Here is a 144,179-nt window from a genome sequence, read left to right as displayed (position 1 = left end):
ATGAGCTGAAAGATTTACCTTGGATTACTTTGACTCTATTATGAACATCATTTTGCTAATACTAAGCGCTAAGACACTAAAGGCTACATTATATAATAAAAAGGACTCTAGAACCTTCCCTTCCTATCACAAACTATTGGCACCTCACCTGTGCTCTAAAGTATTCCTATAATTATTTATTTTTATCCATAGTTGATTCTTCGTTGATCTTTACTTAATTAAATCAAAAGTAGCAACGATCAATTGGTTTCTTGTTGAGATTGAGGTGTAGAAGTTAACCACTTTTTGTCTATATAACAATAATTTGATTTGATATTAATTTAGAAGAATTTTGTATTGAAAACATAAAATTTAAATAGAATCAACTCTTTTATTTTTATTTAAATAGATAATTTGTAATTAAAGTATGTTGTATAAGGAGCGAAACAGAGTATCAAAAAAAGAAAATATTATGTAATCTAAACGAGTGAAATTTACTATCCTGATTAGTTACAATAACAATAATTTGTTATTGTTAATTTAGAAGAATTTTGCATTGAAAACATAAAATTTAAATAGGGTCAACTCTTTTATTTTTTATTTTTATTTAAATAGATAATTTGTAATTAAAGTATGTTGTATAAAGAGCGAAACAGAGTATCAAAAAAAGAAAATCTTATGTAATCTAAATGAGTCAACTATACTATCCCAAATTCCCAATTAGAATGAAATGAAATGAAATTTTAAAACTGAAATTTGAAAATGAAATCTTTAATTTTTATCCATAATATAATATAAATTAAATTGACACACTCTATCTTAGAAAGTGAAATTTATATAAATAAATACTATATCTAAAAATAGGAATCCAAGAAAGAAGAAGAAGAAATAGGAAACCAAGAAAGAAGAAGAAGAAGGAGAAGAAGAAGAGAAAATCAAGAAAGAAGAAGAAGAAATAGGAAACCAAGAAGGAAGAAGAAGAAAGAGAAGAAGAAGAATGAGTGACGAGCAATCAGATTTTGCAATGATGAATCCATGGGATATCAGAGACCCGTGCGATATGATAGACTTTGATGCTGACGATGAAGCACCGCAGTTTCAGTTTGAGTGTCCGCCTCTGCCTGAGCCCGTCTGGAATGGGGACGAAAACAATGTAGGTGAGCCGTGTGCCATGGACGTGAGTGGTAATGAACCACCTCAGCCGGTTATTGATGAGTGTTTGACAGAGCACTATTGGGGAAGCCCATTATCTGATTATCAACCACTTCAGTCTCAGCCTGAGCCATGTGCCATGGACGTGAGTGGTAATCAACCACCTCAGCCAGTTATTGATGAGTGTTTCCCGGAAGTTATGAAGAGGACAGAGCACTATTGGGGAAGCCCATTATCTGGTTCTCAACCACTTCAGTCTCAGTCTCAGTCTCAGTCACGTGCCATTGACGTGTGTGGTAATCAACCACTTCAGTCTCAATCTCAGACGGATATAGTAAGGACGCTGACGGATGAGTTTTTCGCTGACACCTGTGGTTATCCACTACCTCAGTCTCAGCCTCAGCCTCAGACTCAGTGGGATACCAGTAGGAACATGTTAGAGCTGATTCCCGATGTCGGTAGTCATCAACCACTTCAACCTCAATCTCCGGTCTGGACTTGGGAGGAGAACAAAGCATTTGAGTCAATTATTACCAGTTGTTTTCAGGATGATATCCAGAACCGCTGGGAGGACGTGGCTGCTCGTCTCCCCGGCAGGACCCCGACACAGCTGCAAGAACGCTTTCAGAAGCTGATGAACGACATCAATAACATGACCATCATGATGGAACACAACCCTCTCTCCATCCCTATCAATGCAACAACACCATTACACCACCACCACCATCACACCCTTATTCCACTCATCATCATCACGGGTCGGTATTCTCAATATTTTCATTCTTATTAAATTATTCTTCAACCTTAATCCATGACAACAATAAAAAAGTCTAGTGTCCCACAAATTCAACTCAACAGAATACATAAATTCAATTACAATTTTTTTAATCTAAAATCACAAAACAAATTAGAATTAAATTTATGTATTTTGTTAGGCTGAATTTGTGGGCCACGAGACCTCTTTATTGTTGTCAGGGACTAAAATGGAAGAGTAGTTTAATAGACTAAAATTGTAATTAAATTTATATATTCTATTGGGCTGAATTTGTGGATCACAACTTTATTGTTGTTATGGGGTAAGGTGAAAGAGTAGTTTAATAATTCCCTTCTTATTTAGCAAGGTTTATTTCTAGTATTCTTTATTTCTGTTTACTTATTCTATATTTCTTTTTTTTTATAAATTTTATGAACAAACCTAATAAACAATGAACTTTTTAATATTTTGTTTATTATCATGGCAGGGAGGAGCTCGTGCCAGCTGCAGAGGAGGCGGTAGTGCCAACTGAACAAGAGGAGGCAGCACCAACAAAGACAGGATATCATTGGACCGAGGATGAACATAGGTATTTGTTATTATATTACTTCTTTTTACCTCTTTTTTATTTATTTATTTATTATTTAGTTGAATATTGGTATTTACAAAAAAAAAATGTGAAGCAACTAATATCAACATATAGGAGCAATTCTCTTGATTTAGATATATCTCTAACTTGTCCATGATGATTGTATGTTGTCTACAATATATAAGTCTAGCACCTCTTTTTTGCAAGATCGACTTCACTGCTCTCTTGTTAATTAAAGCTTGCATACATCAGTGTTTTTATGCATCAATAACTAGTAATTTGAGTGAATTCTAAAGTAATTTTTATTGATTGCTAAATTTATTTTGTTTTGACCGTGGTTGGCATAATAAGGTTTCTAGTTAGACTAAAAACCAAAAAAGAAAAAAAAATTGTTTGATATCTAAAAATATTGTTACTAATTAAATAGTTTATGTTTTTATGTAAAAATTTTTACTATAAAATTTGTTAATAGTTATTTCAAAAATCATATTTTGGTAGGTTATTTCTTAGAGGGTACCAAAAAGAAGGCTCACACTGGAAAAGAATTTCAGAATATTATGTAAAAACAAAAACTCCTAGTCAAATTTCCAGTCATGCTCAGAAATATTTTTTACATCAAGAAGAATTAGCTGAAGGAAAAAAGTTAAGGAAAAGCATTTTTGATGTAATTTGATCATCGTAAGTCATTTTTTTACTCTCAATTACTTTGTTTAATTCAATTTCTACTAATATAGAAAATATTTAATTGACTATTTTAAACTCTTTTAAGTTATTATTCATAATAGTTACACTGTTTTAATTGTTTTTCAATGTAGAAATTGTGCCCTAATTCAACCTTTTTAACGGATGGAGGATTTGCTTAAAGGAGGAAGAACATGTAAATGGTTTAAAGATTTTTATTTAGGTTGCACATATCTAGTTCAAGTTAATTGTTAGCTAGTTTTGTAAATGAACAATGCCCGGAAGATATGTTTGAAAAAATAATGATGTAGGTAAGACGATCATTATAGATGTAATTGTGATTTATAACCTTTTTATTAATAATATTTGATTTTCTAGTTTTCTGGCCTTGATGGCAATGCCGAAGGGGACGGTGAACTAGATTTTATCTAAAGTCTTGATGGCTATTCCGAAGAGACTTTTGGTAGAAAAGATGTATCTTTTTAAACAGATATGTAAAAGAATTTTAAAAGTATTTGATCTATAAAAAATAGTTATAAAATATTTTTAGGTAATTTTTTTATGTTTATAATGATTACTTCTTTTTCATATTTTATTTGGTTGTCATTGAAAAAGAGTTGAAAAAGAAGAGCTTGACACTAATTAGTTTATAGACAAAGTATTTGATATTCATTAGCTTGTTAAGTATTTACACAATTACTCCAATTAACTTGCTGTGTTGTATTTACATGATGGCAGCAGTAATAAAAATTTGTTTTATTAATGTTATTATTGCCTCTTTTTGATGAACGAGAACAAGTGACTTTCGTAACAACACTTTTGTTGTTATCGTGAAAATTATATTTACCATGACAGCCTTAAATACGAAAATGAAGACAAGATGTAATAGAATTATCGGTTGTTCATAGAAGAAAATTATTTTCATTCCATAAAGGAGAAAAGAAAAGGCAAATTCATTGAACATACTTCAATTTAAGTTATATAGTTTCCATGATATCTTTCTGTTATATAGTGTGTACACTTTCTATATGTAATTATTGAATAAATTTCTATGTAATTTGTTTTATTTAATCACAGTAAATATGATTCACAATACTTGTTTGAATCTTATTTACAATGTATCTAATCAGTTATTTTCATATTCATTGGCACCATCATTGAATTCTTTATTGAAATTGTTCATTGAGTATAATATGTCAGTTTTTACTTGTCCTGCATTATTGTCTTATCTCTTCTATTTTTTGTTCTCTTGCTTGTGTAGTGTTCAAGCCATTCTTTCTCTTTTGATTTCTCATTAATCTTTTTTATGTCATTTTTCGTTGGAGAACGTTTGCCATAGGTATTTTTCTCGACTCCTTGCTTCACCTCTTTGTTTCATTATAGAACCTTTATGATCTTGAGTGTCTTTGACTTGATGCTTTAGTTTAATTTAGTGCATTATTCTTGTTATGATTCCAATAAGCCAATTTAGATGCGAGAGTTTAATTTAATTTGCACTTGAAGCTATTTTGTTGCTGTGTTACATCATGGTTAGGTAAAGGTATTTTGAAGCTATTTTTTTTCTGACGATATAAATGTAAAATTGTCATGCTGATTTCAGTAATAGAGAATATTTGTTGACATGGCTTAGTTATTATCCTCTGTTAATCGAAAAATATTTTAAGAAAAATAAAATTCATATTATTTCTCACTAACCAGACTCAAACATTAAAGTCATGGTGCTCCAAGTTATAAAAACTTTGGATGTTGTCTTTTAAATTTTAAAGTGGACATTCATAACCAAATTTATTTCTTTGCTTGCTGCTGCTAATAATATCAGGTATTCGTTTCGCATCCAAGTGGTGAAAAATATTCAAGTGTACTATGTGCAGGAAGCCAGATATATTAAGGTAAACATTTATAGATTGCCTTGTAATTTACCAGTTATTAATTTATCATTCTCTTAAGTCTTAAGCTTATTCTTGTAAACTAATTTCTTTTAAAAAATTTACTTCAATTTCGTTCGGAGAAAACCCAGTATCAGGAATTCAATCATGGGATTGGAATCTGAGTGGTGACAAATCCACATATCATGCATTGTACCCAAGGGCTTGGACAATATATGAAGGTAAAATGGGGTAGTCATATATTCCAAAATTCCAAGTGCATTATGATATTAATTGTAAATACCTTATCCCTTACATTGATTATCTCCTCTATAATTTTGTTCCAAATGCAGAACCTGACCCAGCACTGAGAATAGTTTGTCCTCAGATCTCACCTATTATTCCCCATAATTACAAGGAGAGTAGCTTTCCTGCATCAGTTTTTACTTTTGTGGTAGGCAAGAGTCACTTCAATTTCTTTTTTAGTTAGAATTTGATACATATGTTGCTCTTAATATGCAATGAATGTTATTTATGCAGTTAAATAATTTTGGAAAAACAACAGCAGATGTCACCTTGCTTTTCACATGGACTGTAAAGGGGTGGCAAGCGGGCAAGCCCGCCCCCCCCGCCAGAAGCCCGCCCCGTCTAGTGAGACAGTCATAGAATCCTAGCCCGCCCCGCCTAACTGCGGGCTGGCGGGCTAAGCGCGCCATAACTCCTTTTTTTTTATTACTATTAACTACTAAGTAATATATAATTTCACAAGCATATTAATAAATTTATAATTTCTAATGGGATGAAAAATTATATTTTTTATATATTCACAAACATTAAAGTCTTTGTAATTATAAATATCTAATAAATATAATTATAAACCAAATTTTCATTCAAAATATAAGTATAAATATTCTCTCCAAAGAAAAATAAACATAATCCAAAACATAATTATAAATATTGTCTCCAAAATAACATAAACATAATTCAAAACACTCAATTTTTATCTTCATACTCTTGTAAGTTAGGTTGGGGGAAGTTAGGTTTTGGCAAAAAAAATTGCAAAAAAATATCCTCTCACTAAAAAAAACCTTAACCCGACGGAGAAGCCCGCCTCGCCCCGCCAAAGCCCGCGGTTTAAGCGGTGCGGGTTAGGCGAGCTTTTGCTATTTGGCGGTCCCGATTTTTCAGCCCAACCCGCCTTTTTTGGCGGGTTACGCGGGCCGCCCCGGCGGGTTTAGGCCCGTTTGCCACCACTTCTGTAAGTGAAACTTCTTTTGGACTATTTACTATTACGCTGTTGATGTTTTAATGTTTTATCCTATTGTTGGCCCTTGGGGCGCTTAATGCAAACAATTGATGTATGCATTCAGATTTCTGTTGGATGACACAACTTATTTTTATTTTTTCTTTTTGTTAATTTTTCATAATTATAATTTTTTTCATCTCAAATTTTTTGAATGAAAAAAAATGTGAATAAATTAGATTTTCATAATTTATTCTAGTTTATTACAAAATAGCATATAAGAACACAAAATTGTGTGTCTCTGTCCTTTTATGTCTTGTTCTTAATGTCTTATTCTTAGAAACAAACGCAGCCTTGATGTATGCATTCAGATTTCTGTTGGAGGACTTTCTGAGTTTACTGGCGATCATTCTAATTCAAAGAAGTAAGAAAATTGTAACTTGTTCAACTTCTTTGTGAAAATCTCCCATTTGATTGCTTTTTATTCTAACATTCAAGACACATATTTTGTCATGCTAGGGTGAATGACAAAGTTATAATTTTTCACAATATTTCATAGAAACTTGAAAAATATTTTTTCATTGTTTTGTTATATCAAGTTATTGGTTCCATCATGTTTTCTTCTCCTGGATAAAGCTAATTATTCTGTTCTAGCTTCTAAGCATTATATAAGACAAGCACTTGGATTTTCTTTTATTTGGGTATCATAAATAATTTCTTTGTCAGTTATGACAATTACAATGTTGAAGACTTCAAGTCCTGTCAAGCATCACTGTTTCAGAATATTGGAAGCCTAAACAATTACCCCTTTTGAACTCTTAAAAATGATGTATCTTGTAATATCTTAGGGCAATCTTTTAGGATTGGTTTTTATATTTTCTTACATTACCCCATTTTTCTTCTTTATTTTAGTATGTTTGGGATTCTAATATTTTTCAAAAATAGGGGTTGTTACTTTGTAATTTATCTCATGGTATATCTCATCATATCAGAATGGCTGAGTTGATTAAATGAAGATATCATGATGCAGATTGTAATTCTGTTTTCTCAGCTTTTGTTGCTTTTTTGTTCTTCTTATCCCCACCCCATCCCCCTTTTTTTGTTGATGTGCAGCATGTGTTTACATTGCACTTATTGAGAATTATATCCCTAGATATATTTTTGAAGAGCCAGACTATGGATAAAATTTTCTCTTTTCTTTTCTGTTCTTTCTTTGATGTCAAAATTTAGATGATTTCCCAAAGCATGCACCATAGATTTCATGAATAACTTACTAAAGCTTCTATGAATTGGTGACATAGGGCTCAGATTGAAGACTGGCAAAGACCAATCCTTCAAGACAAAAAAGGACTTCCTGAGTGGTAATGCTCAGTTCTTTATTAACTTTCTTCTTGTACTTTAAAAATTCTGAAGCATTCAGAGTTGTGCAGGTACCCTACAACTCTTCTGAATTTATGTTTACCCTTCTGAATGAGCTTTACTATCTCAATTCTGGATTCACAATTTGGACAGGTATTTCTCTAAAACTTGGGTTTTATATATTAGCTAATTAAGCCATGTTTGTTTGCTTTAAACTTTTCAGACTCTGTATGATTATGTGTTATGAGTTATGACTGTCTTTGTCATCAATTTGTTACACCATTCTCTGTTTTGCAGATGGTTCAGGTCCAGTGCATAGTTCAGCTAGCTTAGGGGAAAGAAAATTTTCGCTGGATGGGTTCATATATGATTTAGAGAGTCCGAATTAGTTTAAAATATATTAATTAAACAGATATGTAAAATTTTTTTAAAAGTATTTTATCCATAAAAATTAGTTATAAAATATTTCTATGTAATTTTATACTTTTATGATTATTTTTTTTCATATTTTATTTGGTTGTCACTAAAAAAAGAGTTGAGAGTTAATACAAGAAGAGTTTGACACTCATTAGATTATAGACAAAGTATCTGACACTAATTATTGTTAAGTATTTTCAACAATGACCCTATTCACAGGAATCACTCCTCTATATGGTCCTAGCCTTCAATATGCAGGGCCTGCATCTCTTGTATGGGGATGGGTGGTGGTTTCTTTCTTCACTTGGTTTGTTGAGATTGCAATGGCTGAAACTTGTTCATCTTTCCCGGTGTGTAACTTCATTCTTCAATTTGGTATTATTTCTGTCTTGTAATGAATGATATAGCATCTTGGATATTCCACAATCCTATAATGAAGTAAAAAATAGATGCTTTCAACTTCTTGAAATGTTAAATAGTGACATTTTTTTTTCATTTAGTGTTAAGAAATATAGAAACTATTAGGAAGATACATAATTTCTCAGTTTGTTAAGGTTGGTTTGAGATTTGATAAAATCTGGTTTCTACCGGTCTCATTGGCTTAAAGATCATGTTTTTCCCAATTTCAAATTTGGAACTCAATCAATTATGTTTAAACAAATTAAATATGTTTTGTAATGAAATCAAGAGGGTATGGGTTCATATATGGTTTAGAGAGTCCAAATTTATCGCCCGAGTGATAATGCTCTATACACACTCCAACTGCATCAAAGTCAGCATATGGAGAAAACATTGAGTATCCAATGTGGAATACCTTTGCTGTTCATTTTTACTCATCTTTTGCACTGGTCATGTTTTTTCCAAACTTGAACTGAGTGTCCAAAGAGACTTTGCTGCAGCAGTAATGATGCATGATCCTGAAAAAAGGCAAACTCTAGTTGATGGCCGAATGGTTCGCAGAAAGGTTCTTGGTGCTGTTCCTCATGATATTGTAGTCAATGATCCATGGTTTGAAATAAATGGCTATAATCTTCATAACACAACTATGCCTTATTTACATGCTTTATCCTCTTGATACTAAAACTTGTGGAAAATTGCAGCATCAAGTTGATAACAAGTAAGCTTTAACCACAGAATCAGAAGGTTATGTCAGACATTTTAGTTCTCAGTAAATTTTAACCAAATTAGTCTCTAACTCTTTATTTTCTTAGACGAATAAATTTTTACATCAAATTTTGATAAAGAATTAGACAAATTTATCCTACCATTATTTAATAAAGACACAAAAAATTTTAAAAGTTATTAAATTTCTAAAATCAATCTCTATGAACAAATAATAAGGTCTGAAGACTGATTTGGTAATTAAAATTTATTGAAAATTAAAATATATTGGCTAAATACTTTTTATAAACTGATTCAGATATTACTCAATAAAAAAATTCAAAATAAAGTTCTGTGTTCTATCATTTTTTATTTTTGAAATAGTTAATGAAGGTTGATTCTTCTGTTGAATCAACAGTTATGCTTTCCAAATTCCTAAAGCATGGAACACTAACAATAGATACAGATCTATGTGTTACATGCGCCTTTAGCCATGTGGGCAATGCAGTGGGCATTGTCGAGACCAAAGCACACGTGGCACGAGATTAAGGTTGATGTGAAGGAAGGTAATTTGTCTTTGTCAAGATACCATGCTGGTTTTTGCAAAGTGCATGTCTTCTGAAGACCAAGATGTGGCAGCTTATATATGATTCTACTTGCAAGAGAATGTTGTAGTCAAAGATTATTAGATTTAAACTTGTGCAATGCACCAAAAGAATGCAATAATATAAATGAAAATAATCTTTTGCTTTAAAAAATAAAATATTTTAACCTTATCAAAAATTTTTATAAAATTATTTTGACTGATTTTTTTTATATGGATCAAAGTTTAGTGTAACACACAGTTATTAAATTTTATTGTGTTTTTTAAAATTTTCAAGGCTGGAGACAATTCACAGGAGACGAATTGTAGCAGCAGATTTTTTTAAAAAAAAATTATTTGTAGTAATAGTAGGGGCCGTATTGAGTTATTATAATATTAAATATATAATATACAGAGAGCGTATCGTCGATAATTGATATTACACAGGCAACGTATTATATTTCTCTTATTATGAAAATATAAATGGGGTATTATAAAAAGAAAAACGGATATGTTTGGTTGAGTGTGTGAGTGGGAGAGTGTTTTTCTTTTAGAGTGTGAGAGTGTACACGTATAAAAATGGAAAGAGGTGATAGTTTAAAAATATATATTATAATGATCAGATTTTTTCTTAAACATGTGTGATTTTTATATGTAAAAATTTTTGTGATGTTATTCTTTTGCAATAATATATGAGAAGTTTAAGAGTATATTTTGTAAATGTGTTGATAATCAAATATTAAGAAGAGTAACAAATATTTTTTACAGACAGCATGTGTTAGTATTTAGTATTTAGTGATTTTCTTTAGTTTTAAATAATGTATGTGCATAGCTGACGAAGCAAATATGTACAGAATGTTTTCGATCAATTAGCAAACACGAGCACAAATGTCGGTTATCAAGTTATATGTTGAATTTGAAGAATTAGTTGATGTTGATTTATCGGAGCCTAACATCGACTGGACTGAGCCAACTATATTTTATGCAAAGTGTGTACAATATGGAACAAATGGCGATTGACTTTCATGGCTAGTCTTATTAAAAGAAAATTTTGTTGAGTTATAGGGTAGTACAATGGTAGTCACCATGTACCAAAACTATCATTTCTCAAGATTATGCCAAGCTGAACTCAAACATAATTGCACATTTCTCAAGATTATGCTAAGCTGAACTCAAACATAATTGCAGAGGTGATAAAGCCATTGGTTGAAATGGGTTCATCTTGAAAGGTGACGTATGTGATTGTTGAAGTGCAATCGAAATTCAATTATACGATAAGTTACCGCAAAACATGGTTTTCTAAGCAAAAGACAATTTCAAAAATTTTTTGTGGTTGGAAAGCTTCTTATAAAAATTTTGCCATCATGATTTGAAACAATAGTACAAAAAGAGTTATCAACAGCAGTCGAGATCGAAACTGCACTAACATATCGAAAGAATGAGGTGGTCGAGGATGTTAGAATAATGACGCGAGTGTTTTGGAACTTTTTATCCATGCATTAAAGCATTAAAGAGCTGCAAACCAATTGTACAAATAGATGACACATATTTGTATGGAGAATACAGAAGAACTCAATTAGTTACAATTTTTTAGGATGACAATGACAATATTGTGCCTTTTAATTTTTTATTCTACTATTTAGTTTATTAAACATATATATTAGGTGATAAATTCTTAAAACACTAGAATATATCATATCTTTTGTAATTTTTTTTAGTTTTTTATTTTTGGTCAAATTGTATTCATTAATTATATTATTTATATATCATTTTTTTCTCTTTTAATAATTTATAATTTTTAATATTATTTAATTATAAAATTATTAAAAATACATAGTGTTATCATAATTTATGAAAAATAAAATTAAATATTAATTTCAATTTTTAAAATATCATATTCAAATTTACATTTCATCTAAGAGTTTTATATTTGTACAAATATTTAAATATAATCTAAAATAAATAAATAAATAGAAATGACTATTTAGAAGAACAAAAATTAAAATGATAATATAAAGTCAAATAAATAAATTTAAATTGAGTATTTTCGTAATTTTAAAAGTTTAATTTATGTATAAATTTTTTAATTTTATAATTATTAAATTTAAAATTAATTTATATATTTTATAAAATATATATTCATTTTGCTTTTACGCAATGCATGGGTGTAAATCTAGTTAAAATTGAAAATGAGACTAAGAGAGAAAGCATACATATTGAAGAGACAGAGTGCTAGTGCACTATATATTCTCGGAGTTAGACGCGTGTTGCGCAAGCAATATGTCCCTACGTATTGTCAGCAATGTTCTGAGAACCGGATCGGACCGGCCGGTTCAACCGGGTTAACCGGAAACCGGTCCCCTAGCCGGTCCGGTCCACATGGAAAATCGCCCTGCAAAAAACCGGTGGAAAAACCGGCCGAACCGGTGGTTAACCAGTGAACCGGGTGAACCAGCCCGGTTTTTGTCAACGCCGGTTCTCTCCCAGCCCCCTGAAAACAGCGTCGTATTAACTTAAAAAAAAAAAAAATTAAAACAGCCAATATCTGAAGCTGCTTCCCCCTTCCCTTCGACATTTCCCATTTTCCCCCAAATCTCCAAAACTAACCTAAAGCCAAAATCCCTTCACCTTTGTTTCGAAGACAGCCACCCTAATCGGAGCTGCAGACGGCGGAGGTGGTCGTCTTGTCTGCGTCGAGGCTGGAGTCGCGGGTCGTGGGTCACCGTCGCTCGTCGTCTTCTCTGCTTCCAGGGTCGCTCACCGTCGCTCGTCCATCACTGGTCGTCTTCTCTGCTTCGTGCTCGTTTACCGTCGCTGGTCGTCTTCTCTCCTTCGAGGTTAGTTCGTTCTGGCCTCTGGGTTGAACCAGTTTAAGGCTTCTGATATTAGGGTTTAGGGTTGTGCTTCCTGCTCGGTTGTTAAGCTCTGTTATTAAATTTTATTTTTTTTGTTCTGTGCTTCAAATTATTAAGGCTGTTGTATGTTGGATAATTTGATTAAGTTCTGTGTTCTTGACTTCTTGGTTGATAATGATTTCTGTTCTGTTAATTTTTGATTGTTAATTTCGGTTGTTAGGGTGGATAATGAACTATGCTCTGTTAATAATGAACTCTGCTCTGTTATTAAATTTTGTTGGTTTTTTTTGTTCTGTGCTTCAAATTATTAAGGCTGTTGTATGTTGAATAAATTGATTAAGTTCTGTGTTCTTGGTTGATTAAATTCTGTTCTTGGTTGAATAAAGTGAATAAATTGTATGTTGCTGGCATTCTGAATTTAGATGGAACAGTCCCAAAATGATCAACAACAACAACATAATGCTGTACAAGAATCTCAGACAGGTTCCTCTCGAGGAAAATCTGACCCTGCTTGGGAATATTTCACTGTGAAATATGATAAGAATCATAAGGCACAATACATGTATCTTTTGTTTGAATACTTATAATGGAGGGGGGATATATAGGATGAAATATCATCTTGCGAAACATTATGTTTGTCATTTATGTGCGTTTTAATTTCTTTAGTTATAAACTTTGACATTTGAAGTTGTCTTTGACCTTTTAATGATGAATTATGTATTGTTTATTTTGTGAAATTATTAAATTTTGAATCTTATTAGTTTAAAAATTATTGCATTTAACTTTTTAAAATTATGTTTTGATTTTTTTTTATAATTTTATTATATATTTAATTAAACCGGTTCAACCACGGTTCAACCCCGGTTGAACCATTGAACCAGTCACTTGACCGGTTCGATGACCGGTCCGGTTCTCGCAACCTTGATTGTCAGTGCAATACGCCTCTTGTGAGTTGTACTTTTTCCAAATGGCGTTCTTAGATTCTTGTAAATTACCACTTTTTGCAATATCATAGTAAATTTGATGTTGTTCTGATACGAATTTGTATCAAGAATAGAGAGAATTAGAGATAGTCAGAGAGAATAGAAGAGAAATCCCTAAAATTAGGGACAAAGAGAGAAAGTAGAGTTTCAATTACATTATGTTTATCCTATATTATTACATCATACTCTTATTTATAGTATAATTTTCTAATTAGACTCGTCCAATAATAATCTTGTTTCCATTCCTGAAACTTTATATGACCAATGCAAAATGAGTCAAGTGATGATGATATTGATTAGAAGAATCTCCCTGTACTTGTACCATAACAACATAAGCAAAGGAAGAATGAGCTGAAAGATTTACCTTGGATTACTTTGGCACCTGACCTCACCTGTGCTCTAAGCCTCTAAAGTATTCCTTCTTATAATTATTTATTTTTATCCATAGTAGATTCTTCGTTGATCTTTATTTAATTAAATCAAAAGTAGCAATGATCATAGATGTTAGTGAAACATTGCTTCCGTATTTATGACAAAAGGAATACTGGCCATTACATATAGTTTGCTTTGCATTTAACAACTAAAGTAAGAAGGGAAAAAGCTTATTTCTCTGAAATAGTGAAATGTTCCTTCTGTGTTTATAATTGTCTCTGATTCTAGGGAATAATCAAATGTCTATTATTCTCCTCATGTTCAGGAAAGTACAAAATACTAATTAAGAAGACGACGAAAATACTTAAAGCAAGAATGAGTCAAGAGAATTCACATATGTTGAAGATGATAGAGGCAGAGCTGTTTGCCAACGACCACAATGTGGGTGGTAATCCACTGCCTCAGCTTCAGCCTCAGCCTGATTGGGATATGGAGAAGATGTGACGTCGGTGGTTATCAACCACTTCAACCTCAACTTCAGCCCAAGCTGCAGTCGGATAATCAACCATCTCATTTTTGGGACGACAACAAACAGTTCGATGAGTGTTTGCCGGAAGCTATGGAGAATTGCCGGCGGGAGGCGGAAGCTATGAAAATGACAGAGCAGTCGGATAATCAACCACCTCATTCTTGGGACTACAACAAACAGTTCGATGAGTGTTTGCCGGAAGCTATGGAGAACCGCCGGCGGGAAGCGGAAGCTAAGAAGATGACAGAGCACTATTATGGAAGCCCATTATCTGGTTATCAACCACTTCAGTCTGAGACTCAGCCATGTGCCATTGACGTGTGTGGTTATCAACCACCTCAGCTACCGTCTCAGCCTCAGCCTCATCCTTGGTCTCGGCCACTTCAGTCTGAGCCTCAGCCGTGTGCCATTGACGTGTCTATTAATCCACCGCAGCCTCAGCCCCAGCCTTGGTCTCGGCCACTTCAGCCTCAGCCTTGGTCTCGGCCTCGTCCTTAGTCTCATCCCCAGCCTCGGTTTTTCGCTGATACATGTGATTATCAACCACCTTATCAGTCTCAGCCTAGCCTTGGTCTCGGTCTCAGCCTTGGCCTTGGCCACAGTTTTTCGCTGGCACGGGTGGTTATCAACCACCTCAATTGCAGCCTCAGCTCCAGCCTCTGCCTCAACCTAAAGCTTTTGAGTCGGTTGTTGCCAATTGTTTTCGGGATGCCATACACAACCGCTGGAGTGTGGTGGCTGCTCGTCTCCCTGGAAAGACCCCGGCGCAACTGCAAGAACGCTTCCACAAGATGATGAACGACGTCACCACATCAACACCATCCAAAATGGTTATACCACAAACAATCCTCTGAATGCTGCATCTGGAAACATGACTGTGCCTGCTACCACATTGGAACACAACTCTTTTTTAAGAGTTCAATCGACGATCCTGGTTCTGAAGGCATGGCAGTTTCAAAGATATTCAGGCGGTCAAAAGACCCATGCTAAAAAGACAAATAGTACTAATTCAGTTCAATGAAATATAATAAGTATATTAGTTACAGAAAGGTTAATATCCTTCTGTAATAGACATCCTTTGAAGAGCTTTCAAAAGAAAATCACAGATTAGCAGATTAGCACCACATGAACTAAAATACAAATGATTGAATTTCATAAGTGCAATGTAAACCCATGCTACACATCAACAAAAAAAGGGGTATGGGGTGGGGAGAAGAAGAACAAAAAAGCAACAAAAGCTGAAAAAACAGCATTACAATCTGCATCATGATATCTTCATTTAATCAACTCAGCCATTCTGATATGATGAGATGTACCATGATATAAATTACAAAGTAACAACTCCTATTTTTGAAAAATATTAGAATCCTAAACATACTAAAATAAAGATAAAAAATGGCGTAATGTAAGAAAATATAAAAACCAATCCTAAAAGATTGCCCTAAGATATTACAAGATACATCATTTTTAAGAGTTCAAAAGGGGTAATTGTTTAGGCTTCCAATATTCTGAAACAGTGATGCTTGACAGGACTTGAAGTCTTCAACATTGTAATTGTCATAAATGACAAGAAATATGATACCCAAATAAAGGAAAATCCAAGTGCTTGTCTTATATAATGCTTAGAAGCTAGAACAGAATAATTGGCTTTATCCAGGAGAAGAAAACATGATGGAACCAATAACTTAATATAACAAAGACAATGAATAAATATTTTTCAAGTTTCAATGAAATATTGTGAAAAATTATAAGTTGTCTCTTAACCTGTTTAATTTCATTCCACATATCCTTAGCCGAGATACCCTTGTGAGCACCAGATATAACAAAGACAGGACATACTGATATATGCACATCCTCTGTCTCCGCTGCTGCAATTGCAAATGTGACAGCAGACCGCTCATTCCTAGCCCTATAGTATCATCTAAATTAATTGATAAATTCCAAAATTATTTGTCATTCAAAAGTATAGTAAGGGTTAAGGCTTTACTTGTGATGTAGAAGAACACCATGCACTTTGTCATTCACCCTAGCAAAACATAATATGTATCTTGAATGTTAGAATAAAAAGCAATCAAATGGGACATTTTCACAAAGAAGGTGAACAAGTCACAATTTTCTTACATCTTTGAATTAAAATGATCGCCAGTAAACTCAGAAAGTCCTCCAACAGAAATCTGAATGCATACATCAATTGTTTGCATTAAGCACCCCAAGGGCCAAGAATAGGATAAAACATTAAAACACCAACAGTGTAATAGTAAATAGTCAACAAAAAAGTTTCACTTACAGTCCATGTGAAAAGCAAGGTGACATCTGCTGTCGTTTTTCCAAAATTACTTAACTGCATAAATAACATTCATTGCTTACTAGGAGCAACATATGCATCAAATTCTAAGTAAAAAAAAAATTGAAGTGAATCTTGTCTACCATAAAAAGTAAAAACTGATGATGTAACGCAGCAACAAAATAGCTTCAAGTGTAAATTAAATTAAACTCTCGTAGCTAAATTAGCTTATTGGAATCATAACAAGAATAATGCACTAAATTAAACTAAAGCGCCAAGTCCACTCAAGATCTTAAAGGTTCTACAATGAAACAAAGAGGTGAAGCAAGGAGTTGAGAAAAATACCTATGGCAAACGTTCTCCAAGGAAAAATGGCATAAAAAGATTAATGGGAAATCAAAAGAGAAAGAATGGCTTGAACACTACTCAAGCACGAGAACAAAAAATAGATGAAATAAGTAGGACAAGTAAAAACTGGCATATTTAATGAACAATTTCAATAAAAAAATCAATGATGGTGGCAAAGAATATGAAAATAACTGATCTCTTCAAGGAGTAGATAAATTGGGAATCATATTTATTGTGATCAAATAAAACAACTTACATAAAAATTTATTCAATAATTATATATAGAAAGTGTACACACTATATAACATAGAAAGATATCATGGAAAATATATAGCTTAAATTGAAGTATGTTCTATGAATTTGCCTTTTCTTTTCTCATTTATGGAATGAAAATAATTTTCTTCTATGAACAACAGATAACTCTATTAAATCTTGTCTTCATTTTCTTATTTAAGGCTGTCAAGGTAAATATGATTTTCGCGATAAATAAGAACAAAAGTGTTGTTACAAAAGTCACTTATTCTCGTTCATAAAAAAGAGGCAATAATAACATTAATAAAACAAAATCTTATTACTGGCATCATATAAATACAGCACAGCAAGTTAATTGGAGTAATTGTGTAAATACTTAACAAGCTAATTAGTATCAAATACTTTGTCTATAATCTAATTAGTGTCAAGCTCTTCTTATACTAACTCTCAACTTCAATGACAACCAAATAAAATATGAAAAAGAAGTCATCATTAATAAAAGTATAAAATTACTTAAAAATATTTTATAACTAATTTTTATGGATGAAATACTTTTAAAATTTTTTTACATATATGTTTAATTAATATATTTGAAACTAATAATCTTTTAAAAAGATACATCTTTTCTACCAAAAGTCCCTTCAGCATAGCCATCAGACTTTAGATAAAATCCAGTTCACCATCCCCTTCGACATTGCCATCAAGGCCGGAGAACTAGAAAATCAAATATTATTGATAAAAGGGTTATGAATCACAATTATATCTATAATGATCGCATGTTCCTACATCAGTATTTTTTCAAACCTATCTTCTGGTCATTGTTCATTTACAAAACTAGCTAACAACTAACTCGAACTAGATATGTGCAACCTAAATAAAAATCTTTAGACCATTTACATGTTCTTCCTCCTATAAGCAAATCCTCCATCCATTAAAAACCTCGGATTAGGGCACAATTTCTACATTGAAAAACAATTAAAATAGTGTAACTATCATGGATAATAACTTAAAAGAGTTTAAAATAGCCAATTAAATATTTTCTATATTAGTAGAAATTGAATTAGACTAACTGATTGAGAGTAAAGAAATGACTTACGATGATCAAATTACATCAAAAATGCTTTTCCTTAGCTTTTTTCCTTCTGCTAATTCTTTTTGATGTAAAAAATATTTCTGAGCATGACTGGAAATTTGACTAGGAGTTTTTGTTTTGCCATAATATTCTGAAATTCTTGTCCAGTGTAAACCTTCTTGTTGGTACCCTCTAAGAAATAACCTACCAAATATGATTTTTGAAATAACTATTAACAAATTTTATACTAAAAATTTTTAAACAAAAACATAAACTATTTAATTAATAACGATATTTTTAGATATCAAACAATTTTTTTTTCTTTTTTGGTTTTCAGTCCAACCAAAAACATTATTATGCCAACCACGGTCAAAACAAAATAAATTTAACAATCAACAAAAAATTACTTTAGAATTCGCTCAAATTGCTAGTTATTGATGCACAAAAATACCAACGTATGAAAGCTTTAATTAACAAGAGAGCAGTGAAGTTGATCTTACAGAAAAGAGGTGCTAGACTATATATTGTAGACAAGATACAATCATCATCGACAAATTATAGATGTATCTAAATCAAGGAAGTGCTATAATAAATTGCTTTTCTTTATATGTTGATACTAGTTGCTCCACTTTGTTTTATTTTTTTCTTTTTTTGTAAACACCAATATTCAACTAAATAATAAATAAATAAGGAAGAAGAAAAAGGAAGTAATATAATAATCAATACCTATGCTCATCTGGGGTCCAATGAGATCCACTCTTTGTTGGTGCTGCCTCCTCCTCTGCGGCCAGCACTACCTCCTTGCTGTCATGATAGAAATAAACAAAATATTTGATGATCACTGAATTTCTTGTGAACAAAAATACTTATATATTTGATCATCTCCATTTCAAAATATTTTATTTATTCCAAAAACAAATCTAAGGGAAAAAAAAGTTCATTGTTTATACGGTTTGTTCATAAAACTTATAAGAAAAAGGAAATATAGAATAAGTAAATAAATAGAAAGAAAGAATACGAGAAATAAACCTTGCAAAATAAGAAGAGAATGAAAATATTGAGAATACTGACCAGTGATGATGATCAGTTGAGGCTCAGACTGAAGTGGCCGAGACCAAGGATGAGGCTGAGACAGTAGCTGAGGTGGTTGATTACCACACACGTCAATGGCACACGGCTGAGGCTCAGACTGAAGTGGTTGATAACCAGATAATGGGCTTCCATAATAGTACTCTGTCATCTTCATAGCTTCCGCCTCCTGCCGGCGATTCTCCATAGCTTCTGGCAAACACTCATCGAAATGTTTATTGTAGTCCCAAGAATGAGGTGGTTGATTATCCGACTGCTCTGTCATCTGCATAGCTTCCGCCTCCCGCCGGCGGTTCTCCATAGCTTCCGGCAAACACTCATCGAACTACTTGTTGTCGTCCCAAGAATGAGATGGCTGATTATCCGACTGCAGCTTGGGCTGAAGTTGAGGTTGAAGTGGTTGATGACCACCGACGTCACATCTTCTCCATATCCCAATCAAGCTGAGGCTGAAGCTGAGGCGGTGGATTACCACCCACATTGTGGTCGTCGGCAAACAGCTCCGCCTCCATCATCTTCAACATATGTGAATTCTCTTGACTCATTCTTGCTTTAAGTCTTCTTAATAAGCTTCTTGCTTGGATTCCTTTTCTTAAACACAACATTTTCGTCAATGGCAAACGGCTGAGGCTCAGACTGAAATGGTTGATAACCAGATAATGGGCTTCCATAATACTGCTCTGTCATCTTCATAGCTTCCTCCTTCCGCCGGCGGTTCTCCATAGCTTCCGGCAAACACTCATGAATAACCGGCTGAGGAGGTTGATTACCACTCACGTCCATGGCACACGGCTGGGGCTGGGGCTGGGGCTGAGGTGGTTGATAACCACCTACATTGGCAACAAAAATCTTGTTTTCGTCCCCATTCCAGACCGGCTCAGGCAGAGACGGAGACTCAAAGTGAAACTGCGGTGGTTCATCGGCATCCAGGTCTATCATATCCCACGGATCCATCATATCCCACGGATCCATCATTGCAGAATCTGATTGCTCTTCATTCATTCTTCTTCTTCTCTTCTTCTCCTCCTTCTTCTTCTTCTTCTTTTTCTTCTTCTTTCTTGATTTCCTATTTTTAGATATAATATTTATGTAACCTTCACTTTCTAAGATAGTGTGTGTCAATTTAATTTTTCTAAGATAGGATTTTTTATCTTTTTGTATTATGTAAATTTAGATAGTTTTAATTAAGATAAAAGACTTTCAAAAGCATCAAAAATTGATTTAAATTTTGTTTTAATAAATATAATTTTAAATGTTAAACCAAAATTCAAATATAATATTGTAGTGAAGCAGTTAAAACTTAAAAGATAGTAGAATGGACAGACATAGTGAAAATATTAAAGGTAATATGCATAAGGATAACATGAATAATGTACTTAATCTTGAAGCCTAAAACCAAGGTGTTAACTTAGAAAGAAGAGATCTTGTCCATAATTTCTCATTGGGATCAAATCCAAACAGAGCACCTATAAAAATAAAAAATAAAAAAATAAAAAACCACAACAACAACAACAAGAACAAGAAGAAGATAATAGCTTATAGCCAAGTGAAGGTTAACTCCTATGCCTTTTAGACATGGTGTAATCATGTTTCTTCACATTCCCATCAACTAAAACACGGGCAAAAAATTTACTCTAAAATTAATATTTTAATCCAATTTTTTAAATTACAATTTATCTTTTTTTTCTTCTTCTTGGATAAACGGGACTGAAGCTCAAAGAGAAGAGATTACATAATTGTAACTAATCGGGATAGTATAGTTGACTCATTTAGATTACATAATATTTTCTTTTTTTGATACTCTGTTTCCTCCCTATACAACATACTTCAATTACAAATTATCTATTTAAATAAAAAATAAAAGAGTTGACTCTATTTAAATTTTATGCATTCTCAATGCAAAATTCTTCTAAACCTAATTATTGTTATATAGACAAAAAATGGTTAACTTCTACACCTCAATCTCAACAAGAAACCAATTTGATCATTGCTACTTTTGATTTAATTAAGTAAAGATCAACGAAGAATCTACTATGGATAAAAATAAATAATTATAGGAATACTTTAGAGCACAGGTGAGGTGCCAATAGTTTGTGATAGGAAGGGAAGGTTCTAGAGACCCTTTTATTATATAATGTAATGAATGAAACAGAGAAGACAATTTGTAGCCAATTAGTTAGTTTAGCCTTTAGTGTCTTAGCGCTTAGTATTAGCAAAATTATGTTCACAACAGAGTCAAAGTAATCCAAGGTAAATCTTTCAGCTCATTCTTCCTTTGCTTATGTTGTTATGCTACAAGTACAGGGAGATTCTTCTAATAATATCATCACACTTGACTCAAATTTTGCATTGGTCATAGAAAGTTCCAGCAATGGAAACAAGAACCTTACCTTACACCTTTCTGCTTGCAAATGCTTATCAGCTACAAACTTGGGGCTCCTGAAGTCTCCAAAGTTTGCAAGACGAACCGGGTTCACGACAACCCCAATGTTGTTGCTCCCCATACTTGCATCTTGAAACAAAGCAGTTGCCCCAGCTTTATCAACCTATTCATTGTAAACCAGAGCAGCAAAAATTGTAACAAATGTAAATGGAAAGTGGTGAAAATTTGGAATGACAAGAATTTTATGTTTTTTTGCTCCAACTCCATAGCATTTCATCTTGTACTACTCAATTTGGAGGGGATAAATAACAATTTTTTTATGAAATATAATGATCAGTTCATCTAATATATTCCATTTCCATCTAATCTAATTCTAAAATATCTAAGAGTTTAAATTTTATGCATTGTCAATGTAAAATTCTTCTAAATCAAATTATTGCCATATAGACAAAAAGTGGCTAACTTCTACACCTCAATCTCAACAAGAAACCAGTTTGATCTATGCCGCTATGCGCAACACACGATTAGGTGTCAGTGTAAAAGAGTTATACACTAACAGCTAGATTTTAACTCTATTGAATCATTTTCCAACACATCATACCAAACATACGCAATTCTTCACAGTAGAAAAAGCTTATCAAAGATTAAGGTTATTCAAAAAAAATGGGTAAATAATTTTACCTTAGTCCAAGAAGACGGTATAAGAAGAGTGAAACCTTCCTTCGAATCAGTGTATCTGTGAAGCTCCAAGTCCAACTCTTGAGCCATCAAGAATGAACCACTAGTGTTTGATAAATTGCTCGAAAGAAAAGTTGTGAGAAGAAGAGTAAGATGGAGCTTCCTCTTAGTAAAAAATGTTGATAAATGCAGGATGTGGTTGTTGTGAGGTTCAGTGGGAAGAATGCAGGTAACAGAATTGAAAGAGGGGATTGAGAAGAAGGTTCTAGAAGAAGAGTGTTGTGAATTGTGGAGAAGAGTGGAGCAAGTCATAAAAGCCATTGGAATCTATTCTTTATATAAACCTAGATGGATTTCTCCGCGTTATTTTTTCATCTTACTAATGCCTAAAAAATTTACCAAATCAACTATTATTTTTAAATTAGTAAAAAAATAAAAAATACAAAAAAATATACAAAGTAATAAAAATATATATAAATTAGGTTGTAAAATTACCAATAACAATAATTAAAAATTAATAATATCTAATTAAATCTATAAATAATACAATAAATTTATAACCTCAATAATTAATTTATTAATTTCTATAAATAACTTATTAAATATAATAAACATCCATATTACAAATGTCATAATAATCTATTAATCATAATAAATTTTACATTATAAATATTCAAATTTCATACTATCTGAACTACTTATATAAGTCTTTTATCACTATTTCTTCAAATAACATCAAAATTAGCACAAAAAATTTATTTTCGCACTATACAACATCTCAAACTTACTCAATGGAGCATCATTTTTTTGGACAATATCACCAAACAAACAAATAATTGGTTTATCAAAGTTCGCATGGTTCGTCTATGAAAAACATTAATACCCACAAATGAATAAGAGTTTCTTTACCTAGAAATTATTATATTATATGAAAAAGTACAAAACAAACATATTTATTGTATTTTTAAATTGAATTTACGAAAAATACTTTAATTATTTTTGTTTTTTATATTTTTATATTATTTTATAATACTTTATATATAATTGTATTTTAATATCGTTAAAATTATACTTCTTTCAATATGCTATTTATTGTTCCTTTTCTATTAACTTAAAAAAAATGTAATCCATTTTTTTACACTAATTATTAAGTATGATATGATTTCCTAACATTGCACGGAACATCTCTTTTATGTAATTGTGAAGAGAAATATGATGAACATATTCAAACATTTGTTACTAGAATCAAAAGTTTATACTATAAAAAAATTTAAAAATTGAAGATGCAAATGATTTATATAGACTAATTAAAGATACAATGAAAGTAAATTTTTTACTCACAACTGTTGTGAAAGAAATTAAAGATTCAATTTTGATCATTTTTTAACACTATTTTGAATTTGCATCACTTGAGATATTATTTAACATGGTGGGTCAAAGAAAAATATTAACAGGTAATTTCACTTTATACTATTTCAATTATTATTAAAAATAACTTATTAAAAAAATCTACACACTTTTGTTCTTGTTATTGTAGAAATCATTGGAAAATTACATGCACATCAAGAGATTAAGGAGAAAGAAAACCATACAAATTTAATACACATCTTCGAAAGAAGAACATACATGCAAAAATGGAACAAACAATACAATAGAAAGTGCATATAACTCAATAATTTATAAAGAACATGCCTTCACAAGAATTTACGATAGAAAGAAGAAAATAACAACTCTAACAATAACCAATAAAGAAAAAGGAAGACGAGCGTCACATAAAAAGACTAACTCCATCAACTAAAACAAATACAAAAATCAAACCACTAAATAAAAATATCATTTTATATAACTCTAATATTCAAATCTTTTGTACTATAAATAATTTTAAACAAACACATTTTAAATTTAACTTTAATTTACATATATTTAATTTAAATTTATAAAACATAGTCATTTGTAATATTTATTATATACTATAATTAATTTATTATCCGCATATCACGCCAGTCTTATTCTAAATGAATTGCAAAGTCTAATCTGTTGGGTTTCATTGGCCAAAACATACCAAGAGGATGAAGGGTGTGTTTGGAAAACCCGTTTGAAAAAAAGAAGCACGTTTAAATTTCTTGAAAACTTCAACTTTTGGTTTGGCAAATTTTTTTCTCATAAACGCAGAAGTGATTTTGCTGCCAAAACCACGTTTACAAGAAGCAACTATTTGTAGCTTCTGCGTTTTCTTAACTGGCTTTTAGCCATAGATACAAATAATTTATTTACGTTTTGCCAACTTTATCATTTGTATATGTTATTGTATTATTTATAAAATTCTTGTTATTTCTATTTATATGAGTTCTATTTTTTATTATTTATTATTTATATTTTTTTTCAACTATTTGTTTGACATTATACACTTTTATAATTGTGATTTTTGTGTACTATGTTTGTTATTATCTTTTTATAATATAATTTATTAATTCTATTAGGTAAAGTAAATTAAACAAAAAATTAACTGTAAATAATAATAATAATAAAAAATTATAACATACTAAAAAACGAGTACCAAAAATACTAAAAATATATTATATAAAAAGATCATCAAAAACTTTTAGATTTGTTTCAATCACTGTAAAGTAAATATTTAATTTTTTTTATTATTTTCAGTATTCTCTTTTATAATTATAATTCTCGTATACTATATTTTAGTGTAATTTTTTATAATATAGATTATGATTCCATTAAAAAAGATAAATTAAATAAAAAAATTAATCATAGATAATAATAAAATCATGAACGTTGAATTCTAAATTAATATTAAGAATAAGATTATTGAGAGTACTAGAATAAAAGTTCGATGTAAAAAATACTAAAGTAACATTTAATACTTAGAAAATGTAACATATTTGATTAAATATTCTTTTATATATATATATATAATTTATATATTTTTATTTTTATTTAAAAATATATTTTATCTATTTTTATATGTTATTTTTATTTTAGTAAGTAAATATGAATTTTATTATAAAATTAACTAATAAGATGTATTTAAATATCTAAATTAAAATAATAGGATAATATAAAAAAATTTAAGTTGATGTCCATTTTAGTAATTTTTTATCTAAAAGTGATTTTGAATGGTATAAACCAAACAACATTTATTTTACTATAATCCATTTTGATACAAAAATTACCAAACATAAATCACTTTAATACAAACTTACTTTTGATCAAAATCAAGTTTACAAAATCAATTTTATGCAAATTCCCGTTTACAAACTGTAATCCAAACACACACGAAGTGGTAGTGAATATTAGGATAATGATGTGAGTGTTTTGAAACTTTTATCCTTGCATTAGAGCATTAAGAAACTACAAACCAATTGTACAAGTAGATGACACATATCTGTATGAAAAATACAAAAATATAATATATAATGTCTTTTGTAATTTTTTTAGTTTTTTTATTTTTGATCTAATTGTATTCATTAGTTATGTTATTTATATATCACATTTTTTTTCTCTTTTAACAATTAATAATTTTTAATATCATTTAGTTATAATGTTGTTAAAAATACATAATATTATCATAATTTATAAAAAATAAAATTAAAAATTAAATGTTAATTTTAGAAATTAAAATATTACATTCAAACTTACATTTCATCTAAGAGTTTTATATTGGATTTTTTTCAAAAATAAAATAAAAAAATTATTTTTTTATACCTGATATTTTCAACTTTAATTTTTTTAAATACGATTTTTTGTTTATTTAGGGCGAATTCACCTCACTCCCTGCCAACTCTGTATTTTTTATAGAGTTTCTCAAGTAAATTCAACTTCAATTTTTTTTCAAAACTCATAAAACTCAAATTTTTAAGTCATTATCATCGTATGCAAGAATACATAAGGAGTACACAAAAATAGACAAACAATAAGTATGGCTTCTTTTAACATTATCGACTCTAGAAATACACAAATACACAATTTTTTCCATTATACAATGAAAAAAATCCATTACACAGATACACGGTGCAGCAAACATGTTTTGGAAAAGAAAAAAAAATCATATTTAAAAATTAAAGTTAAAAAATAGAATTTTAAAAAATAATAATTTTTTATTTTATTTTTAAAAAAATCACCCTAAATTTGACATTTTTCTTTAATAGTAAAATAAAAATCGAATTATTTTGCCTATATATATATATATATATATACTTGTGTATGGTTATATATTTTGTATAAGTTTATACTTTTACTTGTATTATTTTCAATTTTTTTCAAATATTAACCTTGGTTACAACTTTTAAAACTCTACATATAAAAAAATCTCTATAAAAAATTTATTAAAAAATTCTTATTATTTTGAGCTTTTATTTTTGAAATGAATTAACATGATCATATTTTTAAAAATCAGACTAAAATTAATTCGTTTTATTCAGTTAATTAAGAATTGGCTATTAAATTAGTTCGATCTAATAAATTGTTTGACAAAAAATTAATTAAAAATTAAAAAAATCGATTAACTAGTTAAATTGATATAGTATTTTAACAATTAATCAATTTAAAATAATAAATTACAAAAAAAATAAATATTTTAAAAAAATATATTTTTATATATATTAATATATTATTTTATTATATCCAATTAAACTTTAGTTAAATTTTAATTGAACTTTTAAATATTTAATTTTACCGGTTCGATCATTCGATTTTCAAACCTCAAACGGTCAAACATGACATTTGTATAAATTACTAATAAAAATAACGGTAACAGATGAGTTCAATTTTTATTTTTATTTATTTACTTACCTTTTTTTCCCCTTTAACCCAAACATAATGATTATTGATTAACGACGCTTAACGTTCTGATCTCCCTCTGCCAATGAAACCTAACACATTAGACTTTGCAATTCAATTCCACCCAATTAATTAAGAATTAGCCATCAAATTAGTTTGGTTTAATATAAATTGTTTGACACAAAATTAATTAAAAATAAAAAAATCGATTAACTAATCAAACTAATATAGTATTTTAACAGCTCATCAGTTTAAAATAAACTACAAAAAGATAAAAAAATATAGTTTTTATATATTAATATATTATTTTATTATATAAAATAATAAACTACAAAATATATATCTTTTTAAATCTTTTAAACATTTAATTCTACGGTTCGATAAGCCTTCGATAAGCGGTTTGGTTTAATTTTCAAACCTCAAACATGGCATTTGTTGAAACTACTAATAAAAATAACGCGCTTAAAGTTGTCATGTCCCTGTGAGCTGTGGCGAATGAAACCAACACATTACACTTTGCAATTCAATTCCAATGGCTTTGAAAACTTGCTTCACTCTTCTTCCAGAACCGTCTTCTCAATCCCCTCTTTCAATTCTGCTTCCTGCATTCTTCACAATGAACCTCACAACAACCACATCCTGCATTTCTCAACATTTTTTACTAAGAGGAAGCTCCATCTTCCTCTTCTTCTCACAACATTTCTTTCGTGCAATTTATCAAACACTAGTGCTGCATTGTTGATGGCTCAAGAGTTGGATTTAGAGCTTCACAGATACACTGATTCGAAGGAAGGTTTCACTCTTCTTATAACCTCTTCTTGGACTAAGGTAAAATTATTTACCCATTTTTTTAGAATTCAAACTTATTATTCACCTTAATCTTTGATAAGCTTTTGGAAATGATGTGTTGGAAAATGATTCAATAGAGTTAAATGGAAATGGAATGAGGTGGGTAAAATATTGAGTTTACTAATATTAAGTACATTATTATTCATATTAGCTGTCTTCAGTATTTTACTACTTTAACTGCGTCACTACAATATTATATTTAAATTTTGGTTTAACATTTAAAATTATATTTATTAAAACAAATTTTAAATCAAGATTTAATGCCTTCTGAAAGTCTTTTGTTTTAATTAAAACTATCTAAATTTACATAATACAAAAAGATAAGAAATCCTAAAATGAAATTTTTAAATTTTTATCCATAATCTTGTAAATTAAATTGACACACTCAATTTTTGATGCTTTTGAAAGCTTTTTGTTTTAATTAAAACTATCTAAATTTATATAATATAAAAAATAAATATTCTTACAATGAAATTTTAAAACTGAAATTGGAAAAAGAAATCTTATAATTTTTATCCTAATATATATTAAATACACTTTATCTTAGAAAGTGAAGCTTACATAAATAAATATAAACGAGTGAAATTTACTATCCCGATTAGTTACAATTATTATTGTTATTTTAGAAGAATTTTGCATTGAGAATGCATAAAATTTAAATAGAGTCAACTTTTTTATTTTTTATTTAAATTGATAATTTGTAATTAAAGTATGTTGTATAGGGAGGAAACAGAGTATAAAAAAAGAAAATCTTATGCAATCTAAATGAGTCAACTATACTATCCCAATTAGTTACAATTATCCCAATTAGTTACAATTATGTAATCTCTTCTCTTTGAGCTTCAATCCCGTTTAACATTTAAAATTATATTTATTAAAACAAAATTTTTAATATAATATAAATTAAATTGACACACTCTATTTTAGAAAGTGAAGCTTATATAAATAAATAAATACTATATCTAAAAATAGGAATCCAAGAAAGAAGAAGAAGAGAAAATCAAGAAAGAGAAGAAGAAGAAGAAATAGGAAACCAAGAAAGAAGAAGAAGAAAGAGAAGAAGAAGAATGAGTGACGAGCAATCAGATTTTGCAATGATGAATCCATGGGATATCAGAGACCCGTGCGATATGATAGACTTTGATGCCGAGGATGAAGCACCGCAGTTTCGGTTTTTGTCGACGACGATAGAGGCAGATGTGTTGAGGATGATAGAGGCAGAGCTTTTTGTCGACGACGACAATGTGGGTGGTAATCCGCCGCCTCAGCCCCAGCCGGATTGGGATATGGAGAAGATGTTAGAGCTGATTGCCGGCGACGTCGGTGGTCATCAACCACTTCAACCTCAACCTCAGTCCAACCTGCACTCAGATAAAAGGAATATGACAGAGCAGTTGGATAATCAACCACCTCGTTCTTGGAACGACAACAAGGAGAACACGAAGAAGAGAAGAAGAAGAAGAAGGAGTGAAGAGCAATCAGATTCTGCAATGATGAATCCGTGGGATATGATAGACTTTGATGTCGATGAAGCACCGCAGTTTCAGTTTGAGTGTCCGCCTCTGCCTGAGCCCGTCTGGAATGGGGACGAAAACAATGTAGGTGAGCCGTGTGCCATGGACGTGAGTGGTAATCAACCACCTCAGCCGGTTATTGATTCGTGTTTCCCGGAAGCTATGAAGAGGACAGAGCACTACTGGGGAAGCCAACCACTTCAGTCTCAGCCTGAGCCATGTGCCATGGACGTGAGTGGTAATGAACCACCTCAGCCAGTTATTAATTCGTGTTTCCCGGAAGTTATGAAGAGGACAGAGTACTATTGGGGAAGCCCATTATCTGGTTCTCAACCACTTCAGTCTCAGTCTCAGTCTCAGTCACGTGCCATTGACGTGTGTGGTAATCAACCACTTCAGTCTCACCCTCAATCTCAGACGGATATAGTAAGGACGCTGACGGATGAGTTTTTCGCTGACACGTGTGGTTATCCACCACCTCAGCCTCAGACTGAGTGGGATACCAGTAGGAACATGTTAGAGCTGATTCCCAATGTCGGTGCTCATCCTCAACCTCAACCTCCGGTCTGGACTTGGGAGGAGAATAAAGCATTTGAGTCAATTATTACCAGTTGTTTTCAGGATGATATCCAGAACCGCTGGGAGGACGTGGCTGCTCGTCTCCCCGGCAGGACCCCGACACAGCTGCAAGAACGCTTTCAGAAGCTGATGAACGACATCAATAACATGACCATCATGATGGAACACAACCCTCTCTCCATCCCTATCAATGCAACAACACCATTACACCACCACCACCATCACACCCTTATTCCACTCATCATCATCACGGGTCGGTATTCTCAATATTTTCATTCTTATTAAATTATTCTTCAACCTTAATCCATGACAACAATAAAAAAGTCTAGTGTCCCACAAATTCAACTCAACAGAATACATAAATTCAATTACAATTTTTTTAATCTAAAATCACAAAACAAATTAGAATTAAATTTATGTATTTTGTTAGGCTGAATTTGGGCCATGAGACCTCTTTATTGTTGTCAGGGACTAAAATGGAAGAGTAGTTTAGACTAAAATTGTAATTAAATTTATATATTCTATTGGGCTGAATTTGTGGATCACAACTTTATTGTTGTTATGGGGTAAGGTGAAAGAGTAGTTTAATAATTCCCTTCTTATTTAGCAAGGTTTATTTCTAGTATTCTTTATTTCTGTTTACTTATTCTATATTCTTTTTTTTTATTTTTTATGAACAAACCTAATAAACAATGAACTTTTTAATATTTTGTTTATTATCATGGCAGGGAGGAGCTCGTGCCAGCTGCAGAGGAGGAGGTAGTGCCAACTGAACAAGAGGAGGCAGCACCAACAAAGACAGGATATCATTGGACCGAAGATGAACATAGGTATTTGTTATTATATTACTTCTTTTTATCTCTTATTTATTTATTTATTTATTTATTATTTAATTGAATATTGGTATTTACAAAAAAAAAAAATGTGAAGCAACTAATATCAACATATAGAAGCAATTCTCTTGAATTAGATATATCTCTAACTTGTCCGTGATGATTGTATGTTGTCTACAATATATAAGTCTAGCACCTCCTTTTTGCAAGATCGACTTCAACGCTCTCTTGTTAATTAAAGCTTGCATACATCAGTGTTTTTATGCATCAATAACTACTAATTTGAGCGAATTCTAAAGTAATTTTTATTGATTGCTAAATTTATTTTGTTTTGACCGTGGTCGGCATAATAAGGTTTCTAGTTGGACTAAAAATCAAAAAAGAAAAAAAAAATTGTTTGATATCTAAAAATATCGTTACTAATTAAATAGTTTATGTTTTTGTTTAAAAATTTTTAGTATAAAATTTGTTAATAGTTATTTCAAAAATCATATTTTGGTAGGTTATTTCTTAGAGGGTACCAAAAAGAAGGTTCACACTGGAAAAGAATTTCAGAATATTATGTAAAAACAAAAACTCCTAGTCAAATTTCCAGTCATGCTCAGAAACATTTTTTACATCAAGAAGAATTAGCTAAAGGAAAAAAGTTAAGGAAAAGCATTTTTGATGTAATTTGATCATCGTAAGTCATTTCTTTACTCTCAATTACTTTGTTTAATTCAATTTCTACTAATATAAAAAATATTTAATTGGCTATTTTAAAATCTTTTAAGTTATTATTCATAATAGTTACACTATTTTAATTGTTTTTCAATGTAGAAAGTGTGCCCTAATTCAAGCTTTTTAACGGATGGAGGATTTGCTTAAAGGAGGAAGAACATGTAAATGGTCTAAAGATTTTTATTTAGGTTGCACATATCTAGTTCGAGTTAATTGTTAGCTAGTTTTGTAAATGAACAATGACCGGAAGATATGTTTGAAAAAATAATGATGTAGGTAGGATGATCATTATAGATGTAATTGTGATTTATAACCTTTTTATTAATAATATTTGATTTTCTAGTTCTCCGGCCTTGATGGCAATGCCGAAGGGGACGGTGAACTAGATTTTATCTAAAGTCTTGATGACTATGCCGAAGAGACTTTTGGTAGAAAAGATGTATCTTTTTAAACAGATATGTAAAAGAATTTTAAAAGTATTTGATCCATAAAAAATAGTTATAAAATATTTTTAGGTAATTTTATACCTTTATTAATGATTACTTCTTTTTCATATTTTATTTGGTTGTCATTGAAAAAGAAGAGCTTGACACTAATTAGATTATAGACATAGTATTTGATACTCATTAGGTTGTTAAGTATTTACACAATTACTCCAATTAACTTGCTGTGTTGTATTTACATGATGGCAGTAATAAAAATTTGTTTTATTAATGTTATTATTGCCTCTTTTTGATGAACGAGAATAAGTGACTTTTGTAATAGAATTATCGTGAAAATTATATTTATCATGACAGCCTTAAATACGAAAATGAAGACAAGATGTAATAGAATTATCGGTTGTTCATAGAAGAAAATTATTTTCATTCCATAAAGGAGAAAAGAAAAGGCAAATTCATAGAACATACTTCAATTTAAGTTATATATTTTCCATGATATCTTTCTATGTTATATAGTGTGTACACTTTCTATATGTAATTATTGAATAAATTTCTATGTAATTTGTTTTATTTAATCACAGAAAATATGATTCACAATACTTGTTTGAATCTTATTTACAATGTATCTAATCAGTTATTTTCATATTCATTGCCACCATCATTGAATTCTTTATTGAAATTGTTCATTAAGTATAATATGTCAGTTTTTACTTGTCCTGCATTATTGTTTTATCTCATCTATTTTTTGTTCTCTTGCTTGTGTAGTGTTCAAGCCATTCTTTCTCTTTTGATTTCCCATTAATCTTTTTAATGTCTTTTTTCCTTAGAGAACGTTTGCCATAGGTATTTTTCTCAACTCCTTGCTTCACCTCTTTGTTTCATTATAGAACCTTTATGATCTTGAGTGCCTTTGACTTGATGCTTTAGTTTAATTTAGTGCATTATTCTTGTTATGATTCCAATAAGCTAATTAGATGCGAGTGTTTAATTTAATTTGCACTTGAAGCTATTTTGTTGCTGCGTTACATCACGGTTAGGTATAGGTATTTTGAAGCTATTTTTTTTCTGACGATATAAATGTAAAATTCTAATGCTGATTTCAGTAATAGAGAATATTTGTTGACATGGCTTAGTTATTATCCTCTGTTGTCTTTTTAGTTCTACTCTATTCTATGTTAATCGAAAAATATTTTAAGAAAAATAAAATTCATATTATTTCTCACTAATCAGACTCAAACATTAAAGTCATGGTGCTCCAAGTTATAAAACCTTTGGATGTTGTCTTTTAAATTTTAAAGGGAACAGTAGTTGCACATAAGTTAATTATATGGGGTATGACTAAAGAAACTTCAAATTCATATTATTTATTTATTTGAATATTGATGTTTGCCTACAAAAAATGTAGGCATTTTATTATAATGAATTATTATTTTGTTGATTGCTAAACTCATATACAATAATATTGATCACTATGTTTGAATGCCTTCTCACAATAAGGCCCAGAAGCTTTAATTGTAGAGAAAAGCACAAGTGAATAATGTGATGCTGACAACAGAACACACCATGAATCCATAACATTATAAAGAATTACCTAGTCCAACGTTGGACATCTTGCAAGAACATAGTACATATTGGTTTGGGAACAAGATTTATGTCTCTTACAATCTTGTTTGAACCTTAAATATCAATTACAATGTACTTTAAGGTTGATACCAGTTTGTTTATCAAGAAAAAGGACATTCATAACCAAATTTATTTCTTTGCTTGCTGCTACTAATAATATTAGGTATTCGTTTCGCGTCCAAGTGGTGAAAAATATTCAAGTGTACTATGTGCAGGAAGCCAGATATATTAAGGTAAACATTTATAGATTGCCTTGTAATTTACCAGTTACTAATTTATCATTCTCTTAAGTTTATTCTTGTAAATTAATTTCTTTTAAAAAATTTACTTCAATTTCGTTCAGAGAAAACCCAGTATCAGGAATTCAATCATGGGATTGGAATCTGAGTGGTGACAAATCCACATATCATGCATTGTACCCAAGGGCTTGGACAAAATATGAAGGTAAAATGGGGTAGTCATGTAAATAACTTATCCCTTACATTGATTATCTCCTCTATAATTTTGTTCCAAATGCAGAACCTGACCCAGCACTGAGAATAGTTTGTCCTCAGATCTCACCTATTATACCCCATAATGAGTAGCTTTCCTGCATCAGTTTTTACTTTTGTGGTAGGCAAGAGTCACTTCAATTTCTTTTTTAGTTAGAATTTGATACATATGTTGCTCTTAATATGCAATGAATGTTATTTATGCAGTTAAATAATTTTGGAAAAACAACAGCAGATGTCACCTTGCTTTTCACATGGACTGTAAGTGAAACTTTTTTGTTGAATATTTACTATTACACTGTTGGTGTTTTAATGTTTTATCCTATTCTTGGTCCTTGGGGTGCTTAATGCATACAATTGATGTATGCATTTGGATTTCTGTTGAAGGACTTTCTGAGTTTACTGGCGATCATTTTAATTCAAAGATATAAGAAAATTGTGACTTGGTCACCTTCTTTGTGAAAATCTCCCATTTGATTGCTTTTTATTCTAACATTCAAGACACATATTTTGTCATGCTAGGGTGAATGACAAAGTTATAATTTTTCACAATATTTCATAGAAACTTGAAAAATATTTATCCATTGTCTTTGTTATATTAAGTTATTGGTTCCATCATGTTTTCTTCTCCTGGATAAAGCCAATTATTCTATTCTAGCTTCTAAGCATTATATAAGACAAGCACTTGGATTTTCCTTTATTTGGATATCATAAATAATTTCTTGTCAATTATGACAATTACAATGTTGAAGACTTCAAGTCCTGTCAAGCATCACTGTTTCATAATATTGGAAGCCTAAACAATTACCCCTTTTGAACTCTTAAAAGGATTGGTTTTTACATTTTCTTACATTACGCCATTTTTTATCTTCCTTTTAGTATGTTTAGGATTCTAATATTTTTCAAAAATAGGGGTTGTTACTTTGTAATTTATATCCTGGTATATTCTGAGTTGATTAAATGAAGATATCATCATGCAGATTGTATTGCTGTTTTTTCAGCTTTTGTTGCTTTTTCACTATTAACTAATGTATGTGTATAAATTCTAGTAAATATAAGTACAAACTATGTGGTTTATGTGTGCAAAGTGCAAACTTTTATAACTTCTTATTTTCCTTTTTTATTTGATATTTTATTCCCTCTTTTAAGAAATAGATACTCTCTTATCAATTATCGAAAAAAAAAACCCTACATTCAAGAACTATAATTCAGTTTTAACTTGAATTATCTAGCATAAAATTTACTATAAAAAGAAAAAAACAGTTTTAAAATGCTTGACTTGGCCAACCCAAAATATAGTTAAGTTGATAAACTTATTTTCACTAATTTATTCTGCTCAACCGAACAAAGAAGGGAAAGGAGTAAAATCAGCAAGTCCACTACTGTAAGCCTAAAAGCAAGGAAAAACTAGCAAGTTAAATACAAAAAATTACACTGAAAAAAATAAAATTACAACAAAGTTTTACTTTGGTCAAAAGATTATCACCATATTTTTTCAAATAACCCTTAATGTTCCTTTAAAACTGTGTTTGTTTTTCTTTCTTTCTCTAAGATTGAAGACGTCCTTCACTGATTGAAATCTTCATCAATTAAAAGGGATTCATATATATTCCTAAAGAGTATTGAATTGTTCCAAACACAACCTTTGGGTCCAAACTACAATTTATTGCCATTTCAATCCGTTACTGCATTTCTATGACCACATAAAGATCATCAAATAATAATTGGCAAGAAACAAGAACTCTGCAATTGGTACGCAACTATATATATTAGGTAAATTCTATCCAAACCCCTCTAAAATAACATGTAAGTTACTTTTCATGATGTGTCATTATATATTTATATTTCAGATAAAGTAAGAAGTCGTCACTACTTACGAATTATCTTATAAAAATCAATACAGAAGACTTGGAATTTAGATTCTTGTCAATCTTGGTCTTTATTTTATCATACGTCATCATCCAACAATGATTGAAAAAGTAGAATCTTTGAAAAACACTTCTTCCACCACCCTTGGCATCTCTAAAGAACTCTGCGACGACGACGGCCGGCCACAACGAACCGGTGCACATCCATATTCCATCAATTCATGTTCCAAATCTAACCTTTTATGTATATATACACATACCATTATGTGAATGTTGTTATGCAGGAACTGTATGGACAACAAGTTCTCATATAATAACAGCAGTGATTGGATCTGGAGTTTTATCATTAGCATGGTCAATAGCACAATTAGGCTGGATTGCTGGCCCTATTATTATGATCTTCTTTAGTCTTGTCACTTTGTATACTTCATATTTTCTTGCAAAGTGTTATCGTGCTGGGGACCCCATTACTGGCAAGAGGAGCTACACTTACATGGAAGCCATTGGCAACATCCTTGGTAAATACAAACAAAACTATGTTAGATATGATGGTTGTTTGAGCAAATTTTTATGTAAAAAATAAATGTTACGTATTATATTAAGTAATTTAATAATAAAAAAAAATCTTGAAAGCTAAACATGGTATAGATAATATGCAATTAACATTAATATAAGAGAAAAAAATATCTGAAATTTTTAAAAATAAGAATATCCAAATTTTTATTAAAAGAAATATTTAAAATATAAACTCGAGAAAAATTCATCTTAAGTGAATTTATATTGATTTTGATTGACAACCTAAAATTATCGATTTATGCTACATGTACACCAAAATTAGCCATCAAAGTCAGCCACCAATATAAAATACATGTTGGAATATAAATACATATCAAAAATAAATTAAACCACACAATGTATTTATACATTGGTGGCTGATTTTAGTAGCTAATTTTGGTGTACAAATAACATTTTTTATTTTAATTGGACGATTTTTTAAAATAAGATCCGAATAAATAAATAGGTTGAAGTGAATTTTAATTGAAAAAGATTGGGAATCAATTTTTTTTAAATAACATTTTTTTTTCTTTTAGATTTCTCTTTTTGTCTCCTTAACCTTTGAGCATCTATTACTATTATTTTGTGGGTTGATTATTGGGTGACAAAATTAAAGTTAATTCCCTAACAAAACTATTTTAAATATGATCTGTCATGTTATTAATTATTTATATATGTTTTGAGTGGATTATGTGAAAAATATTTTTCATCTCTTTTGATTCTATTGAGTGAATAATTTTAAAACTCTATAGTCACATAAATGTTGCATATGCCATACCATTGCAGGAGGGAAAAATGTTTATTTTTGTGGGATAATACAATATGCAAATCTTTATGGAACTACAATAGGATATACAATTGGAGCCTCCCTTAGCATGATGTAAGTTCAGTTATTAATCCTAACTTTTTATCTTTGAGTTGATATTATTTGAATATTTTGATTTGGAATAATTTAAATTGACTACTATGACTATTGCCTCTTACTATGTCAACTCAAATCAATTAGTCATAGTTCACTAGATTTAATTTTAATTTGAAAAATGAGTTAATTTCTATTTAATTTGTAAAACTTTCTTAAGCTAACATTTCATCAAATCGAAAAATGTTTGGTAACAAAAAAAAATCAGCCAAAAACAGTCAGAACTTGCCTTATTTAGTATTTATTAATTGTCTACCTAGCAATTAATGAATAATATTAAGGCAAGTTTTGGTAACAATTAATGAATGCTAAATAAGACAAGTTTTGGCTGTTTTTTTTGTCTACCTAGCATTACTCTCATCAAATATAGGTTGTCATTACATATTTACAATAAAAAATTAATAATATTAAGGAGACAAAAAAAATCAAAATTTATATTATTTAATATTTATTAATTGTTACAGCAATTAATAAATACTAAATAAAGCAAGTTCTCACTTATTTTAGCTAATTTTTTTTGTTACTAAATATTTTTAAAAAAAATCTAACTCTTGGGTAATACTAGAGAAATAAATAATTGGAATAAGAATTTATTAATTTGGTCTCTCAAATTTTTCGAGTGATTCAATTCGGATATGTCTAAAACGAGCTCAACGATTATGTGTTTATTGAATGAGCCACACTTATATAGGCCATTAGATCTTATTAAATGGAAATCAAAGGTTAATATAAAAAAAGAGTATTGATGGACTCTAATAGATATAGAATATCCTAGTACATAAATAAATGCTTTAAATGGCAATACTTTAATGCACAATACTTTAAACGATAATAGAATCTTATATTCTTAAATAATTAAATATAAAATATAAGAATATTTTTTATTTATTAAAATTAATTATTATGCAAAAATTTTTTATAATATTAAAAATTATATTAAAATAATATTTTAAACTATAACTAATATAAAAATATAAAATAATTAAAATTTTATTTTATATTACTTGACAAATAATTAGATTATTATATTTAAAATTTATTAATTAACTATGTTTATTAAAGATATTATTAAATTTATTAACTAACCATATGCGGCACGGGCCAACCCGCCTCGCCAACTAAAGTGGGTGCAAAATGTTAGCCGTTTGACTTTTTTTTTTAAAAAAATAAAATTAATTAAAATTAACAAAAAATAATATTTAAACAATTAAATACAAATAAAAAATAGTCAAATTATAATATAATTTTTTTACTATCTTTTTTTAAATTTTTAACTTCAATAAAATTGTTCAAAATAATATTTGTCAATAGAACTATCTTTATTTTAAAAAATAAGACACATAATTTGAACATATATACGAAATTGTAAAATAAAATAAATAAAATCACATAATTGGAACATATATACATAATTTGGCGAATTTTTTAATTTGACAGGTTTCAAATTCTAATTCTAGACCCACCTTTTTTACGAGTTCGGCGGGTATATATATATATATATATATAAAGAAGATTATCACATATTTTATTATATAAAGATAGAAATTTTTTGTTCTAAAAATATAAAATAAATAAATACAAAAAATATAAATTTTTTTATTCATTAAAAACTACAACATAAAAATATAAAATAAATAAAGTTTATTTTCTATTACTGGAAAAATAATTAGTTTATTATATTTAAAATTTATTAACTAATTACTTTGTTAAATATTATTATATAATATAATTTTTTATCAAAATATTTGTAAAAGTAAAATTTATTTAAAACATTATATATTACATGAAAATATTAACTTTTTTATTTAGGTATGTATTTAAATTATATTATTTATTCTGTTTTCTAAAAAAATTAAAAAAATAAAAATTAATATTTTCATATTATATAATATTTTAAATAAATTATTTTTTAAAATATTTTTATGAAAAATTATATTATAAATAAGATTTTTAATAAAAATAGTTAATAAATTTTGAATATAATATTCTAATTATTTATCAAGTAATATACAATAAAATTTTAATAATTTATATTTTTATGTTACAGTTTAAAATATTATTTAATATAATTTTTTTATTATAAAAAAGTTTTGCATAATAATTAATTTTATTAAATAAAAAATACTCGTATATTTTATATTTATATATTTTATATTTAATTATTTAAGAATAAAATATTTTGTTGTCGTTTAAAGTATTGTTTATTAAAGTATTATCATTTAAAGTATTTATTTATGTACTAGGATATTCTATATTTATTAGAGTCCATCAATGCTCTTCTTTTATATTAGCCTTTGATTTTCATTTAATAAAATCTAATGGCCTATATAAGTGTGGCTCATTCAATAAACACATAATTGGTGAGCTTGTTTTAGACATACCCATTCAATTCAGTCTCTTAATTATTAATTAGCATAATAACCTATCAAAACAAAAATTTAACTCCACAATTTAATTTGGTCATCCAAATTTGACAACATAATTTAATTTGATCTTTTCGTTGTCATTCCATAAATTTCGTGAAGGTGTAACATGTTACATGAGGGATTAAAATAATGTCAAATTGAATTACATATCATCAAATTTTGAAGATCGAATTTGGATAACAAAGTCGGATTTTTTAATAACTATTTTGGGTCATTTGAAATCAAGAAGCCAAACTAAGTCGCAGAATTAATTTGACCATCATATATTAAAATTTGACGGACCAAATTGAGTTACATATGAGATTTGAGAGGACTAATTAAATCAAGCTTTTTACTCTAAGAGAAATTGTAAGCTATAGTTTTAAAATAATTTCAACTGTATATATAGTCATCATGTTACTAAAATTACTTCAATTTCAAGAAATTGATAGGATTAGTTGCAACACTTTATCCTATTGAATTATTTTTTAAATGAAATTTAACATGGTTTGTTTGGCAGGGCAATAACAAAGATTCATTGCATATACTCATCTGAAGGAAAAGATCCATGTATTATTTATGGCAACCGTTACTTAATGGGGTTTGGAATAATCCAACTTGGTTTCTCTCAACTTCCTGATTTTCATAATATTTCATGGCTCTCAATACTTGCTGCAGTCATGTCCTTCACATATTCCATAATTGGTCTTATTCTTGGAATTATCAAAATGGCAGGTTATATATGTCTTTTCCTACATCAAGCTTTTCTCTTTATTTTTTCACATACTTATATTATAATTAAATCGAAATTATAATTAAACATAAATTAAACTGAAAGTTGTATTTTAAAAAAAAATAGGGTTTGATTCAGAAAAGTTTCATTCATGTGATATACTAATATATTGCTAAACATGATATATTAGTAAAATATTAATGGTTGGTTGATGAGTAAAGATTAAAAATATATTATTTTAAGAATTAAATTAATATTTTATTTTTTAAAAAAATATTTTTTCAAGTTCAGGAATCATAAATTGGAATTTTTATACAATTTATGAATAATATAGCATAAAAAATAAAAATGGCTTATCATTTTTAGATTTAGAGGAGTATAGTAAAATTATATTATTGGCTAATATTTTTTTTTTATGGTTGGTTCTTGAAACAGAAAATGGTACTGTAATGGGTAACATAGCAGGAGCTAAAGGAGAATTACCGATTGATAAAGTGTGGGGGATATTTCTAGCTCTTGGAAACATTGCCTTTGCATATTCATATTCTTTTATTCTCATTGAAATTCAGGTACATCATTTTTAATTTCTTAATCAAATAAAGGTCTTTTTTTTACTAATTTATAAACTTGAAATTTAATGTATTTACGTGAAATTACATCTAAATATATTAAGGTGGTATTTGTTTACAAAGACAAGGATAATTTCGGAAGAATGTTTGAAACGAGAGAGAATATTTATGAATTTTTAAAAATATTTTTAATTATTTATTATATATTTGTGTATATTTATATATTATTTTATAATTTTTAATAAAATATTTAATTATTAAAATAATCAAATCTGACATAATAGAACAATAATAAAATTTATCATAACAGAATAGCCAAAACTTTTTTTTACAGCATAATCAATTTTTTTATGAATACTAAATATATATTTTTACATAATAATTAATTGATGACTAATTTTTGTGTTAAACATGGTTGAAGTATTTTACTTACCTCAAGAAAAAAAAAGGCAATAGTTTTAGATATAATATAGTTCTTGTGTCTCTACTTATCAATTTAAGCGTTAGGAATAAATGGCTTTATAACAAATGAAAATCTAATATGTAGTTAGATACCACAAAATTCAATATTGAATTTATTGTCTTACCGAACTAATATTTTTTGTCTAAATTTATTGTTTCTGTTGACTTTTTAAACCCTTGTCCGCTGGGCTTTTTAAAAACCCAACTCGAAAATAAAATTAGTATTTTTTTAAAAAAATACTACCTATTCTTTAAATTTTAGTTTTTAATCAATTTTTTTAAAAATTTGTTATTATTTAATTAATTTAAATATCTATTTTTATATCAGTTGTTCAAAAAATAAAAAAATTACTTGTTTTTAATTTACTTTCTCCTCTAAAAGCTAAATAAAAAAAAGAGGCGTATTAAGAGGCTAGCAGATTTTGTGATTTGTAGTCATTAATTAGTCATTATTAGTATTTTTAATAGTATAAAATTACATTTAATGGTATGAAATTACTTATAAGTACTGATTAAATTTTAATAAAAGTGCTAACTTCCTAAACTTTTTCTAAATAAAATATTTAAAGAATATCTAATTATACTAATTTTTTTAAACAATAATTTCGAGGGATCTAACGAAATTAATAATACAAAATTTAATATATATTTTGGCTATTATTATATAAATTGATTAGTATACAATAATGATATATCTCTCTGACTAAACAGGATACCATAAAATCTCCTTTTGAACTAAAAACAATGATGTTTGCTACAAGAATAAGCATTGCAACAACAACAACATTCTATGTCTTATGTGGATGCATAGGTTATGGTGCATTTGGAAACTCAGCACCAGGAAATTTACTTACAGCATTTGATAATCCAATTTGGCTCATTGACATTGCAAATTTAGCATTAGTCATTCACCTTGTGGGAGCATACCAAGTTTATTCTCAACCCCTCTTTGCATTTGTTGAAGAACATGCATCTAAGAGATGGCCAAGTCTTGAAACTGAACACAAGGTGGAAATACCATTTTTACCCTCTTTCAAGCTAAACAAATTGAGGCTAGTTTGGAGATCATTTTTTGTTGTGGTAACAACTTTTATATCAATGTTGGTTCCATTCTTTAATGACATAATGGGAGTGATTGGAGCATTAGGATTTTGGCCCTTAACAGTTTATTTCCCTGTGGAGATGTACATCAAACAAATGAAAATCCGAAAATGGAGTGAGAAATGGATTGGTTTACAATGTTTGAGTATGTTTTGTCTCTTAGTAACACTTGCTGCTCTTGTTGGATCAGTGGTTGGTGTCTTACTTGACCTTTCAAAATTCAAGGCATTCAGCTCACAATTATAGTACTCAAATTAAAGCCCTATATATATATATGGCTTTGGTTTTTGTATTACTTGTTTAATTATTCATCACCCATTCAGTGATTTTGTTATTATTATCACAGTGTATGTAAAATTGTAAATGTTATTGGAATAATTAAATAATACAATATTAGGACTTACATTAAATTAAATCTTCTTTTGTATAATATTTTGTGTTGGACAATTTCTTGATCTTATTATCATTTTTTTTGAAAACGATTAAAATTTGGTTTGGCAAAACTTTTTGAAAAGTTGTTTGTGCTTTTTAGAAGCATAAGCTTTTCATTTTGTATTTGGTAAATCAAAACGACGACATATGCTTGTGCTTGCAATTTTCACAAAATCGGGATATTTTTTAAACCAACTAAGATGAAGCTCTTTAAAGTTGGCTTGTATTTTTTAAAATTTAAAAGTCTAATATAACCTCATATATTAATTAATTTTCAAATTTAACGCTTAAATTTATGTCTTTTATAATATTTTAAAATTTTAAAAGTTATTTTACCAAACGTAATTGTTGCTACTTGTATTTATTAAAAGTCATTTTTAATTTAATTTATCAAACATAAATGCTACACTTTTTAAAAAGCTAGCTTTTATAAGCTATTTTTAAAAAGTAAAAACTGTACCAAACTAAGCCTAAATATAGTTTTTTTTGTGACTAAATAGAAAAGAAAGAAAAAAAAAACAGAAACAAAACCAAATTAATTGGCTAGGTTCATATCTAAATCTATTAGATGTTGAAACTCACTTTCACTCCATAGTTAACTCCAATTCGAGTGAATGTCCGCACCAGAAGCAGCTGCTTTAGCCATACAATCTGAAACACTATTTGCATTCTTCTGAATTAAAAGAATAGAGACTCTCCAATTCCAATTCATAACCTATGCTTTGCAAAATTTTATTTCGGAATATCCTTACCAAGCATTCTTTGGTTTACCAAGAAAAGAGCTTCTAAACAGTCTGTTTCACAAATAACCTCACAAAATCCACCATCCCAAGCTAGAAGTAAATCTCTCCAAATCGCATACAATTTAGCAAAAAGACTACTGCACACTTTGACTTTTCTAGTGCAACCTTTCAACCAACATCCATCAAAATTGCGAATGATACAACCAAAACTAGCATAGCCAAAAAGAGCAAAACAACTAGCATTACAATTCAATTTAACAGAATTAACTGGAGGTAGAATCCAACGCAAACAAAGTGAAGGAGGAGACAAAGATTGATGCAAAGAAAAAATAGTGTGGAACTCTCTTACTGAACTACGAATCAAACTCACCACTTTACTAGCACTCCAAGAGTCATCTGTATTAAATAAGTCATGATTCCTGCTTCTCCAAATTCACCAGATGGTCGAAAAGAAAAAAACATCTCCACTCTTTGCAACTCTGTAGAGCCAATCACGTAAATCTGAGTTATCTGAATACAGGTTTAAAAGATTTCAAACTTCTTGGCACTAGGGCACTCTCGAAACAATAAAGAATGGATTCAGAACCATTCTGACACCGATGACAAGTGCTAGATAAAGCTAAGCCATGACCCAAATGAAACTCTGCCGTAGGAATAGCGTTATGAAGACTGAGCCAAATCAAGAACATGTACTTCTCAGGAATATACAGTCGTCATACCCACAACCAATTATCATGCTCATTCCAGTCAAACTTTCTTTTGACTAGCCAACTGTATCCACTCCTAACTGAGTAAAGTCTAGAAGATGCTACACTCCATGACCTACCCGAACTCTCTCCAGCATTCAACTAACAAGAGAAAGACCTTTGGCATCAATTTGACCCTTCCAAAGGAACTGTCTCATCATAGAAGACAATTTATCGCAAACTCAATTTGGAAAAAAAAGATACCTACATATGATAGACAGTAATGGATGCTGCAACAGAATTGATTCGGCAAAGTCTCCCTGCTTTATTTAGAAGCCTTCCTTTCCAATTAGCTAATCTTTCTCTCACCTTTTCAATCACTGAATGAAAAGAAGTCCTACTGGTACGGGAATGATTAAGGTTAACTCCAATATATCTTCCTAAGTCCAAAATAAAACATATTGAAGAAACACTAGTAAAAATATCTCTTCTACGAGCAGTCACATTTTTAGAATAAAAAGCTTTAGACTTTTCAAGATTTACTTTCATGTCAAATGCCTTGTAAAAAATGTTAAGAGAATGCATGACTATTTAGACCTGACTCTTTGTAGTCTGACAGAAAAGTAAAAGATCATCTGCAAACATCAAATGAGAAAATTTTGGACTACTCCTAGTGACAGAAACTGGTTTTCACACACCCTCGACCACCTTATGAGATATATAACAAGCAAGTCTTTCTATACAAAGCACAAATAAGTAATGAGACATTGGATCATCTTGTCTATGCCCCCTTCTAGGAGCAAAACTATCCAATCTATTCCCATTTTACATAATAGAAAGAGATGATGCACGAACACAATTCATAATCAAATTAACAGTAATGATAGAAAAACCAAAAGCAATGAGAGTACTCGCCAAAAACCTCCAATCCACCCTACCATAAAATTCAAAATTTTAAAACAAGAGTACCTTTTTTGAATTTTGTGTGCTTCATAAAATTCAGAATTTTTTGGACCACAATAATATTATCAGGAGCACCAGACCCGGAATAAAACCTTCTTGTAAAGGACTAACAATATCTGAAAGAAATGGCCGAAGTCGATTATTCAATACTTTGGTGATAATTTTATAAAGAGTAAATTAGCAATTATGCCTTCGAATTTGTAAAACGCTGACAATAATAACCCTAATATTTGTTAACGACAATTATACCCTCGAAAATTTTGAAAACGCAACAAATCTGTCCAACCGTAAAGAGAGCCCTTCTCTGTTAAACGGAGTTTGGCGATGTGGCAGACAGAATTTCAACTGGCATCCGTTAAGGCTTTCAGTCCCGTTTTTCCTTTATATGGAGATGAGAGAGAACATTTTCCCCAATTCACCAGAAAGATAAACCCTAACTACTGTCATGCATGGTGGAAGCAAAGGCATGTCCAATAACAATCGAAAGACAGAGTCAATGGAAAATAGTAGCTCTGAAGCGCTCGAAGAACACGGGAGCAAGCCCTATGACAGGACATGCTTCTGCCGTCTTCAGGTGGTGGCGTTGAAGTCGAAGACGAGGAGAAATCCAGGGAGATGGTTTCTCAGGTGTCCTCTATGGAAGGTATGTATGAATTGTCTAGTGAATATGTCCCCCTTCCCTATTGAGAATTGAGCTTGATGAATGGCTTCTGTGCTGGGCAGACGAAGAACAGTGGGTGCCGTTATTTTCAGTGGATGGATGAAACCAACGAAAAATCTGTTGGGCTAGAGGAATCATCCAAAAATGGAATACTAGTATGCAATGAATGTGGAGTCTTGAAAGGGAGATTTACCAGTGCTGAGATTGAGACCATACGCAGAGATGGAAAGATTTTATATTTACCTTTTTACAATATTTACAACTTGTTTTGCCATAACTTCTCTTAAGTTTGTACTGGCTACCACTCTGTCTCTCTAATTCATGTCGAGTTCTCTTTTTTATAGGTTTTCCTGTTGGTCATCTTCGTAAAAGCGTGCCGATTTTTTTCTATGGCCATGCTTTTTAAGTGTGGCAAAAAAAGTGTGGTCAAATTACAAATCAATGGCTACCCTTATAAAATCGTGACAAGAAAAATGTGTGTCGACAGGCCTTTTTTTTGTAGTTTACATACATACTAGGTGAACAACAACCACGACACTTTTGAAAGAGGTAATGGAGGAGTGAGCGAGAGAAGAGAGAGAATGTCTTCGAGTAATGGGGGAAGGCGTTGGTGAGCCATATATGTATTCAAATCCCATCGTCGGAGTTTTTGACAAAAAAAATTTATGGTAATGTAGGTTTTACTAAACGAAATGCTACATTTTAAAAAAGTAGGTTACCATTGGATTATTGACAATATGTGTGCGCCAGTTTAAAAAATTTTACATCACTAATTATCGTCGAATTTTTTAGTGAAAATAGAAATCTGACAGTAATTTTATTCCTCGCGACGAATTTAGCCTTATAATCGTCAAAAAATCTATCGGTAAAGCTGCTAATAAAAACCAATACTAAATGATAAATTTGACTATACTCAATGTATTTTTTATAGTAATATTTAAAATAAATATTTTGATTGAAAGTTAATTAAGACGTAATTATGAGAACACTTGTTTTGATCAATATTTGTCGTAAATAAAAAACGTCAATTTTACAACTATGGCAACAATTAGATTCAAAATAAAAAAGAGGGAAAAATAGTATTATATTTATGGAGGTTTTGGATTTAGTCGTTGGATATAGTGGTAAGTTAGACATCAAACTTTTAGAATAAAACATGAGGTGCCGGCCAAATACATGCAGAACGCAAAAATCACGCCATATAATAAGAAATTTTTTTTTAAATTAAGAGTGAAATTCAAACTCACAAATTTTTAGGTGAATATAAAAAAATTATGCCATTTGAATTATAGTTTGTTGACACAATATAATAAAAATCTTGCTTACAATAATTTCCAAAAAGAAAAAAAATGCTTTTTAATGAACTAAAACAAAGAAAAGCATAAGCAAGAATTGGTCATGCATGTCAATTGATTTTTCCTAGGTTTGAGTAACAACAACGCATTAAAGATTCACAAAAGGGATTCATACTTTCAAGTTTCAAACTCCTAGGTCCTAACTCCTAAGAGAGTTTTTGTATTCCGAATATAACCTTGATTAGGGTTTCATACTACTTAAACAAAATGACGGCGTTACTATATAACCCTACAATAATGATCAAATAATTTGGTAGACTTTTGTGAATTTGTAGGTTATATATGCATTTTTAAAGTAAATTAAAATCCTTAAAAACATACATTGTTTAATTTCTCCAAACTGTAGTTTTTCAAAAATCCTTACTACACTTTAATTAAACAAAAATTGAAATGAAAGATAAAAAAAAATTAATGTAAGAAGATGGGAAATAAGTTGTTCGGTCCCTTAAAAAGTAAATGTAATAGTGGAAAAAATGAGAAAAAGAGTAGTGAAAGAATAAACATGGACAATACATTAAAAGAAAATGTTTTAAAAATGGTAACTCATAAAAATGTTTAGTCGAGGTTTGAATTGCTATAATAGAAGAAAATCCCCCCTCCCATAAAAAAAATAAAGAAAAAGACGATATATAAATATTTTTGTAATTAAATTTAATTAAGTTGGTACAAATTTGATAAAAAAAAAATGCGTGCATGTATCATCGTTTTTTTTAGCATTTTTTAGCACACAATTTTTTTTTTGGTTAGAAAGAACATAAATTTATTGACATAACATAGAAATTTACATATAGCACAAATATTTTTATACATAACACAAATTTATTAATATGGCATAAAAATTGTTACATATAATATAAAAAAATTTATCCATATCACATATTTTATTAATTAGATGGGTCAATTGTGATCTTTTAAATATTTCTATGTTGTATATATTTTGTTATTTGAGTGTTAATGTTTTTAGACATGTAATCTATTAAAATTTTTTGCGCTGTGTATTTTTTCTGTGTCATACATCAAAATTTTTGTGCTATTCATCAAAATTTTTATGATGTGAATTAAAATTGATGTGCTCTAATTTTTTAAATATATATAAAAGAATAAGAAGCTAAGATGAAGAAGACTATGATAATGACGATGTTGTTGAAGAAGAAATGCAAAAAGAAAGATGCTCGAAAACGACAACAACTACATTCGAAAAAGAACCACACATATCGTTAGCGAAGAGAGACTTGTTCTATGGCTAGACTTTATGTGTGTTTTGAAGTAGGTATAATAAATCTTTGACTAATAGATAAATTTTATTCTTTCGATAAACTCAATATAGATATTAAGTTTGCAGAAGATATGAATCCTATGCAAATCTTTGAGTCCGTGTTGGTTTTATTGTAGAAAGAAAATCTCCATATTCTTGATCTCCATAGTTTACATAGTTTAGAGAGGATACATTCTCGAACAATATATGAGTGGATCAAAATTTGTGAATAGTTTGAATAAAGGTAAGGAAGTGAGAAGAGATAATGATTTTTCTTATAATGAAGTGGAAAAAGTATATGAATGCCAATTTATAAAGATAGTAGAAGACAAAGAAAACAGGTTACCTAAAATGTTTTGTATAAAAAAAGGAAATAGAATGAAAAAAAATGACTCAAATGACTCTTAGGCAGGGCCGGACCTCTATATATTGTAGTGGGGGCAAGCGCCCCACTACAATTTGAATTTTTTTTAGTAGTATATAATAATAATATTTATTTGTCCTCATTAAATTATTGAATTTGACTACACAATAATTTTTTACTCAACTTTTAGTATTTAATAGTCAATTTAAAAATTTTATATTAGATGTTTATTAGAATGATCGATTCTCAATTTAAATAAGATTGGTGTTCTTTTTTAGAAATGAACTCAAAAGATATTAATCTTTTTTTAAATTAGTTTTACTTTTTCTTGTAGCAATTACATTACTTGAAAGAATTTTTTTAACTATGAATATCACTGAAAGTTGCTTTTATTTAATGATATATATAGAAAGAGGGATATTTCGATTGTATTGATAAAAAAAAGATTACTCAATTTTTAAAAAAAAAATATAAAACCTAATAAATAGAATTCTAAATTATATATTATTTTTTAAATTACCATTTTAGTATTTTAATTTGTAAATTATATATTTTGAAAACTAATAATATTTTACAATAACAAAATACAATTATAACAATAATTATGCTATATGTACATAAAAAGTAATTATTCGTATAGAATACATATTGAAATATAAAATATACATTGAAAATAAATTAAACAATAAATATATTTATACACAAATACATAATAGCTGATGAATAATTTGATAGCTGATTTTTATATACATATACTATTTTATTATAAAAATTATTAGAATTTATCTATCTTGTATTCTAAAAACACATATTAAAATTACAAACTGAGAATATTTTTGTTGAAAATATAAAAAATTTAAATTTTCAATGCATTTATTTTATAATTATTAAATGAAAAATTTAAAATATTCCACTAATGGTAAGCTTGTCATGTGTCCTTAGGATACATATTAGCTAAACCCAAATTATTATTATGTTATATATATTTTGACCCCACTGTCAAAATTTTTTGGATCCGTCACTGCAGTCTTAGGTATGTACAGATTGTGTTAGAAAAATTTAACCTGCATTTAGGTAAAATGTCCAATTTGAATCATCACTTTGCAAACCGTATAAAATTTTGTATGTTTGGAATTTAGAAATAGCTATTAGACAAAATTTATAGAGAATTAAGTTAGCTTTAAAACGAACTTTGAAAAAAGTCAATCAGATAACACAACTTGAGATATTTACGAAATATTGTTAGTATATCAGGCTGGTTCGTTATAGTGTAATTTTCTATTATAATCTTCTAACAGATTTATATATCTAATTAAATTTGAATTTAATTTTGTACTAAACTCAAAAAATAAAGATATTTTTTATTTTTTTAGTTTTTATGTACTTAATTGAATATGGAGAAATTATGCCATTTGAGCTATTACTCATTGACAAGGTTTAAGATTATTTATACACATTAGGATCTATTTTCATATTTTTCAAATTAGATATGTTAGTGTTTTTAGTATATTATCTTCTAATATTTTATCATGAAATTAAAATTTAAATTACTAAGAATTTAATTAATGAATTGGTTATTGAATAATAAATATGATAAAGAAAAACTGAGATGTTACAATTAAACTGAATAACATAAAAAATTTAAAGGGACTATTCGCATCATTTACTGATACAATATTATACATCTTTAATAACAATTACTCTCCTAATTTAAATAAATTAAAAATATCAACTTATTTTCTCGAAATATCCAATAATACCTTTAATTAACTTAGTTGAATAGATATTAATTACACGTGTTCATTTATTTACAAATATTTTTTATTTATTAATACAATTTTTTTAAATCCCATTAAAATTCATTTATTACTTTTTTAAACACACGTCTATTATTTTATTTGAAAAATTATTTAAAAATTAAAAGAAAAATGAGTAGATAAATCTATATTCAACTAATTTGACACATTTGTTGTTAGTCACAAAAAAAAAATTTGACACGTGTGTCAATCCTTGACCTTTTTTATTCAAAGCGCCATAATTATTGCTCCTATTTAATTCAACGAACCAAACCCTTTTTTCGCATTGCATCTTTTATTCGTGAATTTTTGAATGCAACTTATTAGTTGCAACTTGCAAGGCTGAAAACTCATATTTGGTGTCTCCAATGAATAACACACCAAAGATGATTGATGAAAACTCTTCCGCCGCCGCAACAACCACCGTTAGCCACCATCACGATGCCTCACTTTACGATGACGACGGCCGCCCAAAACGAAAAGGTAACAATTAAAATTAATCCAATCCATGTATGTTATTATCACAATCTCTTCCTCTTCTCCTTTCTCATTTTAGTTTTATAAACGAGATGAACAAAAAAATTTGAATTCAAGTCTTTTATGATTTTCTTGTAATCAGTTCTATTTTATTTTCTCGAGTTCTTTTTTTCTTTGTTAAAAAAAAAAATGAATTTGAGTTTGGAATTTGCTAGCGGCTCTCAAATTTTTCAGATTTTTCCGGAAATAAAAAATTAAAATAATATTTACTTAATAAATATTAAACACACATAGCTCAATAAATGTACCTTGAAAATAACGAAATACAGCTGTGTTAGATAGATAACACTAGGCTAAGAATAATTGAAGAGAATTTCAATGGGGTTTTATTAACTTGCAGATTAATTATTATTTTAAATGGAATAATTTGTTATGATAATATATATTTTTTGGTGCAGGAACTGTGTGGACGACAAGTTCTCATATAATAACAGCAGTGATTGGATCTGGAGTTTTGTCGTTAGCATGGTCGATAGCACAATTAGGTTGGATTGCTGGTCCTATTGTTATGATCTTCTTCAGTCTCGTCACGTTGTATACTTCATATTTTCTTGCTGATTCTTACCGTGTTGGAGACTCTCTTACTGGCAAGAGGAGTTACACTTACATGGAAGCCATTGACAATATTCTAGGTAAGTAATACAAACAAAACTAATTATAAATTATGAGTTTACAGGGAGATGACAATTAAGATATTGATAAATATTATATTAAATAATTTAATTAAATATGTTAAATTATTATCTTTATATAAAGATAAGAATAGTCAATGTTAGATATATTAATACGGGTATTTTATGATGTGATATTATTTGACTGTTATTTTGTCTCTTATTATTTGATATCAACTAAATTGAAAAATAAATTTGTTATAAAAATTTTTTACTATTTTTATTTTTTAAATTTTAAAATCAGAAATAAAAGGAAGTTGGTTTATTGGTTTATGTTAATTTATAAGAAAGTTGACGTTCTAGACTTTTTTTTCCTAAAATATTTTATATGAATAAAAAATTTAAATTGAAAATTTTAAAAATTTTATGTGTGTAATAATTTTAAATTAGACAGATATTTTATGTTAAAATATTTATTATTTTTTGGTATCTAATAATGTATTATAAATTTTAATACAAATTAATTTAATTATATTAAATATATATTAAAATTAGTCATTAAAAATAATTATTAATATAGAATATATATATTAAAATATAAAATATATATTAAAAATAAATTAAATTTTATATATTTATATATAAATATATAATAACTGATTTTGATGTGAAAATAATATTTTTAAAACTACTCAAAATGTGATTAAACTTGAAGGCTCTATCTGCTTATTGCTGCTGGAGTTAAGAATTTAGCTACGATTCCTTCCATTTAAGGTTTTTATATATATATATATATATTTAAAATTTTGAAAAATGTTTTTTTTTCCTTTTCTTAAGAAGGTACTTGTTTCTTTTGGTTTCTCTAAATTAGAAAAAAAAAGAAACAAAAAGGAAAAAAATTAAAAGACGCGTGTTCTTTATTTGTTAACGCACCGCGTGCATTTAAAATTCAGTTTCAATTTAACACGTTTGTAGATTTAGTTTGTTATTTACTAGAGAAAGATCCGTGTGATAAAAGGAAACGAAAATCTTAATAAGAAAATATAAGGAAAAAAAAAGATAAAATGAAAATAATAAATGCGATTAAATCTGTAACCTGTAAAATTTGTATATATATTCATATATAACTAAAAATTTATAAATGTATCTAAAATATCAGTATTTCAGTCATCTTAATTATTAATTTTAATTAATATATATTATATATAATTTTTATAATTAAAATTACTAATTAAAATTATTAAAATATCAGTTTATATACTTAAAATCTGCTCCATAACTTAACCATTATTGTATATAATATTTATTTTATACATATATTTTTGTACAATCATATTACATTAACACAAAAAACATTAATCACTTGTATAAAAATATATATTGAAATAAGAAATGATCATACATGAAATTCATAATAACATTTTATAAATAATATAATTAATAAAAGCAATTATTAATATTGTCAAATTTGATTCACACTTATAATGAAATTTCATAAATAATAAAAAATTATATATATGTGTGTATAATAAAAATAATAAGAGTATTAAAATATAGTGTAACTGATTTTTGGTACGGACTATTATGAAAGTTTGATTATTATGATATAAAAAATTGATTATTTTATAACTAAACACTTTGTTAAAAGATATTTACAATAATATATATAAATATACATAAATATATGATGTATAATTTATAGTTTCTTTATGTTATATTTACGAAATCGTATAATGATTTACAAGCAGAATCTTCTTTGGAGATGCATGTTGAGGAGTTATAGATAATCTTATATTTGTTTATTTGCCTTTTTTTTTGTTAATTGCAATCACATATTCACATAACATTAAAAATGGCACATGGAAGTTGAAGATGTATTATTTTAATATTTTTCTTACGATAGATTTTACATATAGTAGAGTATATCACTTTACGTATAAAGTATTATGATTTAATCAATAAGAGAGGAGTAATATTTTAATTCAAGTTTGATCAAATAAATATATATAAATTTTTTTTATTGATTTATATTATAAAGTTAAAAAAATTAACTTATGGTATACCAAGTATAATACCTTAAAATTAAATATTTCTATAAATAATATTGGATATGCCATAATTGTTTTGCAGGAGGAAAAAATTTCATCTTTTGTGGAATAATGCAGTATATGAATCTTTATGGAACTGCAATAGGATATACAATTGGAGCTGCTATGAGTATGATGTAAGTTTTTCATCTTTGAAGTGTTTAAAATTAAACTTCGAAACTGAATTTCAATGTGGTCAATAATAAATATATTCAGGATTTTTTTAAATAAATAAAATAAAGTTAATATTTATGCATTTGTGCGTTTGTCTCGATAAGTATTTATTTGTACAGACACAAATTAAAAATGAATGTAATTAATACAAACTATGAAACATGTTAAGCTACTAAAATCAGGAGTTATCTAATAATACGGGGTTTGGGTAATAGATTGCGACCCTAATTTCAAATTTTATCATTGTTAATGTATCAAAGAAAATCAACGAATAATGTTGAATGATAATTATAAAAAGAGATCATTTTTAATAATTTAATGTTGATACATTATAGTAATGAGTGGTAAGTTAAAATAATTTAGTATTTTTTTAATAAATTTAAAATTTTTCTATATAAAAAATTTGAATGTTGAGCTTTATTTAAAAAAAAAAATTTGTTTCTCATAATAGACCAACTCGGTCAGATCAACTCAACTCAATTAGTCATATTTCACTACATTTTAGATAATTAGTCTAATTTGTGTTTACATTTGTTATTAGTCAATAATATCTAATTAAGTATTTTCATTTATATGAATAGTACCTAAAAATTAAACTCTAGGACAATACTAGTCAAATAAATAAATAAATAAATATAAACTAGTTAAAAGAAAATTCAATTATATATTGTCTTGTTATTAAAATTATTTGAATCTTAGCATAATTATTTTTTATTTTTTAAAAAAACAGAGAGAGAGAGAATTAGTGTAAAATACTTTATACTTGTATGCATTGACATTAGTCTAATATATTATGCAATTTCTATGATTGACAATTAATTATGTTTGAAATTGATTAAAATTTATTGGCTTTGGTTGGTAGGGCTATCACAAAGACGGATTGCATACATTCTTCTCATGGAAAAAACTCATGTCATGTTTCTGGCAATCGTTACATAATATGGTTTGGGGCAATCCAACTTCTATTTTCTCAAATTCCTAATTTTCATAAAATGGGATTGCTCTCAATACTTGCTGCAGTCATGTCCTTCACCTATTCCTTAATTGGTCTAGCTCTTGGAATTGCTCAAATTTCAGGTTATCTTAACTTATTTTCCTACTTAAATTTGCTTGATACAGCTAACACTCTCTTTTGTTAAACACATAAATCATTATATGCATTAATGAGGAAAGGTTTAATTTGGTGGTATTTTATATTTTAGTCAAATTTTGAAATTGTCAATTAATCAAAAAAAATTTTTTTTACCATAAAAACTAAAATGAGTACTTTAAAAATTTTAGGACTAAAAATAAGCATAAGGGCAATCTAAAAAATTAAATTGAACCTCTAGGTTATGATAATAATAGAAAATAAAAAGTAACTTATGATCTGAAAACATCTGAAAATTGTTGTCTAATATTTTGTTTGTTTGGATCTTAAAACAGAAAATGGTACTTTCAAGGGTACCATAGCAGGAGCTGAAGCAGAAACACAGGCCAAAAAAGTGTGGGCAATATTTCAAGCTCTTGGCAACATAGCCTTTGCATATTCTTATTCTAATATTCTCATTGAAATTCAGGTATACCCTTTTTTCTATTTCCTAATCATTAGTTTTAAAATAAATGCCGCTCCATTAATACATTTGAAAAAAATGTATTTAGATACATATGTATTCTAAATATATTAGTTATGCAAAAAAATGCTATGTACAAAACAAATCAGCTTTTCTATAGAATTTATATAGTCTAAAGTAAAGAAACACATAAAGTGATAAAATAAAGTGTCAATCACTATTGAATTTGTAACTCTTATCATATATGAGTCTTATTATCTCAATTTAATAGTGATTTACTCTTCACTTTATTATTTTACTATTTTTCTCACTTTGAATAAGTTTGATCCGTTTGTGTATAAATACATGCGTTGTTTAATTCATTTTTAAAGTATATTTTGTATTTCGATATATATTTTATATAAATAACTTAAATTTTATGTATATCTAGTATGATTATTGTTCAATATACTAATTTGGTCAAGCGAATTTATTTTAAAATTTAATAGAAAAGACTTCTTCTTTCTTTTTTTTTCATATATAAATTAATTCGTATATAGTAATAATGATAATAATATACTGACTAAACAGGATACTATAAAATCTCCATTTGAAGTAAGAACAATGAAGACGGCCACAAATGTGAGTATTGCAACAACCACAGCATTCTATGTTCTTTGTGGGTGCATAGGTTACGGTGCATTTGGAAACTCAGCACCAGGGAACTTACTAACAGCATTTGATAAGCCATTTTGGCTTATTGACATTGCAAATTTGGCACTAGTCATTCACCTTGTGGGAGCATACCAAGTTTATTCTCAACCCCTCTTTGCATTTGTTGAAGAACAGGCAACTAAAAGATGGCAAGTAACAGGAAAAGAACACAAAATTCAAATCCCATTTTTACCCTCATACAACCTAAATACATTTAGACTAGTTTGGAGATCATTGTTTGTTGTGGTAACAACTTTTATAGCAATGTTGGTTCCATTCTTTAATGACATATTGGGAGTGATTGGGGCACTAGGATTTTGGCCCTTAACAGTTTATTTCCCTGTGGAGATGTACATCAAACAAAAGAAGATGCCAAAATGGAGTGGGAGTTGGATTTTTTTACAAAGTTTAAGTATGTTTTGTCTCTTAGTAACAGTTGCTGCCATGATTGGGTCCGTGGTTGGTATCATAGTTGACCTTAATGCATATAAACCATTCAGCGCAAGCTTGTAGCCAACATTCTAGGTTAATTACTTGCGTTTTATTTTTCAATTGTTCATTCATTCACTAGTTTATTATTACCACACTAATTAATTAATCCTTTTTTTTTTATCACTCCTCATTCTTACTTCCATTTTCTTCTTTCTTATTCTGCTTTGATTATTTATTTATTTTGGTTTAGCCATTTTCTTCTTTTTTTTTTTTTAAGATACTGAATAAAGTCTATTATAGGAAGAATTAAGTTTGACATAGTTTGACAAGTTAATAATGTTTAAATAGTAATTAAAATTACTTTTAAACATGTAATTACAAAAATGGGCCTACTTAAAATGTTATTTTGTCTTATCTTTTTTATTTTGTTCCATTGTTATTGTAATTATTATTACTTGTTTCATTATTTCTTGGTCATGCATATAAAAAGTCGATTTTATTTTTTCATTTTCTAATTTTCAAGTAATAAAATTAAATTTAGAGAATACACATAATTCAATTTATGAAATAAGGGGCATACTACAACTTAAAACAAATGACAAACGAAATTCAATAAATTGACAAGAACATAATCCTAACGTATAATTGAAATGCTAATCATTATGCATGAATGCTACAAATCAGCATGTTAATTGTTATTAGGGCTAGAAGCGAATAAAATCAACTCATGACCCATCTTAAGTTTAAAGTTGAATTTGAATTTTGAAGTCAAATATTAAATTAATACACATATTATGTATTTTATATTTTTTATTTATTAATAATTAAGAACATATAATTTTATACATATACTTAATTATAACGCTCACATTTGTTAAATATACGAGTACATTATTTTTTATTTTTGTCATTAAAATTATAATATATTTGTTTATTTTATTATAGGTTGAATAAGTGACAAGTCTTAAATTATTTATGATGGAAAAGAATATATCTATAATCTATATATAATGTTTTTATATGAAATTTATAGTAATCTTTTTATATATATAATTTTGAGAGACAACATAAACTATAAACTATAATTGATAGATAAAAATATCATAATTTATTTATATAAAAATTATATATTATATTCATGTTATTTGAATTAGCTCACAAATTTTTGGTAAACTAAGTCTGAATTTTACTAAAGATGTTCATGGATCGAATTTAATACGTATATCCGTGGCGTTTTATCTGAATTCAATTTGAAAATTGCAAATATTAATCTGATCCGCAATATTATCGGATCAAATCTAATCATACCAATCTGCACACTAGTAGAATCAGATTACGGATTTTAAGTATATATTTACATATCCATGGATCCACAAAAAGGAAATAAGTAAGTATTCATTTTATATTTTATTTCAACTTATAATTATCATATATGTTGTATTATTTAATTTTTATTATTTTAAAAAAATATGTTTAATAATATTTTTAGAGTAAACCTGTTTAAAAGAGTGAAAAAAAACTATTAGTATTTTTTAGTAAAAATGAGCTTTTAAAAAAAATGTTGTTTTTTGGAGATATATTCAATACCATATCTGACTCGATTCACAAATGTGTGAATCAAATCCAAGATTAAAAAACGTAAATGTTAATACATATCAAATGATTTTAATACACGTCGAATTAAAATTTTGGCCATATTTGTTCCGATCGAATCCATATTCACCTCCTAAACTCTAGAAATGGACTCGACTATTCACCTCTTAAACTCTAGAAATGGACTCGACTATTAATGTGTTGAGTCGTAAGCTGAACCCGAGCTTGGCTTAACTTGGCTCAATTCCCACCCAAATTGCTACTAGGATCATTGCTGTCAACTTTGAAGTTATCTTCAAGACTAATAAATTTCCTATTTTGTAAATGTAAAGGAGATTGAAATTTAAATTCAAAGAGCAGACAAATAAAATAAATGTCTTATAAACACCCTATAACTTATTCATGATCAATTACGAAATTCTGACTGACCGAAAAACCCATCATCATCAAAGATGCACATAATTGATTAAGTAACTTCCTATGCCAATCAAAACATGCACTGAGAACTGAGAAGTGACCAAGCCAATTGATTAATACCGGTTAATATATACTAAGAGCAAGTCGAATTGGCTTGTTCGTTCTGACTTATATAATATACAGGCATGCAGCATGCTCTAAACAACCACAAATGACAAAAGTAATGCTAGGAGGGAAACATTTAACACAACCAGAAAATTAAAAGAAACCTGGTATAAAGTTCGAATAACCTTGCCCCATAGCAAGGATTAAAGGGAGTTGCAGAATGGACACGCCCCTCATTTTTCCTCGGTTTGAGTCAATAGAAAAGATAAAGGATCATTTTTCACATTCCCTACCTTCTTTTCAACGTCCAAACAATGCATTAGAAAAACAATTCAATTTTAGTTTCCCAAAAAATGAAAGAAGAAAGAAGACAATTTCAGATCTAATGAAAATAAAACAATATTAGCCATTCCATAATCCAAAGGTAATTGAGTCATCAGAGTTCAAACCACGTCCAAACGACAAAGAACACTCTAGAACACGCTCAATGAATGGTAATGTTTTATGCAAAAGATCAATTGACATTTTTCAACTCAATCATAATACACTGTATGACTGTAATGCATTTGCACATTCTGATATCAATCCACACGATGGTATAACATGTATTCAGTAGATCACTATATAACAAGTTATGTGAGTGAGAGAGAGAGAGAGAGAGAGAGAGAGAGAGAGAGAGAGAGAGAGAGAGAGAGAGAGACTCATGAGCTCAGTTTGATAGAAATAATGAATTAAATTGACAGAGATGCCTAATAAGAAAAAGAAGAAAGAAAGAAAAATATTTTACACAAACAAAACATGCCCCCGAGGAAGAATGTCCATGGCACCAAAGACTTAACCATTTTCCTGTGAAAACATTGGGGCTTCTTGAGGCTATGCAAGGAAAGCAATGTTTCTCCATCAATGCAATGCAATACAGCAGCTCAGAATTGAAACAACATGCAATAGGGAAGGGCACAGCTGAAGCAGGGTTTGTGGTCCTTTCTCAACAGACTAGGTTGATGAGCAATGCAAACTACTAGGTTTGTGGTCCTTTTCTAATAAAGATGTTATTAGAAAAGCTCCTCTGAATTGAACTTATTCCATGCTTCCTGTTAAAATATTTCAAGTATTCAGGGGCAGGGGAAAAATTGAAGGCACCACAGCATTCTAGACTTGGGAAAAGAGAAATAATATACCAGAACGCTCATGTCAATTTTTTTCTTTTAAAAGAAAAAAAAAATTGAAAATAGCAGATAAAAGATAGTCCTTTATCCACCAGACGTAGCAAGAAACCTCGTAAAATTTATTAAAAAAAAGGGGTAAAAGTTGTGAAGTGCAAACTATTAGAAATTTACATGTTAATGGTTTAAATGCGCTATGACATCATGCAATTTGTATGAACAATTAGTCGATTCCACCTAATATGACAAGGTGTTATGAATTTGATTTAGAATATTTTGAAGTTTGTGAATCCAATGGGCCACTCTGTCACCAGCAGATTCGAACTTGAGACTATCAAAAAGGAGACAAGCTTGCCTACCAATTCCGTATGACATATATTAACAATTGTATTTTTTCTATTGTAATTTTTAAACAACTCAGCAATTCTCCTAGCCCAAAGACACGAACCCCCAAAACAAACAAAAAATTAAAGACACCAGTAACCCCAACACTGCCACTATTGTGTCTCTTTCCCTTCTTTCTTTGTCTCCAAGTATCTCTTAGTCTCTTCTTGTTATTTGTTAGTTACTAGTACTAGAATTGAGATTTTATTATATTTAAGAGTTTCTTGGTGATGATGACTGTTTACGTTCTTAAATGTGACTTGTGATGTCTCTATATTGGCAATTTTATCAATTATTTTCACAATTTGCGCAACAATTCCTGATGTGAATTGCGATTTGATAACCACGCTCCAATCTAACTTGATTGTCATTTTCAACTACTACTTTCATTATAAAGAATTGATTAAAGAGCATAAAAAATTTGCATAGAAGAGCCTGAAATACCTTTAACAGATCAAACACCTTCTCGGCAATATATTTCTGTTGAAGTGTGGCACCCTTCTGTTGCACTTTATCAGGATGAATGCACAGTGTAGCTTTCCTATAAGCCTTTTTAACAGCAGCGCCTGTAATTAAATCAGTCAAAGAAACTGGTTGCCAACCACATTCAGGCCACAGCACCTGATCATCATTGATAAAGAATCTAGTCAACATAAATATAAAAAATTATACCGAAAAATAAATACCAGAAAAGCAATATAAACTAAGCTAAAGGACCCATTTGACTGGTTCAAGATTCATGACGAAAAATATGATTTGGTAGAACATGTTAATTATGCACTTGTTATCAATAAAAAAACTAATATAAAATATGGCCTCAACATTTTTGGGATACATGTATCATTTTCCAGATGTTAATTATGCATTTGTATCAAAATAAAATAAACTATGGCCACAAAATCCCAGTGATACATGTACGATTTTGCAGAACATGTTAAATATACACTAGTCATAAATAAAATTATGGAAGATAAATAGATAATCCAAGTCATTATACTCATGGCCACTATAGATCTGGAATACAGAAAATTCAGATATTACCAAACTACGTCAACAAAGTACATACATATTGTAAGGTGGAGAGCAAAGCACGCAAGTTCCCCTCCTTTCCTGCAGCCCAGCGCTTAATTTCAAAATCCAGTGTCTCTGCAAGCCTCTGAATTCGGAAAGGTAAAGTTCAATGAAAAAAGAAAAACAATAAAACATGGCATAAAGCCATAAACAAATGCAAATTAATGGAAAACTAATAAGACAAATCTTAAATAAGAACACACTACAATATTAAAACAGAAAAAGAACACCTGCATCAGATAATATAAAAAAAAGCCAAGAAAGGAGTGATGACAAGCCCCTTCCCCCCAACCCAAAAGAAAAGATAGACAAAGGGAATGCATCTATATGAGCATATTCTCCTCCCCTCTCCAATTTATAAATCTATAAATATAGACAACTCACGTGTCTCTCAGCTTGCTCTCTTTGAGTTTGTAGATCCCGTTGGTTCTTCTCAGCCAATGCTTTTGCCTGGTACAAAACAAACGGTCATAGGTTGACAAGCTAGGGCAGAGAGAGAAATAGTAAGACTTCATTTTTAAAGAATGCACAAACTTCTGCTTTAAGTCAAGTTTAAAGAGCACGATCTTCACTATTATTTGTAACAAGACACCAAAGAAATCAAATTAAGTGGCAAAAATGCACTAATACATACCGCACGCTCCTGTGCCCTCTGGTGGCGTTCCATCCTGGCTCTTCTTCTGTCTTCACTTTCTCCTTCAACTTCCTGAAATTCTCCTGATGATGGAGCAGCTTTAAACAATAAAAGAACGGGGACAAAAAGAGCCAAGTAAGCAGAAAACAAGATAATTAATCATTGCATCACTAGGAAAATATATTGAACATGCAAACCTACTTCCAAAAATGGAGGAAAGATCATCAACAATATTAACCGATGATGCTTTCTTCATGCTTGAAGATACACTAGTTGATTTCCTAGTTACATCTGACTGAAATTGGGCATCAAATACAGAGTCCTGGAAACAAACAAGTACAGAAAATTAAACAGAGAAATTTGCAATAGTTTCATGCTAGCATTAAAGTGAATGACAATACACTTACATTTTGTTTTGCTTAACAGGAAAATAATTTTTGAACTTTAAATAGTACTCAACCCAAACAATATAACTAGCAACATTTACAAATTTGATTTTATCATTATGTATAGCTTTTTTTCTTTTTTATATTTTATTCTCGTGATGTAAGGAGAATCTGTTCGATCTTTGTTCATCTCTTCATCTTAAATCTTAATCATATTCTTATGTTGATCCGAAAAAAGTATCACTACTATGACTTCAAACTTTTGGGATTTAGTTATCATGATGGGAAGAGACAACACAACCCAACCAGGCATTTGCCACTGTATATTAGTCTAAATAAACAATGTTTAACAACGTGGTACTTACTGAAGAGCTAGTCCTAGGAGGCCTTGGCACACTGCTGGCTCGTGAACCCATGCTGAAGAATGATTCAAGATCATTTTCGTTATTTTGTTGCTTCATCCTTGCAGCAGCTGCAGCTCTTTCTCGAGCTTCTGCAGCAGCCCTTTCCCGAGCCTCAGCAGCAGCTCTTTCTACTGCAGCACGTTCTGCTTTAACACGTGCCTCAGCTGCAGCTTTTTCCCGTGCAGCCTTGTCCCTAGCCTCCTTTTCAGCCCTTTCCCTTGCCTCAGCTGCAGCCTTTTCAGCTCTTTCCCTTGCCTCAGCTGCAGCCTTTTCAGCCCTTCCCTTTGCCTCAGCAGCAGCCCTTTCACGGGCTTCAGCTTGTGCTCTCTGAACTGCAGCCCTTCCTGCGCGTTCTCGAGCTTCAGCATTGGCTTTCCCAACAGCTGCCCTCTCAGCCCTTTGGCGAGCTTCAATAGCAGCCCTTTCACGGGCTTCTCTAGTAGCTCTTTCAACAGCTTGTCTTGCCATTTCTCTTTCTCTCTCCCTCTCAAGTCGCTGTCTTTCTTTTTCTTTCTCCTCCCTTTCCTTCTGCTGTCGCTCAAGGTCTAACCTTTCCTGCCTCTCTCTCTCTTCTAGTATAGCTCTGTCATCCTTTTCCATTTGCACAGTTTCTCTGCTTCTAGCAGCCTTTGTACTTTCTCTCTCCCTAACTTCTTTTGCATGCCTAAATTTAGCTTGGGCTTTGTCCATAGCCTCCTTCATAGCTGCAGCAGCAGAGTTCATTTCTATTTCTTCATCAGGAAAACCATTTCCAAGGTCTTCGTCATTAACATGATTTCTGCCCATGGCAAAATCTTCTAGTTCATCAAACGGAGATGTAGAGGATAACTTTGCTGCAGCAGGAGCAGATTGAGGAACCTGAGAAAATCGAGCGGAACTCGGAAATGACGAAAATTGACTATCCTTTCTGGCATTGGTAGTAGAAGTAGATGAACCTGTTCCTGACTTGTGGATATGTACTGGACGTGGAGGAGGTGGTCTTGAAGGTGGCGGAGCAGCAGTTGGTTGAGTAAAAAGGGGAACCTCTGATACTGTTAGCCATATATCATCACTAGATTCCAAATTTTCTTCATATGTTGGAGGCATATCTGCCTGAATATTAGTCTGTCTAAAACCACCATTATCATATGGAGGAGACGTAGACCTGTGGCGTGCTGGTTTATTAGAATTAGATGAGTATGTAGGAACTTCAAATGGAGCTTGATGAAACTCATTCTCCTGTTCAGCATGCATCTTGTTTTGTGAGTGTCTCTCAGGGCTCCTAATATATGATTTCTCAACTGATTCTTTGTCTCTAGTCCAACCAGTGCTTGCATTTGACCTTTGGGGTGGGGAACTGCTACCCTTCCTGTTACTTCTCTCTGATGAGAATGCTGGCACAGATTGTCCAAGTCCATCAAAGGGATCAATATCATCATAAACTACACCATTTGAATTCGATGACCTATCATTTTTTGTACTTCTTGAACTGCTAGGTTTACTAATTTCTTCCAACGGGTCAGTAAAGTGGCCTGATGTAGAATCCACTGGACTAGAAGCTGATTCAAATACATTGAATGGGTCTTCTGTAGCAGTGGGAGCTGTTTTAGATGCATTGATTGTAGGTTCTGATGACAAACCAACATCGGGAGTGGACCTGTGAATCAAACCATGTGATTATGAAGACATTAACCAATATGAAAGAATAAGGGATTGCTTCATCTCTCTATATTTTCTACTTTCATTCCCTAGGGTTTTTTAAGTACTAATCAATTAAGATATATAGCAACAAAAATCTTCATAAGACCCTGAACAAAGAAAATGCATTTGTCAAACTCTTCAAGTATGTCAGTAACAACGAAAATAAAATGATCATCATCTGATTCCTAGATAAAATGCATTGCATAGCAAAGAAAAATCAATACATTCTATCTCAAAAGTTACTACAACTGAAAGGATAAGCCCTTGAACACAAAACAAAAACATTGAGCTTAAATACCCATGCTTTCATAATCCCATGTATAAAAAGTTTCCAGTATCACTCAAGGTTTCCACTTTCCACCTATAATTATACACTTCAAGAGTGCCACACAAAATTAAACCACTGAAAAAATTCATCTCATTGTTATTCTAAAATGACATGTCACTAACTAGTCCGAAGCTTTTAAACCCTTACCAATGGAAAGGTCTGTTCACTCATCTAAATACATTTGAACATAGGAGAATCAAAACTCCCTGAAACTTCTCTGGCACTTTTTCTGGAAAGGAGACACTACTAGTGCTCAGTCAATTGCACATTAATTCTCAGCATATTTCACTCATCTTGCCAGTTTACTATAGTATCACAGCCTCACATGTTAATTCCGAACACTTGAATAGGCATTTTTCTCTCCCACAGGTCACTAAACCTCATGTCTCACTAGTCACTAGTCACTAGTCACTACACCATCATCCACAAGTTCATATGTTAAAAAATGCACACTAGCACATCAACTAATCAAGTAGAAAAAAGCTTTTCAATATTCGAACGATGCATGAAAACAAGGTCAAAAAACCATACCCATCATTAGAACTCTTACTGCTTCCAAATCCAGGTAACAATTCATCAAAATCTGCCACACCTTTATCCTCCTTCTCCAATCTACTCCCACTGGAGCTCTTCGAATCTTGCTCCGCCTTTCCGAATCCTCCGAGCAGATCATCGAATGCGCTGCCACCGCTTCCACTCCCTCCGCTGGCACCAGCGAAAACGTCCTCATATGCAGCCTTCGACGATGACGTCGTGCTCTTCAGGCCAGGTACGCCGTCGAAAATGTCGTCGTCATACACCGGCTTGTCGTAAACCGGCGGCAAATTCACGGACCTGGAGCTGGAGAACATAGAGTCTAGGTTGAACGCCGCGTCGGAGGTTCCTCGCCCGTCCGATTTATCGGCGAACCTGGCGGAGCCTCCGAATATGTCGCCGAAGCCGCCGGAATCTTGAGTCTTGTGGTCGGAGAAAAGGGAATCGGTGCCGCCGGAGAAGGAATTGGAGGTTCGAGGTGGCTTGGAACCTAAATCGAAGTTGAGTGAAGAACTGGCGGTTGCGAAATTGGAGGATCCTTTAGCTGCGGCCATCGGAGCCGATTTACCTTGGGGTTTGAACCCGAAATCGGTAGCTAAGAGACCATCGAAATCGTTCATCGCGAAAAGAATTCAAAATTCGAAATCAAATTCAGCGCGAGAAGGATCTGGTAGTGGTGATGGTGGTTGGCGGTGGCGAAAGTATCCTCCGAGTAGTGGTGGCGATGGTGGAAGTGGGTGAGGGGGGTGGGGTGAGGTGTGCGAGGATACAGGGAAGGAAATGGTGGAGACTCAACTGCGAAGTGGTTTAACCTTTTTTTTATTTGGTGTGTTAGTTTCGGATTGTTAGTGGTTAATTGATAATGATTAAGGCTTAATTGATTGTTGCTTATTATTTGGTTTGGGTAGGCTTTGTCTGTTGCTTCTTGACTTTGCTTGTGTGTGATGTTTGTTTCTTCTTCTTCATGGTCATGGCATGAATAAACATTTTCCTTTATTCTTTTGGAATCGAATCATGTTATTTTGGAGTAAAGGACCACGCAAGGGCTTTTCTATTTAGGAAAAATTTGACGAACTTTTTCTTTTTAACATTGTATTAGTATGGGTAAAATCCTTTATGATAAATCAAACTGGGTGTTAAACACTATTATGGCCATTTACAAAACATTAGTAACAATTTGTATTTTTTCAATTAAAATAATATTTTTTAACAAAATGTCAACGACGTTTTGTGTTTTAGTAATTAAAATAATATTTTTTATTACAAAACATCAGTGATATTTTGTTCTTTCATAATTAAAAAATATTTTTATTACAAAACGTCAAATAACGTTTTGTACTATCACCACAACCATGTAGAATACTAAAATATCAAATATTTTAGTATTTCACATTCAAATTATTCATATATAAAAATTTTAGCCAAATTTGACCTTTTAAGTTTTTTATAAATATATTTATAATGAATTTTAAATACAAAATTTTTTTTATTTTTATAAATGGAGAACAATTTTATTCTTTTATCCATTTGTCTCTCACAAATAAAATGAAATTGATTGACATTGTTTAAACAGTATTCAGGTGTTCGTTACAGTGTCACGCTAAAAAGAGGCTAAAATTTGTAAGATAAAAAAGTTTTCAAACATAAAAATGACGTCATTGTGAATGTTAGCCCTAATAAAATTACAGCATACGTTTGCTTCAGAAAACTCAATTTAAATTTCATTAGGGCTAACATTCACAACGAAGTCATTTTTCTGTTTGAACTTTTTTTGTCATGTAAACTTTAGCTTCTTTCTAGCATAGTACCATAATGGACACCTGAACACTGTTACAACTCTGTCAACTAGTTCCATTTGATTTGTGAGAGGCAAATGAACAGAAAGATGAAATTGTCTTCCGTTTATAAAAGTTATGGATCTTTTTGTATTTAAATTTTGTCAGAGATGTATTTGTCAAAAATTTAAAATGTTAGAGACCTATCTATTTTTTCTTTTATTTAAATTAAAAATATATATTCTCTAACTTAATTCCGCTTATAGATGACAGCAAATCTCTATGGTTGCATTTGTTTCTATGGACATGACACAGAGACATGGACAATACATATGTAAAATGTGTCTGAACAGAGAGACATGGACACTGGACACAGTGTCTATGGGACACTTTTTTTTTTGTATCCACTTCTAAACAAAGGACACTGATGGACACGAAATTTTTAATAAAATTTTTTCTCTTTTTTGTCCATGGTTATTTTTCATTATTCCACTATTACCCCTTATATTATCTTGTGAAAAACCCTAACCTTAACTTTTTCTTCATCATTGTTTACTGGTACTCTCTCTTCTTCTTGCTCTCTCTTTTCATTCTTCATCTTCTTCTTGCTATTTCTGTCGCCGTCTTCTACTTCGATCTATTCTTCCTCTTCTTTCACAGTAATATCTTCTTCTTGCTCTATGTTTCTGTCTCTCTTTCTTCTTCTTCTTTTTTCTTTTTGATTCTTTTCTTGATTTTTTTTAGGTTCTTCTCTCTTCTAATTTTGTATCTTCTTATCTTCTTTTGATTTTTTATTAGCTTTTTTTGTGTAGCCAATTACTGCTTGTTCTTGTTACAATTTTCGAAAATCGATTCTTCTCTTTATCAGTCACATAATTAGGTATTACTTTGCCTATCTCTTTATTGTTTCTTATTTTTGTTTTTATTTTTTTATTCAAAAGAATTTCATTCTGCTTTGTCTTTATTTTTTTCGTTTTTAATTTTTTATGATTTTTTAATCTAAAAATCATATAAGAAAAAGAGTTACATTCTTTTCTTTGACAAAATGTTAAATGTTTACAATGATAGTATGAATGAATGAATGAAAAAATAATTTTAAATTTTAATATGTTGATGTATTTGTTCATAATGAAAGAATGAATGAAAAATTTGTATTGGATTTATCTCTTGTTATTAGTTTGACTAAAAATTAAAATAATTAGTGAGTTATGTTGTTGTTGCTCTTATGGCTGCTGTTCTTATTGTTGCTGATAATTTTTAGTATGTGTTAATTATATAAGTTGTTTTTTATGTGTTGATTAGAAAAGAATGGAACCATCAGACCGCTCTAAGCAATTTAGGCGATTTTTTTTAATGATTCAGGCTGAACTTGAAACTATTACGATATTAGTTTTGATGTTTGCATTTTTGTATTTGAGAAATAGGAGAAGAGGATATTTGTTAATTAGGAATAGAAAAATTAATACTAATCCCTTAAGACGGAATGTATTAAACCGCATAATAGGAGGAGGCGATAGAAATTGCATTTAGGAATTAAGGATGAGCGTAGATTGTGTGAGTTACTAAAATTTCAAGGGGGATTAAGAGATGAATATCATGTAAGTATACCTGAGCAAGTGATTACGTTTTTAATAATACTAGTTCATCATAAGAAGAATCGCACGCTTCAAGTTAGATTTTATAAGTCAGGAGAAATAATAAGTAGGTATTTCAACAATGTGTTATCCTCGGTCATACGTGTCCAAAGTCTATTATTTGCAAAAGTTGTTCCTGTTCTAGATGACTGCATAAATCCCAGATGGAAATGGTTCAAGGTAAATGTAGTAAATAATTGAGGTAGTGGTTTTGTATAATCTATAATTTTGTATAGAATTAGTCTTGACACTTTAATTTCTTTGATTTAGGGTTGTCTAGGACCATTAGATAGAACATATATAGATGTGATTGTCCCTAAAAAAGATAAATCAAGACACTGAACAAGAAAAGGTAAGATATCAATTAATGTCCTAGGTGTATGCAATCGAGATATGAATTTTGTGTACGTACTTAGCGGATGGGAAGGATCCGCTTTGGATTCAAGAATCCTTAGAAATGCCATTTCACGTCATAATAACCTCAAGATATCAATTGGTATGTAATTCTTAATTTTTAGGTAACAAAAATATTTCAATGTTTTTAGTTGATTCAAATTCCTTAGTCCTAGTAATGTATCTCTTTTGATTTATAGGAAATTATTATTTAATAGATATGGGTTATACTAATTGTAAAAAATTTCTAGCACCATATAGGCATACTCAATACCACGTACAAGAATGTGTTCATGGTAGAAATGCTTCTAGAAATTTTTGAGAATATTTTAACAAGAAGCACTCTTTGACTAGGAACATTATTGAGCACTATTTTAGTTTATTGAATAAGAGATGGGCAATTTTGAGGAGTCCTTGTTTTTACAAAATTAAGACACAAAATAGAATAATTATTACTTGTTGTCTACTACAAAATTTTATTCGGCTTAATATGGAATTCGACCCTGAAGATGACACACTACTTGATGAGGAGCATGTGCTTATTGGAGAGGATCATGGTGGTAACGAAGATGGCGATGATGACATGATTGAGAGTGTAGAGGATAGTAATGACATTATTGAGTTTATAGTGCAGAATTTTGATGCAGAAATTAGTTTGTTAGTGCAGAAATCTAATTTTATGTTAAGGCAAAATTTGTGATAAAAAATTAGTTTAGTTAGAGCATAAATCTAATTATATGTTAGTGCAAAATTTTGACATATATTAATGCAGACTTGATGTAGAATTTGGCTTAAGCACAAGTTGTTCATGTTATCTCCAGGTAGCCATTGGCAGCTGCTGCATAGTTCTCTAGCGCCATGTCTAAATTTACTTTTCAAACAAAAATGTACATATGTGGTTAGATGTGCCAAGAAGAGTGTCAAATCGCATATTAAAAAATCCAAATCAAAGAATTTCGACAGAATAAAAAAAGATAGTGTTTTAGGTTGAAACAGGTTCAAGCTGAATAAGAGAAGTACAGAGTTCACAAACGATGGCAACTAAATCCCATGAAAGAAAGTGAATGCAAGACATGAAACAAAAGAACCAATCGCATTTCAAGAAAAGGCAGGGAAACAAGAAATTTCAAAACGAAGAATAGAAGAATAAACGATTCATAAGATCACGCGGCACGAACTAAGTGCATTCGTCAATTGAAACCAATCGAAGAAGGATACCTAATGTTTTCAAACCCTGTAATTCGCATAACCTATCACTCATAAGGCTAACAGAATACCATGAAATATGCACGGTAGACTAACATAATTAAATCAGTAGACAGTCATGTGCATAAGGCTCTAACTCTTGTCATTTAGCCAAGACCTACAACATTATAGATGTTCAGAGTATGCAATTGAAGTATAGTAGTTAATCTATTCTTCATGCTCTACAGAAAAGACTGTTTTGATGCCACAATGTAATACCCTCACCACCAGAATGTCACGCTTCTGACTGCGCCACTCTGATAACGATGATATCACGATGAATTCTGTTCATACCCTGGCCCAATACAAAGGCCCAGGTCCAACTTAAAGGCCTAATCTAAGGGATTAGAGCCTAGCTAAGTGCCGACCTTCACATAAGAAGTCGGTATCAACCACGACTTGGTCTGAAGAGGTCGGATGTGAGATTAGTTGGCAGATAAACGCTCATTCCAATGGGTAACCGCCCCTAAAATCTCTCTAACCGCCTCATAAAGCCATATCTTAACCTCCCCAAGATAATAGGGACGGTTACCACCCTAAAGATACGGCACTACACCAACGGTGGTTATTGGCTCACCACTATAAATACACTGACACCCCTCAGGTATCTCTAAGTCCAATACTCTCTAGACCTGCTCACACTCTTGCTAACTTAGGCATCGGAGTGTCTTTGCAGGTACCACCCCCCATTCACGCGCGAGCACAAGTCGGACGGAGCCTCCCGAGTTGCGGACCTACCTGGAGTCCTCCTCTATTATACACTTGGGCCGCCGAACGCCATCCATTGGACTAATCTCCGGTTACCTACCGTAACAAATTCTATATACAATATTAAGTAGGAGCCTTTACCAGAATATCCTTATTGACTTTCCTTAAAAAAATCGGATATTATATATATATATATATATATATATATATATACACACACACACACAAATACATCTCATCATACTTTACATTCACAAGAATATCTTATATAAGTAAGATACAAATATTACATACATATATAATTACAACTCTATTCCTCTTTACAAGATATAGCAAAAATGACGAGAAAAAATATCTAAAATATTAAAAAAGATAAAGTAAAACCAGATACTCAGTAAAATTTTTATAAGCTTCCTTGTTCATTTTTTGAAAAAGATAATGTTGTAGTCTGTAGAAAATGATAACCTAATAACACGGTCTCAATTGAAGGGTTTTAAAATTGTTATAAAAGTATATAATAAAGCAAATTCGTTTAACAGCATTAATAATTGCTCATCCTATGAATCCTTTCTTTGACCATTTGTCTCATTCTTTATTCCATCTAGTTCTTTAATAATTAATTCACTAAACATCAATCTTTTTTCCAATAATATGTAACATACTAATCAAACATACAAACTAACAATATGCCACTTAATTATTATAAAAATTATATGAGTTCTACTTAATTTTAAATTCAAAATCTTATAACTTTGATTTAATTTTTTTTAGTAAATAATTTTTTAAAAATAAAATCATAATTAAGTATAATAATTCACAAATAACTCATAATTTTTTTCTAAAAATTCAGTGCCTTAACAAAACTAAATTGAATTGGCCAGTTCAACCAAAAAATTAGTGAATCGAATTCCAAACCTGTTTGGTTTGACTTTATAATCGTTCCCACTTGAAAATCGGTGAAAATTGATCGTATTCAATCCGCTCAAGTTATGCACTACGTGTTTCTGAAAAAATGGCAAAACTACCTAGATTTGTAGGTATTTATTCCATCCTTATTCGTTATCTTCTTTAGTGCAGGTTGAATTTTTAGTGGGATGGATATATAGTGTCCACTCCGATATATATAAAATATATATAAATATATAATTTTAATATTTAATATATATAATATATATAAAATAATTAATAAAATTATTTTTTTTTCATGAAAAATGAGAAGAAGAGAAAGTGTCAAGTTATATTGTGTTTTTGTGTCTTAACCCGGAAAATGGTTAGACACATTCTAACTACAAACGTGTAAAGGACTATGTATAATTTTTAATATTTATTTTAATTTAACATCTATTTTTAAATTAATTATATTTGTAATTATGTATAATTTTTAATATAAATATAAATTTTATTAAATATATACAAATAAAAAAATCTAATATTTTTATTAATTATAACATAATTCTTTTTAGAATATTTATTAATATTTTTTTTAATAAATATATATGGTATATGATATGACTAGTACACGTCGGTTACATGATTATAGTTTTGTAATGTAACCGAAGATTTAAACACAGTATCATAATCAATCTTTGTTCCATAACGCTAGATAAGCCATTAACTCCTCCTACAGACGTTATTATTTGGCTATTCTCATTCTTCAGATTATAAAGAACAGACCGGAAAGGTCTACGAGATTGTGTAATTTTCTTAAAATTTAACCTCACTAGAATACTCATTAACTTGGACGTCGGAATGTCTTTTGCAGGTCCCCAATCCGCCGTTCTGCTTATCACCGATGTATATCACATCCCAGCTAAGAAGCTCGACGACGCTCATCAGGAGACGAGTTATACATCAGAACATCCATACAACAACATTTGACATCCATTGTGGGGCCTGAGAATTTTTTGAACAGAGGACAATTTCTTTTCAAATTCGGACAGAGCTGTCTCTTTTCTTTCTAGTTGTCCCTTTAGGCCAATCTCTTCGGTCGTTTTTAACAATAGTTTTCTGTGCCTTTTTTCTTGACAACGGCCTATGCTAGCAAGACGAAAACCTAAAACCTACAATTGCATTTCCATATAAATAGTAAGTAATTTTGATCAATTATATTGTATGTATGGAAATAAAATGTGTCAAAACTGACCTGTAAAAACTGATCAGTCCCTACATTCCCAACTTCTTCAATTCATGATATGTCCGACGCAGCTTGGACAACCTCGTCAGCAACGACATTGAATGGAAATTTTTTGTCCCAAACTGACGACCCATCTCCATCATCATCAAAATTGTGCAATGTCTCCTGCTTACTAGTGAAACTCACTAACTCCCCAAGCTGAATACCCTTTTCTTCTTCGTCCAAGTTAATCATATCTGATTTCTTCTTTTTGAAAACAATTCCCTTCTTCCTAGGTGGTGGTTGGTTAACCTCATCCCCACCCTCCATCTTGTCAGGCAATGTAACCGAAGATTTAAACACAATATCATAACCGACCTTTGTTCCATAACGCCGGATAAGCCATTAATTCCTGTTGCAGATATTATTATTCGGCTATTCCCATTCTCCAGACTATAAAGAACAGACCAGAAAGATCTACGAGATATGTGTAATTTTCTTAAAACTTAACCTCACTAGAATACTCACCGACTTAGGCGTCGGAGTGCCTTTTGCAGGTTCCCACTCCGCTGTTTTGCTTATCATCAACGACTCTCATCAAAAGACGAGTTATACATCAAAACATCCAGACAAAAACAGTATATAATAATATAATAAATATAAATTAATTAATTAATTATTAATTTAAAATTTTTATTATAAAAAACTAAAATTTTATGTAATTATTTAATAATAATTAAATTAATCGATTTAATTAATGATTTAACAGTTAAACTAATAATTTAGTAACACAATATTTTAACCGGATCAACTACCACTTCTATTTTGATAAGTATGACTATTACTATGGAAATTTTTGCATGCTTTTAGAAAATATTATTATTATTTGTGTAGACAACCATTATTTTAAAAATAAATTAAAGATATATTTTAAACACGTTTTAAGTTTATAGTTTTCCTTTCCCTTAAATGAGGTCGGAAGTACCCTGCTTTTGTCAATCTGACTTTATGTTATGTCAGAGCAGAGGACACGGAAAATCGGGGCTAATAGATTTAGTGGATCATGAAATCTTTGGTGAGCCATCATTGCCATTTGCCAATTATTTCCTTTTCATAATGGACCTCAAGTTGGAAATAATTTCATTTTAAATAGGTTGCCAAAGTAATTGGGGTTAATTCTAGTTTTCTAACAATTCTAAATCAACCTAAATTTCAACTCATTTATGAAATAAAATAGTCAATTTAATCTTTAAAAATTGACTTCTAACTTAATTTGGTATGTTGAAATTTTATCTGACCTAATTTAGTTTTTATTTAATTTTTCTATTATTAACGAACTTTTCATTTAGATTGACGAGTGTTATACTAGATTCATAAAAATGATAGTTTTCGTTTTCGTTTTCGTTTTGGTAGTGAATAATGCTAAAAATGACATATGAGACAACCTATTTATACACAATATTAAATTTAAAAAATTAAATTGGATAAAAAGAAACTGAACAGTAAAAATGAAATCTTTGCTCCATACATTCTTGCTTTAAATGCATTATCTGTTCCCTTATTGAAAGGGCATTCATAAATCCTCTATAAATAATATTCAATGAAACCTCAATACTTATTGTTTAGAATTCTATGAATTAATAATTTTGATTTATCCTCTGATGAATTACAGTAGGTAAATCCCTTCTTGGTTAAAAAAATTAAATTCCTTGTCTTAAAGTTAAATATATTTTTTGTTCTTAGAAGAAAATTTCAAAAAAAAATATACCGAAATTTTTATTTGATAAGAAGAAAAAGAAAATAAGGTGTATATATGCATAAGTTTAGCATTGAATATTCTCGCATAATTAGGTGAGATAATCATTAGCAATTCAATATCCAAATAAATAAGCGAAAGTCACATAAAAATTAAGATTATAGTAATTGCAGGTAATTTAAATTTATATTAAGAATCAAATTTATTAAAAAAAATAAACAAGAGAAAAAGGAAGAGGCGAACAACATTGATGAATGGATTAAAAATGTCCTCAGAGCATATTGGCCTTGTCTCTTGGACCAAACCTTATTCAAATTAATTTTAAAATTTTATTGAAAATTAATCTTGAATCATAATATATTTTTGTAACCATTTTACTAGGTCAGGTCACAAACCAAATTCATTGATTTTTTTCCCCTTAATAGAATACCTAACTTTGAAGAAGTCACAAACTCAGTCAACAACTACTTGGATGTCTTCATCTTCTCAACTTGCTAGTTTCTCTGCTAAAGTCTTGTTTTCTTCCTTCTTCTTAGAAGTTTAAAAGTTAAAAATTCATTCAAAATTTAACTGAAATTAAATTGAATATAATAAAATAATAAGAGAGTATTTTTGTTAATAAAATAATAAGCAAAGGCTCAGCACCACAAAACACCATGAAATAAGATTTCCAAACTAGGATCATTAAAGTGCATCATAGCTAATTGATAATAATATATAGAGAAAACCCTGTCAAAAATAATAATAACAATGATAACATATAGAGAGAAGAGGGGAAGAACATGTAACATTCTTCATAACAGAAAAAAATAATTTACATTTTACAATCATGATGCTGAAAGCTAAGTTACTATACTACCAGTAGTAGTGGTCGTAGTGGTGGTGGTCTCGGTCGTGATGGCGGCAGAAGCTAATTGACTCTTATGGTTTGATGAGGCAAAATGACACCAAGAGGAAGCATAATTGTTGCATAATGCAAATTTGTTATGTCAAACTCGGATCCGTTTGACATCGCTTTCCGGAACACTCATGTCGAGCCTATCCCCCCTGACTAAGCCAGAGGTTTGTCCTGAGACCTGCCAAATCATATAAGCCAACAAAACTAATCAGCATTTGCAATCTTTGCATGAAATGCATACCTCTTATATTCTCAACCCTAAGGTTGTTTGTTTACAGGACAGAATATTGAGACAGAGACACAAAAATACAAAATCGTGTTTGACAGATGAGACATGAACATAGATATTGTGTCTAGAGACACTGAATTAGTGTATTTTGTGATCATCCTGACAAGAAGGACATAGAGACACTAACAAGGAACAACTTGTTTTTCATTGTTTCTTTCATTATTCTTCTTAATTTTTATAATTGTATTTTTTATTATTATATTTTTCTTCTCAAATTTTTTGAATGAAAAAAAATAAGAATAAATTAAATTTTCATAATTTATTCTAATTTATAACCAAACAGAATACAAGAATACAAAATTTTGTATCTCTGTTCATTATGTCTTATTCTTCGTGTCTTGTCTTGTTCTCAGAAACAAATGCAGCCTAAGGGTCTATTTCGTTTTAAAAAAGCTCTGTTTTCATTTTCAACCTTTTCTATTTTCAAATTTTCATGAAGAAAAGTGACACAATAAACACTATACCAAACAAAAGATAAAAGCATAAACCAAACAGACCCTAAACTTCTTAGAACACAGACAGTTCTCACATGACGAAACATTTTTTTTTATATTTTCATTTAATAATTTCTAGATTCTTTAGTCTATAAAGAAAAATTTAAAGTATTTCCAAACATATTTTGCGTCAACCTTTAGTCCTTCAATGAAGTATTAACAAATCATGTGCTTATTGCCAACAACCGCATATCTCTCGGATAGCGAGGCAAAATGTTTCCCTGTTTATGGGAAACACGAAAGCATAAACCATCAGCCATGCTGCCAAAAGTATAAACAAAATAGCAAAAGAACAAAACTTAAATAGACGATTCTAAGTTACTCTATTGAATTGCATAATATCAACACCAGCTCGAAAACAAAGGAGAATATCACTGATACACAGAATAAAGCACCTGATAGTGGATCGGTATTCGAGGATGCAATATTCTGCCCAGAAGATCCCTCAACACTCAATGCCTCAATAATCTTCGGAGAATTCCTGCATGTACCAAAAAATGAATGATGAACCAAAGACTAATAACTAGATTCAGCCATTACTTAAAGAGATAAATCAATAACATAAAAGTGAATGTCTCCTTAACAGTCTGAACAAAATTTATTCAGGATGAAACATGCAATTACCGGTCAACGGTTTCCCCGTGACCAAGTTGGCCATTTGTGCCTCGTCCCCAAGAATATACGTTTTGTCTTTCAGTAACAGCAATTGTGTGTCTCCACCCACATGAGATCTGAATTACTTTCTGTCAAATCAAATAAACACATGCAGAACGAAGAGTAAATTAACAACATTGGTCATCCTTTGAAGAATACTTGGATATAGTCGAAAAGTTCCACACGCACACAAAAAGTCATTGTGTTGCACTTTCAAATTACCTGATCTTCGGGGAACTTCACTTGCACAGGAGAGCAGCGATCAGCGTTATCCCCAACTCCAACTTGTCCAAACTGCCATTGATAGAGAAATAGGTAAAAGTTTTCCAAACAAGCGGCATACAATTGAACAACTTGTAATGGTATCGATAATGAATAGAAGTCTTGCATTAAATCATTTCTTTGAAAACTAATGCATAGTTAGTTCTCGGCACAAGTTCATGTGCATTCTTTATCGATCAGATTGTTATCATCTGTTGTTCACAAGTCAACATGTATTTCATGTTGATATTATACAAACCTTATTCCAGCCCCATCCGTAAAGTATTCCACTACAGGTGAGTGCCATGCTATGCCTCCAACCACCTGAAACCTGAAAGAAGTCAAAGCAAAGTTCAGGGAGACATTCAACCATAGTCAAAATGCCACTCTTTGCTGACCTAAATTGGCATTGAGTCATAGATGCAGCACCCCAATCGGTGTTGGTTTGCTTAGTGTTGTTGGCATGCATCGTGTTAAAATTAAAAGTCAGCAGAAGCAGACAGATGAGAATCTTCACAAAGATGCAAACTTAAATGGTCCCCAGATCAGAAAGATCCAAACTTTAACTTCAATTTGCATTTGGATAGGCGAAAAAGCTGAAAATCTGATGCATAGACCTTATCATAGAGATACAAACTTAGCATAAAATTGAAGGACCACCTGACAAATTGTCATGTCACTCATGGATTGAAGCTTGTGAGGCACAAGATGATCCTCGTTGTCTCCATGTCCAAGCTGGCCATATTTGCTCCACCCGTATGTGTATAATCCACCAGAGGATGCAACACATATAGTATGCCGCCAGCCGCAAGCAACCATGATCATCTTTTCGGATTGCAACTTTAAACAAGCAAGCATCCGGCAACAGAGGCCATGATAGAGAAAATATCTCATCATTAGTATGCATGCACAACAATGACTTAAAATATCTTAATGAAGTGTATGGATGTTGACAGTTATGACACACAGAAATCAGAAGTTAATAATACCTTGAAATGGCTTCCATTAAAGTAAGTGTTTTGCTTACGGGGCAAGTTAAAGATACCAAAAGGAGTAAACTTTCAAGCTTATACTTTATTCAATGCATTAAAAGTTCAAATATTTTAAATCTCCAAGATAACCCTTCTTTTAAATCCTTAACCAATGCCCAAGGGGCACTGGATAGTTAAAGACTTAATGTAACAAGAAAATCAAACTTTCTAGTAAATCAGGCAACAAAGAGGTTGCATGTCTTTCAAATTCAATTGATATAGTCACTGTCTAATCTGTAAAAGTAAGAAGAAAACAGTTTGAGACTTACATCAGCATCAGAAACTTTTTCAGGGATCAGGCGATCATTTCTGTCCCCCAATCCCAAATTTCCATATCGGCCCCAACCCCAACCATATAGTTCTCCATCTTCAGTAATGGCTACACTATGTTCTGCCCCAGCAGCAACCATTTTGATAGGTACTCCCTACAACAATAAAATATTACGAGTGCATGAATAATTAATGTAATAATTATTTTGATACATACTATGAATTTATGTTCAGTGTCCAATTAATGGAATAATATATTTACCAGTTATGTGATGGTCAATACCAATGAGGATTGATCAATGAAATCTATCCTCTTTTCTTTCATAGCAAATTGAAAGTAAATGAAATTGAAAGAGCTCAACTACCAAGCTAAATTATTGAATCCATCATATGCTATTGCCAAACTCTGCATTTTATTTTAGACAAAACCCACCTCTTTTTTCTTCTAAATCTACATGGACACACCATACTAGGTAATTTTGTAATTTTTTTATCAGTGTTAAAATAAGAGAGAATATTACACAGGTGAGAGAGAAATTCAAATATAACATTTAATGTAGATCAAATAAGGTATGTAATATTCTCACTTTCTTTCATTACTAAATAAAAACAAGGACGGAGGAGAGGGGAATGGATTTTTGTCCTAAAAATTGTTGAGATTGATAATGTAAATGGTAAAAGTAACTTTCATCCTGTATTCAGATTCAATCAAGTATTATTTACCATAGAAAACTTCGATGAATGCTAAAAGAATACCTGAAATGTTTGAATCTTTTGTGGCACAAGAGAGTCTTCTGTGGTGCCAAGTCCAAGTTGACCATTTTGATTCCGTCCCCAACTTCAATGAGAAGAAATAGAGGAGAAAATGTACAAAGGACAAATTCAGATAAATTTCAAATGAAACAACTAACATACAGGAGTAATACTTCCATCAAGGAGTATGTTAACAAACAATAAATGAAGGGCCCCTTGACCCTTACAGTAAAAAAAGGAGGCAGCCCGATGCAATGCATCCAGCATTATGCAAGGTCCGGAGAAGGGCCGTGCTCAAAGAATATAATGCAAATAGCCTAACCTGTTACATGCATCAGTGGCTGATTCTACGATTTGAATCTATAACTTTGAAGTCACACAGAACAATTCAACCGTTTCTCCAAGGCTCTCCTTCTCTTCCATTATTTATTTTTTGAGTAAAACGTCAAATTCGTCCTTGAAAGATCACCCATTCTTCAAATTGATCATCAAAAAAATTTAATAAAATTTGTCCTTGAAACATTTTAAGTTGGTCGCATTAGTCCTTCCATCACTTCCGCTGCTCATGGCGACAAAGTTTGCTGATATAATACGTTAAGTGACACCATAATACACACCTGACAGTTCTAATTGGCTGCTAAATTTATGAAACTAAATCAAATCAATCCAAATTGAGAGATTTCAATGCCTTAAAGTCCCCCTCAACTTGGGGTTGATTTAATCTAATTGCATAAACTTATCATGTTAGCCGCCAATTAGGACTGCCAAGTGTGTGCTGTGGTCAGTGTGGTGCCACTTAACGTGCCACATCCGCAAATTTTGACGCTGTTAGCAATGGAATGACTAATGTGACTAACTTAAAATATTTGAAAGACGAATTTGATTAAAAAAAATCTTTCGGGGACCAATTTAGAGAAGTAGTGATCTTTCAGGGACGAATTTGACCATTTACTCTTTATTTTTTTAATAATAATAAAGCAATAACAATTTCTATATACATTGATACCTTTAAAATTGAGTGTCCATTGCAAATTGAAGTTTAGGTTGTAAGAGTGTTGAAAGAAAACTAGACACAAGAACAATGGCCAAGGTAGTAAAACTAATTAAAAAATGGAGTATTGAGTTTTTTTAACAAAATCATTATAAGATAATGTCCAGTGAAGACAAGTGAGCTAAATCAAAACAATCTCCTTCCCTTCCAGTGTCAAAGATCCACTTCAACTCTTCTTTCGGCAAACAAAGAAAAGGAGATGAAATATTGACATTAAAATATCAGGTCCAAGATTAGTTTAGTTTACAAATCTCCAAGATTACATTATCAGTTTCTACTTTCTATAATATTAAGTCAATTTAGCATCTCAATCTTTAACGATGCAAGAACAGTAATTCGTTAGAGGAAGTTTAGAAAAGTCAGAATAGTGAATGCTTAGGAACTACAAACCTCTGCACCTCCCCTTCCATAGTAACTGCCAAACAATGGCTATCGCCACAAGCAATTTGCTTTATCTTGTGACCTCGTAATGCTGTAATCGGATGAGGAATAAACAAGTCACTGGAATTACCATGACCTAACCTTCCAAAGTCACCCCTGAAAAAACAGAACTTAAATCACTTTTTTATATGTGAATGAAGATGTTTCAGGAAAGGCATGGCGATAAAAAATCTGCATGATTAGTTACACACAATCCAACATAAGACGTCCAGTATCTACTGCCACATAAATCAAACCTGAACTTGCCATTCATACGTACAATAGAAAAAGTGTTCGTTAATCAGAAGACAAAGAAAATGACAAATGCTAGTCCTAAACATCTAGATAGATAAGGACGAGAGCCGAGATAGCCAAGAAAGAACACTGATAGTTAATCCTGATATCCTCCACTTCAAAAACCCCGACATATTAGTTAGAACTAAGTGTCTAGATGTAATATAGAAAGTTCTCAAGCAACAAAACTCGTGCTTGGTAATTGTCTTAGAACAAAAATAAGACATTGAAAGACAGAAACTTGTTTGGAGAAGAGGACATATAAATGTTAGTCTTTTGACAAAGTCTAACCCATTTCCACCCACTCAAGAATTAGAGACAGTGGAGAAATGAATAAAAACGCAAATTATCTTTATTGGCTCTATTCAGTGTCTCTATCTTTTGTCCTGAAACACCTTTTGTAATGAACTGAAACTCCTATAATGGCTAATGATAAGTACCATCAAATCACCTAATTGAACCCAAATTTAACACTACATTAGTATACAGATAAACTTGCTCGGTCCGGCTTCAAATTGCCAAGTACAAGAGTGTCAAGTATACCAAAAAACATTAGGGGGGGAGTTAACTTTCAACAAAAATAAATAAATAAATAAAAGCTTAGAGATTTAGAACAAACCATCCCCAACTATACACTTCCCCTTGAGACTTTGAATATGCAATAGTATGATCAGCTCCACATATAATAGAGGTTATTTCTTGGCCATCCAATGCACTGAGCTGTGTAGGCCAAAGCCTATCCTCAGAGTCACCATGTCCTAATTGCCCATCCTCTCCTCTTCCCCAAGAGCAAACAACATTCTCAGCTATGGAAAAAAAAAAGTAAATTATATTTAAAAAAAAAAGGTCAACAGCAGTATCAGATCAGAATCAATCAACCAACCGCAACACACCAAAAAAAAAAAAAAAGACAATTTAACAAAAGGGCAGAGAAGAGTGGCGTTAAAAAACATTTGCCATATTAATGGGGTCTCAAGTACTTTTTCAATATTTTATGAGATTATAATAGGAAATAACTGATTACTTTTTTATTATTTTTTAACTTCTTTCAGTCTTTGAAGGATGTTTAAGAATGATTCTAAAATCATGTGCTTTACAAGAAATGATTTTCCCTCTTAATTAATTAATCACTCCATAAGTCTCTTACTTAAATAGGAAATATTACTAATTTCAAAAACATTAATTATATCAGCCTCTTCCTTTGTACATATCATTACTCTTGCTAGTTGCTACTATGTTAAGGGGTGTCAAGTTTTTTCACCAAAGATGCAAACTTGATTACATTTCTCAGTACCCAAAAGAAAGATTGTTAAAAAACAGAAGGGAGTGAAGTGATCTTACAGAGAAGAGCAACGGTGTGGCTGGCACCAGCGGAAATGAGAAGAACACGGTGCGGTGAAGGTGCAGGTGCAGGTTCACCTGAGCCTTCTATATCCATTGTTTGAGAAATCACAAAACGAATGGAAGAGAATTAAAAAGAGTGTGAGTGAGAGAGAGTGAGTGAGTGAGATATCAGGAGCTATGTTGATTAAGATGGGACAAGAGAAGTGAATGAATGAATCAGAGGTTTGAAGGACAACGAATGAATGAATTAGAGAGAGAAAAAAATTGGGAGAATTAGGGTGAAATTGGGAAAATGGGTTCAGAAAGAAAAGAAGAGCATTGAATGTGTGAGGGACCCAATCAAAGCTGTGAGACTAAAGGCTACCAACCATTTTTTTTCCGTCTTCTCTCGCTCCTTCATCATCAATTCATCATCAACATCATCACCATGCTAATTGTAATTGCTACTATGAATCCTTTCTTTCTAATGTACTATGTGGTCACCACTCTATGTCACTCTTCACCTACACTCACTTGTTTTTCTTCCAATCCAAATTGCTACCTTTTTTTTTTCATTACATCTAAGTTAATTTACCGAACCATGGAAATTATGGAACAACCAAACCAAAGCAGTCTATCCGTAATTAAATTAAGATTTTGAGCAAATACCACATCCGTACCCATTTTCACGAGCGACAACTAAATTAGTTAGAGACGTGCTAGCAAGACAGTTTGTTACTAATTAATGAAACAATCTCGTTAGTTACCAACAGCATTTTTGTCAATTTCTGTCCATTTTTATTTATAATTATGTTTAATAAAAGACTCTTTAAAATATGTCTAATAAAAATATCTATTTTTAATTGTATTTAATAAAAATATTTTTATAAATATATTTTTTGAATGTGTCTCTTTTTATATGTATTTAAAATATAATAATTAATTATTATTAATAATAAGTTGGCAGATAATATACTGGTATCTTATATTTTTTTTAATAAAAAAGACGATGAAAGATCTGTGTTGTCTCACACAAACAAAATTGGAATCAAAATATTTTTCTATTGGTAAGCAATTGCATTGTATATTGTGATAATAGACAAAAATCAAGTTGGATCCTTATTCTAAAATTTTGATGAATACCATTCTTAAAATTATTTGCACTTAAAAGTTTTTAATTTTTTAATAAATATATTAAAAATATTGGAAAACTCTTTTTAAGCAATAAGTCCAATAATTTTGGATCAATTTGAACTAGCATTTGGTTAATGTTTACACAGAGCTTATATTTATATAAAGAGAAGTGTTAAGAGATTAATAATTTTTGTAATTTATAATTATCAATAATATTTTTAATAGTATAAAATTATTTAATTTTTTATTAGTTATATACTAGTCATAATTTAATAAAGTTATTGCCTTTTAAATTTTTCCTTATACAAAAACACTAATAAAACTCTATATGCAGCTGCTCATGTACACGTACTTTTGTCTCAAACGAAAAAAATTAACTGTGCATTTAGTTTATGATTTTATTTTCAACATTTTATACTTTTAGGATTTTATAAAATAAAAGTAATAAAAATAATAAAATTATATTTTTTATTTTTCTCTTATTTTATCTTTTTTTACAAAAATTTAAAAATAAAAGATTATAAAAATAAAAATATAATATAAAAACACAAATCAAACGCACCATAAACGTTTTTTTTTCTTTAACTCTTTCAAAAAATATTAGTTGATCTTAAACATTCCTCGTTTTGTGTCATTGTTAACCTCATTTTTTTCTTACATTTTTTCATATTCCTCTTTATCAGAACATTAGTATTAAGTATTAAAAGGAAAAAAACAACGAGTTTTCGTTTTCTTTACTTAATTGTGGATTGAAGAACTTCTCCATTATCGACAGAAGAATTTAGTTAATATACGTAACAAGTAACATCTTTTTCAGTGTCCCATCCTACATGAACTCCAAAATTTGGATTCGTATTCATACCTCGTCGAAAGTTCTAGAGCGAGATCTGATATTGAGATTCCAATAAGACAGCAATATAAATGTTTGATAATAATACATGACCTTTAAATATATATTATCATAATTCATGACATGATCTTGATATTGTTACATGTCAAAATGTTGCTATCCATCACCGGAGATTGTGATTTTTCGTAACACAGGATTAATATGAACCAGTCAACATATATTTATGCTTAGTTTAATTAATCTATTCCGAAATTGCTTATAAGGAAGGACAAGAACACATAAAATAAATAAGTCAAATTAATTGAGAAAGGGAAAGGACAACTACAGAATTTGTAATAGCATCCTTGAGTATGATGCCACTAATAAGTAATAATATTAAGGCACACTGCACATCTGCACTACTACAGTCATATCATATTAATTAATTAATTAATCCATATTAAGACAAGAGAACAATGAATGAGATAGCTTTTCATGATTTAACATAGTATTACTACTCAATTAATGGATAAGAAAGCTCAATTTCGGAAGAGGTTAAATTTGAATAAACAATAATAAAAATCAATTATAATATGAATTTTAAAATTGTATTTTAAAAACCGACATTATACACTCGATTACGTTTTTGTTTTTATTTTTATTTTGAAAAAGAGGATAAGTTACTAAATTTCTTTAGTAAATGACTAAATGTAAAGTTAGATTTTTTTTTAGTAACTGAAAATAACTAAAAAAAAAATAAAATACAATGAACAGTTTAATTAGGAAGACAGTCTCCTTAAATACTATTTTAAATTTTTTTAAGACAATAAAAGCTTTATTTAATGAGTATGAGTTTTTATCGTCGTTTTTGTCATGATATTTACTACTGTATTTACATCTCTTAAGATTTCAGAGATTTACACACCATTTTCAAGTCATGACGTCTCAAATTATTGACAAGAGTAAAGGTCTTTAAACATTCTGTTCTTACAAATAATATCTCTTTATCCTAAGTTACATACTAAAAAAAATTCTCTCCAAATAGCAAACAACTCTCCTCTTGTAGAATATTATTACTCTCAATTGTTTTCAAACAATCTCTTTGTCAACTTCCATTCCAATCTCTGCTAACACAAGTAAAATCAACATGATTATCAGTGCCAAGATAATTATCATCATAATTAATCTTAAAGGTACCTACCAAATGGGGGATTTAAGAGCCAATAATAATAGCAGAGATAGACACTCGTTGCAACTCAAAAACATTCCAAAGTTCCTTTTCTAAAGCTAAAGCCATACAAGTTACTTTATTCGGAGGTCAAGGCTTGAGGGGATTAAAGACCGCATTATTCCTTAATCACCAAATTCACCAGAGACTAGAAAAGAATCTAAATGGGCACTCTTTGCTATGAAGCAAGAACCAATTCATCAAATCTAGAAGTTGATAGAAAATTTTCAAAGCTTGCCAAACTAGTTGAATTTTTTGGACAATTCTAAATGCAATGTAAAATCTCCAATTAACTCTTTTTTTTTTTGAATTAAAGGAGCTCAACACACAAGTAGAGCAAGGAACAAAGAAACAAAAAGAAACCAAAATAAAAATAGCCACCTAAAAACTTGTCGAGCAAAACAAATCCCCTTGTCATCTACGCTTGGCACTGCCATCAACAACAAAAGGGGTCCTCCCTCCTCCACTCTTGATAACTAATACGAGACAAGTTAACAATTTCTTCTACCTCTTTGCTTTTATTTTGAAATATCCTCCGATTTTTTTCGATCTAGGCGTTCTAGACTATCACAAAGAAAGATATATACCATTTGTTGTGCTATTCCTTTCTACAAGTCGCACTTGTCCAGCTTTAAAAATGGCCCTTTAAAGTACCCGGAACGGACCAACGCCTGTCAAGAAGAGATAACCAAACGCACCACACCTGCCAATTAAATTCACAAACAAGAAATAAATGATGGACATATCTACATCCTTATTACATAGTACACACATATTATCCTCATTATTAGCTATCCCAAGCCGACACAATCTCTCTTTTGTATTTACCCTACTTACTAAGGCAAACCAAACAAGCAGCTCCACTCTTGGAATAACTAAACCTTTCTAGATGATTTTGGTGAAGCTATAACTTGTTACGTCCTCCAAAAGCGTTTTCTCCTGCAACACCAATAAATAAAGTATCTTTTTTTCAAGCGACTATTTTTATTTCGTTTTAGTAACTGGTGCTGACAGCAAGCTACCCCATTTAGAAGGCAAGTTATGAGAAATCAAGTATCTTTTTCTGATAATTTATGTTTGGCGAAGCTAGAATCGAGTAGAATTTTGGGGATGAGGCTGGCGTCTAATTTGGACAAATACTTGGGAGTCTTTTTGCTGCAGAATTGTACTAAAAAAGAAGATTTTCAATTTATTTTTGATAAAATGACATTTCGGTTTAGTACTTCAAAGACGCAAAACTTCTCTCTTGCGAGTAGGATCACTTTGCCCAATCAATTTTAGCAACTATTCATTCCTATTTTATGTAAACTATAAGACTATCACTAAATGTGTGTGATGAGATTGAGTAAGTTTGCATGAATTTTGTGTGGGATAGCAGTAAAACTGATAATAAGATCTATTTGATAACTTGGGAGAAATTATGTTTGTCAAAAAAATTTGAGAATTTAAAATTCAAATAGACAAGAATAGTAAACAATGCTAATTTTATGAAATTTAATACAAAATAAAAATATTTTCAGTCAAGATAATCAGAAAAAATATAAATGTAGGGAATTAAGGTGGCAAATTCTCTCTGAAATTAATTAATTTAGTAAGGTATTGACATGGCAAGTTTTTGGATAAATTTGTGTTCATGTTTTTGAATATATTTACGTCTTATTTTATTACACTTTAAAATTTAGAGTGAATATCTCACGCGATTCTTGACAATTATCTCGAAAGGGTAACGAGACTTTTAAGAAAAAAAAAATACTCAATCTGACTCTTGATATTTTTTTTGGACTGATTAACCCCTGTGCAAAAAAAAAAATAACATTGACTTTTTTGGCACAGGAGCTAATCAATCCTATAAAAGTAAATTTCAGGGCTGGGTTGGGTATTTATTTTTGTCAAAGACTTCATTGTCTTTTGAAGTAATTGTCAGAGACTATTTTGAATTTTTTTCCAAAATTTAAAAGTCCAGGTTGGATTAGGCATAAATGCATGATTATACGTTGGCAATTTTTTTTTTTTTTTTTTAAGGATAGGTTCTTTGTATATACAACACCTGAAAAATTAATCAAGTACATCATACCGTCTACACTAGCCCACTTCTTACTGCGTACATCTTAGGCCCAAGCATTTTTGTCTTATGAATATGCCTAACAAGGAAAACAAAAACAACAATGACTTCACTCTTTCATTTTAACAAATTAACCTATTTCAGCAAAATTAATTCATTTTTTGAAATACAATGTTAGTTTTTTATATATAATTTTATCAATATTCTAAATATTCATAGATATAAATAATAGTTTACTTAAATAAATTACTATCTTCTACTTTTCTGCATATTTAATTATATTAGATATATTTACTATTTTATAAACGAATTCAATTTTAAAATGGTCTCTTAAATTACACTCAAATTTTATAGTAATTTGTAAACTGTCTGAGAATGTAACTTTGAAAATAAATATAAATAATTATTAAGTTTAGGACCTACTATAAGATTTAAGTGTATCTTCAAAAATCACTTTGAGATTTAGCTCTTCGTAAACACTACAGTATACACGAACTAACTATTGGAAAAATGCTTTGTATATCCCTTACCATGTAAGTAGTAGTTCAAGCTAAGGGTATCAATCATATATTGGTGTAATTAAAAAAATAAATAAATGATAAACAGTTAACAGTTGACCCTCCAAGTCAATGAATTGGGTGCATATATAAGCCACTTACGCATTCTCATTCCCATTCACATTTACGTTCACGTAATAAATTGTTCAATTCCTTCAACCCTTTAGAAATTGAAAACCAAGCTTGAAAACATTTCTTCGTTTTAGTGTTTTACACACCATATATATAAATACCATGGTTCTCGACGAAGCTTCATCGTAATTACTCACTCTTCTTCACACATTTATTAAAATTATTAATATAACTAATCATTACCTAAAACTTTTAGTTAATTATCAATCAATCATCTTATGCTTTAATTTAATTTCATGAATTGAATAATTTCTTGCCATGTCAGATTTGAAACCAGCGAGGATCTGGCCACGTGTCTCGCAACGAGTCCGATAATATCGGAGTCATGGAGGCTGTGCAGCGTGGCCAACGCCACGGCGGCACGGAGTTTCGTGGCAGAAAATGGCGGCGGCGACGGAGAAGTGGTGTACGTGGCTTTATCGGGGATTCAGATGGCGGAGGGGACGGAATCTAGCTGGAGAAGGTTGGTGGTGTTAGAGAGCATCGGAGGAGAATCGCTGTTCAGTATGCATCGGAAAAGGGAGGAGGAGGAGGTTGTTATGGTGCACGCCGCCATCTTCGATCTCTTTTCCTCTTTCTTCGTCTCTTTCCGCAACCAGGTTAGTTTATTTTCTTCTTGATTCTAATTTTTTTTATTTATTTTTGAGTTAATATTAACTAATTTATTATTTTGTTTTATTGAAAATATTGGCTTGTTCGTCTCTTTCATGTTTATTATTATTTATTCGGAGATATTTTGGTCTAATTTTGTGGTGGATGGGTGCAGTTGTTGATGGAACAAGTTTTTTGAGTTATTTGTATGCCGAGTCTTAATTTAATTTTTGGGTTTCAATTGCCTCCTTTTAATTTTTAAATTTTGTAAATATGTTTTACATTGGTATTTAGAATAATTTTTAATACAAAAATATTAATAGAATACTGATATGAATCACAAGATGTTATGTTAAAATTCGTAATAAATATAATTTTAATTTTAGTATTTAAATAACAAAAAATAACAATATTCTATTAATATTTATACGTTTAAAATTATTTCAATAACTAACTTAACTCATATTTATAAAATTTTAAAATTAATAAAATTAATTAAAATTTTAGAGATTAAATTAAAATTTAATTATAAATTTAGGTACTGTAGCAATAAAATGAATTGAGTTTATAAAATAAATATGTAAGAAGAACTCAACAGAAATTCATTTTTTTTATGAATTCGAGGAGTTTTTTTGAATTTTTAATAGAAAGAAGATTTCTAATTCTATAAATAATTTAATAGATACTTTTTTCAATGTTTTAAAAAAAGTTTATTTTAATTTTTTTAATGTTTTTTAAAAATAAACTTTATTTTTTTATTAAAAAAAGTTGTTTTTAGAAAAAAATTTCTTTTAATTTAAATTGAAAGAAAAATAAAATAAATAAAAAAATCATTTGATTTACTTTTTTTAAAATATCGCAATAGAAATAATATGAATTTTATTTAATTCTATGGTAATATATTCTTAACCCACATTATTATCTCCAAGTTTTCGATAAAAGTGTCTTCTTATTTGATGGATTAATGCAACTTTTTGCCAAACTTAGTTAGTGGCAGAGCTAATTATTTGATAGAATAATATGTTGATTGATATTTTAAATTTGATTAGTTAATCTATGGTCTATCCGGGGTTTAAGTGGAAAAGGAAAAAGGTTAAAGCGAAATAATAAAAGAGATAAGTTAACATCTGAACAGTTACACTTTGGGCTTGTTTGGGTGAGCTTCTAAGAAAAGATCTTTTTTCGAGTTATCTTTTTTTAAAAGATCTTTTAGAGAAGTAAAAGTAATTTTATATTTGGATATCTCATGTAAAAAGGTCTTTTTATCTATCAATTATATTTGAGTATAACAATATAAAAGTACTTTTTTGTTTATTTATTACATGAAAAACATCTTTTTTTTTAAGGAAAAAAAATCTTTTAAAAAAAAGATGTAAATTACAGCTTTTCAAAAAAGATCTTTTTTTTTTTTATTTTACTAGTGCTTTTACTTTTACTACTAGAAATTTGCCAAACACGTTAAAAAATAAAAAAAGATCTTTTTTCATCGAAAAAAGATCTTTTTTTTAACAAAATAATGGCGCCCAAACATGCACTTTATCACTTATTCTTTCTTATTTCTTATTCGCTTTCACAAGAATTTCCTGGTGTTGTGGCCTGTGGGTGCATTTGTCACTGTGTGAAAAGGTGATGGCAAAAGAATGAAAAGAGAGAGTACCTATTACCTAATACAGGAGCAGGAAAAAAAAAATATATTTTTTTTTTATTAATATTAGTCAATATTTTAAATTAATATTTTATTTTTATATTATTAAAATCTAAGATTTAGGATATTAAATTTAAAATGTAGTATACAAAAATTTACCAGCCAAATATTAACAAAAATAGATAAATTTTATTGGTTATATAATATTGTTCATTTGTATTTATTTGCTGAACGAGTAAATTTTATGTAGATGTTTAAATATATACGATGTCGTCGATATTATCTATATAGAACTATACACTAATATAAAGGAGATTGCTATTTTTGGTGTTCAATTCTTATTTTTCTTTTTCTTTTTCAACTTTTATCCTTATGCACAATTGCCTAAATGACTAATATTTACTAAGAGGGTAAATGTGTAAATTGAAGTTGCAATGTTAACTACCAAATTGAACGGATTTCATCTCTTTCTCTTTATCTGTGCTGTTCCTACTATTTAATTATGTATAAATACATTTTTTTAACATAGCAAAGAAATAAAATGAACAATTAATTTAGAATGAAAAGAATATTATTTAAACTAGTTTAATTTTTACTAAGCAAGTTCTTTCCCATGATTCAATGGATAAAAGAAAATCGTCCCCATTCAAAAGTAGATTATTACTGAAAAAAAATATATATGTAAATTTTCTTTTTTTATTTACACCAAAAGTAAATTCGGCATCATATTTTCACATCTTCATTTTCTTTTATTTCTACTTTTTCATGTTTTCTTTCTCTTTCCACTCTTTTATTTAATTTTCTCTGCAATAAAATTGATTAAATTCATAGTATACCTAATGTTATTGTAACTTCACAAGATTCATAAATGGTATGCAACTCCAACTCAACCAAAGCCTTTACCATAGCTAATACATGTCACCAATCATACTTTGTTCTCTTTTGAAATCAATCAAGTTTGTAAAGAAAAGGAGGATTTTTTTTTTTTAATTAAAGAAAAGGAATTTGAATTGGAGTTGAGCACCTCAAAAGCTGCTTTTTCATTATTGTGTTTAACTGTTTTATTAAAGAAATTCTCAACTTTTTCTAGGTCGTTATTAATTATTATATTCAATGTATGCTACAAAATAACAAAATAATAATGATAAAAGGCACAAAAAGATAGAACTTTGCCTTATGTCCCATTCTAGTAGATGATAAAAGCCGAAAATAATTGAAGTCTTATTTATGGATTTTTCCCGCGATATAAAGACAGAAGCAGAAGCTATCATTTTCAAAAAGGTTCACCAAACAAACCACTTAATTTCACTGAGTTCCTTAAATTGCGTAGTTAATTGTGTAACTCTTTTTTTTTTTTTTTTGGGTCCTAATTGTGTAACTCTTAACAACGAAGAGATTAGTTCGTTTACGGTTTACCAAGTGGTGTGGGTTGATTCCTCAATGCTGCTAATGGAGAGTGTTTTCTAGCTCGTTGTGTAATCTATCTATCTATTTTTACAAAATGTGAATCCTTTTCTTACAAGTGTTCATTATTATTAACATACATTTATGCTTGTTTTTATTTAAAGTCATATCAGATTCTAAAGTTTTGATGATTGCTTAGTGTAGAATTTAGTATATTTTAAATTTTTTATGAATTTTATAAGAAATTTAGCTACGTATAATGATACATAATAACTTTTTTAAAATATTTAATTAGATACAATTATATTAAAATAAAATTCGTTAACCTACTAACGCAATTAATATATTGTATAATTTTTAATTTAAATAATTATAGATTGATACAATATATAAATAATATAACTAAAATAGACTTTATATTAATTTTTAAAATATTATTTGCTCAATTATTTTATGAAAAATTTATACAACTAAAATCTCGAACATCACATGAATATAACTATATAAGTCTACTTATTTAATCATCGCAATGATGAATATTTAGTAAATGATCAAATTCGTTTTAAAAGATCATTTATTTTTTAAATTAGTTCGCAAAATTTTTTTTAATCAAATTCATCCTTCAAATATTTTATATTAGTCATATTGATTTTTCTATCACTTCCATTCCTAACAATGTCAAAATTTGCTAATGTAGTACGTTAAGGGACACATCACACACGAACCACAACATACACTTGATCGTCTTAATTAATTGTTAACATGATAATTTAATTTATGCAATTAGATTAAATAAACTTTAAATTAAGGGCACCTTAAGGTATTAAAATCTCTCCATTTGGGATTGATTTAATCTAATTTCATAAATTTATAATATTAGTATCCAATTAAGACTATCATGTATGTACTATGATATCACTTAATGTACTATATCAGCAAATTTTGATGTTATGAGTAATGAAAGCTACAAAAAAAAATTAATATAACTAATTAAAAATTTTTAAAAAATGAATTTAATTAAAAAAAATTTACAGATCAATTTAGAGAACGAATGATTTTTCAAAAACGAATTTGACTATTTATTAAAAAAGAAATTATTACTTCCAATTTGAAAATGTGGACAAACACTTGTATTTCCAAACAAATATTTGTCCCATCATCAAGTAGAAGATAATGTTACTTATAGCAAATTAGCAGTGACTGGTAGTGGAATCAATTTTCTGGGTCAAGCATAGAAAATTATGATACTTTTGGTTTGTATTTTTATTTTCAATTTTTTTTTAATTTTAAAATTTTGTAAAAATAAGAATAAAAATAAAATGTGAAAACAGAAAATAAGGACAAAAGGTGTGGTATATAGCCTTTATCAATAATTGTGTCATGTCCAAGTAGGGACAAGGACCTTTTAAGGTCTACACAGTTACAAGTAGCATTGGTATTTGTTCAATGTTTCGATAGCAAAACTCCAAATTAAACATAATTCGAATTCAATTATCAAAGATGTTAACACTTACCCCTGTGTGAAATGTGATCAAAGTCGTGCCGTATTGGTAAAATTATATCATGTCTGCCATTACCTACTTAACTTAGAGGAATGAGAAGCAAAGTAATATGAAACGTTTCTTAGTGTCAATTTTAGGAGAAACATCTTGACATTCATGAAAAGAATTGTTTCAATTACACAATTGGTGCTTCTTTAGTTGACTTCACACCATATGGAATTAAAATGATTTTTTCTTTAATTAATTTCATTATATTTGAACTTACTCTCATATAAAGAAGTGGGGACACGATAACTTTCATTTGGTCGCAATTTATTTATAATTCTTATCCTTATTATATTTTTAAGAATACCAAACAAAATTAAGTTAGGATAATCTTTTTCTAGTAAACAGAAGTTAAAGGAGATTAAAAAAAGTTAAAACACCATCAAAATCTATTTATCTATTTTTATTATATAAAAATTAATATGAAAGTCTTTGTATATTAGATTTAAGCTATCTTTATTTTTCTTAATAATGTCATGTCAATATATTTATTTATTTGACAAAATTTAAAAATCAACTAATTAAATTTTAAAAAATTAAAAATAAAAAAATCCATAACTCCCACAATTAATTAATTAAATACAATAAACATCTACGTTAAAAGTACTAAAATAATATTATTACAACAAATTTAAGTTACAAACTATTCAAATTCTATATTATTTGACATATTTATATATCAAACATAAAACTCTTATTGCTATTATTTCATTTAACAATTCGTGATTCATCTACGAAAAATATTTATACCAACAAATGAAGTGCCTATTTATTTAAAAATAATTCTTTTAAATGATTAGGTACAAAATAAAAATATTTATTATATTTTTAAAACAAATTTATGTGAAAAAAAATCTTATTACTTTTACTATTTATACTTTTTTATTATTTTATAATATTTTACATATAATTATATTTTAAGATCTTTATAATTATACTTATTTAAATATGTTATTTAAATAAAAAAATTAATTTTAATAATTTTTTAACATTATTTTGAGTTTGTATCACTTAAAACATTATTTGACAGAATGAATTATAAAAAATATTAACAGATATTTTTATTTTATGTTATTTAAATAATTTTTATTAAAAAAACTTATTCAATATATATAGGACAATTTACTATAATAAATAATATGGGATCTATTATTACCAGAATACATAAAATGAAAAATGGATACCAAAATGCTTTTTTTTCATAATCTATGTAAATCCTACAAATCTCGCGGTTTACGAATACTATAATAATATTTCATTTTATGCATTCTGGTAATAATGAATCTCATATTATTTATTATAGTAAATTGCCCATATATATATATATACACTCACACAAAAAATACATATTTTAAAAATTTTTAATTTTATTATAGATGTCATTAAAAAACTATATATATTAAGAGAAGAAAAATAAATAAATGTCAAAGAAAAATCCACAAAAAATATAAAAAATAAAGTTTTTGTGCTACAACATGAAATATTATTAATATATATTTTTACTTTATGTTATTTTAAGCATTCTTATTAAAAATAGCTTATTCAATATATTATATATACACACACAATAAATATCCTAAAAATTTTTATTTTTACTATTATAGATATCATTAAAAAAATATATACCCTGAGAGAAGAAGAATAAGTAGATGTCAAAGAAAAATTCATGAAAAATATAAAAAATAAAGTTTTCGTACTACAACATAAAAAAATATTACAAATTCAAATTATAAAAAATTTCATCAAATTCTATCAAATTATATCTATCATAAAATATTCCATCAAATTATAAATTACTAACTCAATAATTATTATAGATTCAAAATTAAATTAAAGGTTTTAGATCAAAATGCTACAATAATTTTTGTGCTATTTGATAGAGAAGTAAAAAAATTATTGAGTACAACTACCTTAACTCTAGTTACACTTCAAGATAGCAATAACACTCAAGTACCATTCCAATTGAAATATTTATACAACTTCACGTTTATATTTGAACTCAAACTAAATGATTTTAACTATGCTCTAAACAATACACTATTACTAAAGACATTTGTCCCAACAAAAAATATTAAAACTCAACTCCTATTACAACAAATAAAACAGGTAATACAACAAAAATTTTATTTATTCAAAATATCATTTATTTTGCTCATTTTATATTCTTTATTGATTATAGGAGCCAACTTTACTAACACTAATATCATCAAACCTAAATAACATAATAACCAAGAGATTAAAGAAGAAGAAAAATAAACGAATCTAAGATACATTTTTAGATGAAGAACATATATACAAAGATGAAATAGAACAAAAAAAGACTAAAAAAGATATATAAGTCAATGGTTCAAAAAAAAATATGTTTCCACAAAAACATATGATAGGAAGAAGAAAGAAACAATTCTAACAACAATTAAAAATAAAAAAAAGACAAACACCATATAAAAAGATTAAGTCCGTCAACTAAAATAAATAAAAAAAATAACAAATAAAAATATAATTCCATACAATTTTAAAATAAAAAACTTTTATATTATAAAATATTTTAAATAAAAAATACATCAAATTTAATATTAATTTATATATTTTAATTAATTTTAAATAATATAATATTTTTTAAAATATACTACATATTATTATTAATTTATAATTCCGCACATCATGAATCTCACTCTAGTTTAATTAAATATATATCATAAATAATTATAATTTTTATATTTAACACTAGATGAAAGAAACATGCGAATCGATAGACACGTGTCCATCAACAAAGCAAATTAGCAAATATTAATAGAAAAAAAATCAAAGCTTTTTCTTCATTCTCTTATTTTCTCTCTACATAAAATTCAACTATGCTAGGAGCATAAAAAAAATCAGTGAATCATATAAAATATATTTTAAAATGAATTTAATAATATATATATTTATACACATATATATAATAATTAATTTAGTAGTTAATTTTTAACGTGCTCATAGTATTATTACATAAAATAAAATTTAAAGATACATAATACAATTCTTAAAACTAATTTTTCGAGATAAATTTGTATCACTACCTATTTCTTGTAATATTATTATTATGTCAGTATATAAAAAATTTAGTTATTTATTTATTTTTACTGTTCCTCGAGTGTTCTCTGTCTTTTTTTTTAGCCAACTAAGAATTCAAAGTTAATGTTAATTTCAGATGTTGCCAATTATGAGAAACAGCAAAACCAAATCAATTGTTATTACAGGCCATTCCATAGGAGGAGCCATAGCTGCTCTATGCAGCCTTTGGCTTTTGGCATATCTCCAACACATATCTTCTTCTATCTCAGTTCTTTGCATAACTTTCGGTTCACCAATGCTTGGGAATCAGTCATTTTCCAATGCCATTCTCAAAGAAAGATGGGGTGCCAACTTCATTCACATGGTAACAAAGCATGACATCATGCCAAGGATTCTCTTTGCACCTACAATGCCTCACATTGCTCAACTCAATTCCTTGCTTCAATTTTGGCAATTTTCTATGGCTAATCCAAGCTCTCTTGGGAACCTTGCGATGCAAGTAACTGACAGGGACAAAGCTGAGTTGTTCAGCTTTGTCACGAGTTACTTGCATCATGCAGCTACCCAAGAGGGAGTCGAAGGGTTGTTTCGTCCCTTTGGGAGCTTCCTTTTTGTTTCGGACGAAGGAGCAGTGTGTGTGGAGAGTTCAGCCGCAGTTACAAAGATGATGCACTTGATGTTTGTAACAAGTTCTCCAGATTCTAGTATTGAAGATCATCTAAAGTATGGAGATTATGTCAATAAATTGTCATTGCAATTCTTGAACAAGAAAAGTTCAATGCAAGGGATTGTTCCTAATTGTAGCTATGAAGCAGGGCTTGAATTGGCACTCCACTCTTCAGGGATAACAAGACAGGTAAAAAACATTTTTTTCTCCCATTGGTAGTTTTCATTGGAAGTTTTAGAATATCAATTAGGATCAATTAAAATAAAGACGTAATCTCCTATAATAAATATTCAAATATACTAAATAATACTAATTGATTCTAATTATATTCTAACAGGAAGAAAGTGGTTTAACTGAACAATTACTTTTTTTCAACTGATAGCAACCGGCTTTCGAGCCGGCCAAGGAGTGCCTTAAGGAGGCTAGGAGAGCAGGTCCATCGCCGGCGCTGAAGGCTGCTCGGCTTGCAATTACCTTATCCAAATTTGTACCTTACAGGGCAGAAATAGAATGTTACAAAGCTTGGTGTGATCAACAGAGTGATCAAATGGGATACTATGATTTGTTCAAGAGGAGAGGCTCTTCAAAAAGGGAAATGAAGGTCAACATGAACCGTATCAAGCTTGCAAGGTTCTGGAACAATGTGGTTGACATGCTGGAGAGGAATGAGCTGCCTTATGACTTCGAGTTGCGAGCAAAATGGATCAACACTTCGCATTTTTATAAGTTGCTTGTAGAGCCATTGGACATTGCTGAGTATTATGGCAAAGGGAAGCAGAAAACAAATGGACATTACATAAAACATGGCAGGGAGAAGAGGTATGAGATTTTTGATAGGTGGTGGAAGGATAGTGTGGCTGCTAAGGAAGAAAATAGTGAGAGGAGCAAGTTTGCGAGTTTGACGCAAGATTCGTGCTTTTGGGCGAGGGTGGAGGAAGCCAGAGATTGCTTGGATAGTATTAGAAGTGAGAGTGATACAACCAAGCTTGCTTTGTTGTGGCAAAGCATTGAGAAGTTTGAGAAATACTCAATGGAACTTATTGAAAATAAGGAAGTGTCTCTTGATGTTCTTGCTAAGAATTCAAGCTATAGTATATGGTTGGAAGACTTAAGAGAATTGAGAGGATTGAAAGCTAAGGAGAAGAAGTTTTCAAACCACTTCAACCCTTTTATGGATGGGGAAGTAATTCCTTAGTACTTTTTTCTTTTTAAGGGAATAAATGACTTTAGAATTTTGTAATATATGTCTTATAAATGGATTTGTCAAGTGGAACCAATCTTTCAGATACCATAAGACTATTTTATCTATCAGATACCAATCTTCACCTTTGATCTGCACAATTCAACATTTTTTAAGTAACATGGTAGTTTTCAACAATATTGTTGACCACAGAGTAAGTACAAGTCAAAGCAGCACATTGAGGAACCAAAAGATGAATGGTAAAATTCCATCTATTATAGTATTGTTCTTCAAACTTGTGAGGAATTACATTAAACCTTACCATTTTGCATATCAATGTTCCTAACTGGTCCCTTAAACCATTTTCTTGCATCTACAACCCACCAAAGCATTATAAGGCCTAAAACTACACCCAAAGCAACTGGTGCATAATTGAAAGTATTCCAAGTTATAGGGTACAATGTTGGCAAAAGGAACACAGAACAAGTGTAACAAATCCACAGAAATGCAATCAAGCAAATTGGTCTTCCAGCTTTTCCCAAGTAAAAGGGTCCAGGCTTGAAGTTCTTTTCAGGCATAACCATTCTTGCAAATATTGGAACTGCATAGCCACCAACCCATCCGATTGTGCATATCGAAGTTATGGCAGTGAAGACTACATTGACCTTTAGGATTGGGAGGCCAAGAAGGATGCAGATTCCTGCACAGAGCCATACGGCGTTCGAGGGAACCTTGCGCTTCGGGTGTAGTTTTCGCCATAAGGACGAAAATGGAACTCCATTGTCTCTAGACAGAGCATAAACCTGAAAAATTGTTTTGAGATACACCATAATAATGGTTAGGACTATGAAGGGATAAAGTACTTCATTTTTTTCCAGAACATTATGACTCAAATCTAAAGAAGAATACAAAAAAGTTCTAATACTTGCTTCGCTTGCAATCCAAGAAATTGCTAACTAAAGGAAGTGTCATACTTACAACTCTAGCAGCACTTGTAGTGATTGAAAGTCCACCAAAAAAGAATGAACCCCAAATGATAAATAGTAGAATGATTGCTCCAATAGAATTGTGATATCTTCCATGGAATGCATCATAGAGTATTTGTGCTGGCACAAATACTCCAGCAGTCTCATTGTTTGTATCATAAAGGTAACTGAAATTCTGAAGAGAACAGAAAAGTTGCTGTTACTATCATCCTTTGTATTAAATCCTGTATGGTTTATTCTAAATCAACAAAAGATAAGACAACTTAAATTACTATCAAGTCCCTCACACAACAGGCATAACAAAATAAAGGAAGAAAGAAAAAAAAAAAGAACAAAAGCAGTGTCTCTCTCTTGTATATGTAAATAGGTCAACTAAATTATATGTTCATGATGCTTGTTACTACTAGATTGAAGTTGGGTATATATAGATAGATATACCTGAATGCTGAATGTAAGTGCAAGAATATAAGCCCAACCAAAGACTGAAATCATGCCAATGCTGCCAAGTATGGCAATAGGTCCATTCTTGTCAGCACCTTTGGTTTCTTCAGTTAAATGCGCGGCAGCATCATATCCAAAGAGGGAATACTGGCTCACAAGAAATGCAAGAATCACAGCATAAGGTTTGCTTGTAATTCCAGTTGATTCAGGTGCCAACTCCAAGTGTGTGAATACATATGAAGCAGATTGTGTAGTAAGTGATACCAGAGGTAGCATTATCACAATCACTATTCCTCCAATAAGCTGATACCAAAAATTAAAAAAAATGAAATAAATGAGTGATTTTACTCCAACATACCGAGAAAATCTGTAACTTTAATTTGTAGTACATGAAGCTTCATTTGTTTATAAAATGCAAATCTAGAAGTAGATTTAGGCTTTAATCAAATTGAGAGTGTGTGTACAACTTTTTTTTAAAAGTAGTTGTTAAGTTTTAGAACAATACTTAGAGGCAAAACAATAAGTATAAATAGAAGTAGCTCCTTATTTGTTCATTAAATAAGGAGAGACAACTAGAGAGAGAGAGAGAGTGAATAATATTAGGAAGAATCATATTACGTATATAGTAAAAATCAGTCTCCAAATCAGCTATCGTTATAAAGAATACATGTATTTATATACAAATATATAATGACTGATTTTGGTAACTGATTTTTTGTGTGTACATAATATTTTTGTACTATGAAATAGTATAATAGAAAATCCCTAATCCTATCCAGATGAGGAAACAATCATAAATGGTAAAAATAAAATGTTTAAAATATAACAAACATGCTTAAAGTACCTGCCACCATATTGAAATCATATCTATCAAGGCAATCACTTCCAATGCAAATGTGTTGAGTGCTGCCCATATGACAGTTAAGCCAATATACATACACAAGAATAACCATTTTGGAGCAAAGTACCCTCCACCTTTATTTGTTCCTGTTGAGAGTAAGATTATACTCTGCAATGTTTGTGATCCTGCATATGCCTGTTTTTCAACCATGAAAACATTCAGTTACAAATGTAAAACATTCTGTAATATTATTATATTTATATAGTCTTTGAGTAGAAACTTCAAATTTCTTCAACCAAAGTGCAATTAAATACCTGAGTTCCAATCCCAGCAATAAGTCCTATAGTCTCAAGCCAAGCACAGCACCATGAAGAAAATGGTCCCCATTTCGGACCGGCTAAATGCGCAGCCCAAAAGTACAAAGAGCCAGTTGTCTGTTGTATTGCATTTAAAGTGAAAGTTAGTTTTTGTGAACTAATTCGCAATGACAGATGCAGAAAATTTTAGAAACGAAGGCAAATATAATGCATACACTCTTGATTTCATTACAAAACATATTTAATTTGTTCAAACATAATTGATCAAGTTCCAAATTTGAAATTGGGAAAAACATGATCTTTAAGCCAATGATACCAGTAGAAACCAGATTTTATCAATCTCAAACCAACCTTAACAAACTGAGAAATTATGTATCTTCCTAATAGTTTTCTCTTAAGCATGTTTCTTGACACTAAATGAAGAAAAAAAAAATTGTCACTATTTAACATTTCAAGAAGTTGAAAGTATCTATTTTTTACTTCATTATAGGATTGTGGAATATCCAAGATGCTATATCATTCATTACAAGACAGAAATAATACCAAATTGAAGAATGAAGTTACAAACCGGGAAAGATGAACAAATCTCAGCCATTGCAATCCCAACAAACCAAGTGAAGAAAGAAACCACCACCCATCCCCATACAAGAGATGCAGGCCCTGCATATTGAAGGCTAGAACCATATAGAGGAGTGATTCCTGTGAATAGGGTCATTGTTGAAAATGATATTGCCAGTGTTTTGAACATAGTCTGCACCATAAATTGGACAACATTCAACACACTTGTTAACCTTTTTCTCTAAATCATTGAGAGTTAATATTACAATAATAAAACATCAAATGAAAAAGGAGTTCACAAATAGGGAAAATACTAAAAAGAAAAAAAAAATTCTGTATCTCAAACTACTTTTGTGATAAGATCATGTCATAATATTAAAAATTCTATCACAAAATCCTTGTTACCCCAGAATTTCATCATAAGGGCAAAAAAAGAAAATTACAAATAAAAACATCTACACATAATTCAAGCTTCTCCGAAATCTGTTCTGAGAAAAAAAAAAAGTAGGATCAAGAATATTCAAGAAGATGAAATAACTAACCATTTCTCTTCTAAGTTCTTGCTTGTAACCAAGCTCATTGAGCCTCTTCTCTGCTGCATCCATAGTTGTGTCTCCTGTGAATTCAGACCCCATTGAACCCAGGTTTCTGTATGTTGGGGGGTTTCCTTTCTGAACTCAATATGAACAAAAACAAAGGCAAAATGATCTTGCAACAGAGTTCATAAATATAAAGAATAAAAGAATAATAAAAAGAATGAAATGGGTTAGTAAATGAGGTTTGACTAGTCCCTCCACTGTTGTAGCTGAAAGTTTCAAACTTCTTTATCTTTGCTTTAAGAATTTCAAACGAAACAAACTATAGTAGTAGTTGCAATGTTTGAATTTTATCCGATATTTTCTCATGATTAGTCTCTACTCATGCATCACCGTTTACTCTCATTACACAAACACTCAGTTAATAATAAGAGAAAAAAAATCCTTTGAAACTCATGATTTTTTTTTTTTGGAGTTGATTTCAATTGGTGGGTTATTGCAACTTGCATGTGAATGCATCTGCTTAGAGCCTCAATAAATAAGGCAACTTATTATAATCGTTTTCTGTTTGAAATAGCCAACTCAGTTTCCAGTAACTTGTCGCTTTGTAACTTGACTCGTTGACTTTTCCTTTGTTGACAATTATTAATTATATGATGATGAAAATATAGAAATAGAATCCATGATTCTTACTTTGGCGTTTAAGCTAATGGGGTTCCAACACCTGTATGTGCATATTACTTCATTGTAGCCCAAAAACTGAATAAAACCTCATTATCATACATTTTATTTATCTAAAATAGTATTTGTATATCAAAATTAGTCATTAAAATTAGCTACTAATATACATAAATATATATATGATTTAATTTATTTATATTATAACATATATTTTATACTGATGGCTTATTTTTTTTTAAATAAGAGAACTCAACACAAAATGAAACAAGAACAACAACAAACAAATATAAAAAAAAAAAAGCAAAAGAAAAGTAGTTCATTAACCATTTGTTGTGCTCTTCTTTTTATAGTGTATTCCTGATTTTATACTCCTAATTACTTATTTTGATGACTAATTTTAGTATATATGTAACATAGTTATTTATTTATTTATTACATATAAATTTATATCAAAATTATTTATTAATATGTACTAAAATATATATTAAAAATAAATTAAACTATATATAAAATATATAAAAATTGATTTACTAATTATTTTTAGTGTAAATATATATATATATATATATATATATATATATATATATAAAATTAACAAGCGATAATATTAGGCCAATAAACTATATTTCAAATGGCCAATGAGTTATAGTTTAAATGGCATAGTCTTTCCATACTCAATTAAGAGGTTGCAGGTTCGAGTCTCCTATCTTTGATAAAAAAAAAACTATATTTCAATTTTCAAATGACAAAAAACAAACGATAATTTAGAAAACAAATTTTATTTTATTTTATTTTATATTTATTAATTTTAATTAATTAATGAAAATTAAAGAAAATAAAGTTTAATTATTTTTTTGTTTTTTTATGGTTATCAAATATTTGCGGTTAACAAAATGGCATGAATGCTAGCTAGGATTTGGAGATAGTAGCTGCAAAATGGAAATAGTTTAATCACAAGAAGAAACAAAATCGTTTACTTTTCTCCACGTGTGATTTTATTTGCCAGGTTTTATGTGTGAACTTAAACGTGTTTAGTAAAACTACGCCTGGAAAATTGAGCAGTTTGGAGAATTATATTTCTATTTTAATAAATATCAATTTAATTTTAATTTTATATTTCTGTATACGTTGCTCTATTAAAAAATAACTAACTAATTTTTTTATAAGAAAATTATTTAAAATAATGAATTTAAGAAGTTGTTATTATTGCCATGTTAAAAGAAATTTATACTATTATTACATTAAAAAATAATATTTTTCTATCAATATTTCTTCCATCAATATAGCGAAAGAGTGAGATTTATGAACACTTTTTTTTTGTGACTAAATAGAAAAGAAAGAAAAAAGAGACAAAACCAAATTAATTGGCTAGAGTCATATCTAAAACCTCCTGAATATGCTTTGTCAAAAAAAAATACCCCAAAAGAAAAAAGACCGAAAATAATATCTATCTGCGTGGAGAATCACAAGAATCACAATAGCTATGTAATGGGAAAGATATATATTGTATTACCACACTAGTTATGATGAATGAATTTACAATAAAATATTTAATTTGCTCTTCTAATAATATGATAAACTTGTAAGTCTTGCTAATATATATTCTAAATATATATTTTAAAATACTATAAAAAATATTTTATTAAAAATTATTAAAAATATGATTCTTTATATGTCAAAGTATATGACAACCTTTAAAAAAATTATTATATATTTTTAAGAAATAAAATAAATAAATCCTAAACTTATAAACCAATGAATGGACATCATGTTTAATTAATATAAATGAATAACAATACTTTTTTTGGAATAAATTTTTAAAGCAGTCTCTCGAATTTATGACTTTTACAATTTTAGTATTTTAAATGATTATTAATAAATGATATTATTTATCTATATGTCTAATATGATAAGTGTACTAGTTTTATATTTTGTTTATAGCGAATTCTCCCGTGCCTTTAGTTTGCTGCCGAAGTTGCCGAAAAATAAAAAAATGGGGACCAGCAGTTAATTTATTAACGGGATAGCGTTATTAGCCTTGTAGTAGATTGTTATTAAAAGTGGTAACTCTTCACAAAGTAAATTAGAAGATTTAAGAGAAGAAATAATTAAATTATTAAAATTAATAGATCAAAAATTAATGATTTTAACTAATGTTAATTGTAATGATACCGAATTCTTAAAATCAATACTGATCCGTCCGTTGGCTATAATTCGGCTCAGGTAAAACTAAAACTATAAATCGGAATCAATCTGGTTAAAATTAAATACACACGTGCAGGAGTACATGGAGAGTACGTGTTTTGCTCTCCTAACGAACTTATCCTATATAATCAAATAACTACGTGCCAACCCAGATGGCACAGGAATCTCTCCGCAAATCTCTCTAAACAAGCTCACTAAAGAGCAGTTATCACATAATTAGACCCACTAAATAACAGCTCCACAATATCAGAGTAATCGTACCACAATAATTCTATAAATACACCCACCCCCAATCTTAGGTAAAAAAACACGATTCATTCTGAGTCATTTGATATTCATCTTATACTCTTGCTAACTTGAGCGTTGGAGTCTCTTTGCAGGTCCCAACCTCCTCCGGTGTTCAGCTCGGCATCTGTGCTCTTAGGACAGAAAACTCCATACACAAGGAAGAAGGAGTTATATCTCGGCACTAGAAGGAGTTATACCTCGCCTCAGATTACTGGACAGGAACAAATACAAAATGATTTTTCTCAAAATCTTTATTTTACTATAAGTTTTATTGAAGGACTTCAAAAACCTGAAAAAACTTATTTTTCACACGGAATTTCAAAAAAATGTTATCATGGAAATGATTCCCCACATCTTTATCATACTTTTAACCCACAATTAAATTCTATAGTAGATATGCTTGAAGAAATATTAGTATCCATAAAATTTCAAAGAAATAAGGAAAAAGAAAATCCCAAAGAAGAAAAGTATCAAAATATAATCAACATAACAGATTTAAAAGTAAAACCACCATTGAAATTATGAATATAGAAGAAAAATTAGAAGAAGTTACAATGCTTTTTAAACAATTAAAAATGACTCAAGAAAATAATATTATGGAACATGGTTTTCAAATAGAAGAAGAATTAGTAAATTCTGAAAATATAGAAAATGAAGAACACATCCTAGATTATTCAAGTGACGAAGAACCAGCAATTCCAATACAAGTAAAAAATGAAGCTGGAACATCTAAGGATAATCAATCTCAATTTAAATGGGAAACAGGTTTTGATAATTATGCTTTTAAAAAGGGATTTATAAATAAAGATTCAAAATATACAAAAATACCATCAAAATACGTTCCTAAAATCTAGGAAATGGAAGGAGAAAGAATGCTTGACTTAGATTGTAAAAAGAATGAAAAAGAAATTTTCGAAAACTGGTTAAATTCCTTCTTATTAGAAGCATTTACTAATCCAAAACTTAGTGAATTATCTGGAAGAGATATTTGGAATTACATAGGGTTTCATACTAAAGGAACTATAAGAGATTATATGACATCAATAGAAAATCAAATAATAGAAGAATTAGAAACAAAAACAATAGCTTATGATAAGATATTATATATAATGATGATTCTATATAAAGAATTTTTTGGAAAAAATATTATAGATCATAGACAAGAAGTCTATAATAAAGAATATCAAGAAGCAAAAAACCATTTAGCTAATATTCAGATATATGATTTATGTAATGTGGAATCTTATATATGTGAATATAGAATACATTATTACAAATTAAAAGAAGAAGATAAAAATCATTATCTTAGTATGTACATAACAAAACTTCCATATCCTGCTAATGAATTTATAATGGGAAGATTTATAAGAGAAATAAATAGAGGAACAATTGAAAATAATTTTGGTGGAGCAACCTCTGCAATAAGAGAGGAAATAAAAGAACGTTGTATGCAAGAAGCAACTCAAAAAAGATTTACAAATATAATCAGAATTTGCTGTCAGGATAATGAAGAGATACCTCAAAAATATGGTCTTAATAAAAATTTTCAAAGAAAAAGAAAATATCAATTTAGAAAAAGAAAATACTATCCAAACTGGAGAAAAAAGAGATATTTTAGAAAAGAAAATAACAATAAAAATAAAAGACAAAGAAATAACTATTGCCCGAATAAAAAAGAAAATTGTAAATGCTGGTATTGCCAAGAAGAAGGACACTACGCAAATGAATGCCCGAAAAAAAAGGATAAAAAGGATCTTACTAAACAAATAGAAATTGCTAAGTCTTGTTTCATGGAACCATTAGAAGAATCTGATGATAACTTAGACTATATTTTTGAATATGTCTCGAAAACAGACTCAGAGACTGAGTAATAATGCTACATTTATTACTATAAAAATAACAGAAAAGTTTATAAATGCTTTCATAGATTCTGGGGCAACACAATGCTTTGCTAGTTCAAATATAAAACTTGATTGGAAAAAATTAAAGAAACCATTAAGAGTTAGAATAGCTGACAAATCAACACATAAAATTGACCAAAAAGCAGAGATGGTTGAAATTTTTATTCAAAATTATAGGTTCATTGTTTCATCTATATATATGTTAGATTCTGGAATGGATTTTATCATAGGAAATAACTTTTTAAAGCTATATCATCCATTCATTCAAGAATTAACATATATAGTTTTAAAAGCTCCACACGATTCTTCAATAAATCAAAAATCAAAACATATAAAAATACCAACTACTACTATAGATAAGATCTTAAAATTTAAAATATTTTCTATATTAGAAACATGTTATTTAAATCTATACTTTCAGATAAATATTCCAAAAAATAATCTTGAAATAAAGATAGAGAAACTCTTGGATGAAATTTGTGCTGAAAATCCTTTAGATATTAAAAATACAAATAACGAATTAGTAAGCATTAAATTAAAAGATCCCACAAAAGAGATAAATGTTCCAAATAAAATTCCTTATTCCGCAAGAGATAGAGAAGAGTTCTCATTAGAATGTAAAGATCTTTTGGAAAAAGGAATTATAAGATTAAGTAAAAGTCCTCATGCGGCTCCAGCTTTTTACGTTGAAAACAATAATGAAATTAAAAGGGGAAAACGAAGAATGGTAATAAACTATAAGAAAATGAATGAAGCAACTATTGGTGATGTTCATAAACTTCCAAGAAAAGATTCTATTTTAGAAAAAATCAAGGGGGCAACTTGGTTTTCATCTCTTGATGCAAAATCAGGATATTGGCAACTTCGTTTAGACGAAGAAACAAAGAAATTAACTGCTTTTACTTGCCCAACAAAAGAATCAACAAGTGTGTTGCTTTATGAATGGAATGTATTACCATTCAGATTAAAGCAAGCCCCAGGTATTTATCAAAGATTTATGGAAGAAAATCTAAAAGAGTTAAATGAATTTGTTTTAGTATACATTGATAATATACTAATTTTTACAAAACAGGATAAAGAAGATCATCTTCAAAAATTATTGATAGTTTTAGAAAGATGTAAACAGAAAGGATTAGTTCTTAGCAAAAAGAAAGCAAGAATAGCAAAACAAGAAATAGAGTTTCTTGGATTAATTCTATCCACTCAAGGAAAGCTAAAACTTCGACCAAATATTCTAGAAAAGGTAAATTTATTTCCTAACAGAATAGAAGATAGAAAACAATTACAAAGATTTTTAGGGTGTATAAATTATATTTCGGATCAAGGATTTTTAAAGAATATAGCAGAATACACCAAAAACTTATTTCCAAAAATAAGTACTAAAAAAGAATGGAAATGGGATGAAAAAGATAGTATACAAATTCAAAGAATTAAAGAATTATGTGAAAAACTTCCAGAACTTTATATTCCAGAAGAAAATGACTACTTAATAGTAGAAACAGATGCTTCAGACATAACCTGGTCAGGATGTCTAAAAGCTAAGAAAGCTATAAAAAGTTTGGAACAAGAAAAAGAATCACTAGATTCTAAATATCCCCCAAAGGAATTACTTTGCAGGTATATTTCAGGGACTTTTACTCCAACAGAACAGAGATATACCACTCATGAAAAGGAAACTCTAGCAGCAATTAAATCTCTTAAGAAATGGAAAATTGATTTACTACCCAGAGAATTTACATTAAGGACAGATTCAAGTTACCTAACAGGTTTCATACGATATAACTTAAAAGTTGATTATAATCATGGACGATTGGTAAGATGGCAATTATTTTTGTTACAATATCCAATAAAAATTGAATATATTAAGGGTGACAAAAATGTTATTGCAGATACATTAACAAGAGAACGGAGTTCGTCTACAACGCATTAGATCAAGAAATCCAGAAATACGAACAAGAACTCAAAAAATGCAAGCATTGTCAGCAAATAAGGACACAGATCCAATCTCTCAAGAAGGCCATCGAAACAATGAAATCAACAGAACAACCGAAACCATCAGAGTTCAGCCAGCTAAGCGTGGTGGAGAAATCAGGTGAAGAAAAAATTTCAGAAAATAAAACAATTGCTGAAATTATCAAAAAATCCACCCAAGATAAAAAATATTATGTAATTTATAATGGTCCCATGAAAGGAGTATATGATGCCTGGGAAAAGGCAGCACCATTTACACATCAATCAAGGATAATTCATAAAGGAGGGTTTTTAACACTGGAAGAAGCAAAAGAATCCTTCAGGGAATATGAAGCTCTTCATCCAGAGCAAACCCTAAAAAGAGCAGATAAAGCTCCAATTCAAACCCAGAGAACAGGGATAATAAGAAACATTCCTACAAGGGCTGAAATCAAGGAAAAGAAAAGGGTCTGTAGATCAAATCTTAGAGAAACCCTTAACATAGTCCTGAATTGGACTGAAGAAAAAAGGGCAATCTTGGGATATTATCCTATTGCCAAAGAACAGCTAACAAAGCTGGTTATATTTCCAGAGGCTTCCCCATCTGACACCTATCAGTTTTTCCAGTATGGATTAATTGATACAATTTTAATTTTTAATGATTTGAAAATTATTAGTGAGTTTCCTGCAGGATTCATTGATGCAGTAAAGAGATTTAAAAATATGATTGACAACGTAAATCCAAGGGATATATCCCTAAAATTTACGAATAGTCAACCTATTTTAATGAAGAAGAAGAATGCTTGGTTCCAGCACATCAAGTAATCTTCATGTCCGTCTTCCCAGGAAATTTTCAACCAATTGATCAAGTTCAAGATTTAACAATCTACAGTCATGAAGGAAGACTAGCCAGCACACTAGCAAGGGTCTTCGAAAGAACTCAAAAGATAACAAGGGAATCTCACACAAGAATCAATTATAAAAGCAGAAATACTTTGCTTGTGTCCAGTAAAAGGAATGAAATTGAAGAAAGAGAGATGAGACTCTTAGTGGAATTTGAATCAGCATTCTACAACTTATCTGGACTCTTAGAAAAGCTCCCCGAAGGGATAAAGAGGAATCTCTGCTATTTGATAAAAGATAGAGAAGACCACAAGTGCCAGCTATGTGTCTCAGAGTTATCTGAAGAAAGCAATAATGAAACGGAATCAACCCACATGATAAAGGAAGAAGACAACGCATCTGAAGGTCACATAATGAAAGAGGAGGACAGCACATCTGAAGCATCTCTCAACATTATTGCATAGTGACGTAAGCGCTTAGGTCATAGAGCACCAACAATGTAGCTGGTGCAAGATAATAAACAATGACATAAGCAATGACGTCATAAGAAGGGTAAGGATAGGAATTGTCCATCAGACCCAACCATTATAAATAGGTTGCTTAGGCAATTGTAGAAGACATCAAACCATAGAAAGCAGGAGGCTACGAGTACTCATATGCTAGGAGAGCAAGGAGGAAGCTGCCGAGGCGATTCTATAGTTTGAAGAAGAATTCCTTTAGGAAAAACCAAGTCTAAACTCCCCTCTGGAGTTAGTATCTACAATTTCCCCTCTGGAGATAAAAACATCTTATGTAAAATATACTAAATAAAGGAAGTTTTTCTCCAGAAAGGTACGCCTTTATCTTAATTTCTTAGTTATGAATTATTTAGAAAGCTTAGAATTAACAGAAGAATCTGATTATTATAGATTAACTGCTTTATTAGATAATGAAAAGCAGGCTGTTCTAAAAACAGAATTAAATCTCAAATCAAATGAAAATTTCAATAAACAAAATCTTTTAAAAGAAGTTTTTAATAGAAAAAATATAATATACTATGGAAAAATTCAACTTGAAGCCCCTATAAAGATAAAATCTGCCAATGGAGAACTTGAAATAGCTTTAATAAATGATGAAGAATTGAGTAAACAGATTGAGAAAATTAAGGATCAACAAAAAAGATCTAAAATTGGATGGATTCATATTAGTACTATACAAGTCTTAATCAAATCTATATATATGAAAGGAATTAATTCACCAATAAGCTTAGCAATCTGTGATAAAAGAATTACTGATGACCCAATAGATCAAATAATTGGAATTGTTCATGGAAACTTGGCAAACGTAAATGTTAAATTCAATGCCCATCTTGGATATGCTATACCTTTATCAACTGAAAACCTTGGAAGATCTATAAGCTTGGCTTATAAATTTCATAGAAAAAATCTAATGGAACAAGACGATGAACCTTTTTCAATTACATATGCAATAAATTATGCTTTAACAAATAGCCATCATAGTATAATATTTAAAAACAGAGAAAGGATTTATGTTGATGAATTATTTCAGAAAATTGTAAAAACAGAAATACCAAAATATAAAGTCTTTGAAAACCCAGTTCTATTACTAAAAGAACCATCAGGAAAATTAGTTTCATCGAATTTTCAAATAAGAGAATCTAAAATTAATAGCCCTTTAAGTTTATCTAAGTCAAAAATTAAAAAAGAAAGTTCTGAAATAAAAGAACTAACAAAAAAGGTCGAAAAATTAAATGAGACCCTAAACACTAAACTATGACAATAAATAAAGAAGAAATATATGTAACTTATCAAGACAAAAAACAAGAGCTCTTTGAAAGAGAAAATCGTTTGAATTATTTACAGTTTTCTGAAATAAATCAAAGAGCATTTGAAACCCTAAAAATAATTTATGACAAGTTAAAAAGAGAAGTTGAAGAGCTAGAAATATTAATAGAATCTCTAGAAAATAGTGATGAATCAATGATAGAGTTTGCGGAAATTTTAAATAATGAAGCATAAAAAGATTGAAAAACCAGAAAATAAAATAAGAAGAAATAGGACAAGAAAATTAAAAAGTAAAATAAAGGAGTATAAAAGGGAATTAAATAATCTTCAGATTGAAATTGAAGATATCATAATAAAAAGGATAGAAATAAGAATAAATATAAACAAGTTGGAATTAAACTTAAAAAATTTATAAATGCCTGAAAAATCATATTATGACTTAAAAGAATTAAAGCTGCTGAAAGAAAAAATGGAGAATGAAATTGAAAAATTAAACAGATATTTAGAAGCAAGAGAAAGTGTAGAAATAAAAGAAGTTATTGAGGATTTGAGAAATTATATTAAAGAAAAAGACAAACAGATAAAAGATTTTATATACAGTAATCCATGCAAAAAATAATATTACAAACTAAAACAAGATTAAAAAATTATAAATATACATCAAAGTAGTAGAAATGGTCAATACTATAGAATTTACAAATTATTTTTATTCAAAGTTAAAAATTTGGTATCAGAGCCAAATTAACGATTTAGGATAACACTTTCTCTTTAAGCAATATTTTTATCAATACGCTTAAAAAAAAAAACCACAAAAAGTTAACGCCGTTTATAAATTCTATTACCCTGACAATTTTGTATCCACTTGTCAATATTATAATCTCTTCGGCACCATTTCGGCAAAAATAATTAGGTACCGAAGAACGCACCTTTGTTTATTGAATAAAAAAATCCAAAAGCCAATATAGTACTTAAAATTAAATTTAAAAATTAGTATAATAAATTTTAAATCTAAAAATTAAATAATAAAAAAAATTTAAGAATAATATTAAAGACTTAATCAATTTTTTTCTGTTACCTCGTATAAATTAATCATAAAAGAATCCTCGAAACTATTGACACTCTAAAAGATAAGATTTATATGAATAAACGAAAAATAAAGAATACTTGGAGTTACAAGCAATACCGTTTAAAATAAGCTTAATTTAATGATTTGACCCATTTAGTTATTTTAAATGAGTGTGAGTGTGTATAAGTTTTTTATTGTAAAAATAAGTCTATAAAAATAAGATGTTTAATGAATTTGGTTAATATATGAATTAAATAAATTGTCCTACAAAATAAATAATGATGGTTTCAGTGGCTAAGAGAAGGGGGGTTGAATCTTAGCCCCCTTTTCGATGTTAACACTGGCTGACCTTCAGAGAAGACTTTTCTTTTTGTCTCGTCACTTGGCACGAGATAATTCTGGTTTTTGCTCCTGTGTATTTGAAAACAGAAATGGAGTAGAAAGTAGAAGAAGATGGCACCCAGATATATCCTGGTTCGGCTGCTAGGTGCAGTGCAGCCTACATCCAGTCTCCATCACAACCATGATGGAATTTCACTATAATCAATCTGATTACAACTTGTAAAGTGCTAACCCAACTTACAAGGGGATTCCCACAGAATCATGATACACAACATAGATGAACAAATGACCTCTAAGACATCTATGGCTTTTCTTTTAATTTTGCACTCTTTGCCTTTTTCCGCTCAATGGCTTTTTCATACAAACCTCACTTGTTTGCCTTTTTCCATGAGACTCAAGACATGACAAAATTAAACAGAAAAATTACAAAACAGAGAACATTGAAGGAGAAGAGAAAAACTGTTAGCTCAGGTAGCTCTGAGAACTCTGTGCCTTGCACTCTCAAATTTTCTCCTTGCTTCAACCAGTGGTTGTTCACCCTTATTATAGAAGAGAGAAGCCTCCACTTATTGAAGCCAAAAAACCGAACCAACTTTCTTCCTCCTTCAACAAACCGGTTCGGCCACACAGAGAGAGAAGAGATAACCATGCTAAACCCAACATGCAATTACCTCTAGTCCTTTCTTGATCATCACCCTTCATCAATCCGAGCTCTCCATCCTTGGCTTCCTCTCCAAGATGAATTTCTGGCCCTTGATGCTTCATGATGATGATGACTTCATCTGCTTTAATCTCTGCCTTCAACCATCACTTCGCCACTGTAGCTACTCCCTGTGGTGGTTGATCAGAATCAAAGACAAGCCATGCTTCAAGAATCTCTCCTCTTGGCCGAATCTTCAGCGTCCCTTTTTGAGCATGAAAGGCTCAAGATTACCTCACCAAATCTAACCACATTTGGTGAAAATCTCAGCCACAGCTCATCTTTCTTTTAGTATGTTTTCTTGCCATCATTAGCTTGATGGTCTTAGACGCATGCAACATCTTCCTTTCGGTGTTGAAGAACATTTCTTCCATTGTTTCCTGGACAAGGACCGAACAAAGAAGAAGAAAGAGATGAGAGAGAGAATGAAAAGAATCTGAAGAAAAGCAAAGCAAAGTGGTTAAGCAAATTAATTGGGAATAGCTTGCTTTTACTTCCCTAACATAGAGTGGCGTGTTTGACATAATAGCCATCAATCAATTCAGCTGAATTTTCTCTCTCATGTTCCCCATGCATTATTTAACAATGTAATAGATTTTAAAATCCATCACTTTGTTAGAGGCTTGGTTCCGTTGGAAGCACTATGCTTTTATTTTTCCTTTGTTTCGGACCAAGAATGGAACCTATTATCACTTAATATAATTTGGGCTTGTGACATTATAATCAAAGCTGGCCCATTTGGTTAACATTTGCTTTCCTGATAGAATTGTTTTCGGATCAAGCATGGAAAGCATTTGTTTGGGCTAACAATTTATTCTGGCCCAATTATAACTAGCTTTAATTATAAACACAAAGCTGAACCAATAATGCAACAGTTGGGCTTTGTTAATTTTCTTTTTGTTTCGGCCCAGCACAAAATCTGCACAACAAAATTATTAATTAAGCAAATATGAATTAGGATTGAATTAATAATTTTGTAATTAAATATTTCAATAATGTTTGTTCATCATCAAAATAAAATAAGAGTTTTCCAAACTCATCAATCTCCCCCTTGATGACAAACATTATTAAAATTGAAATGGAAAGAAATTTTGAGATTGAGTACAGAATACTCCCTTTGATTTTTGAATTTCTCCCCCTTTCTAAATGTCACATGGCTCCCCCTTAATGTATGCTATTTTACCAAGGGAAGCACTAACCTGTAACATTTTAAATCAAGCTTCAAGTAACAATGTTATTTAGCATATTTTATGATGCTAAATGCTTGATTTATGAGCAGTTTTAATTGATAATCAAAACTCATTTGATATCATAAACTGATTTACTGCTCAAACTACAAAAAGTATCCAAATATTTTTCAAACATTTTCCTATTTAGGATATCAGAGCAAAACAACATGATGAAAAATATTTGAAGAACAGAACAAGACAGTTTTGATATTTTACACAAAGTAAAGGAACTGCCAAAAATAAATTTTCAATCCAACAAGTTTATCAATGATGAATCAACAGCTAGGCATCAAAATAAATCAAACATCATTATAAACCAAATGCCAAATAGACTAATCATGATAAACAACTGCAGTTCAAACAGCAATGACCATATTAAAACAAATGCAATAACAACATGCATTCTTTGAACAAGGGTAATCATGAATTTTCAAAAGTGAAAATTTCAGCCCCTGTTCCCTTGTTTTTCCAGCCCCAATTTCGTTCCAATTTCAATTTTGGAACCTAAATTTCCTCCCCCTTTTGTCATCATGGGGCACCTGCACAAAACGTGATTATCATAGCAAAATATTTAAGATAAAACAGTAAAGGTATATCTCAGTATTCCTAGAGCAGTGAGTATCAAGTCATGCTCATACAAAAAAACAGATTGAGCCTAATGGAGCCAATATCAAATAGAATAAACACAATTGCTAATCATCAGAGAAATGAATGTCTTCTTCCTCAGTGCCTCCTTCACTATCATCTCCCAAATCCTTAGTAAGATGTTCCAGCATCAGGTTGACCCTTTCTTTGCAGTTTTTCCAAGCTTTCTCATTCTCATAAGCTTGCTTGCGGGCCTCTTTGTGAGATCGAAACATCATGTCTGCCATGTTTGAAAATTCTCCCAAAATCTGTTGGATGGATCTGATTGTCTTGGTAGATTCTGGCCTGCCTTCATGGTCACTATCCGATGCAGTTTTTCGCCCTTTGGTTTCCTTAGTTGCTCCTCCTCCTCGGATTGTAGACACCTCGTTTTCTACCTTCTCATTTAACAAATCAACTTTAAAGTACTCAAAGATTCTAGTTAAAAACATACCATAAGGCAGGTTAGCCTTTCTGGTGCTTCTAACAGAATCCCACATGTGCCTAATCATGATGTAACCAAAGGAAATAGGGGTAGAGGTAACCAAAGCAAACAATATGAGACAGTCAGAAAATGTTACTCGATTGTGTGAGCCGCTTTGGGGAGTCAGAATATGAGTGATGATTCGGTGAAGCAAGGAATTGACTGGTCCAAGAGCTTTGTGAGTTGGAGTGGTTCCATGCAATCCGGAAAGGTTTGTGCAAATGTGCTGGAGAACAGTTTTGTGAGAAACGCCGACTTGTGTGTCCCATTTCTCCACCATGTATGCTCGCGGTCCTTCATCCTTGAAGCCCAGGGCCGCTCCAATTGTCTCAGCATCAAGGGCTATTTGAACCCTTTTGACATAGGAATGAAGGGTGCCGTCAATAAGTCTCATATTAGCATAAAACTCTCAAACAAGACCTGGGTAGACTGGTTTCTTGATGAGGAGCAGAGGCTTCCAGTTGAGGAGTTCAAACAGAGAGGAAATGTTGGTATTCTTGAGATTTTCAAGACTGACAAGATAGGTGGTGCACAAATGACGCTTCTCCATAACCTCTTTGTGAAACTCAAAAGAAGTACAGGAGTTAAATCTGCTTGGATCAAAATGAGAGTGATTCTTGCCATACTTGTCTCGAAATTCCATGGATTCCAAGTTTGGAGGTTCAGTAGTGTCATTGAGTGCAAACCCCTGATTCTTTTGTGAGCTTTTTCCGGGAGTAGACTTCTTCGGTGATGAGGGTGGAGGTGAAGGAGTGGGAGAAGTGTGAGACTCTTGCTCTTCTTCTTCAACTACAGGTTTCTTGTTCTTGCCTCGGCCTGAACTTTTGTGGGCAATCACCTTTTTTCTCATGGTGGTTGTTTGTTTGGACGGTGGTGAAAGAGAAGATGATAAGGTTGAATGAATGTGAATATGAGTGTGGGTTTGAGGCGTTGATGGTTTTTGAGACAGAAGAATTCTTTCACTCTTTCTTGGCGCGGTTTTCTTTTTCATGGTAATGGAGGAATGAAATATGAAAGGGTTGATAGCCGAGTTGAGTGGGAGAGAAGCAAGGTGGGTGACGCATTAAATGAGGCTTGGAGAGAGAATGGTGGAAATAATGATCATTAGTGGGCGGTTAATGACCATTATGGGGTGGTTATTACCCAAAAAGATGATTTCCCCTTTTTTTAACTTTTGAAATCTAAAACTGAAAAGTTGTTGCCTTAAATCAAGGGATTAGATGGAGAGAGAGATTTGATTTGACAATAACCACTTCCAAGAAGATATGGTGACACAAGGAAGAAGATTCTTATTTGCATGGAGAGACAACTAACAAAACTGTTATTGTGGGGTCATGGAATTTTAGTGGGGCCCATAAAATTTGAATTCTGCGTTGCCTCCCCCTTGACCACAGCTCCTTCATTATGCACTTATTTTTCATCTCGTCCAAACCTACGAGCAAAACTGAACAAAGTCACAAATTCACAGATTTTCAATGAAACTTAAATCAAACATTCCCAAACTTTTTCTCAAGGTACAGAATCTGTCTTCACAGAGAGGTTTTGTAAAAATATCAGCAATTTGGTCTTCAGATTTTACAAATTGAATATCAATAATACCCTTTTGCACATGTTCTCTAATGAAATGATATTTTATCTCAATGTGCTTAGTTCTTGAGTGCAGAACAGGATTTTTTGAAATGTTTATAGCACTCATATTATCACAAAATAAGGGTATACTATTGATTTTTAATTTGTAATCTTCCAATTGTGTTTTTAACCAAATTAATTGTGAGCAACAAGCAGATGCAGAAACATATTCGGCTTCAGCAGTGGATAGAGCCACTGTGGCTTGTTTCTTGCTTGACCACATGTTGAGTGAGCTTCCAAGGAAGCAACACATGCCGGAAGTGCTCCTCCTATCCACTCGATCTCCCGCATAATCTGCATCACAAAACCCTACTGCACAAAAGTTATCAGATTTAGGATACCATAATCCATAATTACAAGTTCCCTTAATGTATCTAATGATGCGTTTAACAGCTGTAAGGTGGGATTCTTTTGGATGTGATTGAAACCTTGAACATACACCCACACTTTGGACTATATCCGGTCTAGAGGAGGTAAGGTACATGAGTGAACCTATCATTCCTCTATACCTTGTTTCATCCACATCTTGGCCATCATCATCCTTTTCAAGTTTAGTATTGGGATGCATAGGAGTGCCCATTGATTTGGAATTTTCTAGGCCAAACTTTTTGATAAGTTCTTTTGCATACTTTTCTTGATGAATAAAAATACCACTAGGAGTTTGCTTAATTTGGAGGCCAAGAAAGAAAGTAAGCTCTCCCATTAAACTCATCTCAAACTCACTAGTCATGAGTTTTCCAAACTCTTCACACAAGGAAACATTGGCCGAACCAAATACAATGTCATCAACATAAACTTGAACAAGAAGGATATCATTATTAGATGTTTTAATGAATAAGGTAGTGTCGGTGGTTCCCCTTTGAAAATGATTTTCCAACAAAAAAGCACTAAGCCTTTCATACCAAGCTCTTGGAGCTTGTCTAAGACCATAAAGAGCCTTAGTTAATTTAAAAACATGATTTGGAAATTCTTTATGTTCAAAACCGGGGGGTTGAGCCACATACGCTTCCCTATCAATGAAGCCATTAAGGAAAGCGCACTTACATCCATTTGAAACATTTTGAAACCCTTATGGGCAGCATAGGCAAGAAGCAACCTAATTGCTTCCATTCTAGCTACCGGAGTAAAAGACTCATCAAAATCAATACCCTCTTCTTGATCGTAACCTTGGGCCACTAATCTAGCCTTGTTACGAACAACTTGTCCATCCTCACCAAGTTTATTTTTAAAAACCCACTTAGTACCCGTTACCTTCTTACCATCCGGATGAGGTACTAGTGTCCAAACCTTATTTTTGTCAAATTGAGCAAGCTCCTCTTGCATTGCTTTGACCCATGATGGATCCTCAAGAGCTTGTTTGACATTGTTGGGCTCTATTTGTGACAAGAGAGCAAGATTGCTAGGTTCGGTTGGCCTTTTGGTGGATGATCTTGTTGTTACTCCTTGAGAGGGATCACCAATGATGAAGTCATGAGGATAACCCTTCATAGACTTCTATTCTCTAGGCCTTCGGACAGGTGTAGAGCTTTGGTGAACTTCTGGTGGTCTCACTGTTTCAGTTGCTCGTGCCTGCTCAGGAGACAAAACGGAAGTTTCTCCTTCAATTTGACGAGATAAAACTGGACTGGCAGATTCTTCATTCTGGAAAGATTTGGGATTTTCTTTGCTTGTTCTAGCTCCTTCTTCATCTGAATCATTATCTATCACAGTACTGGGAATTAAGTTAGAATCACAAAAGGTAACATGTATGGATTCCTCTATTGTCCTATGCTCCTTGAGATAAACTCTATAAGCCTTGCTTGTGGTGGAATATCCAACAAACATTCCTTCATAAGATTTTGGATCAAACTTTCCAAGATTTTCTTTATTATTAAGCACAAAACATTTGCATCCAAAAACATGAAAGTACTTAAGATTTGGAGGTGTTCCTTTCCATAGCTCATAAGGGGTTTTCTTTAGCCCTTTTCTAATGATTGTTCTATTCAAAATATAACATGCTGTGTTCACAGCTTCTGCCCACAAAAATTTAGGAATCTCATTCTCACATAGCATAGCCCTAGTCATCTCTTGAAGGCTTCTATTCCTTCTCTCAACCACCCCATTTTGTTGGGAAGTTCTAGGACATGAAAAGTTATGAGAAATTCCTAAATCATCACAAAATTTTTCAAAGTCTTGATTTTCAAATTCCCTTCCATGATCACTTCTCAAATGGGCAATTTTTAAATCTTTTTCATTCTGAATTTTCTTGCAAAGGGTGGAAAAGGCATAAAATGCATCATTCTTATGAGCAAGGAAAAGTACCTAACCAAATCTAGAGTAATCATCTACCACTACAAGACCATAGTGTTTACCTCCTAAACTTTGAGTTCTAGTAGGGCCAAAAAGATCAATATGCAACATTTCTAATGGCCTTTTGGTTGAGATTCCATCTTTTGATTTAAAAGAGGATTTTACTTGCTTGCCCAATTGACATGCATCACAAGTAAGATCCTTGTCAAACTTGATGTTTGGAATTCCTCTAACCAAATTCTTTTTAACTAGCTTAGAAATTTGGTACATGCTAGCATGTCCCAACTTTCTATGCCAAAGCCATTTTTCAGATTCAAAAGATGTAAAACATGTTACATTTTGTTCCTTTAAGTCCTCAAGAGTTAATCCATACACATTGTTGCATCTCTTGGCTTCAAATAAAATATCCCCAGTTTTCTCACAAACAACCAAACAAACAAACTTTCTAAAGATAACATCAAAACCTAAATCACACAATTGACTAACACTAAGTAAGTTATGTTTCAAACCATTTACAAGAAGCACATCATTTATACAAGAAGAAAAATTTTTACCAACTTTCCCAACAGCCACTATTTTTCCTTTTGCATCATCACCAAAAGTGACAAGTCCTCCATCATACTCATCTAGCTTTATGAAGAATGTTGTCTTTCCGGTCATATGCCTAGAACATCCGCTGTCCATATACCACATGTTCTCCTTTCTTTTGGATGCTAGGCACACCTACAAAACAATGCTTAAGAGACCTTAGGTATCCAAATCCTTTTGGATCCTTTTACGTTAAACCATCTTCTATGTCCTAAGCCATTGTAATCAAAAACAACTTTACAAACTTTATCACCAATCATTCTTTCACCAAAGAAACATTGAATAGGAAAGTGTCCATTTCGATTGCATAGCCTACAAAATCTTGGAGTTGCTGTTTTGTTAAAGTAAGTTGGGTTTTGATACTTTGTATCATTTGAAGATGAAGCAATATTTTCAAAATGTGATTTTTCAGATTTATAAAACCCCAACCCAGCTTTATCATAAAGAGGTTTTTGACTAGCCAAGATTTGATTCAAGTTTTCAGAACTTTGGGTGAACTTGGCTAAGTCTTCTTTAAGTCTTTTAACCTCTTTGAGCAATTCTTCATTTTGCTTAAAACAATCCACATATGCAAGGGACGAATGGTCACTTTCACAACTTCTAACTTGGGCTCTTAACTGCTTATTCTCTTCAACAAGATCACAAGCAGTTTCGGCCTCTCTCACTTTTTCTTTTAGAAAACTGTTTTCAGCTTGAAGAATGGTGATTTGTTGTTCAAGTTCTTGATTTTCCAGCAGAAAGCATCTTATTTTTTTAGAAAGGTGGTCTATCATAAGATGAAGATCTTCAGTGTCAGGGTTATGAAAGACTACCTGATTTACATGATCTGCCATAAGACATTGTTGAGATTTGGTTTCTGATTCTTCATCATCATCATCTGAGTCGTTTTCCAACTCTTCCCATGAAGCCATTAGTCCTTTCTTCTTTCCTTTTCTCGGCTTTTCTTCCTTCTTCAACTTAGGACAGTCAGATTTGAAATGCCCCATTTCCTTGCAATTAAAACAGATTACTTTGCTAGGGTCTTTCTTCATCCTTCTTGAGCTGCTGCCTTTGCTTTTGAGCTTTGTCATTTTCCTGAATTTTTTTGCAAACAACACAAATTCATTTTCAGAAGAGTTATCACTGGATTCATCATCCAGAGGGTTAGTCACAGAAGAAAAAGCAATTCCTTTTTTTTTTGAATCTTTTTTCAAATAGGAGTTTTCAAATGCAAGAAGATTTCCTCTCAAATCATCAAGTGTCATGGAATCTAAGTTACTACTCTCGGAAATAATTAAAGCTTTTGTTTCTCACTCTTTTGTGAGACATCTCAACACTCTTCTCACTAGCACAGATTCTGAATGTGTCATTCCAAGAGCATCTAAGCCAACAGTGATGATATTGAACCGTTCGAACAGTTTATCAATGGACTCTCCTTCCTTCATTGCAAACATCTCATATTCCCTGTTTAACATGTCTGTCCGAGTTTTCTTTACAATGGTAGTTCCTTCGTGAGTGATTTGCAACTTGTCCCAGATTTCCTTTGCCGTTGTGCATCGTGATACTCATCGGTACTCCTCAAAGCTGATGGCACAGTTGAGCAGATTGGTTGCCTTGGCATTTAACTCCACCGTCTTCCTATCTTCCTCGGTCCAGCTTGCTTCTGGTTTAAGGGAGATTACTCCTTGAGCATTTGTGGTAGTTGGAAATTTAGGACCTTCCAAGATGATCTTCCAAAGTCTGTAATCCACGGCTTGTACAAATATCTTCATCCTCTCCTTCCAATAGGTATAATTTTTCCCATTGAAGAGGGGAGGTCTGTTGCTTGATTGACCTTCAGTCAGATTGTATGATAACACACTTGCGCCACTGTTTTCTGCCATGAGGATCTTTACTCCAAGCTGCAAAGCTTGATCTCTTTGAGACCAAGCTCTGATACTAATTGATGGTTTCAGTGGCTAAGAGAAGGGGGTTGAATCTTAGCCCCCTTTTCGATGCTAACACTGGCTGACCTTCAGAGAAGACTTTTCTGTTTTTGCTCGTCAATAGACACGAGCAACTTTGTTTTGTCTCGTCCCTTGCCACGAGACTTTTCTTTTTGTCTCGTCACTTGGCACGAGATAATTCTGGTTTTTGCTCCTGTGTATTTGAAAACAGAAATGGAGTAGAAAGTAGAAGAAGATGGCACCCAGATATATCCTGGTTCGGCTGCTAGGTGCAGTGCATCCTACATCCAGTCTCCATCACAACCATGATGGAATTTTACTATAATCAATCTGATTACAACTTGTAAAGTGCTAACCCAACTTACAAGGGGATTCCCACAGAATCATGATACACAACATAGATGAACAAATGACCTCTAAGACATCTATGGCTTTTCTTTTAATTTTGCACTCTCTGCTTTTTTCCGCTCAATGGCTTTTTCATACAAACCTCACTTGTTTGCCTTTTTCCATGAGACTCAAGACATGACAAAATTAAACAGAAAAATTACAAAACAGAGAACATTGAAGGAGAAGAGAAAAACTGTTAGCTCAGGTAGCTCTGAGAACTCTGTGCCTTGCACTCTCAAATTTTCTCCTTGCTTCAACCAGTGGTTGTTCACCCTTATTATAGAAGAGAGAAGCCTCCACTTATTGAAGCCAAAAAACCGAACCAACTTTCTTTCTCCTTCAACAAACCGGTTCGGCCACACAGAGAGAGAAGAGATAACCATGCTAAACCCAACATGCAATTACCTCTAGTCCTTTCTTGATCATCACCCTTCATCAATCCGAGCTCTCCATCCTTGGCTTCCTCTCCAAGATGAATTTCTGGCCCTTGATGCTTCATGATGATGATGACTTCATCTGCTTTAATCTCTGCCTTCAACCATCACTTCGCCACTGTAGCTACTCCCTGTGGTGGTTGATCAGAATCAAAGACAAGCCATGCTTCAAGAATCTCTCCTCTTGGCCGAATCTTCAGCGTCCCTTTTTGAGCATGAAAGGCTCAAGATTACCTCACCAAATCTAACCACATTTGGTGAAAATCTCAGCCACAGCTCATCTTTCTTTTAGTATGTTTTCTTGCCATCATTAGCTTGATGGTCTTAGACGCATGCAACATCTTCCTTTCGGTGTTGAAGAACATTTCTTCCATTGTTTCCTGGACAAGGACCGAACAAAGAAGAAGAAAGAGATGAGAGAGAGAATGAAAAGAATCTGAAGAAAAGCAAAGCAAAGTGGTTAAGCAAATTAATTGGGAATAGCTTGCTTTTACTTCCCTAACATAGAGTGGCGTGTTTGACATAATAGCCATCAATCAATTCAGCTGAATTTTCTCTCTCATATTCCCCATGCATTATTTAACAATGTAATAGATTTTAAAATCCATCACTTTGTTAGAGGCTTGGTTCCGTTGGAAGCACTATGCTTTTATTTTTCCTTTGTTTCGGACCAAGAATGGAACCTATTATCACTTAATATAATTTGGGCTTGTGACATTATAATCAAAGCTGGCCCATTTGGTTAACATTTGCTTTCCTGATAGAATTGTTTTCGGATCAAGCATGGAAAGCATTTGTTTGGGCTAACAATTTATTCTGGCCCAATTATAACTAGCTTTAATTATAAACACAAAGCTGAACCAATAATGCAACAGTTGGGCTTTGTTAATTTTCTTTTTGTTTCGGCCCAGCACAAAATCTGCACAACAAAATTATTAATTAAGCAAATATGAATTAGGATTGAATTAATAATTTTGTAATTAAATATTTCAATAATGTTTGTTCATCATCAAAATAAAATAAGAGTTTTCCAAACTCATCAAATAAATTGGTCCATTTAATTTGTTTAACTCTTTCTTTTATCATTCTCGTTTAATTTATTTTTAATGCTTTTGATAATTTTTTTAATAACCTAACTTAAATATGTCAAGTTTTAATTAAAATATCTCAAATATCTAACCCAAAGTTGATAAGTATCCAAAAATTTATTATTTTATTTGTTTTTTAGTTAAAAATTGTCTATTAAAAAATAAAAAAAAGACCTTCTAACTGGATAAATTTTTCTTAAGCAGGTCCATTTTTTATTTTAAAGACCTATGTATACTTGATATATAATTAACTTCCATTAAACAATCTATCTGACATCTTTAGTGGAAGCTCTTATATTAATAATCAATTCCTTTTAACAACAATCAAAGTAGAGTACAAGGTAATTAATAATAACAGAAAAAAGTTACAAAAAATATTTTAGAGTAAATATTCAATTTATTCTCCAAAAATTTTTAGATTTAACACATTATTTTTATAATTTTTTATTTTCTATAAATTTTTGAAAATTATTTTGCAATACAAATTAATTTATATATATACATGTGTGTGTGATAAATTCTTATTGAAAGTGGTTGAAACGTGAAAGAGTAATCTATTTGACAGAATATATTTTAGAAGACTTTTAACAAATAAAATTTTATAGTAAATTAAAGTATCCAATTTAAAATTCGTTAGAAGATTAATTTAAAAATTTATTAAAAATAAATAATTTCTATTTCACAAGTTTTTTTAACTGTATGTTCGTTTTTTTTATGACTGAAATAAATTAAACAAAGAAAAACAAAACAAACAAAATAAGAAACTACTTAAATAGAGGGATAGTCCCGTTTAAGACTACTCTTAAACTCTTTTTAAGGTGAAAGAAGTTTCACATACAAAAATTATAACTTCATTGTTATCTTTGCCATAGTATCTACTACTGTGTTTGTATCTCTCATAATAAAACAAAAGTTGTAACTGTATGTTCGTTTAATTGGTGTGTTTTAAACTAATGATTATTAAATCAATTTATATAGATATTTTTTTATTTGAGTAATATTTTTTTTATTTAACAAATTCATTCTCACAAAAATTGTCTTATCAATTAAAACTCAAATTATGGAGCTATTCCCGTATAAAAAAAATTAAATAGGATAAGTAGAATAATTAATATAATTTAAACTTTAAAAAGATTAAAATAACTAATTAAATTAAATATTTTTATAATTAGTACGAACTAAGTAAATAATAAACAATTAAGAGAAGGATGGCGAACTGGTTATTAGAGATTTTTTTAAAATAAATAATTTAATTATTTTATTTATTAAAATAAATAATTTGTACTATATTTATTATTTTACATCGTAAAAGTTTTTTTCATTTTTTTAAAATTTAAATAATCTAATTTATTCTATAATTTAATTTAAAATTTTATATGTATTCTTTTTGAGTATTAATTATTTAAATATATCCTTCGTTTTAATCTCTTTTACTAAATTTTTTAAGTACTAATTGATATTAATTTAATCGTAATTTATTTTATAATAATACACGTGTTTTTTAAACTTTAAATATTTGGTTTGCAAACGAAATACGTTCACAAATAAAATTTGACTTACTTCGTCTTCACGCATAAATTCATCTCGTTTATACCGTAAATTAGATAAATCATGTGATGCAAATTGATAAATATACTATAAAATATATAGTTCGGGAAATAAAATAGTTAAATTATTTATTTGAAAAAAATCCCAAGTATTGGTTACAAGGTTATGCATGTGATGTAGCTTCAATTGGTTAAATAGTTTAATTAAATTAAAAAAAATTTAAATAATAAATATTTATATTAAAAATTATTTATAAATAAGTTATTTTGTATTTAGTTTTAGTTTTAAAAATATTTATTTAAAAAAAATGTGATAAAAAACTTTTTATTAGAAGAGAAGTTATTTTTTTAAACTTCTCTACAAATACTTAAATATTTTTTAAAATATTATAGTTTAATTTTAAAAATTATACTAAATATTAAGAGAAAAGGACAAATTAGTCCCTGACTTTTTACCCCGCGGACATTTTAGTCCCTGACCATTGGAAAATACTTTTAAGTCCCTGACATTCTTAAAAGTTGGACGGATCAGTCCTTCCGTCCATACGCCACCGTCAGACCCAACGGAAAAGGCTGACGTGGCTCTCCCCTCTGCTTACCTGGCATCACAGCTTCCCACGTGGCACATTAGTGGGATGGAGCTTTTGAAAAATGGACACATAAGTCCCTGTTGTTCAAAACGACGTCGTTTTAACTAATCCTCACCTTCTTCAATGACACTAAACCTTGTTCTTCTGATGGCAATGGTGGCCACCAATATCCTCTCACTCTATCACCTCTCTTCAACTCTCCAATTGCCAAAATCACCCCCTCTCCCGCCACCGCTAGCTACTTCTCCCGAACCGTGCCGCACAAACCCTCATCCCCTCTCCCTCAAGCCCTTTCCCTTCTTCACTCCCCGATTTTTCTGTAATTTGGGACCATTACCCTTGCAAATCCTTCAATTGTTTCCACCGCCAAAACCCTAACCTAGGCTTCAACCCTTCCTTCGATTCGTCCAAGTTCACAACCTACAAGACCGACCTCGATCTCCCGATCTCGCAGCTCTTCCAGATCGCCAAGTCCACAAAGTCAGTCATCCGACTGGGCTTCGATGTCGGTGGCGGCACTGGGTCATTCGCCGCCACGACGAAGCTCCGCAACGTGACAGTTGTGACGACGACTATGCGCATGGGTGTGCCATACAGCGAAGCGGTGGCGCTAAGGGGCTTGTGCCACTTCACGTGCCGCTGCAGCAGCGGCTACCGGTGTTCGACGGAGTGGTCGACCTTGTGCGGTGCGGGTGTGCCGTGAACCGGTGGATTCCAGTGACGATGATGGAGTTCTTGCTGTTTGATGTGGATAGGGTTTTGAGAGGTGGAGGGTACTTGTGGATTGACAGATTCTTCAGCAAAGGGGTGGACCTTGAAAAACTGTATGCGTCATTGATTGGGAAATTAGGTTACAAGAAGGTGAAGTAGGCCAATGGAAATAAGACTGATGCTAGTGATTTTTTTTTGTGCCTGTAAGCTACATTGTGAATTTTGGCTGTGTACCTAAATTAAAAAAAAAATATGATCCACAAGTTATTCAAGTGAGTTGCAGCTGAGGCATAATTTTTATTCTCAGAAAAAAAATGGTTTTTGTTGTTGATCACAGGGAACTAAATCTTGTATCTTTGGTGCAATTGAATACCATAGAATGAGCATATACCAGGGTGAAAAAAATGTAGGCTGAGGCACAAATCTCGGTTATTCCGGATACTAACCTTAACCCGGAGAATGTTGTTTCAATCCAAAAGGGGGATCCTGTTGTTTCTTCATTTCTGTCAAATGCAACTACAACTCAACAGCCAGGTTGCTTGTTTACTTTCGTCCATAATTTGTTTCATTATGACTTATGAGTGATGTCAGGCTTTGATGATTAATATGTTTCATGGTTGAGAAGTATAGACGAAGGAAGATCGACGAATCTGCACACTGTGTTCTTCAATGTTCTAAATCTAAACGCTTCGTTTCCACTCTTTGATTTTTTTTTAGGTACAGGGACTTATTTGTCCAATTTTTAAAAGTACATCTTCCAGTCAGCAGTCCACATGTTAATCCGTCATGCCACGTCAGACTTTTCTGTTGGGTCTGACGGAGGCAATTGGACGGAGGGACTCATCCGTCCAAAATTTGTGAAGGTCGGGGATTTAAATGTATTTTCAAATGCTCAGGGACAAAAATGTCTGCGGGGCAAAAGGTCAGGGACCTATTTGTCCTTTTCTCAAATATTAATATTACTATTTTTTATAAGTTAAAAGCTTAAACAAATAATTTTTGAAGCTTCTCAAGCTAATATAACTAACAATTTATACTTGAAATTTGGTTTTAACATCATTTTCTAAAATGTTTGATCAATATGATTTATATCCTGATTATTTAAGTTCTTCAAAAATAACCTAACAAGACAAATATATTTTGAAATAATTATGAATGAACTTTATATGAAAAATATAGCTGATTTAGAAAAAAAAACATATATTATTTAATGTGAGAGTTTTAAGAAGCAACATTTTTATTAAAATTTAGTTATTATTTAATTATAAAAAATATATAATTTTATATTATTAAATATAATTTTATATTATTAAAAATATTAATAATAATTAATTGATAACTACAAATTTAAACCAAGTTTAGCGGTTTCAAAAACAGCCGCTGTCTGCAGTTTAGCGGCGATTCCCGTGACAGATTGGAGAGAAGCCGCTATTTGCTCTTTCTTTCCCCAAAGTTTCTACGCTCTGCTAGCTCCTCTGCTTCTTCTGCTCCCTCTGCTCTGCCAGATCAGCGTAGCGCTGTGCGCGGTTCGAATCTGCTCTTGTGGTTTATTTTTCTTCTTTTTTTCTGCTAGGTTTTCAGCTGTTTACAAGAGGAGAAGTGCACCTTCACTTCTGGTTTTCTCTTCATGGTTTTTTTTTTGTTCTATTTTTTGCTAACTCTGCTCTTAGGTTTTTCTACTAATTAAATTGATTGTTTTGATTTATCCAAGAAGAAGAGAAAGCTCAATAGAGAATCCTTTTAGTATATTCCATTCAATATCAGAATATCTAAACCAAGTTGTAAATTGCAGTGTGAGAATAATTTTTACAAATATTTCTATAAATTTGTCATAATCAAGTGATAATACCCTTTGAGTTTGGAAATGGGAGCTTAGAAGATAGGTCATGAATCTTGGTTGATATTGAGACTATTAAGTCTACTCATGTTTTTAATGTTGATGATTTCACTAGTGCATTTAATTTGAAGTGGTTTGAGGCTAACAAATGCTTGCAAGGACCATAGCCTCCCCATGTGAATTATGCCTTTAGTGGCAATTTTAAACATAAACCAAATTCTAATGTTTCTTTCTACTCTAAAACCCAAGTCAAGGCGAGTTCCAAAAAGTATACAATCTTGGTTAGATGATTAGATGTCCGATGTAAGTTATTTTATGGTCATTGTATTGTTTTTTTTATTTATTATTATTTTTATGTTGACTCATATTATGCTTGTAATTGTAAATAGGTTCCATACATCCCAACTAAAAATCTGATATATTTGTATTTGCTTGAATATTCATCCAACAGGCCTATCAAAACAAAGAGGGTCACTAGAGTTGAGTTGAACTAGAGACTCAGGCACAAAGAACAACAGAAAAAAGAGGCTGTAGCTAAGAAGTTGGAGGAATTGTCGAAAGAAATTGACAGGTAGTATGATCATTTTTTATATTTCCAAACACAACAAAGCGTGGTATTTGAGCTGTGTTGATTCTTCTGGTTACAGCATACCTGAAATTATGGAGGAAATCAAGCAAGAAGATGAGGAAAAGCAGAAGAAACGACTCAGGCGCGAAGATGCTAAACAAGAGAGGTTAAAGGCACAGCCACCACGCTTAGGAAAACACAAGTAAGTAGTCTTTTCTATTTATCTTAATTTGCTATCAAAATCTTAGTTATTCGAATGAGAGAACATGCTAAGGGTACTTCACTGCTTTTGACCTAACACATATTATTCCATACACATAATTCTTTGTGAGAGTATATTTATCACAATTTGTTAATAAGTTTGAGCCTGCTCCCGTTCAAGTTCTCCTGATCGACGAAATAAATGGATCCATCCAGAAGCTTAAGTAAGCTTGTAAAAATTCTCTTGCTTACTTTTTGTTTTCCGTTTTCTGTTTTTTTTTTAAACATCCAAGTAACTTTTCAATTTCTATGATATATATGTAGGGTTGTTGTACCCTTATAAAGGATCAATATAAAAGTTTAGAGAAGAGAGGTTTGGTTGTTCCAACATCCAAAACATCCAAGAGGAAGTAGTTTACTGCTCTAACATTATATGAAACATGTCATCATCAAATCATTTTTGCATATAGTTCATACATCTATATTTTAACCGTTTGATATGACACATTTAAAATTTGTATGACATTGTGTTTGTGTTATGGCTTTGGCAGGAAGTAGAGTCCTCTTGATTGTTGGTTCCTTTACCAAGCATTGACGCCATGGATGAAAGACCAATACAATTTTATCTAAATCAAGATTTTGTTTTCTTGTGTTTGTTTCATTTATACTCCTAGCTAGTCACAGTTAATGTGTTTCCATATCAATCTGTAATCCGATATTTTTACATATATTTGTAACCATATTTATAATTTCTCAGAGCTTGAATGAACTTTTTTTTTGTTTTGCAACAGTGTTCAGTGAGCATTTCACACTCCTTTGTGCAATTTAGAAACAAAGGTAAACAAACTTCTCTTTTTATGGTCGCTCCACTTTAGTGTGTTGAGCTTTTTTTGTTAAAAAAAATCTTTTTTTTTTTAGTATCTGCTTAATTTCATTCTAAGACTAATTTGACATTTTCCATCTTCTCCTTTTCTTTGGCAGATCATTATCAGTATGAAATATCTCCTTAGCCCTCCACTTTTTGCATTCAATCTCAGCTGCTTTACTACGTAGGGAAGACCATTATCAAAATGACAAAATATGCATTTTACTTCTGGCATTTTGTTTCAGAGATATCATTGTCTTGAACTCTTGATTTGTTATTACTTTACTCTTGTGATATTTTAGCCATCTTTAGGTTGCTTTATTTTTGTGTTTGTTTGGATGTAGAAGCAATTGAGCAGCTTTGTAAGACCAGCATTTTTTAAATTTAATTGTAAAAATTGTGGGGGTTATAAACCTCTGCAATATATATTTTTAAAATTTGGTAAATATGATTTTCATGATAAATAAGAACAACAAAAGTGTTATTACAAAAGTCACTTATTCTCATTCATAAAAAAAAGGCAATAATAACATTAATAAAACAAAATTTTGTTACTGGCATCATGTAAATACAGCACACAAGTTAATTGGAGTAATTGTGTAAATACTTAACAAGCTAATTAGTATCAAATATTTTGTCTATAATCTAATTAATGTCAAGTTCTTATACTAACTCTCAACTTCAATGACAACCAAATAAAATATGAAAAAGAAGTAATCATTAATAAAAGTATAAAATTAACTAAAAATTTTTACATATCTGTTTAATTAACACATTTGAAGTTAATAATCTTTTAAAAAGATACATCTTTTTTACCAAAAGTCCTTTTGGTATACCCATCAAGACTTTTGATAAAATCTAGTTCACCGTCCTTTTCGGCATTGCCATCAAGGCCAAAGAACTAGAAAATCAAATATTATTGATAAAAATGTTATGAATCACAATTACATCTATATTGATTTACAAAACTAGCTAACAATTAACTCGAACTAGATATGTGCAACTTAAATAGGGCAATTAGATATGTGCAACCATTTACATGTTCTTCCTCCTTTAAGCAAATCCTCCTCCATCCATTAAAAATCTTGGAATAGGGTACAATATCTACATTGAAAAACAATTAAAATAGTGTAACTATTATGGATAATAACTTAAAAGAGTTTAAAATAGCAAATTAAATGTTTTCTATATTAGTAAAAATTGAATTAAATTAACTAATTGGGAATAAAGAAATGACTTACGATGATCAAATTACATCAAAAATGCTTTTTCTTAACTTTTTTCCTTTAGCCAAATCTTCTTGATGTAAAAAATATTTCTGAGCATGACTGGAAATTTGACTAGAAGTTTTTGTTTTTACATAATATTCTGAAAATTTTTTCCAGTGTGAACCTTCTTTTTGGTATCCTCTAAGAAATAACCTACCAAAATATAATTTTTGAAATAACTATTAACAAATTTTATACTAAAAATTTTTAAATAAAAACATAAACTATTTAATTAGTAACGATATTTTTAGATATCAAACAATTTTTTTTATTTTTTTATTTTTAGTCCAACTAGAAACCTTATTATGCCAACCACGGTCAAAACAAAATAAATTTAGCAATCAATAAAAATTACTAGTTATTGATGCATAAAAACACTGATGTATGCAAGCTTTAATTAACAAGAGAGCGTTGAAGTCGATCTTGCAAAAAGGAGGTGCTAGATTTATATATTGTAGACAACATACAATCATCATGAACAAGTTAGAGATATATCTAATTCAAGAGAATTGCTTCTATATGTTGATATTAGTTGCTTCACATTTTTTTTTGTAAATACCAATATTCAACTAAATAATAAATAAATAAATAAATAAGAGATAAAAAGAAGTAATATAATAACAAATACCTATGTTCATCTTCGGTCCAATGATATCCTGTATTTGTTGGTGCTGCCTCCTCTTGTTCAGTTGGCACTACCTCCTCCTCTGCAGCTGGCACGACCTCCTCCCTGCCATGATAATAAACAAAATATTAAAAAGTTCGTTGTTTATTAGGTTTGTTCATAAAATTTATAAAAAAAAAAGAAATATAGAATAAGTAAACAGAAATAAAGAATACGAGAAATAAACCTTGCTAAATAAGAAGGGAATTATTAAAGGATTTGGATCCTCTAAAGTTTGAACTTTACTTTAGAGAGTAAAGTGTGATCTCTCAACATTCATTTCATAAGTGGGACCAAGAATAAATATGAGAGAAAAACTATTCAAGGGTAGAAGATCACACTTTACTCTCTAAAGTGAAATTCAAACTTTAGAGGATCCAAATCCATTATTAAACTACTCTTCTACCTTAGCCCATGACAACAATAAAGAAGTCTCATGATCCATAAATTCAGCCCCATAGAATACATAAATTTAATTACAATTTTAGTCTGTTAAACTACTCTTCTATCTTAGTCCCTGACAACAATAAAGAGGTCTCGTAGCCTACAAATTCAGCCCAACAAAATACATAAATTTAATTCTAATTTGTTTTCTGATTTTATATTAAAAAAATTGTAATTGAATTTATATATTCTGTTGGGTTGAATTTGTGGGACACAAGACTTCTTTATTGTTGTCATGGATTAAGATCGAAGAATAGTTTAATAAGAATGAAAATATTGAGAATACGGACCTGTGATGATGATGAGTGGAATAAGGGTGTGATGGTGGTGGTGGTGTTGTTGCATTGATAGGGATGGAGAGAGGGTTGTGTTCCATCATGATGGTCATGTTATGAGATGCAGCATTGAGAGGAGTGTTTGTAGGATAACCGTCATGGATTGTATTGATGTCGTTCATCAGCTTCTGAAATCAAATACCAATATTAGTTGATATTAGTTGCTTCACATTTTTTTTTGTAAATACCAATATTCAACTAAATAATAAATAAATAAATAAATAAGAGATAAAAAGAAGTAATATAATAACAAATACCTATGTTCATCTTGGGTCCAATGATATCCTGTCTTTGTTGGTGCTGCCTCCTCTTGTTCAGTTGGCACTACCTCCTCCTCTGCAGCTGGCACGACCTCCTCCCTGCCATGATAATAAACAAAATATTAAAAAGTTCATTGTTTATTAGGTTTGTTCATAAAATTTATAAAAAAAAAAGAAATATAGAATAAGTAAACAGAAATAAAGAATACTAGAAATAAACCTTGCTAAATAAGAAGGGAATTATTAAACTACTCTTCCACCTTACCCCATAACAACAATAAAGTTGTGATCCACAAATTCAGCCCAATAGAATATATAAATTTAATTATAATTTTAGTCTATTAAACTACTCTTCCACCTTAGTCCCTGACAACAATAAAGAGGTCTCGTGGCCACAAATTCAGCCTAACAAAATACATAAATTTAATTCTAATTTGTTTTGTGATTTTAGATTAAAAAAATTGTAATTGAATTTATGTATTCTGTTGAGTTGAATTTGTGGGACACTAGACTTTTTTATTGTTGTCATGGATTAAGGTTGAAGAATAGTTTAATAAGAATGAAAATATTGAGAATATGGACCTGTGATGATGATGAGTGGAATAAGGGTGTGATGGTGGTGGTGGTGTTGTTGCATTGATAGGGATGGAGAGAGGGTTGTGTTCCATCATGATGGTCATGTTATTGATGTCGTTCATCAGCTTCTGAAAGCGTTCTTGCAGCTGTGTCGGGGTCCTGCCGGGGAGACGAGCAGCCACGTCCTCCCAGCGGTTCTGGATATCATCCTGAAAACAACTGGTAATAATTGACTCAAATGCTTTGTTCTCCTCCCAAGTCCAGACCGGAGGTTGAGGTTGAAGTGGTTGATGACCACCCACATCGGGAATCAGCTCTAACATGTTCCTACTGGTATCCCACTGAGGCTGAGGCTGAGGCTGAGGCTGAGGCTGAGGTAGTGGATAACCACAGGTGTCAGCGAAAAACTCATCCGTCAGCGTCCTTACTATATCCGTCTGAGATTGAGACTGAAGTGGTTGGTTACCACACACGTCAATGGCACGTGACTGAGACTGAGACTGAGACTGAAGTGGTTGAAAACCAGATGATGGGCTTCCCCAATAGTGCTCTGTCCTCTTCATAACTTCCGGGAAACACTCATCAATAACTGGCTGAGGTGGTTCATTACCACTCACGTCCATGGCACATGGCTCAGGCTGAGACTGAAGTGGTTGGCTTCCCCAATAGTGCTCTGTCCTCTTCATAGCTTCCGGGAAACACGAATCAATAACCGGCTGAGGTGGTTGATTACCACTCACGTCCATGGCACACGGCTCACCTACATTGTTTTCGTCCCCATTCCAGACGGGCTCAGGCAGAGGCGGATACTCAAACTGAAACTGCGGTGCTTCATCGACATCAAAGTCTATCATATCCCACGGATTCATCATTGCAGAATCTGATTGCTCTTCACTCCTTCTTCTTCTTCTTCTCTTCTTCGTGTTCTCCTTGTTGTCGTTCCAAGAACGAGGTGGTTGATTATCCAACTGCTCTGTCATATTCCTTTTATCTGAGTGCAGGTTGGACTGAGGTTGAGGTTGAAGTAGTTGATGACCACCGACGTCGCCGGCAATCAGCTCTAACATCTTCTCTATATCCCAATCAGGCTGGGGCTGAGGCGGCGGATTACCACCCACATTGTCGTCTTCGACAAAAAGCTCTGCCTCTATCATCCTCAACACATCTGAATTCTCTTGACTCATTCTTGCTTTTAAGTAGTCGCCTTCTTAGTTAGCTTCTTGCTTCGATTCCTTTTCTTCAACACAACATTTATATAAGCTCACTTGTTAGCTAGAGTTTGTTAATTAGATTAGATTCAAGTTAAAAATAGAAAAGATTTCATTTCAAAAATTTCATATTTAAATTAATTTTAAGGTTTTTTGTTTTCGTGTTATATGTAAATGTAGAAAGTTTTTTTTTCTGGTGACTAAATGTAGAAAGTTTTAAATACATAAAAAAGATTCTCATGTATAGAACATAGAAAAAAGATTTAAATTTGTTTTCTAAACAATAAAACTAGCTAGTGTATTTTTTAAAATTTATTTTATTTGGCAATAATTATTATTAAAAAAGCAAATGATCATATTATCCATTAATATAGTGTATAAAATAATTTTTTATTTTAAAATTAAGTCTAATTAATGAGATAAAATTTAAAATAATATTTTATTTTTTATTAATATTTAAATTTAAATTTAGAATTAATTAACAACTCACTTTTTTTTAATTTCAATAAAAAAAATTAATTCGGTGAAAAATATTTAGCATTCAATGATTTTAATCATTTGACTTTTAATTACTAAAAATTGTATTAAAAGTTTTAGTCTGGTTGATTTTTATGATTTTCAACCAAGACGGAAACATAAATCAATTGTCATATTTTAAAAACCAAAACTCAAGAGAGGAGAATAATATTTAATGTATAATTAGTCATAAGATAAAATTTATATTATATTATTAGGTAAATAATATTTAATATATAATTTTTTTATAGAGTTAATATATAATTTATGGAGAGTTGATTTATTATAATTCTTTTATAAATCTTGTAGAATATTAAATTAATGATCTTATTTTTTTATTATTATTTAAAAAATTATTCATAATTTTAAATTATATAATTAACTTAATTAATAATATTTATTATTGCTTTCTAATCGAAATAGTGTGTCCTTCTAAAATCATCTGCAATAATTTGCCTTGTAGGATATCTATAGAATGAAAATTTGGGTGAGACTTCAAACTTTTTCTGTCCAAGTAGCCAACAATCTAATCCTCTTTTCCTGCCTTGTACACATGCTTTAATTACAAGTTATCTATTTAGATAAGAAATTAACAAAAAAAAATAACTCGTTTAGCATGATAGATTTTTAAAAAAATAGATTAAACTTTTATTTTGAATATCCATATATATTTGATAACTCCGCCTATGTTACACTTGCGGTACATAACTGGTTCCAAACCCGGATAAAGGAGGAGGGCTGTGTTAGGTTTTCGGCAACTAACATAAAAATATAGACGAACCCCCATGACATGAATCAAAGACATTATTGCGCTAAAGCTAGGTCATTGTTCGGAAGCAACGCGCCGTATGGCTCGAGTACGATGTCAAAGCAAGAGTCGTTGCATCGGTACCCGGATGTAGTGTTAAATGAGCAAGGGTTCTCGCGTTTTCGTGAACGGACGAGGGTAAATAAGCTAGTTCACAAAGTAAAAAGTAAAGGTCGAAGCGACAGAAGGTTGAGATTTGGGACATGGAACATAGGCACTCTAACAGGAAAGTCCATGGAGGTGGTGGACACCATGACAAGGAGGAAGATGAACATTATGTGCCTACAAGAAACGAAATGGGTTTGTGCAAAGGCTAGGGAATTGGATACTTCTGGTTTCAAACTTTGGTATACAGGAAAGGTGAAGAATAGGAATGGGGTTGGAATAATTGTGGATAAGCAGTGGAAGAAGGACGTAGTGGATGTCAAGAGTGTGGGAGATCGGATTATCTCTATCAAACTTGTGGTGGAGGGAGGTGCTTTCCATGTGATTAGCGCCTATGCACCGCAAGTGGGTTCGGACGAACAACACAAGATAAGGTTTTGAGAGGATCTAGAAAGTTTGGTTCAAGGCATACCTTTGGGAGATAAGATTTTCTTAGGAGGAGATTTAAATGGCCATGTTGGGAGAGAAGTGACTGGATATGGGAGTATTCACGGAGGTCATGATTTCGGGGTGATCAATGCCGAGGGTAAAACTATTTTGGACTTTTCCTCAACCTTTGATCTTCTCATCGCAAATACATGTTTTAAAAAGAGAGACGAACATCTTATAATCTATAAGAGTGGCATGACAAGCTCTCAAATCAACTTCTTCTTGTTGAGGAGAGTCGACCGGAAATTTTGCATTAATTGTAAAATTATCCCAAGAGAGAGTTTGACAACACAACATAGGGTACTCGTCATGGATTTTCGCGTTGAGTAAAAGTTGAGGAAAAGACATCATACGAAGAACCCAAGGACGATGTGGTGGCGGATGAAAGGTGAGGAACAAAGAAGCTTCCTAAGACGGGTAGGAGAAAAGGCAAAGTGGGATGGGAATGGAAGCGCGGAAGAGATGTGGAGGGAGATGACAGAAGTTATTAGAAGAACATCAAAAGAAAGTTTTGGTGAATCTAAAGGAATAGGACCAAGAGACAAGGAGTCTTGGTGGTGGAATGCGAGTATACAAGAAAAGATAAAGATAAAAAGCGAATGCTTTAAAGAGTGGTCTTTATGCCGCAATGCAGATAACTGGGAGAAATATAAGGCGGCTAAGAAAGAGACAAAAGTGGCTGTAAGTGAAACAAAAACAAGAGCATATGAGGGTCTCTACCAGTCTTTGGGTACGAAAGAAAGAGAAAAAGTTATATATAGAATTGCAAAGAGCCGGGAAAGAAGAACGAGAGATTTGGATCAGGTTAAGTGCATAAAGGATAAGGATGGAGAGGTGTTGGCTCAAGAGGAGAAGATTAATGAAAGGTGGAAGAGCTACTTCTACGAGTTATTTAATGAGGAACAGAAGACTCTTCCGAGCCTTGGTCGATTATGCACAAGGGAAGAAGATCAAAACTTTGACTACTATCGAAGGATTCGAGACTTTGAGGTAAAAAAGGCTCTAAAGCAGATGAAAAATGGCAGGACAATAGGACCTGATAATACCCTGATTGAGGTTTGGAAGGGTCTTGGAGAAAAAAGGCATCAACTGGTTAACCAATTTTTTTAATGAGATTTTAATGTCAAAAAAGATGTCTGATGAGTGGAGAAAGAGCAACTTGGTACCTATCTACAAGAATAAGGGGGATATACAGAGTTGCGGAAACTATAGAGGGATTAAACTTATAAGTCATACTATGAAGTTATGGGAAAGGGTGATAGAACGGAGGTTGAGAAAAGAGACACAAGTAACAGAGAACCAATTTGGATTTATGCCAGGAAGATCTACCACTGAAGCGATATACCTATTAAGAAGGATGATGGAGAGGTATCGTAGTAATAAAAAGGGATCTACATATAGTGTTTATCGATTTAGAAAAAGCGTATGATAGGGTACCAAGGGTGGTCTTATGGAAGGTTTTAGAAAAGAGGAGAGTAAGGATCGCATATATTCGAGCAATTAAAGACATGTATGATGGGGTCACAATTAGTGTGAAGACTCTAGGTGGTGTGACGGAGAAATTTCCTATTGGTATAGGATTACACCAGGGATCATCCTTAAGTCCATACCTTTTCACATTAGTCTTGGAAGTACTCACAGAGCACATCCAAGAGCCTGTGCCATGGTGCATGCTTTTTGCCGATGATATCGTCCTTATGTGAGAGTCAAGGGAAGACCTAAATAAGAAGTTTGAGTTATGGAGAGAAACTTTAGAAGTGTATGGTCTGCGCATAAGCCATAGCAAGACGGAATATATGGAATGTAAGTTCAGTTTGAGAAGGGAAAACCTCAATGTAGAGGTGAAGATTGGAGAAAACATCCTAGGAAATGTTAAAAGTTTTAAGTATCTTAGGTGCATCATACAGGATAATAGAGAGATTGAACATGATGTAAATCATAGGATCCAAGTAGGTTGGTCAAAATGGTGGAGTGCATATGGTTTTATATGTGACAAAAAAGTGCATTTAAAACTTAAAGGTAAATTCTATCGCACCGCTATAAGACCGGCTATACTGTATGGTACGGAGTTTTGGGCGGTTAAAGGGGAGCACGAACATAAGCTAAGTGTGGCAGAGATGAAAATGTTGAGATAGATGAGTGGTCATACGCGATTGGATAAAATAAGGAATGAAGATATAAGAGAGAGAGTTGGAGTAGCACCCATTGTGGAAAAGATGGTTGAATCGCGTCTTAGGTGGTTTGGACATGTGAGAAGAAGACCGATAGAACATCCAGTCAGGAGAGTGGATGAGATGGAAGATGGACAAATGGCGAAAGGCAGAGGAAGACCTAAGAAGACCATCCATGAGGTGGTCAAACGAGATCTACATGTAAACGGTCTCTTTGTAGACATGATACATGACAAAGTACAATGGCATTGTTTGATTCATGTAGCCGACCCCACTTAGTGGGACAAGGCTTTGTTGTTGTTGTTGTATCCATATATATTTGATATATAATTAGTTCATCCATTTAAATTTATAGTAGATTTAAACGAACTAGACTAAATGGACCAATTTATTTAACACTCCTATTTACACAGCTAACTATATCCAAAATTCAAACTATGATTTAACCAACAATATTTCTGAGCCAAAATATTTAGATTTCCGTTTTCAGTTATATAATTATAACTATGTATTTTTTTTTCTCTTTCTTCATAAATAGCTTAAGAGAGGAAGGATCATGAATTAAATCTAGTTGAGACCTTGCTTGCTATAATCTTCTGAAAATAATTTGCTCATGCAATCAACATTTTTATCTTTGTTGAAAATAATTACACACCTCCTGCAACATTTTTCCTTTTAAAAAGATATAATGTTCAACTGTTTTAAGTAATATGTAGCTATGTAAGTTAAAACATAAGGATATAAAATCTATACACTAGAATTTCAGTCTGGTTGATTTTTTATGACTTTCAACCAAGACTGAACATAAATCAATTGCCATATTTTAAGAACCAAAATTTAAAAGAGGGAGAGTAATCAGAGAAGAAATGAGATTTTCATTCCAAAGTTTTAAGCTGCTGCATTAAAGGAATGGAGAACTTGATCTAAAATAATTTGTTTATGTGGCTCAAGAGGACTCTCTGGTTTATCAGAATGAACAATGTTAAGAAGATAGAGTTTCTTTGAGGTCAATATCCTCTTCTTTCCTCCACGAGTACTATCAATGATGTATTCAAATTCATAAATTTGCAAACCTCCATCCCCTGATCTTTCTGAAGCTGCAATTAATTCAGCTTCCTTTGTACTTTCCTGAACATGAGGAGAATAATACACACAAGTTAAAATGATATACAATCACATAGACATTTGATTATCCCCTAGGATCAAAGACAATTATTAACACAGAAGGAATATTTCACTATTTCAGAGAAATAAGCTTTTTGCCTTCGTACTTTAGTTGTTAAATGCAGAGCAAACTATATGTAATGGCCATTATTCCTTTCGTCGAAATATAGAAGCAACAGGGTTAGCCTGGTGAACAAGCATCCGCATTAACACAGGATTCGGAAAAGGGCCACACCTAAAGAGTGTAATGTATTAGCTAAAATCTGTTCACAACAGAATCAAACTAATCCAAGAAAAATTTCCAGCTCATTGTTCCCTTGCTTATGTTGTTACCCAAGAAGTACAGGGAGATTCTTCTAATCAATACCATCAACACTTCACTCAAATTTTGCATTGGTCATAGAAAGTTCCAGCAATGGAAACAAGAACCTTACCTTACGCCTTTCTGCTTGTAAATGCTTATCAGCTACAAACTCGGGGATCCCGAAGTCTCCAAGATTTGCAAGACGAACTGGGTTCACGACAACCCCAATGTTGTTGCTCCCCATACTTGCATCTTGAAACAAAGCAGTTGCCGCATCCACCTATTCATTGTAACAACTTTTTATAAAATATGATCAGTTTCATCCAATACATTCCATTTCCATTTCATCTAAGTTTAAATTTTATGCATTTTCAAAGCAAAAGTCTTCTAAATTAATATCAAATCAAACTATTGCTATATAGACAAAAAGTGGTTAACTTCTACACCTCAATCTCAACAAGAAACAAATTTTAATGTCTGTGTAAAAGAGTTATACACTAACAGCTAGATTTTAACTCAATATTTTACCCACCTCATCCCATTTCCATTTAACTCTATTGAATCATTTTCCAACACATCATACCAAACATACGCAATTCTTCACAGTAGAAAAAGCTTATCAAAGATTAAGGTTATTCAAAAAAATGGGTAAATAATTTTACCTTAGTCCAACAAGAGGGTATAAGAAGAGTGAAACCTTCCTTCGAATCAGTGTATCTGTGAAGCTCCAAGTAACTCTTGAGCCATCATGAATGCACCACTATTGTTTGATAAATTGCTCGAAAGATAAGTTGTGAGAAGAAGAGTAAGATGGAGCAATCCCAACCACAGAAATACAAAATTTAATGTATCTCATCAAAGAGTATTGCCGATAATAGCATCATGCACAATCTTTGCAGCTGCAACCCCATTTGTACCAAAGAATTTAGTGTAACGCCTGTTAAGTTTTGTCAGTTAAGCATAGTCTTCAGACAGGAAATTTTATACAACAACCTGTTGTAAACCCTTCCTGCCGGAACTTGACTTCAGGGAAGTCTCATGCTAGTGAAAATGTGACGGTTTGTTGAGCATCTGAAGCAATAGTCAGAGTTGCTGCAACAGCTGCTCCAATCTGATGCAATGAATAACTTTGTCATTCACCCCAGCATGACATAATATGTATCTTGAATGTTAGAATAAAAAAGCAATCAAATGGGAGATTTTCACAAAGAAGGTGAACAAGTCACAATTTTCTTACATCTTTGAATTAAAATGGTCGCCAGAATAGGATAAAACATTAAAACACCAACAGTGTAACAGTAAATAGTCAACAAAAAAGCTTCACTTACAGTCCATGTGAAAAGCAAGGTGACATCCGCTGTTGTTTTTCCAAAATTATTTAACTGCATAAACAACATTCATTACTTATTAGGAGCAACATATGTATCAAATTCTAAGTAAAATAGAAATTGAAGTGACTCTTGCCTACCACGAAAGTAAGAACTTATGATGTAACAGCAACAAAATAGCTTCAAGTGTAAATTAAATCAAACTCTCGTAGCTAAATTAGCTTATTGGAATCATAACAAGAATAATGCACTAAATTAAACTAAAGCACCAAGTCGAAGACACTCAAGATCATAATGGTTCTACAACGAAACAAAGAGGTGAAGCAAGGAGTTGAGAAAAATACCTATGGCAACGTTCTCCAACCAAAAATGGCATAAAAAGATTAATGGGAAATCAAAAGAGAAAGAATGGCTTGAACAGTACTCAAGCACGAGAACAAAAAATACATGAAATAAGACAATAATGTAGGACAAGTAAAAACGGGCATATTTAATGAACGACTTCAATAAAGAATTCAATGATGGTGCCAATGAATATGAAAATAACTGATCTCTTCAAGGAGTAGAAAAATTGTGAATAAGATTCAAACAAGTATTATTCGTATTTACTGTGATCAAATAAAATAACTTACATAGAAATTTACT

The 144,179-nt window shown here is 30.8% G+C and overlaps 10 protein-coding genes, 3 long non-coding RNA genes and 1 pseudogene across 23 annotated transcripts; 9 read left to right on the top strand and 5 right to left on the bottom strand.

Annotated features, from left to right (window-relative positions):
- Positions 1-987: 987 nt before the first annotated feature.
- Positions 988-5,682, top strand: LOC130946858 (uncharacterized). 4 transcript variants are annotated; one of them, XM_057875740.1, is made up of 6 exons: positions 988-1,889; positions 2,373-2,474; positions 4,975-5,044; positions 5,173-5,262; positions 5,374-5,474; positions 5,561-5,682. In XM_057875740.1, the coding sequence occupies exons 1-2, from the start codon at positions 1,004-1,006 to the stop codon at positions 2,405-2,407; spliced, it is 921 nt and encodes a 306-aa protein (XP_057731723.1). In that variant the 5' UTR covers positions 988-1,003; the 3' UTR covers positions 2,408-2,474; positions 4,975-5,044; positions 5,173-5,262; positions 5,374-5,474; positions 5,561-5,682. The 4 variants fall into 4 exon arrangements, with proteins under 4 accessions (XP_057731723.1, XP_057731722.1, XP_057731724.1 ...); XM_057875739.1 differs by having other exon boundaries at positions 5,374-5,668; XM_057875741.1 differs by having other exon boundaries at positions 5,164-5,262; positions 5,374-5,668.
- Positions 5,683-6,018: 336 nt separating this feature from the next.
- LOC130943341 (uncharacterized) lies at positions 6,019-8,455 on the top strand. Its single transcript, XR_009071783.1, has 4 exons — positions 6,019-6,687; positions 7,565-7,624; positions 7,694-7,775; positions 7,920-8,455. It is a non-coding gene; the product is annotated as an uncharacterized LOC130943341 (long non-coding RNA).
- A 6,729-nt stretch (positions 8,456-15,184) lies between these two features.
- Positions 15,185-22,861, bottom strand: LOC130944668 (psbP domain-containing protein 2, chloroplastic-like). Of its 8 annotated transcripts, XR_009072109.1 has the most exons (11): positions 22,572-22,861; positions 21,898-22,053; positions 20,884-20,973; positions 19,490-20,573; positions 19,145-19,222; positions 18,443-18,622; positions 16,750-16,803; positions 16,584-16,636; positions 16,450-16,488; positions 16,227-16,371; positions 15,223-15,448 (listed from the first exon to the last, which is right to left on the bottom strand). XR_009072109.1 is itself a non-coding variant. In XM_057873104.1 (2 exons), the coding sequence occupies exons 1-2, from the start codon at positions 22,656-22,658 to the stop codon at positions 21,787-21,789; spliced, it is 354 nt and encodes a 117-aa protein (XP_057729087.1). In that variant the 5' UTR covers positions 22,659-22,861; the 3' UTR covers positions 20,982-21,786. The 8 variants fall into 8 exon arrangements, 1 of the variants encoding a protein (XP_057729087.1); XR_009072110.1 differs by lacking the exon at positions 20,884-20,973 and having other exon boundaries at positions 15,185-15,399; XR_009072112.1 differs by lacking the exon at positions 20,884-20,973 and having other exon boundaries at positions 19,490-20,601.
- A 5,082-nt stretch (positions 22,862-27,943) lies between these two features.
- LOC130946867 (uncharacterized) lies at positions 27,944-32,037 on the top strand. Its single transcript, XM_057875750.1, has 4 exons — positions 27,944-28,190; positions 29,184-30,557; positions 31,033-31,134; positions 31,957-32,037. The coding sequence occupies exons 2-3, from the start codon at positions 29,279-29,281 to the stop codon at positions 31,065-31,067; spliced, it is 1,314 nt and encodes a 437-aa protein (XP_057731733.1). The 5' UTR covers positions 27,944-28,190; positions 29,184-29,278; the 3' UTR covers positions 31,068-31,134; positions 31,957-32,037.
- A 2,084-nt stretch (positions 32,038-34,121) lies between these two features.
- LOC130946868 (uncharacterized) lies at positions 34,122-34,504 on the top strand. The gene is made up of 3 exons (XR_009072377.1): positions 34,122-34,153; positions 34,264-34,364; positions 34,440-34,504. It is a non-coding gene; the product is annotated as an uncharacterized LOC130946868 (long non-coding RNA).
- A 1,874-nt stretch (positions 34,505-36,378) lies between these two features.
- On the top strand, positions 36,379-43,269 carry LOC130946142 (amino acid permease 4-like). The gene is made up of 6 exons (XM_057874819.1): positions 36,379-36,475; positions 36,564-36,797; positions 37,621-37,714; positions 40,679-40,893; positions 41,327-41,460; positions 42,634-43,269. Exons 1-6 carry the CDS (start codon positions 36,379-36,381, stop codon positions 43,267-43,269), a joined length of 1,410 nt encoding a protein of 469 aa, XP_057730802.1.
- An 8,237-nt stretch (positions 43,270-51,506) lies between these two features.
- LOC130945150 (amino acid permease 4-like) lies at positions 51,507-57,548 on the top strand. Its single transcript, XM_057873844.1, has 6 exons — positions 51,507-51,761; positions 52,214-52,447; positions 54,557-54,650; positions 55,550-55,764; positions 56,113-56,246; positions 56,811-57,548. The coding sequence occupies exons 1-6, from the start codon at positions 51,647-51,649 to the stop codon at positions 57,444-57,446; spliced, it is 1,428 nt and encodes a 475-aa protein (XP_057729827.1). The 5' UTR covers positions 51,507-51,646; the 3' UTR covers positions 57,447-57,548.
- A 1,482-nt stretch (positions 57,549-59,030) lies between these two features.
- Positions 59,031-66,922, bottom strand: LOC130944212 (auxilin-related protein 2-like). The gene is made up of 8 exons (XM_057872422.1): positions 66,062-66,922; positions 63,484-65,158; positions 62,934-63,054; positions 62,733-62,830; positions 62,483-62,548; positions 62,094-62,183; positions 61,472-61,648; positions 59,031-60,571 (listed from the first exon to the last, which is right to left on the bottom strand). Exons 1-8 carry the CDS (start codon positions 66,682-66,684, stop codon positions 60,533-60,535), a joined length of 2,889 nt encoding a protein of 962 aa, XP_057728405.1. The 5' UTR covers positions 66,685-66,922; the 3' UTR covers positions 59,031-60,532.
- A 9,463-nt stretch (positions 66,923-76,385) lies between these two features.
- On the bottom strand, positions 76,386-84,058 carry LOC130944792 (ultraviolet-B receptor UVR8-like). The gene is made up of 13 exons (XM_057873328.1): positions 83,445-84,058; positions 82,723-82,909; positions 81,780-81,926; positions 80,342-80,423; positions 79,585-79,740; positions 78,945-79,124; positions 78,544-78,615; positions 78,246-78,317; positions 77,994-78,112; positions 77,765-77,850; positions 77,542-77,590; positions 77,396-77,399; positions 76,386-76,764 (listed from the first exon to the last, which is right to left on the bottom strand). The coding sequence occupies exons 1-13, from the start codon at positions 83,539-83,541 to the stop codon at positions 76,678-76,680; spliced, it is 1,338 nt and encodes a 445-aa protein (XP_057729311.1). The 5' UTR covers positions 83,542-84,058; the 3' UTR covers positions 76,386-76,677.
- Positions 84,059-89,304: 5,246 nt separating this feature from the next.
- LOC130946542 (lipase-like PAD4) lies at positions 89,305-99,587 on the top strand. Its single transcript, XM_057875319.1, has 4 exons — positions 89,305-89,493; positions 89,634-89,967; positions 97,746-98,465; positions 98,659-99,587. The coding sequence occupies exons 1-4, from the start codon at positions 89,471-89,473 to the stop codon at positions 99,469-99,471; spliced, it is 1,890 nt and encodes a 629-aa protein (XP_057731302.1). The 5' UTR covers positions 89,305-89,470; the 3' UTR covers positions 99,472-99,587.
- Positions 99,588-99,710: 123 nt separating this feature from the next.
- Positions 99,711-103,655, bottom strand: LOC130946543 (amino-acid permease BAT1 homolog). Its single transcript, XM_057875320.1, has 7 exons — positions 103,142-103,655; positions 102,610-102,792; positions 102,039-102,158; positions 101,728-101,919; positions 100,881-101,186; positions 100,435-100,617; positions 99,711-100,259 (listed from the first exon to the last, which is right to left on the bottom strand). Exons 1-7 carry the CDS (start codon positions 103,232-103,234, stop codon positions 99,768-99,770), a joined length of 1,569 nt encoding a protein of 522 aa, XP_057731303.1. The 5' UTR covers positions 103,235-103,655; the 3' UTR covers positions 99,711-99,767.
- Positions 103,656-127,835: 24,180 nt separating this feature from the next.
- LOC130946141 (probable methyltransferase At1g29790) lies at positions 127,836-128,630 on the top strand (annotated as a pseudogene).
- Positions 128,631-129,807: 1,177 nt separating this feature from the next.
- On the top strand, positions 129,808-132,262 carry LOC130946749 (uncharacterized). The gene is made up of 4 exons (XR_009072352.1): positions 129,808-129,949; positions 130,712-130,831; positions 130,908-131,866; positions 132,011-132,262. It is a non-coding gene; the product is annotated as an uncharacterized LOC130946749 (long non-coding RNA).
- A 9,364-nt stretch (positions 132,263-141,626) lies between these two features.
- Positions 141,627-143,560, bottom strand: LOC130946140 (psbP domain-containing protein 2, chloroplastic-like). Its single transcript, XM_057874818.1, has 5 exons — positions 143,535-143,560; positions 143,076-143,143; positions 142,869-142,954; positions 142,337-142,486; positions 141,627-141,866 (listed from the first exon to the last, which is right to left on the bottom strand). The coding sequence occupies exons 1-5, from the start codon at positions 143,558-143,560 to the stop codon at positions 141,627-141,629; spliced, it is 570 nt and encodes a 189-aa protein (XP_057730801.1).
- Positions 143,561-144,179: the final 619 nt, after the last annotated feature.

This window comes from Arachis stenosperma, chromosome 8 (genome assembly GCF_014773155.1).
Source record: "Arachis stenosperma cultivar V10309 chromosome 8, arast.V10309.gnm1.PFL2, whole genome shotgun sequence".
Taxonomy (NCBI): domain Eukaryota; kingdom Viridiplantae; phylum Streptophyta; class Magnoliopsida; order Fabales; family Fabaceae; genus Arachis; species Arachis stenosperma.
Note: the sequence above shows the minus strand (reverse complement) of the source record. Positions and strands in the feature narration are given on the sequence as shown.

Bases quoted from the DNA above. Each gene is read 5' to 3' on its own strand.
- LOC130946858 (XM_057875740.1), top strand. From the start codon at position 1,004: ATGATGAATCCATGGGATATCAGAGACCCGTGCGATATGATAGACTTT. The intron at 1,890-2,372 runs GTCGGTATTCTC...TTATCATGGCAG, and splicing joins TCCACTCATCATCATCACGG to GGAGGAGCTCGTGCCAGCTG.
- LOC130944668 (XM_057873104.1), bottom strand. From the start codon at position 22,658: ATGGCTCAAGAGTTGGACTTGGAGCTTCACAGATACACTGATTCGAAG. The intron at 22,054-22,571 runs GTAAAATTATTT...TACAATGAATAG, and splicing joins TACCGTCTTCTTGGACTAAG to GTTGATAAAGCTGGGGCAAC.
- LOC130946867 (XM_057875750.1), top strand. From the start codon at position 29,279: ATGAGTGACGAGCAATCAGATTTTGCAATGATGAATCCATGGGATATC. The intron at 30,558-31,032 runs GTCGGTATTCTC...TTATCATGGCAG, and splicing joins TCCACTCATCATCATCACGG to GGAGGAGCTCGTGCCAGCTG.
- LOC130946142 (XM_057874819.1), top strand. From the start codon at position 36,379: ATGATTGAAAAAGTAGAATCTTTGAAAAACACTTCTTCCACCACCCTT. The intron at 36,798-37,620 runs GTAAATACAAAC...ATACCATTGCAG, and splicing joins AGCCATTGGCAACATCCTTG to GAGGGAAAAATGTTTATTTT. The intron at 37,715-40,678 runs GTAAGTTCAGTT...TTTGTTTGGCAG, and splicing joins GGAGCCTCCCTTAGCATGAT to GGCAATAACAAAGATTCATT.
- LOC130945150 (XM_057873844.1), top strand. From the start codon at position 51,647: ATGAATAACACACCAAAGATGATTGATGAAAACTCTTCCGCCGCCGCA. The intron at 55,765-56,112 runs GTTATCTTAACT...ATCTTAAAACAG, and splicing joins TGGAATTGCTCAAATTTCAG to AAAATGGTACTTTCAAGGGT. The intron at 56,247-56,810 runs GTATACCCTTTT...CTGACTAAACAG, and splicing joins ATATTCTCATTGAAATTCAG to GATACTATAAAATCTCCATT.
- LOC130944212 (XM_057872422.1), bottom strand. From the start codon at position 66,684: ATGAACGATTTCGATGGTCTCTTAGCTACCGATTTCGGGTTCAAACCC. The intron at 62,831-62,933 runs GTAGGTTTGCAT...TATTGTTTAAAG, and splicing joins TCTTTCCTCCATTTTTGGAA to CTGCTCCATCATCAGGAGAA. The intron at 62,184-62,482 runs GTGAGTTGTCTA...TTCCGAATTCAG, and splicing joins GAGAGCAAGCTGAGAGACAC to AGGCTTGCAGAGACACTGGA.
- LOC130944792 (XM_057873328.1), bottom strand. From the start codon at position 83,541: ATGGATATAGAAGGCTCAGGTGAACCTGCACCTGCACCTTCACCGCAC. The intron at 80,424-81,779 runs GTTTGTAGTTCC...TTCTCATTGAAG, and splicing joins ATGGAAGGGGAGGTGCAGAG to TTGGGGACGGAATCAAAATG. The intron at 77,851-77,993 runs GTAATTGCATGT...TGGTACATGCAG, and splicing joins CACGGGGAAACCGTTGACCG to GAATTCTCCGAAGATTATTG.
- LOC130946542 (XM_057875319.1), top strand. From the start codon at position 89,471: ATGGTTCTCGACGAAGCTTCATC. The intron at 89,494-89,633 runs GTAATTACTCAC...TTGCCATGTCAG, and splicing joins GTTCTCGACGAAGCTTCATC to ATTTGAAACCAGCGAGGATC. The intron at 89,968-97,745 runs GTTAGTTTATTT...TGTTAATTTCAG, and splicing joins TCGTCTCTTTCCGCAACCAG to ATGTTGCCAATTATGAGAAA.
- LOC130946543 (XM_057875320.1), bottom strand. From the start codon at position 103,234: ATGGGGTCTGAATTCACAGGAGACACAACTATGGATGCAGCAGAGAAG. The intron at 101,920-102,038 runs GTATTTAATTGC...GTTGAAAAACAG, and splicing joins TTGCTGGGATTGGAACTCAG to GCATATGCAGGATCACAAAC. The intron at 100,260-100,434 runs GTAAGTATGACA...ACAATTTTTCAG, and splicing joins CTACAAGTGCTGCTAGAGTT to GTTTATGCTCTGTCTAGAGA.
- LOC130946140 (XM_057874818.1), bottom strand. From the start codon at position 143,560: ATGTCACCTTGCTTTTCACATGGACT. The intron at 143,144-143,534 runs GTAAGTGAAGCT...AAAACTTAACAG, and splicing joins CCTTGCTTTTCACATGGACT to GCGTTACACTAAATTCTTTG. The intron at 142,955-143,075 runs GCAATACTCTTT...TGGTGCATTCAT, and splicing joins TGTGCATGATGCTATTATCG to GATGGCTCAAGAGTTACTTG.